The following is a 144,179-nucleotide window of genomic DNA, read 5'->3' on the forward strand; positions in this document are numbered from 1 at the left end:
TTTATTTTTTATTTTATTTTTAAATTCCACCTCTGGCATAATCTGCTGACTGTCTTTGAAAAGAGATCCACCTTAGATCTGTATTTCAAAGTGTTCATGAATTACAACTATTTAAGTTCGGATAGTGCACTTTCATGCCTATTTAAAAAAAAAATGGGGGGTGACAGTTAAAGGGTTAAATTAAATTTCTTTTTCTGTTTATGGAATTATATAGATGAACAGTAGCCAACAATACACTGTATGGGATAAAATGATCGATTTTTCCTCTATGCCAAAAATCATTAGGATATTAAGTAAAGATCATGTTCCATGAAGATACTGAACATGATTTTTGAAAATGTTATGAAAATCATTAGTTTAAACTCTTCATATATATTAAATGTTAAAAGTGTCACCAAGGCTGCATTAAATAAATAAACTACTATTGTGAAATATCGCAAGGTAAAATAACTTTTTAATATATTTTAAAAATGAGTCAAAGCTGAATTTTTAGCAGTCATCACTTTTTTAGCATATTAAAATGCAAATCATTTAATATGCTAATTTGGTGTTCAAAAAGCAGTATTTATTATTTTAGTGTTGAAAACACTTGAGCTGCTTCTACTTGATATTTTTACTACTTAACATGATGCATTTTTGTCAGGATTATTTGATGAATAGTTAAAAAAAAAAAAACCTTTATATTTAAAATATATTTTTTTGTAACAGTGTAACTGTCTTTACTGTCACATTTGATAAATTTACCAATTCCTTGCTGAAAAAAAATCTTAATCTCCTTGCCCAAAAAACACCCCCCACATAAATACATTAAAATAACCTATAAATACCGTAAAAATAATCTGTTTAACCTAAAATGACATATAAATGTAGATGTATATATATGTTGTGTCTGTCCATGACTGACCCCTGCTGGAAATTTGCATGTTTGAGCAATATTAAATATTCATATTTATAGAAACGTTTAACTTTTAACTTAAAGTGAGTTCACAAGATTAAAGTTTCTACTTCTGTATACTGCGTAGTTTGTGTTGTATAACACATTCTCCTCGTCATTTTGATTCAGACCAGAGACGAGTAGGGAAGAAAGAATAAAAGAAAGAACAAAAGAAAGAAAGAAAAGACAGAAGATATGCACATTCAGCTGTACATGTGTAATGTTGTTATTGTAGTATTAAAAATAATGGAGGCTCAGTATCCCATGATGTTGCAGTATCCTCACATGAGCCTGTAAGTGGCAGCACCGCGACCAGAAGACCTGGAAAATGGCGGCTGGAAGTGCAGGCGTTAGCGGCCACAAGAGTGGCTCTTCGCCGCGCTTGGAGTCAACTTTGGACCGTCGCTTTCAGACTGTATCCAACACCATGGAATCCATTCAGGGACTGTCCACCTGGTGCATCGAGAACAAGAAATTTCACAGCGTGATCGTGCGGTACTGGATGAAGTGGATGCGCAAGTGTGAGTATTTAGCACGTTAGCCTGCTAATCTGAGTTTAGCTGTGATACAACAACTTGTTTACCGGTTCAAATTTGCGTTAGTTGGGGTTTCAAACTGGACGTGTGTGATATTTGTGTATATAAGTATTCTGTAAGTAGCCGTGACTTGCTAGTTTTTCTTCCTCAGCCCACTAAACAACTGTTGTTGCTAGTTAGCAAACTGCTAATCTGTTTCTATCAGGTCAGGACATAGGTCGTGTTTCAAAAGCTAGTGTGCTGCCTTCCTAGACAGCATTTTGGCACCTTCCAAGACAGCCGTTCTTTTAGGGGAACATCAACTTTCAGAGCATTTTTGCGTCAAATAGGGGGAGTTCTGGTTTTGATGCATCTAAGGTGTCGGATTCGAGTCAGTAACGTTTTAGGGCACTAAAAGGGTGTTTGAGGTCAGCAGCATTTTTGAACAGAAAGCTACATTCAGGGTGACCAGATTTTTTTTCAGCTAAATATGGGTGTTTGAGTGCAGTAGCAACTTTAGGAAGAATTGAGTCGCAGTGTTTATTGTGGTAAATATGGGTATTTGTTGTCAGCAGTGTTTTGGGGCAGAGCTAGAGTACGTTTTAGGTGTCATAGACATTTCAAATAAGCGGTGTTTGTGTTTGGTGTCAGCTACATTTTGAGTGTCACAGGCATGTTTTGATTAAGCAGCGTTTTTGGGGTCAGAGAATGAGGTGCTTGGGTGTGATTAGCATGTTTTGATCAATGTTTTAGGCAGTAAAGGGGTATATGAGACCAGAAACAATTTTGGGCTGAATAGAGGTGTTTGGGGTCACCAGCATTTTATGGCAGAATAGGGCATTTAGAGTCAGCGATATTTTGAGTATCATACGCATGTTTTAAATCAATAAATAATTGGTGTGTAGCATCAGCAGCAGTTTTGGAACGAATTGAGGGTTTACACTTATGTCACGATTTGGTCAGTTACCCGGATGCACAGCTGTATTGGCAATACTCGGATGTAAACAACAGCATGGATTGCATGGTTAATGTACTACTGAATATGTTGTTTTGCTAATTTATGCTGTCTAAACCGTGGAAAAAATGTGGAAAATGCTAAATCATATAGAGAAGGACATAAGCAGGAAAGGGCACAATATTTTGGCAAACTAATTAATAGGTGGTAAAGATACGTACGAGCAGTATTAATTAAGATATTAGCTTAATATTTCACCTACCTGACCAGAAGTGATAAGAACAAATGCAAATGTTGTCAGGATTCTTGCCCTGGAAATCCTGGTTCAGTTTGGCCAACCACAAACAGTTTTTTGCGCTCTTCTTGATTTGTTATAACATTTGGCAGTCTATAGTACCCCAAATGTCTTTCCCGCTCCGACGATTAGTACAGCCCAAAACATGACAAAAATTGACCATTTTCAGCGGTAATAATCAGCAAAATATGCTGATTTTTGTTTTGTTTTGGTTCAGTGGTGTTGTTTACGTTCAGTAAATTTTAGGTTCATTTTGGGTGTCGTAGATCTGCATTGTTTTTGAACAAAATGAGGTTTTTAAGGTCAGCTACATTTTTGGTGTCATTGACAAGTTTCAAATGAGCAATATTTTTGGGCGATGAAAAAGGGTTTTGGGGTGAGCAGCATTTTGAGGCGGAATGAGGCCTTTTGAGGTCAACTGTGTTTTTGGTGTCATGCACGTTTTGAACTGTCAGTGTTTCTGGGTGATCAGGAGAATGTTTGGGATCAGGTGCATTTTGGGGCTTAATAAGGTGTATGAATGGGACGTTTGGGTTCAGCCACATTTTGGGCGTCATAGGCATGTTTCGAATCAGCAGTGTTTTTGGGTGTGTTTGGGTTCAGCAGCATTCTGGGACAGAATGACAGTGTTCAGAGTCAGCTGGATTTTGGGTGTCATGGGCTCCTTCCAAGTCAGCAGCATTTTTGGGTGTAACTAACACTTAAGAGTCAGCATAAGCTATGTTTTCATAAGCCAAAGTTCCATCCAAAATTTGCACTGTTCTGTTATTGGTGTGAAAATGCATAAAACAAGTTTGGAGATTATGCTTCCCTCAGCCTGATGTGCATAATAACGTCATCTTTACATTTAACTGCTATATTGAACCATTTTGATGCACCAAACCTTTTACACGCATACTTCCTTGATGCAAATTTGGCTATAGGTGTGTTCCAAGTCAGCTGCTGTTTTAGGCCCTTAGGCACTAGAATATGCTATTAAAACACAGCCATTGTGTCACTGTTCAGTGGAATTTAAAATAATGTGGATTTTATAAACACCCTCTTCAGTGCTAATTTAATTTATTTGTGTTATAAAGACTCTGATTGGTTGTTACTTGAAACGTTTGTTTGCCTACTGTTTGTAGCTTGTTATAATTCTTCGGACTGCTGGGATGTCATGTCTTTCTGTCTTCAGTTGTAAAGAAATTATGGTTTTTGAGGAAAGCATTTCAGGATTTTTCTGCATATAATGGACTTCATTGGTGCCCTGAATTTGAACTTCCAAAATGTAGTTTAAATGCAGCTTCAAAGGGCTCTAAACAATCCCAGCCGAGGAAGAAGGGTCTTATCTAGCGAAACGATCTGTCATTATTTTCGAAAAATAAAAATTTGTATGCTTTTTAAGCACAAAAGCTTGTGTAGCACAGGCTCTGGAATGCGTGTCCACAGGTCATTCTTGAACGATTCGTTCATTTTGAACGAATCTTTAATGTGACTCAGGAAGAACGAGTCATCTCGGGGAGTGATTTGTTCAGTCGCGCTTGCGCAACATCCTATTAGGTTCTGTACTGGAATTAGTTCACCTGTTTCATAGTCTTTACGTGTTCACTTTGTAAACACTGGGTCTGTGGTTCCGTCTATGTTCCACGTGACCTTTCAACGTGATTCAGTAGTATGTGAACGTGCATCCCAGAGCTTTTATGCTTAAAAGGTATACAAACTTTTATTTTCCCCCAAAAAAAACGACAGATCGTTTTGCTAGATAAAACCCTTCTTCCTCGGCTGGGATCATTTAGAGCCCTTTGAAGCTGCATTTAAACTACATTTTGGAAGTTCAAAATCGGGGCACCAATGAAGTCCATTATATGAAGAAAAATCCTGAAATGCTTTCTTCAAAAAACATAATTACTTAACGACTGAAGACAGAAAGACATGAACATCTTGGATGACAAGGGGGTGAGTACATTATTTGTGAATTGTTGTTCTGGAAGTGGACTTCTCCTTTAACTGGACTGTTGCTGAGAGCTTTTAGCTTAAAAAGTAAAAGAAAAGTCTTTTGTAAAGAGGTGAAAAGTACGGTTTTATCTTGATTGTGCACATCCTGCTCCAGAACATTTTTTCCAAGCCCTGTTTGCAGTTAAGCAAGTATATCCTGAAATGTGCGGTTTAGCCTGTGCAGTTGATTTGTGTCCTTAGCCATTAGTGTCCTTAGCCAAATTGCGTAATATTTTGGGTTTTTAAGTGGCTTTGGAATGAGAGTGTGCTCCAGGAACATGAATGCTTCATTTATAAAATATGTGAGGCATTGAAGGACAGTGTGTGCATTCATGCCATAAATGTCTCAGTTCATGCTTAGATAGGTACTTTAATTGGATCTGTGCATCTTTGGCTGATGTTCCTTTGCATTGTTTTATGAGAAATAGCCTTAAATGTTACTGCTGTTTCAGTAAAAAGAAAACATAAAACTGTGGGCAATTTTATTTTATCTGACTTCATTTTGACTATTTATTGCACACACACCCCTCCATCTCCCCCCCAAATGAAACAATACTGTAGTCTACTTACTAGTCATAAAAATGGGTTTCCTGGAACTAATTTTGTTTCCTCATATGCAAGAATACACTACTGTTTAAAAGTTTGAGGTCAGTATGGTTTTTTTTTAAAAAAAGAAGCCTGCATTTATTGATCTAAAATACAGTAAAACATTAATAAAGTGAAATTTAAATAAGGTTTAAAAAAGTTTTCTATTCTAAAATATAATTTATTCCTGTAATAACCTGACTCTGAATTTTTGCTATGTTATGTAATGTTGCTTAAGAGTTTTATGGAAACTGAAATGGATTTTCAGAAATGAATTGAAGTTTCAGAAGAATTAAATTAATTTATTAATAATTATAATAAATTAAATATTGAGTTTTATTGTTGTTGTCTGGGTCACATGTGTCTTTAACTTTTTATTAATTTAATGCATCTTCCATTTCAAACTTTTGGATGGTAGTGTATGTCACAATTATTGGCATCCTAGTAATTGGTTTATGCTTGATGTATTTAGACTTTTTGGAGTTTTAATTTATTTTAAGCTTGACTTTGCATAGTAAATTTATGATATTATTATTGCATGATGTGGTGAAAGGCATTGGTCATAGCCAGTGTAATGGAAAAGGAATGTGCTAAATGCTTTTGGATTTGTTCAAAGATGAATATGGTGCAATTAGCTATTCAAAGTGAAATTACACTTTTTCATATTTCATTATTAAATGCTTGTATTTTACTCTATTTTATCATAATTATGTTTAGATGGGAAAAACATCAGATGAATCAATCAAACCTAATTGTGAGTTGAACACTTAAGTCATTGTTTTGAATCATAAACTGAATTGATCTGATGACTCAACCCAAAAATATTTTTAAGATTAGTGACATTTTACAGTCTATTTCCTGACTGTTTTTTTAGGACACTGTGTAGTTAGAGATATTTGTAACTTAGTAATAAAAAGCAAAAATATGTTGGAAGAAATAGTATTGATTATAGTTTAGAATGTTATGTCAGATTGCTTTTTGAATGCAAGGGAGGACGGGTCAGGCACCTCTATCGCTAAATCAAACTCCTGTGGGAATGTAAGTGAATCAAGCAAATGTAAGTGTTATTTGTAAGTGGATGCCAGCCATGTATTTGTACAGCTCAGGGATGTTTCCATCAAGATAAATTACATACACATTGGATTAAACATTTTTGATCCGTCTGTTTCGAAATGGTACGCAGAGCACAAACATTTCTTAAATACAGGTTTCGATCTCTTTAGATGGCTTGGTGTGTTATTGTTGTGGCATTATTGATCTAGATAAAAGTGTCTTGTATTTTAAACATAATTTGTTTCTGAGAATGTGCTCATGAAGGTATTTTTATAGTGCTGCAATAACTAATCAATAATGAAAATAGTTATTACAATGCACCTATTCCGGTCTGTGTGCTTTGGAGGAGTTAAAAATGTGTTTATGGAATAAGACTGATTTTTAAAAATTGGCACAGAGTGATTTGGAGAGGAATAAACGCGTGTTGAAAGTACAAAGTGTCCAAAGCATTAACACTGTATTAAATGCTTCATTCAATTGTGCAGTTAGTTGCTGTTGAAATGCTTTTCTTTAGGACTAAACTTACATTTTACTGTTATATTCTATAAACTTTAAATATTTGATAAATGGGATTTGTTTCATTAATCCTATTAAAGTTAAACTTTTTGTTTCATAATATTTCATTGTCTTGCACATAGGATTTCAAGTTTCAACTATATGGTTAATTTAAAACCTAAAAAGGTTGTTTTGATCCAAATGGTTAAGTGACTAGCGAAAATTTGTGATTCTTATACATTGTTTTACACAACTTAAACACAACTTATGAGATTTGAAACCTAAATGCAGTTGGCAGATAAAAAGGGCTGAATAGGGCTGCTTTAACTTGAAGAAACTGTGACAGAAGGAATATTTAGCAGAAAAAAATTACCAGAATTTATTTATTTTAATTGTTTTTTTTAATCGATTATTTAGAGATGCTTTTGATTACTACAGTTTAATGAAATCATTAAAATGGAATTCAGAAAATTAATGGAAAACACAGAATTTTGTAAAAATAAAACTAAAAATAGCAGGGCCATTAATTACGTAAAAAATTTCATTTTTGTTGAACTTCTAATAAATTGCTTTAAATTGCGTAAGCTTCATGATTTCAATGAAGTAACATGCTTTTTGATCAATACAATTTAATTTAACCATTGAAACAGAGTCTAGAAAAATTAAAACGGGGAAAAAAACGGAATGTAGAAAAATTAAAATGGAAAAAAACGGAATTTGTGAAAAATTAAAATGGAATTTAAGTTAAGCTATAAACATACTACACCATGGTCACATGACTTTAATGCTGCCACCACCACTCAGGTTCTGAAACTATTTCAGTTTTTATTAAAAATCTGCAAGTTGAAAAGTTTGCAAGAATGTGAGTGTACTGTTAACTAGGGATGCAACAATATGTACCTCGGTTTTTACCACGGTTTTTGGTTCGGTACGGTTCTGATAGCTTGCTACATCAGCGTGTTTTTTTTTTGTTTTTTTTTTTTTTGCATCTAATTAGCAACAAAATACTCCTGTAAACCTCTGTACACTGGAAAAAGTGTGGATTATATATGTATGCTTGATATTTCTTTTGAGAGAGGTATTATTTTTCCAGTTTTTACACAAAATAAGATGGGTTTCATTCATACTGGATGCGAGAGGGCGCCCTCGTGCAGGAAATCCACATATGCGTCAAATAGATAACACTGATGACTTTCCAGCTAAGAAATCTCTAATATGGATAAAGGCATCGCTATTGATGTAACTGTATAAAAACAAAATAACGTTAAACATTTTGAATGATGAAATATAAGGACAATGAACACTCATCTGCAATAATATATGGTTTATGTGTGTTCTTCAAGCCATCTCAGGTATTTTCATAACGATTAAGTATATTTGTAAGCCATTGCTAATCGACATACAGTATAAAATATATTGTCTGCCTCATTCTATGATAAAAAGCCACATCAGATCAAAAAGGAAGTTATTTCGAACACTCGACTGATGCTGTGAAGTAAAAATAAGTTATACTGTTCTCTCTTGTTGGACAACAAGTTTAGAAAGGCTAATCATTGCATTTCATCAGAAGGGAAGATGCTCTGCAAGTGTTGCTTTTTCAAATATAAACGGGAAGGCATTTCCTCATCTTAGCATGTGAAATCGCAGGCACACACACAAGAAATTTTGTTGACTGAATGGTTCGATTATTATTATTATTATTAGAATATTGTGACATCCCTACTAGAAAAACAATGAGTCTTTAAAAGCAGTCTACTAAGTGCATGAATCCCATGAGTCCCTGACAAAGCCTGTAGTCCCATTTAGCAGCTTGTTAGCAACTGCCTTTTTAACGACACGTAAAAGCTTAAAAATCACAAGTATGCCATTACTGATGAATTTTAAATTGTAGAATAAAAGGTGAAAATATATTGCGCTTGTGTTCACCACAGACCTTATTTTAGGCATTTAACCAAAAATAACTTCAGAATAAACACTTTGGAATAACTGAACCAGAAGATCACAAATGCCAACTCGTTTCCGGGTTTTAGCACTCATCTCTGTGGCATTTTATTTGTCAGGATGTTATTTAGTGTTGTCAGCATTCTGCTGGGCTTATGTAACAAGTGAACACAAGATAAGAAAGATGTTTAGAAACAGCAGACTGATGTCACATCATAAGGAAGTTTATGTTCTTAGACTGAACACGTGTATTTCACTCCCCACAAAGCATGCTTTGACTTTGTCATACGGCAATTATGCATATTTTGTAATAAAAGCATCTTTAGACTCAAAAAGCAGTGGTATTGTGAGGAATCCCATTGTCCTTGATCTTTGGAGATGATTTGAATGTTGTAATTTTTTAGATTTGAAGATACAGATGACGAAAAGACGATGAAGTTGAATAAATGCTAGAATCAACACCAGAAGAACTAGCCAGAATTAAAGTGTTCACTGTTTATAGCATGTTGCTCTGCGTTTCCTTCCGAAGGATCTATTTTGTGACTCTGTCACAGTGTTTACTAACATTATAAGTGGTCTTCTGGGAGGAATGATATGACTTTAAGGCTTCCACCACGTTCATTACCAAGCTATTATAACCACTATAAACACTTAAATACTTATGATCCACATTCATAATTTATCAGGTGAAGTGTTGATGTAAAATGTGTTACACAGAATATCATTACTCATGGATCATTTGCAGAAGTTAGTCTTGTGGATCTAGAAGACTTGTGATGTGATGATCTTCTGAGGAAAGTATTAGCTGCATTAATCTCATTGTCTGGATTAGTATTGTGAATATACATTTGAACCTCAGGTCACTAAACACATTGTAATATTGAAAAAACTAAAGTAAACATTACTATTGTTGTCTAACTCTACTGAGGAGGATTGTGGCAGTGAGTTGTTTATTGTGTTTTTTGTCTTTAGGCATATTGGATATGCAGGTATTCTGTTACTTGACTTTTTCTGAATTATATTTTTTTCTCTTAACTAACAGATGTAATTTCTATGGAAGCCCGTTTCCGCCACTGAAATAAATAAATAAAGAAAAGGTTATTGCGACTACTTATCTTACAATTTTGACCTTTTTTTTCCTCAGAATTGTGAGATATAAACTTCCAATTGTGAGTTATAAAGTCAAAAATTCGAAGAGACAAACTCACTGTTCTGACTTTATAATACGCAATTGAGAGTTAATATCTCACAATTCTAAGAAAAAAAAGTCAAATTGCACGTTTGTATCATGCAATTCTGAGGAAAAAAAAGCACAATTAATTACCTTTTTTAATTAGGTTAATTTCAGTTATTTTTCCTAACGCACATAACCAATTATTAACCGTTAGCCAACAAGATTATTTAAAATTAGAATTTAATTATTTTAGAAAGGATAAGTGTCCTGTTAAAAATACCAAATTTTTTTTCTAGGGATTAATTTTGCATGCGCAAAAAGCAGCAAACAACAGAACATGATGATTCACATGGACACATCACATCACAAACACAGAAAAACATAATAAAGCTAGGCTATAATAGCCTAGCTTTATTATGTTTTTCTGTGTTTGTGATGTGATGTGTCCATATGTCCATGTGATGTGTATATGTAATGAATGAATAGGCTTAAACAATAAATATTTTTACTTAACAAAACTAAAGAAAAGACTGTGCAGATTTTTGGTTAACTTTTGTGCTGCGCGAAAGGAAGTTGACTGAAAGCGGCATCCTATTTTACTTTATTTTACAAAAGCACAAAGATTTGTTTTTATTGTGAATGTACACAAATAAAAGCAAACCGTTTACTGTATCTGTAATCTGTATGACTAGAAGGAGTCTTTTCCACTTTTAGAAGGAAAAAAAAATCAAGTGATTGCGCCCGGCATCGCACACGCTAACGCAGTTAAGCATTGCTAACTTGACAATGTAGCGTTTCCATTATTATAATAAAATACAGTTAGCCAAACATATGGAAAAATCACACTGCTTAATTGTTATCAATGTACTGCTGTGATATTATGCCAAACTGTTTGTTTTATGTGGATATTGGAATGCGAGTGAAGTACAAAACCTGGTTTACATAATAAATAATATTTTGGGATTCAAATACATCTCAAATACGGAAACATTTGGATTTGTGTCGTATGAGAGACCCAACGTTAGTTTCACTTTCACTTTAGGCTAAATGAATGATTTTATTTTACCATCCAGCAAATGTTTTAAAATAATTTCATAAATTACTGGGAAAAAAAATGAAATGACCTTGTTACTTGTTTAACTGATTGTATTATTCGGTCATAATTCTTTTGGTTGGTTAATGATTAACTGGTTAAAATGAGCGTCTTTTTAAAAAAAAAAAAATGTATCCAGTGGTGGAAATGGGCTTCTATAAATTTCTAATGGATTTCTAATCATGTATTATATTTTATTATCATATGTGGTGGAAATGATGGTGAAGTCACACTTTAAACTTATTTGGAATAAAATTACAGATGTAACAGTTTAGACAGTTAATATTGAAATTGTTTATTTATTTATTTATTAGAATATCATTGTTTTGATGATAAAGTCTGGTTCTGAGACAAAGGTACAACCAAAAATGTACATAAATGTGATTCAGAATTGTGTAGGCGTAGTAAAAACTTTCCAAGACAGTTTTAATGTGAATTTTATATAAATATTTTATATATATAGTTTGAGTTAAGGGCTGTTCCCTACAATACATAAACAAAAAAATGGATGATAACTATATTTGCAGTGAACTTTATAATGGATTGGTGTGAATACTGATATAGTTATCTTTACAGTTATTGTTCTTGGTGTGAATGGGCCTTTAGTCATAATAATACAATAGAGTTTATTAGAGTAAATGAAATACTAGCCCTAGGCCATAAACGTACCTGTTGTTGTACTTGCGTTTTTGATTTAGATACATTTTAATAAGAACAGCATGTGATGGAATTTAAAGAGATGTAATTTGTGACATTCCTCAATAATTATTCAATGATAGTAATGTGAATTTTAACTTGATTATGGTTTGCCTGTTTTCACTAGTATTAGACAAAGGTTGTGCTATTGTAAGCAGGCCATTAAATGGATTGTTTTTTGATGAAGTTAAACTTTTTTTTTATTCTTTTCCCAGCGGATGCATCACACAGGCTTAACCTCTTCTACCTGGCGAATGATGTCATTCAGAACTGTAAAAGGAAAAACGCCATAGTGTACCGCACCACCTTCACTGATGTGCTGCCAGAAGCTATGAAGCTCATCAGGTGAGTCTGCTTTCATCAGCATGAACCTGCTGATAATTTCAAAAATGAGTCACAACATTGTTTAGAAGCAACTTTTTTGCTAATAAATCTACAAAGCCATCAATGACTAAAAACCTGCTTTTCACTAGTTCACTAGTAATAAGTGCTTCTCACCAAATGTGACATTTTTTGCTAAATGTTTTCTAAAATCTGTCATGATGTTGCATTGTGTGAATTGCATTACGTTATGAATCTTTGTATATGTGATTTCCTTTCAGTGCCACGAAGGATTCTAAGGTGAACAAGGCAGTGGCGAGGATACTGTCAATTTGGGAAGAGAGAAGTGTCTATTCAGGCGAATTCATCAGTCAGCTGAGGAATGGTTTGGTTCAGAAAAAAGAAGAACCAGTGAAAGGTCTGAATTAATAACTAAGGATCAGGTATCATCTTAAAGGGCACCCTGGGTATTAAGACTTGTATGGCTTAATATAACGTAAATGGTGTCTTTTACTGAAATGTGTAGTAGAAAACCCATAAAAGATTTGCGTTATTTATAAAACCACATCGTTTTATACATATTTTGGACTACTACTGACGCTACCTGTTGCTATTTTTACTGCAACACAACTTGGAAAATAAAATACTGATACAATGCCACATTGTGCGGCTTTTGGTTGTTATTTTCAGTTGAAGGGCAACAAGAGAAGTGATTTAAGTCTTCACTGCTTTCCTAGCAATAAGAAGAGGAGAAAAGAATAGAAAGATGCCTGTGGATGATTAAAACTTCCTAAAGACCTGCATCTTTGTTCTCTCCCCTTTAGCCCTGATGCCTCTGAGGCTGTTAGTAGATCACAGCTACTGAAAGCTTACAAACGGCAGATACAAGCAACACTAGATGCCATCCTGGTAGGATGTAAACACGTCTACGCTTATGACGACGTGGCCACTGAAAGTGTTCCTCAGCGCAAATTTTACCTGATATCCAGAGGTTTAGACTCCTTGTATGGTAACATCGATTGTACAGTATTTGGTTTAAGCCTACGCTTATATCCATCACCACCTGTAAGCTCTTTCAGTAGCTGTCTTCATTGTATCAGTATTTTATTTTTTGAGTTGTGTTGTGTTAAAAATAGCACAACCAAGTGCAACCATTTCATGATATCAAAATAATGGCGCCGCCCTCCCATAGTCCAAAATATGTATAAAACAATGTGGATTTTTTAAATAACATACATCTTTCATGTGTTTTCTACTACATATTTCAGAGAGACATCATTCACGTTATATTACGCCATACAAGTCTTCATACCTGGGGTCACTTTAAAATTGCTCTTGAGAGCATTTTATAGGCTTGTCAGTATGTTCTTAGATTCAACAGTAAAAGTCTTAAAGGAGAAGTTCACTTCCAAAACCAAAATTTACAGATAAAGTACTCACCCCCTTGTCATCCAAGATGTTCATGTCTTTCTTTCTTCAGTTGTAAAGAAATTTTTTTTTTTTTGAGGAAAACATTTCAGGGTTTTTCTCCATGCAGTTTAAATGCAGCTTTAAATGATCCCAAATGTGGCTGTAAACAATCCCAGCCGAGGAAGAAGAATCTTATCTAGTGAAACGATTGGTTATTTAAAAAAAAGTACAATTTATATACTTTTTAACCTCAAAAGCTCATCTTGTCTTTCTCTGCCTGAACTTAGTTTTTTCCGGTTCAAGACAGTTAGGCTATGTCGAAAAACTCCCATCTCATGTTCTCCCTCAGCTCATCCTACATCGCTGCAGAAGTACCGACTCTGTGTTTGTGAAGTGAACATGCAAAGAAGATAAAATGCCCTTAACAAAAAGGTAAAACAGCGATGTAGGATGATTTTAAAATTGAGGGAGAAAAAGAAATGGGAGTTTTTTGACATACGCTAACTGTATTGAACCGGGAAAAACAGAGTTCAGGCAGTGTGAGACGAGACGAGTGTTTGAGGTTAAAAAGAATATAATTTTTTTTTTTTTTTTTTTTTTTTTTTTTTAAATAACCAATCATTTTACTAGATAAAACTGTTCTTCCTTGGCTGGGATCGTTTGAAGCTGCATTTAAACTGCATTTTGGAAGTTCAAACTTGGGGCACCATAGAAGTCCACTATATGGAGAAAAATCTCAAAATGTTTCCCTCAAAAAACATAATTTCTTTACACCCGAAGAAAGAAAGACATGAACATCTTGGATGACAAGGGGGTGAGTACATAATTTGTGAATTTTTGTTCTGGAAGTGAACTTCTTCTTTAATATACAAAGTGTTAAGACATATACATATTTTTGAAGTTCTTACAAATAAAGTAATGATTTTTCTTTTTTAATATTCCTTAATTTTATTTTCAGCTCCAGTCAACTCCAACTCCAACTCCAATTCTAATTCTAAATCTGCCCTGAAATCCAAGATTGTTGCGGAGTTTGTGGTAAATAATCAGTATTAACACTGGAATTGGGGGATTTGAAACTGGCTATACTTTTCATTTATACAACTTCTTACCTACCTTTTTTTTTTTTTTTTTTTTTTTTTTTCCAGCCCTCAGCGTTTATCGAGCATCTGTCCAAGTACAGAAAGTCCATGGATGAGATTGAGCTCAAAGAGAAACAGTTAGCTGCAATGAGAGTGGATGTGTGCAGCACAGAGGCTCTAAAGAAACTGAAAGGTTGGTAAACAGTCGCCTTTAATATTCGAAACAGAAATTCATTAAATAATGTATCAGTATTTTTTAATTTTTGTGTGTTCGTTCTTTCTGCATCTTTTACTTTAGATAAGGCAGGAGGTAAAAGGTTTTCTAAAGACTTTGAGGATGGGAGTGCAAAGCTTCAGGAGTTTGTTTCCTTTCTGGATGGAGAGGTCAAAAAAGGCCCTCCATTGATGGAAGCTCTGGAAAATGCAGACATATTCTATGAGATGCAATATAAAGAGGTCAAGATTGTGGCTAAAGTAAGCACTGCATGTTAATGTGATATAATTTTTGGGTGCAATTTGAAATTATATTATAAACGTGCATTAGCTACACTCTTGTGCAAAATATTTAATAGTGTAATTTGCAGTTTGTGTTGCAAAAATATTGCTAAATGTATAAATTCTCCACACTGGGAGACTAGAATGAATGTAGAGAACCACCAGGTCCTTTCAAATGAAATGGTAGAATAGGAAATAAGTAAAATGTTGTTTTATTTATATTTCCAAAAAGCACTTTATGAAATCTAATTATTCCCGTTTGCTTCAACAAGAGCTCTTAATCTTTCCTCACTCACAGCAGCCTCAGTCCTTCCAGCAGACTCATTATTTCACTGCACATATAAAAAACTATCTTTATATTTGAAAGCAGCAAATAGCCCTTTCAGAAGTAATGACTAAATGCTCATTTAATGCTTTTAGTGGTTTCAGCTGCGTTGTCCCGCAATCGAATTTGTACAAAAATAAAGACATCCTGGCATTTGTGTAGCAAAATGTCCTTGTTTTATTTAAGCTATCTGTGACAGCCATATTTGGCTATTTCAGAAAAATACATAGTGCTGTATAGTTTATAATTAGCTTTTTCACAGTGTTTGAAATTGCCACATTTCTGGGAGAATTCCATTTGTGTGGTTTTGTGAGGTTGAACATTTTTTGTAATTAGATGAGCAATATACTTAAAACTTATTTTAGGGGGAAAATGGTACAATTTTGAAATATTTTTACTATTTAAAATAACTGTTTTTTTTATTATTTGAATATATTTTAAAATGTAAGTTACTCCTGTAATTTCAAAGCTGAATTTTTAGCATCATTACTCCAGTCACATGATCCTTCATAAATCATTTTAATATTCCAATTTGTTGCTCAAAAAAACATTTATTATTATCATGTTGAAAACATGCGAGTAGAATTTTCAGGGTTTTTTTTATAAATAGAATGTTCAGAAGAACTGCATTTATCTGAAATAGAAATCTTTTGTAACATTCTAATTATCTTTATCATCACTGATCAATTTGATCAATTTGAAGCATCCTTGCTAAATAAAAGTAATAAAATTTCTATAATTTCTTTCCAAAAGAAAAGAAAAAAAGAAAAAGATTCCAAGCTGATTATAATGTTACAAAAGCTTTTTATTTCAGATAAATGCTGATCTCCAGATCTTTCTATCTATCAAAGAATCTTGAAAAAAAAATACTTAACTGTTTTAAATATTGATAATAATAATAAATGTTTCTTGAACAGCAAATCAGTATATTAGAATGATTTCTGAAGGATCATGTGACACTGAAGACTGGCGTAAGGATGCTGAAAATTTAGTTTTGATCACAGGAATAAATTACATTTTAAAATATGTTCAAATAAAACTTTTACCTTTTACCAGTTACCTTAAAAATATTTCAAAATTTTGCTGCTTTTGCTGTACTTTGAATCAAATAAATGCATGCTTGGTGAGCAGAAAAGACTTCTTTAAAAAACATTAAAAACTTACTGACTGGTAGTGTATATGAACTACAAATTTTGTAAAATGTCATTACTGTAACTTTCTTCCTGAATTAAAGAAAAAAAAATCTTACTGATTCCAGATTTTTAAACTGTAATGTATGTTTGTATTGCATAATTTCATAAATGTACAATGTGGTAGATGTAGTTGTCGTAACTAATAATAGAACATCTCTCCAAATCCTGTCTCTCCAGGCCTACGAGACATTTGCAAATCGGGTGTTGCACCTTAAGCGCAAGCTCGATGCACTGAAGACTATGTTGCCTGATCCAGACGACTCCCCCATCCCCTCCCCAATTGAAGATGCTCCCTCACCTTCGGGCTCCGAGTCACCCTTTCACGCTCTGGAAAGGATCGGTACCCCAGACCCGGAGCTGGATGGCCAGGCGATGGAGGAGGACCTCATTGCTTTGGCTGATGCTCCCAGCCCTCTCTCATCTGTCGGGGGTTCCTCACCACCACCAAGTGCCCCTTTGGGAGACAAAGACAATCGGGACGTAGAGGACATGGACCTCTCGGATGTAGAGGAGACAGAAACACCTGCCATCATAGGTACCATATGACCTTTACTACATTTTTTTTGTGATATTTAGTATGTTTCTCACTCTTTAAATTTAATTCATTTGTACCCTCCTTACAGTTGAGGAGCATGTGGCCTCTGCTGTTGTGTCCAGACAGCCCTCTGTCACTCCAGCTGTGATTGAATCCTTACCAACAAATGAAGACACACAAACAAAGCAGATCGCAAGCCCAGCAGTGACGGTTCCCTCAGCAGTAACAGCAACGACAACGACCACCACCACACCAACCACACCGTCACTGCCAGTGAACCTTGCTGGAGTTGACCTAGGGAAGATCAGCTCCATCCTCAGCACAATTACAAATGTTATGAAGAACTCAGGTGAGATGCTGAAAATATATTTGTACATTGTGCTAAATATCTGTACAAATGTGCATAACGATCAAAGCCGTGGCCTGCCAGTAAACTGTGGTGCTCATTTAAGACATGCATGTTTGAATGTGGCCTGTGTTGTGCCTGCTCCCATTCCCCTACTAATTTTCTTGTCTCCTCTTCACTGTTTGTCAAAAAACGTAGAAAAAATCCAAAGAGAGATGGAATGTTTGTACATTTGTATGTACTATCATGCATTCAAACATTGCTTTTGCCTTTGCAGCTGTAGGAGTTAGTCCTGTATCTCGGTCTTCCCCAAGTGTACCTTCTACTACAAGCTCAACTCAAAAGACTCCCACTCCCACTACTGCCCCTCCAGCCAACCCACTGGCCAGCATCCTTTCTAGGGTGGACATCAACCCCAACACTTTGCTCAGTGCTCTGTCCAAAACACAAACCCAAGGGGGTTTTCAGGGTGAGAAATGAAAAAGCAAAATCATTTGAGAAACCAAAGGGATATTAAATTTGTGAACACCGTAGTTGTCTGTTCAAGTTGTTTTAAGTCAACATGAAATATATATATGCTTGCGGTCTCACTGTGTGTGATTTCATCAGTGTGTGTTATTCAGAAAAAAACATTTGATGTAATCTTTAATCAGAATGTAATGACTTGTTCCACCTTTGAAACAACTTCCTTCTCAAATGATGCCACCTTGGCCATTAATGTTAACAAGAAGCCAACATAACATTTAAATGACAAATAAGCAAGCTTTTTTGAAGCTTTTATTTTAGGTAATGTGGCTAAAATCTCCTCAAAAGTTGTTGCCAGGCAGGCAGTGATTTAGCAGCATATTAGTCCTCTACACTCAAATGTGAACTCGCATTTGGCACTTTTCCACTGCATGGTACGGCTCACTTTTGGGGGATTTTCCACTATGTGCAGTACCTAGTATCTGGTACTTTTTTTTTTTTTTATAACCTCGGTTGAGGTTCCAAGTGACCCTTCACAAACATCCGCCCTCCTTAGTTACTGTCGCTAGGTCCGATAAACAATCATGTTCTCCCGCAGTGAAAAATACATTGCGGAACAAAGAGGAAACTGACAATATGCCGACAGATAAAACAGAGCTGGTTACTTCTGGTATGAAACAAGGTCTCAGCTTTAAAATGTTGTCATTTTTCAAAAAAATCAAACAATAAATTTCTTAAATGTGTATGACACATCGTTGTATTGCCTTATTAGATCAATTGACACGTGAACCAATCGTTATATTTGCTTAAAACATGGAATAAACATGAGTGAACATCAGAACGTATTTTATTTCAACCGCAGAAAGACAGCCCACACAATTTTAACTTTTAACAAGTTTAATTTAATATGCTCTCCTGTCTGATTTGTTTGTCAGACATAATGGCAGATTCGGCATTATGATTGGTTAGATCACCTGTCAATCAAGCTGTTTGTGAAGGGTCAAGTGGGCGGTACCAGTCATAAAATGTGACGTGTAAATACTGCAGATCACTGGTTGGTCAGAGAGAATTGTTACTACCAGCGTCATTGAATTTGCGACATGAGACACAAAACCGGCTAGATTTACATAGTCGGCAACCGTAGTATCATTTGCTATTTTTTTTTAAATGACCATAGCACGCAAAAAAGTAATGGTTGTATTGTTGTCAGTAGACATGGTGGTGGCACAGCTATAATGATTAGTCTTTAATCCCACCCAGTTTGAAGTGGTGCAGTGGAAAGGCAAACCGAGCCAAAATAAAGTGAGCCGAGTCGTACCACACAGTGGAAAAATTGCTTTTCAGACGCATCTTCATTCTGGTACTCTTGCCCACAATTCTTGATGGATGCAGTCCCATTTTACTTGTGAAATATAATATTCACCCAAATGCATCACAGTATGTAAGGTAAATGAGTTGAGAATGTAATTTCATGTTGACCTAAAACTTTATAGACCTTCTGTCCTAGTTGTGGAAACAACAGCAGATAATATTAGAAAAGACTTGGGGCCAGATTTACTAAACAGGATAAATTGCTGTGAGAATGCAATCCCATAAAAGTGCCAGTTTACCAATATTAGTGTAGGGTCATAAATTACCAGAGCCAATGATGATCAGGTGTGGTTAATCTACTAGCAGCACAGTGCCAAAATGGCATGGCAAATGTAATCGCATTGGTCAATTAATTTAAAGGGGACATCGGATGCAAAATTCACTTCTATGTGGTCTTTGCATTAGTTTTAGCTTGGACTCTAACTCTTCACCCTACAATGATAAAAATCCATTTACTCCTTTTTTCAATCTGCCTCAATTATCAAGCCCCTTTGATTTTCTGAGCAGTATGACATCACACTGCTCAGGCCCTGCCCACAACCACTATTAGCATATTTCTGCCCTCAGCCAGTTATACACTGTCCACTGCATGCCATTTTCTCTGTGCTCAAGCAGCTGTACCAACAACGTCTCGTAGGCAATACAGCTGTTTTGCATTTGGATGTCAAAGTGAACATAAGAGTCTTCTTTTTCTCCCAAAAGGAGTCACTAAGGATGCAGTGGATTAGTTTTGCTTTTAATGCTAATGCTGAACCAAATACACAAGAAAAAAAAACAGAGGAAAGTTGTGGGGTTAGTAGTAGCTCATTATCATTTAAAGAGAAATGCACTGAAACAAATCACTGTGAACAGAGCTGTTTTTGACATGGTAAAAAGGGTGTTGTTTTACATGACCATTGAGGAATTTTAACCAAAGTTTATTGCAGACCTTTCATGAAGACCCTCAAGTGGAAAATGGGCATCCAATGTCCTCTTTAAATATTCTACTCTCATAAATTTTGTCTGAAAAAGAAACTTTTACAAATGCATATGCAGTCAGTGTCCACACCTTTTCACAGACAATTTTTCCCTCTGTGTCTTTAGAAAATTCTAGCAGTAGATTTTTTTTTAATGCCAAAATAGCTTGTATAAGCTGTTAGTAGTCTGGCCCTTGGTATGAGTTCTTCACATAATGTGTTTTGTTTTTAAATCAATCTGCTGACCCTTGCGTCCCTACCACTATCTTTCTCTTTCTATAATTTGTTTTCCCCCAGGTCTGTCTTCTTTGCTAAACAGCCCGGCTCCAAAGACCACCGCATCTTCAAATTCTGAAAAGCAATCCCTGACACCTCTTACACCAGAGACTCACATGTCTCCTAAAGTCTTACCACCTCCATCTAGCCTCCCACTGGCTAGGGATCCCGCCTCTCAAGAACATGTAGCTCCTATGCAGTCTAATATGACGAATGAGAAAGTAACTCCTGGCTCTTCTCTCAACTCTACCTTGGACTCCAAGATTGACAACTTCCTCCAAGGTAACCCAGCACTGAAAGGCTTTAATTTGGGCTTTCCATCTGTTCTGTCATGGCCTAAAGGAACCGTCGATAGCCCTTCAGCAAGTACAGAAAACCTTGGTGGAACCCCTGTAAGGGATGAAGCTGGTGCAACACCAACGCAAGACGAAATTATGGATGATCCCCAATCAGAGCTGTTCCAGTATCAGCAAGGGCAAACGGTGTCTATGTCCACAGCTTTGGATGCATCAACGCATCTGCTTCCATGGCAGAAACAAAATGCTCACGCCGATCCACAAGCTCATACAGACATGCACTTAAAGAATGCACCAAAAAAGAACTCTGTGCCCTCTCTTGCCGAAGTAGAAGCTAACCGGCATCAACACATCGAAGCAGTGCGTTCCTCTTCTTTGTCCAGCAACCAGCCTTTGAGAGACAATGTAGAAGCCACCGAGAGATCTGGTGTGATGCTTCAAGAGCAAAGACAAAACCCCCTGATTCGTGATGTAGGACCAAATCCTAGCTATGCATATAGAAATGATCAAGATACGCAAGTATCGGCCAAGTCTGACGCATACGGTGCAGAGCCATACCTTGCCAAAGAACCAAGACAGGATCTCGCTGGGCCTAACTTCTTCACCACACCTCTGCCACCAATCCCAAAGCTTCCTCCTCCACCACAAGACTTCATGCATCCAGGATCTTCTTCAAGAGCAAGTGGTCCTCGTGCCACCAGAGATTTGCAGGAACCTTTCGGGGAAGCAGAACGAGATGGCTCGTATGTCCCGGCAAACTCTGATTATGAACACTTGCCCCATGAGGTTCCAAACAAGGAGCCTTTCCATCCACATGGGGATGGGGCCTCTCACTCTGCTCATGCACCGCACCTTGCTCCTAAAGTCCCACCGAATGGTCCAATGGACTATAACCACCAACATCCACCAAGAGTACCTCTGCAGCACCCTCCAAGTATACCCCATCACCGCATTGGGTCTCCTCCTCCAGGAAGGGGCTACCATGAAGCCTCGAGTCCTCCTCGACCTGTGCCTGAAGAGCCGTACTTTGACCCATACTACGAGCATCCACCACGGAGCCCCTCTCCACCTCATTATGACATGCACCCGATTTCACCTCATGCACAAGAGTTTTATCCCGAAGAAATCCCACCTCACTTCCCAGAGCGCAGAGTTCGTCCTCACCTGGAGCACAGGCCTCCACCACCACACCATGTTCGTCCACCTCACCCTGGGCACTATCCAGGTCCAAGACCCCTCCGTAGGCCACCACCAGTTCATCACGAGCCGCCCTTTCCAAGAGGCCCTAAGCGACCTGGCCCACCTTTTGGCGGACCTCCCAGAGTCAGGGGCCCCTTTTATCCTCCTAAAAGACCTTTCTTGCCTCCACATTACTGAAGTGTCTCTTGTGATTCTAAGGCTCAGGTGTTTAGTGCATGTCGCAGTGAGCAAGGAAGACGTCCAAGTTCTGTTGGGATTGCTGTGGACAATGACATGGGTGTTGAACACCTTCACAAGATCACAATAGAGAGAAGTGCAGATTAATTCGAGCAACCAAGGGTGATGGAATCAGCTCGCCAAAAACTCTTGAGCAAGATCCGTTCTTGTCCAACAAGATGAAGTCAAGGAGCACTGGAGCAGAGAAATGGAAAGAATATCTGGCAAGGAATGCTGGGGGAATGAGATGGAATCTGAAGGCAGACGAACAAGAGGTGGTTATTCTATTTTATTTCATTAATTCTTTGATTTCTATAGTTTTTGTGTCTAGTTCTATAAGAAAAACAAATTGAAAGGTTAATACAAAACATTCTTTCCCTTAGCGGGAATGTGCGCACCTATCTCGCGCATATGTTTGGGAAAGTACTCAATGTTTTTTTGGATCAACGTTTAACCTAAGGTTATGTAATATTTTTTTACTTCCGAAGTTAAGTTCTACTGATGATCAAGCTATATTGTTATGCAAAGCTGGTAGTTTTGATCTTTTGTACATGTAATTAAATGTACCTAACAGGTAGTTAAGCTTCATTATTGTCTTTCATGGACATACAGCAGTGTAGAGAAAAAGTAATCTTTACAATTTTGAGGTAAGGTGATGAAGTGTACAGAGACGAGCCGTTTTTGCCAACAGTGGCAGAAGATGCCGAAGAAACGAAGTTGTCGGGCAGAATCATCATGGCCTCCCTCAGTTCCCTGAGGCTTTTACTGTACTGACATAAATAAAGATGTGTTTGACAAAAACCACTGTGGCCGAGTTCAGTGTCAACCATGATGTCTTTGAGTCTTTTCATCTCAGTTGCTTCAGTGACTGATTTCTTTGCTCTTCACAGTTTCGCGAACACCTTTCTTTCATCAATAAAATACGAACAACGTTATACGTAGAGATTTCGTTGTACCTAAATAACTGCAACTATTTATGACTGAGGTTTGTCTTTTACTGTTCTAGAACCAAAATCAGAGGCTTTTAAGCCAATTGAATGTAATCTCAATTAATTAGTGTTTAATTGGGTAAATGTAGGCTATTTGTATTATAAAAACTGCAAATTGTACAAAGTAGGGATGTCCTGAGAAGGTTTTTTTATACCCCCGATCCGAATCGAGTCATTAAATATTGAGTGTCTGCGATACCGAGTCCTGATCCGATACTTGTATATTTCTAGTGTTTAGTGCACAAATCAAGTTCACTTAAGTTCTTAAAATCAATCCAATGTATACAGAGAGATAGTCTGAATGCAGATAAAAGTAAATGATAAATGAACCAGAGGTCGTTACAAAAGTTACACTATCTTTACATCTAACGATATAACGATAATAGTTACAAGATCGTTACATCCAAGGCAGAAGCTCAAATGTGTGAGACACTAGACAGGGTTGCCAGGTTTTCACAACAAAACCCACCCAATTTTTGTCGGGGTTTTCCTGGTAAATTTGCATTCCATGGGGTAAATATGACGTTATTGGGGTCACTTAAACCCGTGGCAACAGTGTTACAATAGCCCGATTTTGCGAGAAAACCGCGGTCTTGACAACATCGATGCTAGAACAGACTTAACTGGTTTTTATGCATCATGCAAGCATATTTCTTTAGTTTTAATGGCGGCTGAACACGCACATTTGAGCGTCGTCTTTTCTTTTTAATGGTGGTTGGCAAACCCACTTAAATGCGTATACCGCCACCTTCTGCACGACTCTGGTATTACAGTTGATGTAAAATAAGAATCGGGTTTAGGAGAGCCGATGCCGTCATTTAAAAAACGCTTGATCGCCCGATCCGGGACATCCCTAGAAAGCATAGCCTGAGGTACAAGAATCTACAGACAATTAAAGCAAAAAAAATTCACCTCACTGCGTTCTGTAATCAATCCATTCCAGCTCCACTTTGGGTTTTCTCTTTCCTGCTTAGTGATCCTGAAGTATATACTTAATAATTGCTCGTGTTATCTCACTTTAGGCTAATATTTGCATGGTTTTACTGTTTGAAATGCTTAATTTATATGCAGAGAGTTAGACTGCATTTTTCTTGTCTGACCAAATAAGGACTTTATCAAGAGATGACTGAAACAAATGTAGCATAAAAGACAAGGAATTGTTTCTCTGAATTAAATGTAGCATATAAAATGAGGAATTTGCACAATAACTCTTGCCTCTAAAATTAAGGCCTAGCATAGTTCCACTTAATTTAATATCACTCATGCTCGAATATCAGCTGTGGCTTATTGCATTAGACACAGATAGATGTTTATGGAGTCAGCTCCTTGAATCAGAACAGGGTAACAACTTAATGAGTTTTTTTTTTTCTCACTTGATCAACACAACATTTAAAAAGTGTAAATTAAAAAGAGAAATCCTTCACTCCTCAAATCGGTTGCAGTGATCGAAGCATTTTTGACTGATTCAAACGTTATATTGAGAAATCTTTAAAAAAAAACAAAAAAGTGTAGTACAAATGCAAACATTGCACACTCTCAGAAATATAGATGCAAAAGCTGTCACTGGGGCGGAACACTTTTGTACCTGTTATGTTCTATTATGTATACTTTAATTACTAATATGTACCTTTAAGCTACCAAAATGGACTTTTAGGTGCAAACATGTACCTTTTGGTACTGACCCAGTGACAGCTTTTGTCCCTGTATTACTGAGAGTGCAGGACACTTTAAAATATTTTGAAACTGGCTTTTCTGGGTACCATCTTTCATGCTTTAACTTGCTTTCAGCGAAGACTGAAATTAGATAGCTAATTTACTGTAAAACATGAAATACAGAAAATATAGCTAAATAATATAATTAATCCTGTTTAAAAAATTAAGTTGTCCTTTATAGTTAAGTCAGAAATAATCATTGCCTGTAATAGACTACTAAATTGCTTAAAATCATAAAATTGTCATTAAATTGCTAAAGGCCCATTAAAGCTAAACAGTTCCAAAACTGTATGAAACTTTCACAACCACATCAAATCTAGCCCATGCATTTTGCGGTTCAATTGCAAGTTCAGATGCAATTTTTTTCAATTTTAAATCAGTTTAATTTTCTTCAGAAAAGAGCATTCTCATGGCGAGAAAACATCTAGTGTTAAACAAACTTTAAAAGAATAGTTCATCCAAAAATTAACATTTTGTCATCATTTGCTCACTCTCATGTTGTTCCAAACTGGTTTGACTTACTTTCTTGTATTGAACATGAAAGAAGATATTTTGAAGAATGTGGGTAACCAAAATTATTTATTTATTTTATTTTTTTTTTTTTTCCATACTATGTAAGTCGATGGCTATCAGCAACTGTTCGGTTACCCACATTTTTCAAAATATCTTTAACACAAGAAAGAAACTCATAAAGGTTTGGAATGACTTGAGGGTGAGTAAATGATAGATGGACTATCCGTTTAAGTCAAAGTTTCACACCAGGGGTTTTTAAACTTGCCCTCTGAGGTTCATCCTTCAGTGACCCACCTGCTTTAGAGGTGTCATACGGTTGATCTCCTCTGTCTGTCATGGACAAAAGCAGATGTGCATGAAGAGAAGAGTTCTGAATTACCCGTAGAATCTGCTGTCAGTAAAACATAACCTAAATTCTTGAACTAATCCATTCAGTTATTACATATGCATGAGTAAAGATTTAGTGGGAGGTTAATTTAACCTCAGGTAAATTAAAGTTTATATTAAATGTATTTAACTAATCCACTGGTGTTTTTTGTTTTTACAGACTTAATGTGCGCACAAATAGACGTGAAAGAATATAATGGTAATGGTAAAAGTTAATCACGTATGCTATTGTTATTTAGTGTTATTTTCTCAAATCCAGAAAGGCGTTCAATCACCATTCAAAACCAAAAGCTGTCGTCTCTCACATTAATATGCAGATTCAAAGTTGTTTTGAATCTCTTGTTAAAAGTTAAAGTTAACGGTGAAGCCCTCTAGTATGTTATAAAGTTAAAAAAAATTATAATCGTCGTGTCCTCAGAGGTTTCAATCAATAAGACAGATTTTGATACGCTACCTACTCGGATTTCTTTTCGGAAAAAAAAAATGCATTAAATATTCTGTCGGCAAACAGAAACAAAAAAAAAAAAAAAAAAAAAAAAAAAACCTTGATGATCAGGAAAATAAGATATAACGTTATTAAACGTTATTATTTTAATTATTAATAATATTATTATCTGTTATGTGTAATTACGATTGAACGCCTTGTCACTTGTGTATTGTATTTTTAATTAATAGGCTGATAATGAGTCATGTTAGTGAGTCATGGTTTTGAATTTGAATAGATCTAAATATAATAAAATAATTTAATTTGGCTGTTAATGCTACACCATTTAAAAGTAGAACTGAAGATGACGTTTATTAAGGTTTACAGTGATCTGAAGTTTATCAGCTGGCTCGTTCGTTTATTTTACGTAACATCTTATTTAAATAGCAGTGAGGGCCACGCCCCCAACGTGAGCTGTTTATAACAGTGGAATGTTTTTTAACGGCGTTATGCAAAACTTTCCACAACAACATGTTCCGCGTGGGACGCCATCCGTCAAATTATCCGCCCTCGGCACACACCACACACCACAGAAATTAGCTCTGTATCATAAAACAAATACTTTGCTCAAATAACCAATATCAGTATATACACTCATATAAACATATGTGTTTTAAAGCACTATTGGGTGTGTGTATATATATTGTATGCAACTAAACAAACTATATTAAAATGCAAATGCTACTAGATGCATTTTAGCTATATAAAATGATAAAGTTGTACTTTCAGTTAATGTTATTGTTCCTCTCCCCTTCCCCACTATATCACCTTTGTGTTTTAACCCACTCAACCTTTTGTTTTATTTTTCTTCTTGTGTCCATGCTCAATGTATGCAGATCTTCTGGTGAGGACTTTGTCTGCCCAGCAACAGAGTGCTTGAGGGGACATCCAATGCCCTTGTATCCGGTCTGCTTGCAAATCAAGGTAAAGGATAGGCCCTATGCAGTAGCACAAAGCACGCTCAGCATGTGTTCATTATCCATTTGTATTTGCAAGAACTGTGAATTACATCAGACTGTACGTCCACAGCAAAGCAAGGCACTCCGACAAGTCAGTGATGCATTTTAGAACTGTGGTAAAATGCATAAACTATTGAATATGTTCTTATGCATATTAGTAATGGAGGTTAACAGGACGATGTGCACAACATCATTAAACTCTTTATTCTCCTAAAGTTGTTTGAGGCCTTCAAGACAAATGCAATATACACAGTGTGAAGTTAGAGCTCTACCTCCCTCTACTGGTGGAAACTGATGTTAATAAGCTGGTATTTTATTGCTAAAAGCAATTATCACAGGTCTCCTGGGTTAGCTAGCTCTCTTGTCAGAGGTATTTATTGTGGTTTCTGTTGCTCTTGTAATTAATATGCAGACAGTATTGTGCCTACATATTATTAGACGAAACAAAAATGTTTTTTTTTTTTTTGAATAGATGAGTATGGCCATATAGGCCTAGCATAGGCCTACCGTCTAACCCAAAACTGACAAATCGGGTTATTGCTTAAAAGAATCCACAGCTTAAAGGTCAGGATATATCAGTAGGTGACCTTTATGCCAGTTCACTTGAAATGCAGCTGATACAATATCACATTCCAGATATGAAGGCCTCGGTCTGCTTGATGGGTGTTTACATGTATAAAATATAAAAGAAGTGACTCATAAAGCAGTTTGTTTATCATCCAGATTTCTTGGCTCTTGTTCAGAAAGCATGTTGAGCATCTGGGAGCTTATTTAATTGATCCTCCTGCATAATTGACACTGACTTTGACCACTGACAAGCTCTCAATGCTTACAAATAAGCAGTGCTGAAATAACCAGCAGATGTCGTCGTTAATTCAACTGTCTGGTATAACCAGTTGAGTCATCTGTGATTTTTAAGTGCGTGCTCTTGTGTACGTGAATGAATCCTGTTTTAGTTTTTAGGTTTGTTCTAAAGTGAGGTTATCAGAAAGATACGTTTTTAATATGGATTTGGGGTCAAAACAGCATCGGCGGATTTAGGATCTTGTGGACAGATGGTTGCCAATCCCACTAAATGAACACAAAAACACTAGTCTTTAATTTAGTTTAGGCTACCCTAAAAGCCAGGCAGCCTGATATACAGGCTACTGACCATTTAACAGTTACAAATGAACTTGATGTCCCGGCGGATGTAAATCGAGCGCACGGTTTGTGATGTGATCTATATAATCTCCTAAAGGTTAATTTTATTAATTTTGTCAGTAGAGAATGAATTAAAATGAAATCCCTGCCAGATCCAGCACTGAGATAGCTAAATTGCTCGACCACATACCGAGGCCATCACGTAGTTTATGTGGGCGTTAATTTGCGAGAAAACATGATTTGGCTCAATGTAGTTTCAGCACCGTGGTCAGAGCTCGACGAGAACAAAAGGCGGATTAGCGTCCTTGATATCAGGGGCCGTCTAAATTTTACACGCAAATTAAAAAACGAACACTCAAAGCTGAAGCGAACCGTAGCTCTATTTATCCCAGTGTGCATTTCCTTTAAGTAAAACGTGTTTATTTATTTGTGTTCACCTGTAAAAATAAATCTTGCCATGTTTTATGTTTGTTATAGATCATGGCTCTTCATAAGGGAATGTGTGACATTATTACTCATGTAGTTATAATCCTGATTCCCTTTTTGTTCATTGGTCTGGTTTATAAACTCAGTCTCAAAAGAAAAAAAACATAAATTATACTGTAATAGAGAGTTTGCACTTACATCACAATTTGGTCAGTTACCCGGCTGCGCGGCCATATTGGAGATACTCAGATTTAACAACAGCAAGGATTGCATGGTTAATGTACTACTGAATACATTGTTTCGCCCTTTTTAATGTTGTCTAAACCATGGAAAAAACATGGAAGCTGCTAAATTACAGAGAAGGACTTAGTAAGCAGGAAAGGACGCAATATTTTGACAAACTAAAGTTAATAGGTGGTAAAGATACATAAAAGCAGTGTTAATTAAGATATTAGTCTAATATTTCACCTACCTGACTGGAAATGATAGGAACAAAGACAAATGTTGTCTAGATTTTTCTTGCCCTGGAAATTTTAGTTCAGTTTGGCCAAACACAAACGCCTTTTGTTCCTCAGCCAGTTTTTTTGCACTTTTTTCCTTGATTTGTTATAACTTTTGGCAGTCTGTAGTACTCTGATTAGTACAGCCCAAAACATAATAATATTTGATCATTTTCAGCAGCAATAATCAGCAAAATATTAGTTTCGTTCGGTTTAGTGGCATTGTCGACGACTGTTGATAAACTACATCCTTTTTTTTTACATATAAAGTTGCAGTGACAAGGTTTTGTGATTTGCATTATGAAAAACAAAATGTATTAAAGTTGAGATATTTTAGAGCAAATAGAAACCAATTAAGATATACAGACGCGATCATGATTACGTTTTCTTTTTACTTCTATAGTATCACTGTGATATGAAAGGCACAGCTGTTTCTGTTTGACAGCACCCAATGGTTTTGCGGCTGCGCTTTGTGAGAGGAAAATGTAGACGCTCCCTTAAGCCGAGTGAGCATCACGGTTTCCACACCCCGAGGGAGGACAGGAGATGGACAGGAGGGGGACACCGGCTTTCGACGTCAAAAGCTACGGGTTATACGGAGTGTCAACACCGTGAATATAGGCTACAGCATTACAGTGCGTCTTCTTCACAGCCTCTGCATTAAAACGTGAGTGAAATGCATTTTATTTGCATTAGTACTTGTATTGATTCATGCATGTATTCTAGTCAACAGGAGATATTTGAGAGGGCACAGAGAGACAAAAACCAAGACGACTCAAGGGTGACAGATGCACGGATTTAGTTAAATGTACAGTGGCTGGCTTTCAAGCCAGCCGCTCTCCATCGGCTCTTTTTATCTGTGCACGTAGAATATCAGACCATGTTCTACAACCAGCTAGAAAGACAGCAAATAAACAAACATCCCCTTGGGATTAACAAAAGAGAGAGGGGAAGCGAAACGAGAGCAAATTTCGCCTTTGCACTAACGCCAGAGAGCTCGTAAAAATTGAACGAACTTCTTTTAGTGTCTTTTGATTTAAAGGCGTGAAGTTGCATGGATAGTTGCATGTTTTTGTTCTCTATCATGTATGTGCGTATGTGCAGTTGCTGTCGTGACAAAGAGCCACATACGCCTGAGCCTCCAGTGTGGATTAAACAAAGAAGCAATGGGGATATCCGTCAATATTTATATGCATTTCATTTTATTGCATTCACTTTTAATATGCTCTCTTGCCAGAGCTCGTAACACAAGTTTCTTTGTTCTACTATAGCATTTTAATCTCTTAAAATTCCTTTGTAGAGACTGGCTGATCACTCGTATTATATGTTTTGGTGACACTTTATTTACATTATATGATGCATTCATTCAAACACATCTTTGGTGTATATTCATATAGCTAAAAAATATTTTTTTTTAAATATACATAGCTACTACAGATCTGCTAAGCATTGCATGATGTTGAAATGTCAAACAGAAAGCCATCACTGTATAGAAATCCTAATTATCTTCCATAATATTATACCGTTAATTCAGCTTCAACTTAAACGCACGACTCTTAAAACTTTGTTTTGCAGATCATTTTTGATACGCTACCTGTTTGTAATCGTTACACTTTCAAAGAAATGTAAAATCACCCATTGTGTGAGAATGTTTGCCCATTCGAAGTCGACCGAAGATTGTAATTCTGGCAAGCTGAATGGCCATTGGCGGTCTTTATCGAGTTATTTGCATACTGAATTGTGATTGGTCTATCTTTCTGACATCTAATTACGTATGCCTTCATATAGCGGAATGGAAAACGCGTTTTGATTCTCAGTGAGAAAGGGGTTTGAAGTCAAAGAAAAGAGGTTGGGGGCCTTAAAAGAAAATGTTTTACATTTAAAAACAAGGTTTTAGCTTGTTTTAGAACGTTAACACTAGTTACAAATTAGGTAGGGCTCAGTAATATTCACATATTTTGCTCACGAGCAGTTTGAGGAGGTTTGTCAGTTTATTCGATATACTTTTATAAACAGGTATATCATAAAAGCATTAGTGTTTTGTTTAAAACGTCTTCCAGATAGTTAGCTTATGACCAACTGTGCTATAAACCGAATGACTAGTCACACGTTTTTTTGGCTGCTTTACAAGCACCACATGTCTTTTTGCAAATATAAATCTTGTTAATGGCAGTTATTATAAAGTGTTAACGAGGATTTTAAGTGTCTAGGTTTTTAGCGTCATCTGTTTTTTTCTATTCAGAGCTGTCACGGTTCGAACCTTTCCACCGGGACTCGTGTTTAACATCGCGACTCTTCCCCCGCCGCTGAGCCGCTCTCCAGTGCTGAAACCCCGGGCGCAGCTGTCGCTCCGTCCCCTTAGGAAGCTGTCCTAATGAAGGAGGCCGACGCCATCAAGCTCTTCATTGGCCAGATCCCACGGAATCTGGAGGAGAAGGACCTGAAGCCCATCTTTGAGCAGTTTGGGAAGATCTATGAGCTTACGGTGATCAAGGACAAGTACACGGGAATGCACAAAGGTAATTAAACGAGATTGACGCGGCCCTATTGAACGGACAGTCTCAAGGGGAGATGGGAGACTAATGGTGCTAGATGAGTTTCCTTTTCATATCTTAAGAGAAACGTCTGTCTTTGACAGTGGGATATGTACTTGTTTTAGCACTCATTTCCTTCTACTTCATTTTGAGTTTGGTTCCAACAAATCAAGCTTCCTGAGATAAACAAATCTATTCATAGAAAATGCATCTGTGGTGAGAAAACAAAACTGTTCAACGTTTTTCCATTTCTTAGTCACAGTTGTCATATCTTTTTATGTCCGCAAAATGCTGCTTGTTATTCACGGTCTGTCTAGGTCTGGTACGTTTTTATTTTTGCATCCCACGTTGTATTCTTCTTCTTTCTTCAGGATGTGCGTTCTTGACGTACTGTGCGAGGGAGTCAGCCTTGAAGGCCCAGAATGCACTGCACGAGCAGAAGACATTGCCGGGGGTGAGTTGTCGCTTGCTGTTAATAATGTGAACCGACTGTATAAAAAATAGATTTATTTAAGTCAGACAAACACGTTGCCTATATATAGCAGACTACATATAGGATAAATCTTTTATCATAAAGCTCTTCTGACAGGGCAGATGAACACAAATTCGTTTCTAAAAGTGGAAACAACGCATTATATGGTTGAGGAAACAGGATCTGTGGAAATCTGTGTTGACTGAACAGACTTTAATTAGGTATGTAGGAGGGCACAATCCTTGAAGGCATCCGCGATCGTGTCGCTCTCTGAAGTCGTTGATTAGCTGTTAGGCCATCTGCCGTGCCAGCGCCGTGACGGGCAACCTGTAAATTCAGAAACCTCCGATCTCTTCATCTTTTTAATGCTTTTTTATGTTTTCGTGCGTAAATTACCTACTTTTTCAGTTGTGCCAGATGCAGCATAGAGGGAGAATGAGATCATATGGTCTGTTTTGTAATTTACAGGCAGGCAATAAAGGCATAGCACACCTAAAAAATGACAGTTCTGTCCTAATTTACTCCTCATTTGAAACTTGTATGACTTTCTGTCTTCTGCTCAAACACAGAAAAGATATTTGTGACTCTGGACCACAAAACCAGACCTAAGTAGCACGGGCATATTTGTAGCAATAGCCAAAAATGCATTGTGTGGGTCAAAATTATACATTTTTCTTTTATGCCAAAATGCATTAAGTAAAGATCATGTTCCATGAAGATATTTTGTTAATTTTCTTACCGTAAATATATCAAAACTTAATTTTTGATTAGTAATATGCATTGCTAAGAACTTGGACAACTTTAAAGTCAATTTTCTCAATATTTAGATTTTTTTACACTCTCAGATTTTCAAATAGTTTTATCTCGGCCAAATATTGTCCTATCCTAACAAACCATACATCAACGGAAAGGTTATTTATACAGCTTTCAGACACTCCTATGACTTGTTTTGTGGTCCGTGGTCACATTTTAAAGAATGTTGTAACCAATCAGTTTCCCATTGACTTCCGTTGTATTTTTAGTCAATACAATGAAAACCGAAGCTGAAACATTCTTCAAAATATCTTCTTTTGTTCGGAATGACATTAGGGTGAGCAAATGATGACAGAATTTTCATTATTGGGTGGAATATCCCTTCAATACAACTATACGCTCAGTGCTCGCATGTTTTTTTCCTGTTGATTAGACTTGGAGCAAGCAAACCCAGAGGGAATCTTTTGCTTCCCTTCAAATTCTATTTAAGCGATTTTAATTTGCGCTAGAGGAAGCTGCGTGTCGTAAAAGATGAGACACGATGTGGACTGAGCTGGCAAACAGAAGCTTCTGGTGCTTCTCAACAGACTCTAAGCCAACTGTGGTCCCACCAGACGTAGGCTAATGAAGGGATATATGGCTTTATTGCTCCGTATGTCACATCACGTAACATCGAAAGCTGGTTGTGTAGTGTTTAAAGCGGCAAAATTAAATCAAAGTGTGAGCAGAGTAAACCACGTTCTGTCTTGGTTTTAGAATATCAGTGTTTGTGAGCATCTGTTTAGATTGTTTTTCCTTATGGCGAGTAACGTTATGCGCATGTGTGCTCCTGAGTAACTCCAGAACAAATCCCATTATTAGCATGACAGTAGTCTGACCTTTGCCGACCTCTTCAGGCGCAGATCAGCGGGCTCCCCTGGCTTTAAATCCTCTCTCCTTCTTCTCTATCCCTCCATCCTTCTATTAGTCTCCCCCCCTCACCTAAGCCTGGTAAGATGGTGTTCAAACCTCCCCCATGAGGTACGACGAAAACCACATTATTAAGAACAACAGCCCCCCTCTCCTGAAGAGAAATCTCTCTTCCTCTTTCTCTTTCTTTCTTTCTTTTTTCACACACACGCAGACGGCCCAGCTGTGTGGCATTATTACCAGCTCATGGCACCTGCCATTCAGACCAGGCCCCGCCCCCTGCCTGTCAATCATAGCGAATCGCTCCAGCAACGCTGCGTGATGTGTGTTTAGAGTGCGTGTCCGGGTGAGATAGGAATTGTAACCACGATGAGGGGAGAAAGACAGATAAGATAAGACAGAAATTGGCGTGGAACCTTCATTTCTCACCTTTTCTTTTTTGCTCTCAGGCTTTGTTCACACTACACCCAATTCAGACTTGTTTTTCAGATTTGATCTGAAGACTCAGTATGTGCATTGTCATTTCGCAAGTGATGAAAATGTAACCGCTTGTTCAAATAATGGAAGAAAAGGGATAGTTCACCCAAAAATGACAATTCTGACATTTACTCACTCGCATGTCGTTCCAAATCTGTATGACTTTCCTCCTTCTGCCAAACACAAAAGATATTTTGAAAATCATCTCAAGGTTTGTTTGTCCATGCAATGCATGTTAATGAGATCCAGTGCTGTTTTGTGATATTTTACTTTTATTCACTGCAGTATTTATTAATATTTTGAATTTATGGTAACATTAGTTAACTACTTTAGTTACTTCTACAGCATTTTTAATCTTAATGTTAATTTCAGCATTTACTAATGCATTATTAAAATCACAAGTTGTGTTTGTTAACATTAGTTAATGCACTGTGAACTAACATGAACAAACAATAAACAACTGAATTTTTATTATCTAACATTAACAAAGATTATTAAATAGCATAATAAATGTATTGTTCATTGTTTGTTCATGTTAGTAAATGTTAACAAATGATACCTTATTGTAAAGTGTTACCGATTTGATTGTATTTTTCATTTTTATTTTAAATTTAGTCATTTTATTATCTACGTGTGTCATTTTTATTAAAATGTTTATGTTAAGCTGTAATTTATTAGTTTTTTTTTTTAATTTCGTTAGTTGCCAAGGCAGCATTTCTCATTTTCTTTTGAGGTCTAATATTTTTATTTTACTTTCTTTTATCTTTATTTCAGTTAACAAAACTGATCTGTAATAGTTTTAGTGGTAACAGTTTACAATAAGGTTCATTAGTTAACATTAGTTAACTACATTAGTTAACTTGAGCTAAGAATGAACAATACTTCTATTGCATTTATTAATCGTAATGTTAATTTGATCAGTTACTAATGCATTATTAAAATCACAAGTTGTGTTTGCTAATGCGTTAGTTAGTTAACATTAGTTAAAGCACTGTGAACTAACGTGAACAAACAATGTACAATTGTATTTTTATTATCTAACATTAACAAAGATTAATAAATAGTCTAATAAATGTATTGTTGGTTCATGTTAGTTAACACATTAACTAATGTTAACAAATGACACCTTATCGTAAAGTGTTACAGATTTGTGTTTTTTAATTTTTATTTTAGATTTAGTAATTTTCTTATGTGCTAGTGTCATTTTTATTAAAATGTTTATGTTAAGCTTTAATTTATTAGTTTTTTAATTTCGTTAGTTGCCAAAACAGCATTTCTCATTTTCTTTTAAGATCTAATATATTGATTTTACTTTATTTCAGCTTTATTTCAATTAACAAAACTGATCTGTAATAGCATTGTATGGACAAAAAAGCTCGAAACATTCTTTATAACATCATCTTTTGTGTTCTGCAGACGAACCAAGATTCAAAACATACAAATGTGTTTAGGTTGTTTGTAAAACTCATACTGCATGCATTTATTAGGCTGCTTTATTGTTTGGATAAGGAAAAAGTAGCTGACAAAAACAGTCTAATATTGAATGTGTTGAAACTCTGAATAAAAGATCAACTGAGAGCAGTGAATTGAATGGAGAGGTAAAGGAAGACAAGGGAGGAGGGGTTGAACAGATGGCATGGCTGGAGTGGCACCTGGCCTTATGTTTAATTTCAGGTGAGAGGCAAGCAGTGATTGTAGACAGAGGAGGAGAATGGAGACCTGGAGTCCTCTTTCTGGATTTCAATCCCATGCTCGCATCCTCCTCCCCCTCTTATCTTTCCCCATCTCTCCTATCTCTAGCTCTCTGCCTATCGTTGCCATCCCAACGTGTTTGCTTAACTCTGTTTATCACATGGCCCCACTTGCACGAGCACAACAAAGCGCCGGGCGTCGTCCAAGACACTTAAGTCGCGCACGCATTCGTTTGCGCTATTCACACACAGGCCCTCGATCGCATTGGCCACATCTCAAATCGTATTCCCTTTGGCCTTCTCGTAGTGCAGCTAGTGCAGGGCTAAAACACTGGTTGTGTTGGAGATTTATGGTAAAATGTGACTCAGCTGGATCCTATCTGACTTCAGTTAAGATAAATATCAGCTTTCACGTTGAGTTTTTTGTGGTTTAAGTTGTTTTATTTGCTGTTTCAGGAGCAGCTTTACTCTTACTCCTGCCTCAGCCGCAAAAATCGTGACAAGAAAGCAAGACGTAGTAGATCAGCAGGACGGACCACATAGCTTCTGTTTGCACTATTAGTGTTTTCACTAGTATAATTTTAATTCAAAGCATCAAATTACAGACGATCTCTATCGAGCTAGCGCTTCCACTGGTTACTGATAGCAATATGGCAGTTAGATGTCTATCTATGGTGTGTGCAAGCACACATTTTGGCATTTTCGTGTTTGGGACGAGTTGTTGTGCGTCTGAACGCATGTGTTTAAAAGAGCGTCTGTTGTGCCTTTGTTGTGGGGGAGGGGAGGGCAGGTGTTATCAGAGAGGGGGATGGAGTGTGTGAGAGCGAATGTCTGGATGTTTGTTTGTAGTTTCATACAATGTGCTCATTCTGATTTCCGTCATAGTATGTTTAGTGCACCCGGAAAGTCAAATAAGATAAGTTTAGTGGTTTTATGCCTTAAAATATGTTTCGAGATTTGTTCAGTGAATGCTTTTTACAAATATAGTGCATTACATGGAATTTTACACATAAGATATGTATGAAAATCCAAATGGATCATGTGTAAGAAAGCATACGGAAACTAATATTAGTTTTTTTTACACAAGCGATCGTATTAGACTATCACAAAGTGAATGCGAAATTGCGTGTACACGCATGTTTCCTTTCCAGAGCTGCCAGATTAAGTATATTTGACTTAGTGTCAGTGTCTATACTCACATCCAGACAGGATGAGTCCATTGTTCGGATGAATTGGAGGGTTACAGGGTTCGAGAGCGCAAAAGAGGGAGAGAGGTGAAAGTAGGTCTAATTAAAGAGAAATTGGACGGATATGTGAAAAGGGGGGGAAGGATGGGGGGGGGGGCGAATTGGGGGAAGGGGGGAAATGAAAGAAAATTTGACATAATGAGCCGCGGGTGGTGGTGGGGGGGAGGGGCCACTGTTGAAAGGGGAGGCGGCGGACGGCCACGAGCTTAAAGACAGACATCTGCTAGCAAGAGTGTGTGTGCGCGCATGTGTGTGGCCTTTGATGATTACACACTCCGTGAGAGCAGAACTTAATCTGACGGACATGTATCCACTATGCACAGCGGATTTTTTCACACCATTGAGACATAAAATAAACTAGCTAATGCCCATTTTCTACTTTTTTTTTTACCAGTGTTTGTGGTAGTGTTCAGATGCTCAGACGTTCATTATGACAAAGTCACGAACACAACAGATCCTCTTGGGTCCGTCCTACTTCCTCTCTTGATTTGGTTGGTTTTGTCGTCTGCAACAAATCATGCAATCTTAAGAGCTTGTTTGCTAGTGGTAATCTGTCTTCTTTCTGAATGTGTCCCAGATCAATATTGTTGCTCAGGAAAACCCATAAAGGCACTAAATGATGAATATGGCATTTGCAAATTTCCTGATGAGTAATAAGGCATATCGAATTTTCAATTTGAAGTGCCCATGATGATTTTTTGAAACGTAAATTATATTTCATACCTGTTTTTACCAGGCAAGCTGTGTTTCATATAGGGCTGCCCCCTAATAGTTGACTAACCGTTAGTTGACGAGAAGAGGCTTGGTCGACCAAAATTTTATTAGTCGCTTAGTCGCAAAAGAGAAAAAAAAAATTCCACTGGAAGTGGGAAGTCATGCAGTCCGTAATGGACAGATCGTTAATGGCTGGTTTATGTGGTAGTATATATAGTAGCGAGCTTACTGACATGTGGAGGTGCTGGTGTGGTCAAAATACTCCACCGTTTTTGGTCATACAGTTAAAAGTAATCTTTTGAAACTGTAAAGACTCTGTTTATTTGTGTGCACTTGGAATAACAACGAAACATTGTGCTTTTGTAAAATAATGAGAGCAAACAGGATGCACTTTCTGCCGTCTCGGCCTCTATGAACTTGAGAGCGAAACTTTGAAACTCTGTGTATACTTGCCTTACAGACATGAAAAATATATCTATAGAAAGCAAAATGTTTAATTTCAAATGAACCAATTCAATTAGAAAGCAAACATTCTCATATTATGTTATCCACATGAAACATGCATATAGGCGCATCACTACTGCATCTCTTAAGCCAAATACAAAGAAAGCACTAGTTTATCAATGAATTATTACAGTGTTAATGCAGTCTATTTGCTGTTTTTCCCTGACACATTCATAATTGCACTGTGGCAAGCCTTTTTGTGTGCGCTTGAGCGCTTATGGCAATTAAAAGCTCATTATTATGATTTATATGGTTTATTAATAAACGTGCAACTAATAGTCGACTAATGCTTAAAATGAATGACTACTAGTCGACCAGAAAAATTGTTAGTTGAAGGCAGCCCTAGTTTCATATGAAGAATATTCACTCTTTTAAGAATATTGTGTGTTAAATACTGTATATTTTAACAGGTACCACAGAAATTAATGGTTGTTCCTTAGATTTCTATAACTTTTTTATTTGTTCATCTTTACAAGGAACCAAGTAGGGCTGGACGATTTGACCTAAAGTCAAAATGTCAATTAAGTGAATGTTTAACCTCGATTCCGATTAATGAACAATTATTGTTTGTATGCCTACTTCGCCATGTTGCTGTCAAATACAAAAGTTGCCATGGCTACCTGCTACTGTAAACAAAAGCTTGCAATGCTAGCCCCGCCTCCGTGGTCTTCTGATTGGTCCACTGTGTTGGAACTGACACTGATTGACACAGTTTCTTAAACACGCTATTCTTGTACGAGACGCTGCAAAAGATGCAAGTGCAATGGTTATACACATCTGTAGAGTGCCAACTACACACACGCTAGTATGTTTTTAATGGGAAAGTTGCAAAGCGGTTAGTCACGATTAATCGATTCAAAATAAAAGTTTGTTTGCACACTATATGTGTATGTACTGTGTATATTTGTGTATATAATATAAATCTAAAAAAATATATAATGTATATAATATAAAAAATGTTAGATTTATATGTAAAATATTTATATTTATATATAATATAAATTATATACAAGTGTTTACATACAAATACATACAAATATTTTTTAAAATATATACAAATATGAGTGTATTTATGTGTACATAATAAATATACGCAGTACACACACATATAGTGTGCAAACATAAACTTGAATCGATTAATTGTGACTAATTGTTTTGCAGCTATGGAAAGTATTAACAGGATTTTAAAAAACTAAATAACCAACATGGAAAAATTATGTTGATTAGAGGTTCTGAATTTTAGTTTCGATTATTTTTCGATTAATCATTCAGCCCTAGAACTAAGTATATCTAATCTATAAAGACTACCAAACAAATATGCATTGTTGAAATCCATTGCTTTCCTCATCCACTTGGCATTTGGTTCCCATAGACAAAAATAAAGTCGCACCCCCATCTCAAACAATAGGACAGCATGACCAGTGTTGACGGCGTGTTCAGGGTGTTAGATATCAGCGTTATTGCAAGCATCGCTCATATGAGGTCTGTTTGGTTGGCAAAAGCGAGTTTGTTTGAATGTGCTACATTCAGAATTTGATATGCATATTGAGCAAACCCAACCAATGTGTATCTCCGTTTCCCAAACGGTGCCATTTTCACACATGCCCCCCCCCTCTCCGTCCATCTTTCTCTATTTAGGCAGGTGTCGATGCTGACAGTTTAAAGTCTGCGTTACCATTGTAATTGCTTGAGGTCTAGTGATTGACACATTTGAAACAGGCTAATTGATTAGGGTATATTGATTATTTCAAGAATGAAGATTTCAGGAGCTTTAATCGTCAAGCCAAGATGGTGTTTTATTGTTTAAGGATAATTGATGTGACATTTCAAGCGATGACAGTACGACATGCTATTTAAAGGCCTTTTTCTAATCCTTACATGCAGTTTCGATGACCTCATAATAATAATATGAATGGATTCAGTGTTCAGTGCTGTTTCTTCATAACACAGCAAATTAACTGCAAAAAGGTGTGTTTGTTGTACCTAAAATGTACATTTTCTATTATACGTTGATTTAGGCATTGCTAAACGTTGAATTAAAAAAGAAAAGTTAATTTCTGTCTTATATTAAATGTATAATATTGTGTTTTGTGTAAGAAATAAAGGTATTGGTAAAAGTATGTTATCTTTGGCATGTTTAATGTGTATGAAACTAAATATTTCTGTTGTAGCTGTGTTTGTTATAAAATGGGAGATGGATAGAATGGCTGAAAGAATAAGCGAGAAAAAAGGAGATTGGAAAGAAAGCGAGTGGAATATATTGGGGGTGGGGTGGCGCGCAGGTTGATTACGGTCGCAGGTCCTGTTGCCAGGAGACGGCTGGGACAAGGGATGCTGGGTTGCTAGGGAACGGGCTCAATGCGATGGCCAGCATTGCATGATGGGTACAGAGGCAAGATTGAGAATAGTCTTTGTGTAGATACACACCTAATTTAACATCTGCCACACACACACACACACACTGACAAGTCGCAAGAGAGATCCTCTTGAGCTTGAGTGCAAATCACACACAGTCAACAGTCATTCTTTCCATGCACAGAGAAACTTAGGGAATATGAACAAACAGCGTGCCTTGCAGGCATATAGTGTGTGCGTGAATGAGTAAACGTGAATTGTGATTTGATTTTTAAGATTGTATGAGTCACCTCCTTTCTGAATTTTGCTCATATTGTCTCAGTTTGTGTGAATGGAGAAGAAAGATTTGGGTGTGTCTTCACAGTTTTGTTTTTTGCATATATAAGCATAGTTATTTTACAGGTCAGACGTGGTGATTTATTTGGATATACGTTCAAGGCAATGCATGGAGGGCGGCGGCAGAGTAAATGTCAGTTGATTGAATAATCTATGGATTTAATATCCCATAATCCCATGAAATCCCTGGCCTCAGATCAAGGAGGAGATTAAGTGTGTGTGCTCATCATGTCAGTGGAGTGTTTTGCTGGCAGATGAACTACTAACGGTTATGACCAGCGGTTCTGATGGCATGTATGGAAAGATATTACATTAATATTTTCAGTATTTTGTGTTTTTTAAGCATATGAATGCATTCACCTGCTGCAACACAGTTTGAAGGATTATGTTTATTTGTGTACTGATGTTTTACATTTTTCCATGCATAAAAAAAAAAAATAGCACGCATTTTTGAGTCTTAGTTTCCTGGTGTTTTAAACATCAGTTGTTCAGTTTATTTAATGATTTACTTGTGCTGCTGTCAAAATACCAGCTGGACATTTATAGAAAGTATGAGATGTTCATTCTCAGGTTAAAGGTCATTTGCAGTTTATACATTTATTTTTACTTTCATGCTGTTGCTTATGCACTTTTTTTCTTGAAAATCTATGAAAAATTACTTTTTGAAGAGTCATTTTTGAATGGTTAGTGGCATCACCATTCATTTTTTAAAAAAAAGTATTTATTAAAAAAACATGCTGTTCTGTTGAACATTAATAAATGTTTCTTAAGCATGATTTCTGAAGACTTGAGTAATGGTTGCTGAAAATTCAGCTGTGCCATCACAGATATAAATTATATTTTAAAATCTATTCATATAGAAGAAGAACATCAAATAGAAATTTTTCAGAACTGAAATAATATTTTACAATATTACCATTTTTACTGTATTTTTGATCTAATAAAAACAGCCTTGGTGAGCATAAACAACATCTTTCAAAAACACAAGTCTGACAACCCCATATTTTTGAACTGCAATGTATGTAGCACAGTAGATTTAATGAATGTAAAGAAGTGCTGTGAAATCAATTAAACAGTTAACTAATTAATTATTCATTTTTTTTTTTAATTAATCATGATTAATCACAATTCATCCCAGAGCCTGTGCTACACAAGCTTTTGTGCTTAAAAAGTATAAAAAAATTATTTTCTGAAAAAAATGACAGATTGCTTCGCTAGATAAGACCCTTCTTCCTCGGCTGGGATTTTTTAGAGTCCTTTGAAGCTGCATTTAAACTACATTTTGGATGTTCAAAATCGGGCCACCAATGAAGTCCATTATATGGAGAAAAAATGTTTTCCTCAAAAAACAAAAATTATTATTTTCAGTGGCTTCTCCTAGTGACATTTAGTGCAAGTTTATCAGGAAGTGACGATTTTGTTCTCTTTGTCTCGTTGGATGGAAATGGTGCTTTATGCGCAAATGTTTTATGCAATATTCCAGTTTTGCTCATAAGTTAAATTCGCATCTTTGGACGGAAACATAGCTATTGTTCTGTTTTTTTGTTATAAGTCAGAAATGACAAGGAGGCAGCTTCCCGTTCCCTGTCTCCACCCCCCCCCCACCCCCAACGGTGAGCGTGGTTTTCAGGTGATAGCACGTGTCGCTCTGTGTCTATAGATGAATCCTTGAAGCTACAAAAGTTATTGACTTCCTCTTTTTCTTTTGTTATTTGATTAATAGACATCACAGCAGCTGGGTTATTAGGTTATTTGGCTGCTATTACTTTAAGAGCTGCCGCTGCTGAACATGATCCAGATCTGATATGCATGCTCTGAGTTTTATATGTGCTTTATGGTGCTTTCACACCTGTAGATCGATTGTTTTGTTCTGAAACAAGGATTTAAATGTTTACAATGTTGCTTTTATTCTTTGTGCGGTTCGCTTTCACACAGCAAACGATTGTTTAGGCATGGATCTGAGCACGATTGCCGTGTTCACATATGCCCAAATGAGGGGGGAAACGTGCCAGGTTCCGAAACAAAGTGGCAGTGTGAAAAGGGGGAAGTCCACTTTCAGAACAACAATTCACAAATAATTTACTCACCCCCTTGTCATCGAAGATGTTCATGTCTTTCTGTCTTCAGTCGTAAAGAAATTATGGTTTCTGAGGAAAACATTTCAGGATTTTTCTTCATATAATGGATTTTAATTGTGCCCCCGATTTTGAACTTCCAAAATGTAGTTTAAATGCAGCTTTAAAGTGCTCTAAATGTTCCCAGCTGAGGAAGAAGGGTCTTATCTAGCGAAACTATCTGTTTTTTTTTTTTTTTGGGTGTATACTTTTTAAGCACAAAAGTTTGTGTAGCACAGGTTTTTGCATGCGCATTCACAACACTACGTACTATTGAATCATGTCGAAAGGTCAGGCCGAACGTAGGCAGAACCACAGACCCAGTGTTTACAAAGCAAACGTTCAAAGACTACGAAAGTGCAAGTAAGTCAAACGCTGCAACGCTTACAAACGCTTACAAACAAAAAGGTACAACGTGTCGGACAATTATGAAGTTGAAGGAGAAAATAAGATCGAGTTTTTCGCCATACTCTACCTTTTTTAACCGAAGTACACAGACGATGAACTTAGACGTGATTCGTAGTAGTGATGGGAAGTTCAGATCATTTTACCAACTCGGATCTTTGAGTCTCGTTCAGCAAAATGAACGAATCTTTTTTCGAGTCATTTCGTTAATTTTAGCAAAATCAGCATCACGTGACAGCCCCATAAGATGAACGAACGACTCGAAAAACGAGAAGACTCGAAACAGGTGAACTAATTCTAGTACAGAAGCTAAAGGATGTTGCGCATGCGCGACTGAACGAATCACTCCCCGAGACGACTCGTTCTTCGCAAGTCACATGAAAGTTTCGTTCAAAATGAACGAATCGTTCAAGAACGACCCGTGGATGCACATCCGAGAGCCTGTGCTACACAAGCTTTTGTGCTTAAAAAGTATAAAAAGAATCATTTTCCGAAAAAAATGACCGATCGCTTCTCTAGATAAGACCCATCTTCCTCGGCTGGGATCGTTTAGAGCCCTTTGAAACTGCATTTAAACTACATTTTGGAAGTTCAAAATCAGGGGCACAACTGAAGTCCATTTATATGAAGAAAAATCCTGAAATGTTTTCCTCAAAAAACATATTTCTTTACGACTTAAGACAGAAAGACATGAACATCTTGGATGACAAGGGGGTGAGTACATTATTTGTAAATTGTTGTTCTGGAAGTGGAGCTCTCCTTTAATATAAAATGATACAGACTACAGCGCTGCTGCTTTTGTGTGTGCATTTGCAGTGCGTGTTATACAAACACAATATAACGGCTGACAGGACAGGTAAATTCATTTTTACTGACATGGCCTGACAACATCTCATCTGACCACAGTTTGCTGTAGTTTTACCGAAGCTCCCTCGTCACCTTTGCTGTTTTTGTGCTTGTTTGACTGACTGGCCATGAAGTGAAGTTGGAGTGCTCGTCTGAAAAGTCTCCCATTTAATGTGGCTGTAAAGACATTCTGTGACTACGCAGTAGTGATGGGTCGTTCTTGAACGATTCGTTCATTTTGAACGAATCTTTAATGTGACTCGGGACGAACGAGTCGCCTCGGGGAGTGATTCGTTCAGTCGCGCATGCGCAACATCCTATTAGGTTCTGTACTGGAATTAGTTCACCTGTTTTAGAGTCGTTCGTTCACCTTATGGGGCTGTCACGTGATGAACGAACGATTCAAACCCGAAGACTCAAAAGATGAACTAATCAATTCTCCTTCCGGCTCAGGCTGCATAGGTTAACATTACAGGGCTGTCACGTGATGAACGAACGACTCAAACCCGAAGACTCATAAGATGAACTAATCAATTCTCTTTCCGGCTCAGGCTGCATAGGTTAACATTACAGGGCTGTCACGTGATGAACGAACGACTCAAACCCGAAGACTCATAAGATGAACTAATCAATTCTCTTTCCGGCTCAGGCTGCATAGGTTAACATTACAGGGCTGTCACGTGATGAACGAACGACTCAAACCCGAAGACTCATAAGATGAACTAATCAATTCTCCTTCCGGCTCAGGCTGCATAGGTTAACATTACAGGGCTGTCACGTGATGAACGAACGACTCAAACCCGAAGACTCATAAGATGAACTAATCAATTCTCTTTCCGGCTCAGGCTGCATAGGTTAACATTACAGGGCTGTCACGTGATGAACGAACGACTCAAACCCGAGGACTCGAGAGATGAACTAATCAATTCTCTTTCCGGCTCAGACTGCGTTGGTTAGCTAATTGGGCTGTCACGTGATGAACGAACAACTCAAACCCGAAAACTTGTCAGATAAGAGGCGAGGTGAGCGAATCATAGACTAAAGACCCAGGTAAACAATGAATGAATCTTTTCTGTTTCTTATAGCATTATAGTTTTGTTTTGTTTGTAGTGTGATCAACGTTTGTGTAAGCAGTAGATGTGTTAGGGAGGTAAAACGTAACATTTTAATTATATTTTGCTAAAATGAACGAAATGAACGAAATGACTCGAAAAAAGATTCGTTCATTTTGCTGAACGAGACTCAAAGGACCGAGTCGGTAAAATGATCCGAACTTCCCATCACTACTACGCAGTTCGCGTCAAGAAGAAAACGAGACAGAAGCAGCAGTTGTGAGTGGGGTGGCCAACCCTAGCCCCGCCCCTGCGTTAAACTGGAAAAATTAATCACACAGCTAATTTTGACAGCACTAATGTAAAGCAGTTGTAGAATGAGCCCTTTAATTATTAGTGTGGTTATAAGGAGTCTGGGTTAGGTTGTCTCTTTGATTTTCATTGATAAGCAGTGTTTGTGGAAGCCAACAGGTTTCTTTCACCTAGATGATGGAGAGTCTTCACTGTCTCTGTTGCTTTGGCAACCATAGCAGTAACACACGCTACTTTTATCTATCCGTCTTTGTCTCTCCCTTTCCGTTTCATAAATATATTCTCAAAGACTCACTTTTCGATCCTTCCATCACCCTTTTTTTCCGCTCTGTCTTTTTTTTCCCCCATCACTACCTTCCCCTCCCCTCGTCGTCCAGGGCAACCTTGTTTACCTGCTGGGTAGCTCGTCTCGCCGTTGTCATGGTGACAGAGGGTTGGTTGCCGTGCCGACCTGAAGTGGCAGTGCCACGACTCTCTCTCTGTCTCTCTCTCCCACTCTTTCTTGTCTCTTCCCGTCTCTCTCGTCCCTTTGTACCCTTACTCCTCACCCTTTTCTTTTTGTTCTCCGCCGCTGTCTCTGTTTTTCCTTTCTGTAATCCTTGAAGCTCCGTGACTCATCACAGTGCAAGGAAAGATATGAATAAAGCTCCTCAAGGATTTTCTTGTAGCTCATAGTGCATCTGTAGCCTGTACCGCCCAGTGTATCAGAAGAAAACATTATGCTTTTCAGTATTTTTTGTGTTTGATGTGGCATCTTCCTTTTGATGGATGCATGTTAAATGAGTGTGTGAGCTGTTTCTTTGCCTCAACCTTGATGTTAGTTGGCTGCTTTCCGAAAATGAAACTAAAATGGCACAGTCATTAACCTAATCCATTTTGCTGACCGTTTCAAAGTGCTCGTACAGTCAACAGTTGGCCAGCAACCTGCTGTGTGTTGTACACTCTTCAAAATAAAGGTAAAAAAAAGAGGTTTGCACCTTAATGCCATACAAGAACCTTTACTTGTTCAATTGTTCTTAAATCTGTCCAAATAATCTAGAAGAGATTTACTTTTCCTCTTTTAATGGATAAATACATTGATTTGAACTATTTAATGGGAAAGAAAAAAGAATTCTGTCATCATTTACTCACTGTCAGAATATACTAGTAAATCTTTACCATGCAAAGGAAGTGAATGTTACCTATTTGCTCTATTCTAAGTCTTCAAAAGACATTCAAGAGACATTCAAGACATTCAAATCTTATTTATGATTTTATACACTACCAGTCAAAAGAGATTTATTTTTATTTAAAAAAATGCATTTATTTAATTAAACAAAAACAGTAATATTATGAAATATTTTTACAATGTAAAATCAACATTTTCTATTTTAATATATTAAAAAAAATATTTTTTTTCCTTTATTCCTGTGATGGCAAAGCTAGATTTTTGAAGATTTTATATTATAAATTTTGAAAACAGTTTTTTTTTTTTTTTTTTTTTTTGAAATGTGGAAATTATGATTATAATTATTCGTTTTTTTTATTATTCATTGAATAGAATATTTTTTAATAGAAAAACTACATTTATATATAATGTAATTTTATTTGTAACATTATAAATGTCTTTACTGTAACTTTTAATTAATGTAATTATTAATTATTAGTATCCTTGCTGAATAGAAAAAAAAAAATCTTTCTGACCAACTTACGGCCGTATGAAATCTGTTTTATTTTTTCCAAAATTCCATTTAATTTTTTTCCAAATTCCATGTTTTGAATTTGGAAAAATGAAACAAAAACAGGAATATTGTGAAATATTTTTACAATGCAAAATTAACATATTAATATATTTTAAAATGTAATTTTTTCCTTTATTGCTGTGATTTTAAATTTTCGAAGATTTCTCATTATAAATGTTGAAAACTTATGAAACATTTTTTAGCACTGTTTGATGAATAGAATTTTTTAAATAAAACTACATTTATATATAATGTAATTCTATTTCTAACATTATAAATGACTTTACTGTAACTTTTAATTAATGTAATGTATACTTGATGAAAAAAAAAAAAAAAATCTTACTGACCAAAGTTCCATTTCATTTTTTTCCAAATTCCATTTTTTTATTTCAGTTTTTTTAGTTAAATTAAATGTTATTAATCAAAATGCTTGTCTACTTAATTGAAATCATGAAACTTACACAATTTAACAATTTATTCAAAATGTAACAAAAATAATATTTTTATGATATTTTCTATGAAATATTCAAATTTAATTCTATTTCTATTAATTTTCTGAATTCCACTTTTTTAGTGGTTTCATTAAATTTTAATTATCAAAAGCATCTCTAAATAATTTTTATATTATAATTAATATTAAAAAAAAATGTATTATTTTATTTCTTCTTTTCTCAGAAATACTGCGTTGTGAATTTAAATTTTTCTGGTAAATTTTGGTAAATTTTATATTTTAAAACTAGTATTAGTACTATAATTACATTAAGTAATATATTTCTTACAATTTCTTGAGGTTAAACCAGACTTTTATTTTGACAGGTTGCTGTGAAGGCCTTTAAGTTTTTGTTTGTATGTTATATGACTACTACATAGTATGACTACTATGGGCTACTTTAACACTGTTGCCGCGAGTTGTTTTTCATTTCCGCAGGTTGAAGCGACCCAAATAACGAGATATTTAGCACCTGAAATGCATATTTTACCAGGGAAATGCCATCAAAACATGTATTTTACCTCCTGGAACGTGATTGGGCTAGTTTTGAATAACAATTATGTGGGTTTTGCTGAGAAAACCTGGCAACCCAGCAAGAAATGGTTAAATGCTAATGAAGTGACTCTCAGAGCAGTTTTAGAGATTATGTTTGTGTTCATCTACTCATATATTGAGGCAGCAGAGGCTGAAATCACTGCAAGTGTCATGCGGGCTTCAGTATGTGTGCAGTAAACGAAACCACGCATTTGCGCAATTCATTCACACATAAGACACCCGTAACATACGGCTTAATATTCAACGAATCCATATCGTGTACTGACCAATGATTGATTAATTCTGGATTCCGCAATATGAAACTTTTGGTCTGTTGTGTATATTCATATATGGTTACGCCATTGTTTCCATTGACCAGCACTAAATCCGATGCCCCATATTTTGAATGTACATGAACTCCAGTGATATTTGAGAAGATTTTCAGCTAATAATGATTTGAATTTGATGGAGGAACCATTAAACAACCTTGCGTATGAACTAAATTGGGAGCGGCTGCCCTCAATACAATGATAAAACGCCCTCAAAAGTTATTTTTCCCCCCTGTATGCTGGTGTTTTCTGAAGATAAACAAAGCAATTTGGACAAATCAGATTTAAGCGCTGCAAAACAAGCTCTTACAGCTGAGATCAGATTAGTAATCACCAGAGGGAGTTACACTAGGAAAGCAAAAGAACTGATCCAGAACAGACGTATAGTGGGTGTTGGAGATCTTTACAGTGCTTTACATTACTGCAGCAATCAATGAGACCTGCTTCATTAGTCTTCCTGATAAATGCCCTTCTGTTTGTGTCCTTCTCCGTGAGTCGTCTAATATATTTTTGGCGTGCTGTGAAATGGTGAAAGTCATTATGTATGGTTTATACGGCTCTGTACGTGTGCACGTGAGTGATGGCGAGCGAGTGCCTGATCAATACGGACCCCAGATGAGCGATCGCGGCTGGTCGGATAAAACCAAGTGATCTGAATTGGGCCGAAATGTCACCTGCTGCATAATTAACGCCTTTATGTTGATTCGACCAATTTAGCTCACAGCTTCTCTCCTTGCCTCTCATCTACTCCTTTTACTAATTGTGTTTATTTAAATTAGAGCTGCAGTGGTTGAACAATTCCACATAGAATTGCAATATCATTTGAATTACAATACTAATACTATCTATCATCCATGCTAATTCATAATTTCATTTCGTGGTGAAAAATGATTTGGTTCTAACAATCATTTAATGTTTGTTTTCAGAGAATAACATGGGCGTAATAGTTATATAACTTACGAGTAATGTGTTGTCATATTTCTAAAGTTTTTGAACAGTAAGATTTATTTCTTCTGCTCACCAAGCCTGCGTTTATTTAATCCAAAGTATAGCAAAAACAGTATTTTTTCTATTTGAATATATTTTATAAAGTAATTTATTCCTGTGATTTCAAAGCTGAATTTTTAGCATCATTACTCCAGTCACATGATCATCAATCATTCTGATATTCTGATTTACTGCTCAACAAACATTTATTATTATTATGTTAAAAACAGCTGAGTAGAATTTTTTTGGGGTTTCTTTGACATTTAGGAAGTTTAGGGGAACAACATTTATCTGAAATATAAATCTTTTGTAACATTGTAAATGTTTTATAATCACTTTTGCTCAATTTTTGTAATTTCTCCCCAAAATAATTATACCTACTCCAAGTTTTTGAATGGTATAGTGTATAATGTTACAAAAGCTTTTATTTCAGATCTTTGTATCTTTTAATTCATCAAAGAATCCAGAAAAAATATTGATAATAATAATAATGATAGTTTCTTGAACAGCAAATCAGTATATTAGAATGATTTCTGAAGGATCATGTGACACTGAAGACTGAAGTAATGATGCTGAAAATTTAGCTTTGATCACAGGAATAAATTACATTTTAAAGTATATTCAGATAGAAAGCAGTTATTTTAAATAGTAAAAATATTTCAAAAGTTTATTGTTTTTGTTGTACTTCAGATCAAATAAATGCGGGCTTGGTGAGCAGAAGAAACATTTTTAAAATACATTAAAAATCTAACTTTTGAATGGTAGTGTTTAAATATATATTTACTCTCTTACTCTCACCAAGGCTATATTTATTTAATCAAAAAATCAGTCAAAATTGAAAAAGTTTGAAATACTATTACAATTTAAAATGGCTGTTATTTTTTTTTAGGAATCTTTGATGAATAGAATGTCCAAAAAAACTGTAAATGCCTTTTTACCTTTTTTTTTTTATTTTAATGTGCTCTTGATAAATAAAAATGCTACTGTCATTTAAAAATATATATTTTTGATTTATATATTTATCTCGTTTTAACCAGAAATATTAAAACCTTAATAATACTTCAATTTACCTAAGAAACAAATTGCATGGCATATTAATACTTGCTTAAGTGTCTTAGAGAGCATGAATATATTTGTATTTTATATTTGTTGATTTTGTGGTCTTTTTTTTAAAGGCTCATTAGTTAACATTAGTTTTCTACATTAGCTAACATGAACTAAGAATGAAAATTTCTCTACAGCATTTATTAATCTTAGTTAATGTTTCAGCATTCACTAATGCATTATTCAAAACAACTAGTAAAAAGAGCATTTAAAAAAATCTGTACACTTGTTTTCAATATACATTTTTGGAAAACAAATTTTTTAAAGCAATTTTGTTGCCCAGGTAAATTTATCTTAAACAAAGATATTCATTAAAAATTGTGTACCCTAATATAATACTAAATGCTAAATCAAATGGCTTTTCCCCCACCTAACCTTGGTTATATTTGGTTATACTTTCTCATTTTTCCTTTTTCCCCATCTCACTCTCTCTCTCTCTGTCTCTCAACTCCGTTCTATTTTCATGTTTCTTTCCCTCCCATATCACCATCCCTCTCTCTTTCCCCTGGTGCCTCTTTCTCTCTCCTGTTTCACAAACCCAGAATCTCTCACCATTTTAATCTGCCGTGCGTCTGTAATCCAGATTAGCCAGCGAGCGTGCTTAATCCCATCACTTCCTCAATCCCGCGTGGGTGTGTGCTTTTCCTGGTGCCCGAGAGAGAGAGAGAGAGGGGAGCAGGATTAGGTGTGATGGAGAGAGAAAGAGCATAAAACTGATTCTTGATGAGAGATAAAAGTGGACGAGGGAGAGATGGCGATTAGGCCTCAAATAGAGGCAAACAAGTACAAAGGCTACATGGAGAGAGCAGAGAGCAGAGATAAAGGGATGGAAGCACAACAGAAGCAGGGCCGGAGTGGAGATTTTTCTTTTAAGTCAGGAATATTGAGGCAGATGGGCAGGTCATGAGATCTACGTCGTGCACATGCATGGACGTAGATGCTCTGTTATAAAAGCACACAAACACAAGAGGAAATGAAAGGGCTGGATTATAAAGTGCAGTTGATCATGTGATCTTGTGCTCTGTGTTTCAGATGAACCGCCCCATTCAAGTGAAACCAGCGGACAGTGAGGGCAGAGGAGGTATAACACACACACACTCACTAACACACACACACATTTTGTCTTCAAAGTAAACACACACTTTATATTTTGTATTCCAAATATCAAAAGCTATTAATAATTCAAGAATTCAACATTTTAAACCCATTACATGGGCGTGGAATGAGTACAGCCTAATTTAATCATCTCTCATTGGATGAAAACAGCAACACAATCGCAAATACAATGCAAATGGTTCTTTCATCTTTATTTTGCATTGATACACACACAAAACGAGCTATTGCTATTGTGTTGCTCAGCGAGTGACAGTGCTCTAGGACCCTCTAGTGGCCATTCACGTTATGGCAGCTTGAAGCTTACACTAACATGGAGTGACAAATATCGTCTGCGATGATTTGACGGTTATTACCACTTAAGAATGATACATGATCTCATACAGTCATTTCTCTAATATATGTATATTTATCATGATCTGTCTTTCTGTGTGTAGACAGGAAGCTGTTTGTGGGGATGTTGGGGAAACAGCTGTCAGACGCCGACGTCAGAAAAATGTTCGAGCCTTTCGGAAGTATAGAGGAGTGTACGGTACTCAGAGGGCCTGACGGAGCCAGCAAAGGTGCGCAAAACACATTCGAATACATGTGAGGAGTAGGGTTAGCCAGTTGTATCATAAGTTTAAATTCTGATATATTCTTACTAGGGATGTAACAATACGCTATAGCAAGTAACTCAATCAATATTATCGTGGTCACATGATGGTATGAGATGATATTGGTGTTCTGGGCAAAAAGTGTAGATTTTTTAAATATTTTAACATGTAAGGTCTTTAAAATTGTGTTTTGGGCCATTATGCTTTGGCACGGTATCTGTCAAACGAACTAAAACCAAAACTACAATATGTCTTAAACAAGTCTGTTTTTGCTGATGCACTTCGTTCAGGCGATCAGCTCGTGATCCGGTGTTTTCTGTGCCTCAGATTGCAGTGAATTCATTTATTTCATGTGTTTGGGAAAGTAATGGCCACCAGTTATGCTTTATTTTCACATTTACGTAATTCCCAACATTTTAATGGGCAGATGATTACAGAGTTTTCGATCAAAAAAAGCTCTACTGCCGTTTCTGTCAAATTAAAAGCTTAAAAGCACAGTATGAATTGCTGACAGCTAGCGGTTTAAATGGGTAATGTTACTGCAGTCCAAATTCAAAATATTCAAAAGTGTAGAAATTAGGAAAGAATTATTGTAATTTCCCTGCTGTAGTGTAAAGCAAAAATAATATACTTTTGAAATATTATTTATTTATTTTTATTTTGCAGTGCAGTTGTTTCACAATATGTGGCTATTACTGTCATAGGAATAACAATAATATAAAATTGTTAGTATTATTATTATATATTATGTAGACAGTATACCACAACCAAAAAGAGGGTTGGTTCCCTTTTGAAGTTCAGGTACAAGTCAATTTACTGGTTTCTTTTAGAGAGAATTTAGCTTTAAAAATTTTTCAAAGTCTTCATTTTAACATTGCAATAAATATAGTTTCTTGGACTTCATATTGCGATATTATCGTACAGTGAGATTTTGATATCGTTATATCCCTATTTACTACTGCTAATAATAATAATTATTATTAGTATTGTATTTTTATTAATGGTTTCACTTGATCATTTAATAATTATTTAATAAATTAATCATTATTATTTACTACCTTTTTAATTACTGTTATTATTGTTATTAAGTATTAATGTTAAACAATACATTTATTACATTACATATTACTACTATTACTACTACTACTAATAATAATAACAATTATTATTGTCTTTTTAATTAATCATTTTATTTAACATTTTATTAATTGCTAATAATCACTATTGTTTAAATTAATAATAATAATACATATTGGTTATTATGTATTTATTTATTAACATTTCTTGTTTGGAAGAGATGGTTTAAGTGGATATTCTGCTGTGTTCAGTTACGTTTTATTCTTGTAGTCCTATTTAATCCTCATTTTTAATAATTTAATATTTAAAAAACAATATTTAACATGCATATTTACCAGGGAAATTAACGAGGACTTGTGGCAAAAATGCCACCAAAATGAACAAAAATGCCCCACAAATTCAAGACAAAGGGGCAAAAAATGCCCCTGCACTATTATGACAATGTATTAAGGCTGCCACGACTAAAATGAAATGTAAAATTAAATAAAAAGTGTCAATTCCCAGGATTAAATTTAGATTTGTTCATACTGCATCAGTTTTTCCAAATCAGCCTTATAACCAATCAAATGTGTTTCTGTTGAATGCATTGGGCAATCAGAGGCGCTTAGATTAGTCAGCGCTAAAAAACGCTGGAGCTGTTGAGTTTTTGCATAATTTGTGCTAGACTTTGGCTAATGTCATGAACCGACATGTTTGTCTATTAAGCAGGAAGGTGAAGTGCCCAAAATGAAACAAAATGTTTTATATTGTTTTCTATATTGTCATAACTTTGCAGCCCTATAAGCTCCTGTTTTTTCAAATGTGTAATTTAGATACAGTTTTAAACAGTCTATTTTTATTGACAACAGTGTAAAATATTGATTAAAGTAATTGGGAAAATTTAAGCATTTGACATTAAAGACAACATGTGGTTTTTATAATAATAAGCCCCTCACAAATCTAAAAAAATGCCCCTGAAAATCAATTCCAGGGGTCAAATATTGCTCCTAATGGAAACAGTTATTTCTGACCCTGATATTTAACCATTACTATTAATTTTTCTTTGTTTATTATTATTTCTGGTTGGAAGAGATTGATTGAGTCAAACTTCTGTCTGTGTTCAGTTACATTTCCTTCTTTTAGTGAAACCCATTATTCACAGACTCACATTTTGAGCACTGATTGCACATTTAGCTCATACTATAGATATAAATTGTTACAGATAAATTCATTTTGACTGAAAGTTCTTTAAGTGTGATTGCAGGCAGTAAAGCACATCTGCACCAGTACTGTAGTCATACAACACTAGTAGGGCTGCAGCAGTGTGTGTTCGCTCATGCATGTGTATGTTGGCTAATGAATGATAGTCCATTCGGCACAGGCTGTGATTTATAACGTGATGGATGTGTGTGCTCAGGGTAATTACGTGTGAGTGTGAAAGGAACAGATGCACCTGCTTTAGTAAATCATTAACTGTTTCACTTTTACTCTCCCATATGTACAGATGTAGGCCTCGGGAAATAATGCGGGCATTTGTACCAACCTCAGCTTGTTGTATTTGATTTAATTTGTTTAATTGGATGTTTAAATACTCCCACTTGATGATGCATTGTTTTAGACTATAAAACGTCTGACTAATGCGTTTGCCACATCGCTTCGACTTTGTCTAATAATGTGTTGTGTGTTGCAGGTTGTGCATTTGTAAAATATCAGAGTAATGCAGAAGCGCAGGCGGCCATTAGCGCTCTACACGGCAGCCGCACTCTCCCGGTTAGTGTCACATTCAGGATTCTTCCCACAATCACACCTACAAGCATATTAGCACAACACAGTAGCACATTGTTTTTATTTTCATACTTACTCTCTACAGAGTCTTTGTGCTTTGTTTTAAGGTCACCCACTGCATATTTTACCTCAAGACTTCTCAGTGTCTTTTATTTGATGTTGTTTGAGAACGAGGATTTTCTTTATCCCCTCAGGGTGCATCTTCTAGTCTGGTGGTGAAGTTTGCAGACACAGAGAAGGAGAGAGGAATCAGGCGTATGCAGCAGGTGGCCTCCCAGCTGGGTGTCATTAGTCCCATGAGCCTACACCTGGGCGCCTACAATGCCTACACACAGGCGGTGAGCATTAACACCACACAAGTTCCAGTGCAAGAATATCCTTACACTACTGTTCAGAAATTTGGAGTCAGAAATTAATTCTTTTTGACAGTAAAGATCTCTATTCACATTCATAAATATCACAGTTTCCACAAATATGTAAAGCAGCAGCTGTTTTCAACATTGATAATAATAGGGCTGCCCCCTAATAGTCGACTAACCATTAGCTGACGAGAAGAGGCTTGGTCGACCAAAATTGTATTAGTCGCTTAGTCGCAGAAAAAAAAATCCACTGGAGGTGGCGAAGCCATGCGGTCTGTGACGGCTGGTTGATGTGGTAATATATAGTACATCGCACAGGACATCAAAATGCTCACCTATCATTCAACCTCAAATATGGCTTTTCATCTGAAAGATGTATGTAGTAGCATCTTTACATGGCTGCTCAAAAAAAAATGTGTGCTATTTAAGTGTGGAAGCCGAACAGTAGCGTGCTCACTTGCTCCTAAAATACTGTAATTTTTGGTCATACAGATAAAAGTAATACATCTTTTGAATCTGTAAAGACTCTACATTTATTTGTGTGCACTCACAATAACAAAACGTTGTGCTTTTGTAAAATAATGAAAGCAGGTGTGCTTTCTGCCATCTCGGTCTCTGTGAACTTGAGAGCGAAACTTCAAAACTCTGTGTATATACTTGCCTTACAAACATGAAAAATATATCTATAGAGAGTGAAATGTCTACTTTCAAATGAACCAATTCAAATAGAAAACGAATATTCTCAAATTACGTAATCCGTATGAAATGTCACTACTGCGGAGATGATGAGTCAGTGTCGCTGACTTCATCTCTTCAGCTGAAAACAAAAAAAGCGCCAGTTTATTAACAAATTATTAAAATGTTAATGCAGTCTCCTTGCTCTTTTTTCCAAACAAATGCATAATTATTATATCTGCCGGTGCGCTGTGGCAAGCTTTAGGTGTGCGCTTGAGTGCTTATTAGGCTATGTAGGCAATTAAAGGCGTTCGATTAATAGCCGACTAATGCTTAAAATGAACAACTACTAGTCGACCAGAAAAATCTTTAGTCAAGGGCAGGCCTAGATAATAAAGAAATGTTTCTTGAGCAGCAAATCAGCATGTTAGAATGATTTCTGAAGGTTCATGTGACACTAAATGTCAGGGATGTGATGGCGAGGAAATTTTCCCAGCGGTTATCCGACATGTAACAACACCGGTAATAACGGTATTGTTGGGGGGTAGTTCTTTAGAGTTTTCCATCTTTTCTTCTTCTTTAAATAGCTCAAATTTCACGAATTAGCGTCAATTCAGCGTCAATTTGATTGAATGGACAACAACAAAACAGTACAACAAACTCACTTATATCAAACATAGTATGATTCATTTATTAACAAAACAAATAAAAATACACCATGGTATAGGCCCAATGTAAAATAACAAATAAGTTCCACAAAGTTTAATTGTAAACAATATTGAAAATCAAACACGGTGAAACCAAATAAATAAGAAACGAATGTTTTTTTCCAAAATCACCTTTTAGATAAATGACAACAGTCAACAGCCCTTTCAAAATCCAAAATATTTTTTTAAAAAAGGGGAATTTGTATTTCGTGTTAAAAACGAAATCTTACGCCAGCGTCTTGCCTTTCTCACTTCACTCGTCAGCTCGACTCAGTGTTCTTATGTGATAAATGAAATCAGACTCCTGCCATGGATCTGTGATGTGACTGTTGTTCGGCACACTGCATTGAGCAGCCACATTCAGTTTTTAATTGTACTGTCTGTTCTCTAACTTAGACCTAACTAAATGATATATATATTACCATAAAAAAATCAAAACAACGGTGGGGGCGGTGACAAGTGACGAAACCTGCGGTTTAACACTGGGTAAAACCGGTAACACAGACTATTGCAACATGCCTAATAAAAATTCTGTGTTGCATCACAGGAATAAATTAAATTTTATAATGTATGAAATAACAAAAGTTCTTTAAAAAAGTGAGAATATTTCGCAAACTTACTGTTTTACTGTATTTTGAGTCAAATAAATGCAGTTGGTGAGCTTAAGAGACTTGAAAAAACATTGAAAAAACTTACTGAAATTACCCAAACTTTTAAACAGTAGTGCGTATTATTGAATAGTGAATAGTGCGTATTATTTAGAACAGTGTCTTTAAACTTATTTCTACTTGGTTTCATATTTCGGTTTCTAATGCAATGACTTTCATACTCAAAGGAATAGTTCACACAAAAATTCTGTCATTAATTACTCACCCTCATGTCGTTACAAACCCGTAAGACCCTTGGTTCTTCTTCGGAACACAAAGTAAGATATTTTGGATGAAATCCAAGCTTTCTGACCCTTTACTCAACAATGAACTTTATTCAACAATATTGTCTTCATTGTGTCAGTCTTTGACGCCCTTTTATAAGAGTTTTACAGTGCATTAATTTGTTATTTTTGCTTTCTTTGTGCACAAAAAGTATTCTCATAGCTTTAAAACATTATGGTTGAACCACTTATATCACATGAACTATTTTATCAATGTCCTTACTACCTTATGCGCGTCAGTTGTGTTGTTGTTTATGCAGGGTTAGAAAGCTCTCAAAATTCATCAAAAATATCTTAATTTGTGTTCTGAAGATAAACAAAGGTCTTACAGGTTTTCAACGACACGAGGGTGAACAATTAATGACAGAATTTTCGTTTTTGAGTGAACTAACCCTTTAAGAGTGGCTTAAAGGAGAAGTCCACTTCCAGAACAACAATTTACAAATAATGTACTCACCCCCTTGTCATCCTGAAATGTTTTCCTCAAAAATTTTTTCTTCATATAATGGACTCGTATGGTGCCCTGATTTTGAATTTTAAATGTAGCTTCAAACGATCCCAAATGTGGTTGCAAACGATCCCAGCCAAGAAAGAAGGGTCTTATGTAGCGTAACGATTGGTTATTTTAATAAGAAGAATACAATTTATATACTTTTTAATGCCAAACACTCGTCTTGTCTTACTCTGCTTGGAGTGTTTTTGTTCCGGTTCATGACAGTTAGGGTATGTCGAAAAACTCCCATCACAAAATTGGGCCACCATACCAGTCCATTATATGGAGAAAAATGCAGAAATGTTTTCCTCGAAAAACATAATTTCTTTACGACTGAAGAAAGAAAGACATGAACATCTTGGATGACAAGGGGGTGAGTACATTATATTTGAATCTTTGTTTTGGAAGTGGACTTCTCCTTTAAGTGTCCAAATATTTTATGGGCCATTGTATGTCCCAGGATTTAGTTCACAGAAAATACATTGGGATTATAGCAATAACTGGAAGATTTATTAGGTTTCCTACCAGAAATACTTCCATAATTACTTTCCGTTCTACACATAAGAAGTTCTAATTGAAATGGCATTGACCTAATAACCCCTGTACAACCTCTGCACAGGACTTGATTTTAGCCCAAAGTTTTATGTGTCATAGTCCCATTGGAATCACTCTTTTTTTTTTTTGTCCCATCCAGCTTGTCCAACAGCAGGCCTTGGTGGCTCAGTCTGCATATCTGTCTCCGGTGGCGACGGTTGCAGCGGTCCAGATGCAGCAGTTGGCCGCTCTCAATCCCAGCAGCATCATAGCCACACCCATCGCCTCAATCACGCCCTCCTCAGGTAAATGACTGTCTGTTACAAAAGCAGTTTGGTTTAGTATTCCCGTTCCAAGAGTTTATAAAGATTTATAAGTATTTGTGATTGGTTGTTCTACTGTAGGTACGAGCACTCCTCCAGCCATTGCTGCCACACCTGTGCCTGCTCTGCCTCCACCAATCGCAGTTAACAGTTACCCTCCAGTCCCAGCACCACCCAACGGCCAGTCTGCCTCTGAAACCCTCTACACTAATGGTGTCCATCCATATCAGGGTGAGGATAGTTCCTCCAGTCTTTATTCATTTTATCGTGATCATGATCACGGTTTCTGCTTCTCTTGATTTACTACCAATAGTCTCATTCATCTCTGCTTTTTTTTGTTTGTTTTCATTTATCTGTCATTCAGCTCAGAGTCCTGCATTGGATCCTCTCCAGCAGGCGTATACAGGCATGCAACACTACACGGGTGAGGCTTCTGAACTCTTGAAATGCAACTTGAATTTTGTCTACAGTGGAGAATGAGAAATACAGAATACTCCCTTTTTCAAAAGACCCCAAAGCAAAACAGCTTTTTACAAACAGGCCAGTTAAACTTTCTGAAGCAAGAAATAAAATACAGTCCAATCTAGTTAAAATAAACAAAATCCATGAATGATGTAAATGAACTGCTGAATTCTCACAAAAGAACTGATTCACAGAAATGAATCAAGATTCATTAAGTTTAATTAAAGACTTTTCAGCTGCTTATTGAAGCTGGTCACTAGCTGAGTTGATTTAGGCTGTTTTTACAGCAAGACAGTTTGTCTTTGGTTTGATCTGCTTAAAATAACAAATACAGACTTTGTGGAATTACTCTGATTACTCTGATCTCATGTTTAACTTCATTACTCCACCCACAGCTACATATCCTGCTGCTTATGGATTGGTCGGTCAACCATTTCCACATCAGCCTACTTTGGTTGCCCAGCAGCCACAGCAGCCACAGCAGCTGCAACAACGAGAAGGTATGATGTAATTTCCTGTTCAATGGGCTACTATAACCACTGACATCCTGTTTTGATTATTCCCTAGACTATAATTGAACATTTCTCAATCATTGTTCTCCGAATCTCATGCTGCGCAACCAAAAGATTCAAAGCACCTTGTTTCATAGAGGAATCAACATGGTTACTTCCTTTTTATGATTGAAGAATTAGACTGAAACGTTTAACTGTGTGGTTTAATGTATTTTATTCTTTCTTCGCACTTGCTAATGTCTCAAGTCTTGTCTCCTCTTACTCTCCCCAGGCCCAGAAGGCTGCAATATCTTTATTTATCATCTGCCTCAGGAGTTCACCGACTCTGAGATGCTGCAGATGTTTCTGCCCTTCGGTAACGTCATCTCAGCCAAGGTGTTCGTTGACCGCGCCACCAACCAGAGCAAATGCTTTGGTGAGTGATTTCCAAACAGTGATTTAGATGTTGTTTGTGGAGGGATTTAACAGAGCAAATTGAATATATAAATATATAGTATAATGAAATTCTTCAGTACATAATGGAATGTTGCAATTAATGAAGTACAATGAAATGTACACATGCATAAACAAAGTGTGAAATAAATTTAATCAAACACATAGCATTATAAAAAAAAAAGAGTATAAATAAATTGGGCATGAAATGTATTTGTAACATGAAAACTTGTGTGAAATACAACATGATACAGTTGAGGTCAAAAGTTTACATACACCTTGTAGAATCTGAAAAATGTTAATCATTTTACCAAAATAAGAGGGATCATACACAATGCATGTTATTTTTTAATTTGTACTGACCTAAGTATTTCACAAGATGTTTACATATAGTCCACAAGAGAAAATAATAGCTGAATTTATAAAAATGACCCCGTTCAAAAGTTTACATATGCTTGAATCTTAGTACTTTGTTGTTACCTGAATGATCCACAGCTGTGTTTTTTGTTTAGTGATAGTTGTTCATGAGTCCCTTGTTTTTCAGCATTTTTGTGCATTTGAACCCGTTCCAACAATGACTGTATGGTTTTGGGATCCAACTTTTTACACTGAGGACAACTGAGGGACTCAAATGCAACTATTACAGAAGGTTCAAACGCTCACTGATGCTCCAGAAGGAAAATGTATGCATCAAAATCACACAGTTGAACTGTTGGTTCAGATACACTAAAATGCTGAAAAACTAAAGAATTTGTGGGACCTGAAGGATTTTTCTGAAGAACATCAGGCAGTTTAACTGTTCAGGACAAACAAGGGACTCATGAACAATTATCACTAAAAAAAACCAAAAACAAACAAACAAAAAAAAACCACACCTGTGGATCATTCAGGTGACAGCACAGTATTAAAAAGCAAGTGTATGTAAACTTTTGAACGGGGTCATTTTTATAAATACAACTATTATTTTCTCTTGTGGACTATATTTAAACATCTTTATGTGAAATATCTTATTTAGGTCAGTACTAAATAAAAAATAACATGCATTTTGTATGATCCCTCTTAATAATTAATATTTAGCAGATTCTGCAAGGTGTATGTAAACTTTTGACCTCAACTGTATATGCTTTGAATGGAAAAAATAAATAAAATATGCTTTGAAATGAAAATTCAGTGTCATATTTCAAAGCCTTGAGGGAGGGGAAAAAAAGATGAATATGTATTTCACACCTTGTTTATTTATTTGTTTGTTTATTTATGCATGCATTGCATTGTATTATCACGAAATAATCAGGACATTTTTGTTGTTCTGGAAGTGAACTAATCCTTGATATTTCACCATAGCTATAAGCAGAACTTTACCGTTCAAACTTTTGAAATGACAAGGGAATCATCAGTGACTCATTCACCGAAGCACTTCCTCCACGGCATTTACACCTTCTGTTTCTTTCTCGCTGCCGGTCACGTCCTTCATGTCACAGGTTTCGTAAGCTTCGACAACCCAGCGAGCGCTCAGGCTGCCATCCAGGCCATGAACGGCTTTCAGATCGGCATGAAGAGGCTCAAAGTTCAGCTGAAGAGGCCTAAAGACGCCAACCGCCCATACTGAGCCGAACAGGTGAGGAAAGCGAGCGCCCCTTGATTGAATCTCTCAGTATTATGCTTTGTGAGCAGTTCTAAAGTAACCAGTCTAGCCTGTTTTGACTGATTAAAATAATGAAGTACTAATTAAATACTGTAACCTAAAGCGTAACTCATCTTAAAAACCTACTCGAAAAGAAAACAGAAAAACACTCATTAATTTTTACTTTCATTTATTGTTTTTGTGCTGTGTCATTGTTCACACAAAAAAAAATCAATCAAACAAACAAACAAACAACCTCATCCACACCAAGGCTGCCCCGTCCAATCATAACTCGTGCGGAGACCACGTCGCTATGGCTACGGTGGCCTAGCAACCAATAAAGCTCCCCCTTCCTCCCACAGCGTTGGTTTGTAAGTTGATTGGCCTGTGTTGGTTGCTGTGGAGATATTCCTGCCTGTGATGGTTGCCATTAGCAGTTTTGTTTTTGGCCCTTTGTCATGTATCCTCCATGCTGAGAGTGCATGGCGGGTTACCGTGGTGAATATGGACTGTGTTTGGTGCGTTGTGACTCTCTCTCTTTTTGTTTTATAAATACTGATCAATAACTGACACTAATCTGTGATTTTACTCCAGTAGCTCATGGAGTTACTCAAACTCAATTGATCCTATTGAACTCTAATCAACCAGCTCAATGTGCTGCTTTTGGGTGGATTTTGTTTTTGATCAGTCTCCTCTGTGTTTTGTTTGGTCATGACTCTATTTCTTATACAAAATACTCCCATATGTAGTCTGGTGGTGTTATAGTTACTGTGAATGTGGGGTGGGGGGGTCTCAGTGTGGTTGTATTTGATTCCAAGAGCGTTTGTGCTAGTGGATATGCTGTTTCGTGCCAACGAGTGAGCTTGTGTACGTGCTTGCGTGAATGATGCGAACGATTCGTGCGTTTGAGCGTGAGAGCGAACCAGAGGTAGGGAACTTCATTCATTATATCTCTCAAACCTCTCACGCTGAGGTTTGAGGTGACACTCTGTGGTTGTTATGGTGAAACGAGTGACGCATTGTGCCGACCAAAGAACAGCATTCCTCTGTAGGAATTCTGGGTTATTTTAGGAAGACCTTATAGTTCGACTTGCTCATTTATATTCAGGCATTCGTCTGAGCACCCCAAAAAGACGCAGTTAAGACAACGTCTCTACACAAGACAGCCCAGAATTCCTATGGTGCATGTTGGAAATTTGTTTGCCTGCCAGAAATGTTTCCCCACTTTAAACGATCACTAACACAGAAACACACACTTGCATAAAAACCCCATTCACTGATTCACAACGTAAGTTGCATGGAAGTATAGAATGGTAAGCATCAGGCTCTGTCCACATTAATACAAAACGCTCTCTGTTTGCTCTCTGTCCACACTAGCATTTTTAAGCGTTTTCCAAAAGTCAAAGTGAAAACGCTTAAATTGCCTTGCTGTGCTGACGGAAAACGTCATTAACGCTTACTGAGATGGTACCAAAGGACCAGGCCTAATAAAGTTATTTTGGCATTAATATCCCACCATATTCAAAATCGTCATTTCACGTATGGTCTAAAACACTGGCATCATCCTTAGTCGCAGGACAGCAATTGTGAGTAAATATTCAGCCATACGAAGTAGCATTTATCTTTAGCAATATTATTAAAGTGAACAGAACAATGCTGGTTCAACCGTAGATATATGGGGCATTCTACAAAACTGGTTAAAAAAAACTGCTTGAAAAAATGTCTTTTTCCGCAAATGTTGGTACATATTTCTAAACGTTGTGCAGTTAATTCGCATATAGTATTTTCAGAGGGTTTTGGAATATTTGACCTCTCCCTGAATTTGTCACTACCGAGACACAGTAATATATCATTTAATAAGAAGGGTTATATTGACCTATTAAGATTTTGCTTACATCTTCCTTGTAAATATATTTTTCTATCTTATTAAAAAAATCTCAGAGGTAAATCAATAACAGTTTTATCAATATTTCAAGTGTGATTTCTGAGATTTGTTGTATTTTGAAAAAAATGTTTCTTTGTAAAAGGCAAAAGGTGGATCATCCTGGTTTCAAACTTAACGATTCATTAGTTTGAATAGACATTGAACCAAACACTATCATAACATCTTAATATTAATAATTAAGATTCCAATTTTTGACAAAACATCCCATGTTTTGGTCGTGACAGTAATGTTTTGGTAGCGACCACATCACATCACAGAATTTTAACCCTCATACTAAAACACTACTAAAACATAGCACCAAAAAAATATGCATAACTGTACTAAAATTTGGTTAACTTCCGCCAAATAAAGGATTATGTGTTCCCTTTTGTCACTACCAAAACAGTGATGACATGTTTCTGTCGTGACTGTTACGGTAGTGACAATTTTATGGGATAACACCTAAAAAAAAACAAATATGTCACTACCGAAACTTTAGCAAATGTTTTGGTTGTGACTCTTACAGTAGTGACAATTTTATAGGATAACACCCAAAAAAAAAAAAAAAAGTCAAAGATGTCACTGACTGGTGAGGTTGTTGACTGTTATGGTAATGACAATTTTAGACACTTTTGAACCTAGCTCAAAGATGCTAATCGGCACATGGTTAGCTAGCATAGTTCTGAACAGGTGTATACATATAAAAACTAAATTTTATGGAATAACACACACAAAAAATCCCAAAAACGGGATAATACCCAAAAAAAAACAAACATGCTAATCACCACATGGTTAGCTAGCACAGTTCTAAACAGATGTACACAAACAAATCTAAATTTTATGGAATAACACACCCAAAAAAACAGCAATGCGACTACCGAAAATTTAACCAAATGTTTTGGTCATGACTGTTACGGTAGATACAATTTTATAGGATAAAACCCAAAAAAATCAAAGATGTCACTACCGAAACATCACAGAATGTTTCAGTCGTGACTCTTTCTGCAGTGACAATTTTAGATACTTTCGAACCTAGCTCAAAGATGCTAATCAGCACATGGTTAGCTAGCACAGTTCTGAACAGGTGTATACATATAAAAACTAAATATAATGGAATAACCCCCCAAAAGGTGTCTTTAATTATAGAAAAATGGTGCTCGGTAGTGACATTCTTTAAAGTTACACACAGATATTTCATATTTTTGAACACATTCACCTCAAAATGATGGGGGCTGTCTACTCACCATATAGCTATGGGAGAGATTTGAATGTTTCCTAATCATAAATTTAGGGGTGTAGTTAAAATCTGTCTCAGTATCTGTTTTGGTAGTGACATGAAAATGCAAAACTTTTTTTTTTACATAAAGTTTTATAATTTACAAAGAAAATGTAAAATAAATCTTTCTTTGATGTCAAAAATATATTTTTAAAAATAACAATGGACTAAATTATTTCAATATCATTTTCATAAGTTGAAATGTAGGGGTTAGGGTTCAGGACAGCCACCTCCCCAATTGAAATATGTATATTAAGCTTACAGATATTTTAAATATTGTGGGTTTTAATACATTATAGAAGGATTTTAGTAAACATCACAAAGATTTGAATACTTAAATGCTTTTTAAATGTGTTTTTTGGTTGTGGGACAGCAGTTTGCACCAATTCTGTAGAATGGCCCATATATAGGTACAATATGTGTCACATGACTAAACATACCGCCTTTATTTACATACTTAGGAGAGCGTCTTCAAGCGTTTTTGCTGGATGAAAATGGGCATTTTCAGATGCAGGAAAATTCTGATTATTTGTGTGGACGAAAGGCTAAAACAGAGGGAAAAGATGCATTTTCATATTTATCCAGATTAATGTGGACGTAGCCTTAGATAACCTTCCCAGATGCACAATAGTGTTAACTCTGTAAAACAAGTAGGAGTGTTTTTTGTTTTTATGACTTGATCTTAACTGCTGTTTTCGTTTTCTTTCTCTCTCACAGGGAAGAAAGGAGAGGACTATCGGAGTCAATTACAAGTCACTTTTCCTCCACTGCAAATTACGGGACCAACAACTTTCACAAAACTACAGTATAAAAACCTACTGAGATTATTTAAACAAAAATATACATTTAATAACAAAGACAGACTTATCGCACGAAGTGCAGGTTAAATAGAATGATTTGCTACCTTAACAGTATACGATATAGGACCAATCAGCAACGCAGCGCCACTTGCTCTTCTGCTTCACACGCTGTTGTGCCGTGTGCTTGTGGGTCGTGACCTTTCTGCCCTCGGCCCACACATCTACGCCCTGCACACACACAAACACACACACACATACACACACAAATGGGACCAATGCAAATATGTCAGTACTACACAAGTTTCGCTTCTGGGTTCAAAGGAACTATGAACTATTAAAGTTTTTCTGCAGCAATCTAAAATATGTATATAGAAATTTGAGGGGACCATGTGTAGACATATCGAAACGGTTGGGAGGGTGGGACTGGGTCAATGTGATCAGAGCAAAGAATCATGGGAGGTTTATGGTAGATAGAGAAAGATTGTCCTTTTGGGAGTTTTGAAGGAAGGATTTTGCTCTCGGCCTCTAATCTGAGTCCGGTTATACATAATTCTTCGTCTTTAATACTTAAGGAAACGAATGACCTGTGGTATAGGATGCTGGTCCTATATTGCGATCCTCCCTAAAATTACTGAATATAGTTTATCACAGAGAAGCTGTAGTTAGAGTTTTTTATTTTTAGGTTTGTTAGTTTTTCGTTCTTTCTTTTAAATTGTGGATGATTCGAGAAGATTCATGAAAGTTAAAAACATTTAAAAATGTATTTCATTGTATATATCATGCTTTTAAAATGAAGGTCAAGATTTAAACATTTGGGATATTATTATTATTATTATTATTATTATTATTATTATTATTATTATTATCATTATTATTATTATTATTATTATTATTTAGGGAAAGTGATTTCTATCCCTTTTTTTTTTTTATTAATTTATCAATTTCTTGATGGAGGACATTTTTTAAATTATTTATGAAGATAGAGGATCATTGGCACATGTTCCGATGAATCCATGTATTTTTAGACATTTTATTTACAGATTTACCATTAATGAACAATCATTATTATTATTCTATTTATTTTCTTCAACTGTTGTTTCACAACCTGTCAATTACAAAAAAAAATTTGAATAAAATTTTAAACAATATTTGTGTGTTGTGTTGTATGATTAAAATCCTATTATTGTATTTATTAAAATCTATATTGTCATTAATGTCATACACGCTGGGATCAGTGGGATTTTTAATGAAGTTTCTTATGCTCATCAAAGCTGCGTTTATTTGATCAAAAATACAAAAATGTAAAATTAGGATGTAAAATAACATTTTTCTATTTTGATATACATTAAAATCTTATTCTTGTGATGCAAAGCTAAATTTTCAACATCTTTACTCCAGTCTTCAGTGTCACACGATCCTTAAGAAACCATTCTAATATGCTGATTTATTATCAATGCTGAAAACAATTGTGCTAATTATTATTATTATTTTTGGGGGGGGGGTGAACCTGTGACACTTTTTTTCAGGATTTATTTAATAGAGTTCAAAAGTTTTGGTGTCAGTAAATTTGTATTCTTTAGTTTTCTAAAGAAATGAATACTTTTATTCAGCAAGAATGTGTTAAATTGATAAAAAGTGATAGCAAAGACTTATATTGTTAGAAAACATTTATATTTTGAATAAATGCTGTTCTTTTTTAAACTTTTTATTCATCAAAGAATCCTGAAAAAAGTATCACAGGTTCCAAAAAAAAAAAAAAATGTTGCCAACATAGATTTTTCTCATCATAAATCAGCATATTAGAATGATTTCTGAAGGATCATGTGACACTTAAGACTGGAGTAATGGCTGATGAAAATGTATAGTTTATAGTAATTTATAATTTATTAACAGGAATAAATTATATTTTAAAGTATATTAAAACAGAAACTGTTTTAATACTGTAATATATTACAGTTTTTCTGTATTTTTGATCACATAAATACACCTTGATGAGCATAGGAGACTTTTTTAAAAAACTTTACAAGTTTTACTGGTCTCAAACTTTTGCATATTGCCATGTGATGCAGTTATGGTTCCTCAGGAATGATGTGTTTCCAAGTCAAGTATCAGTTGTTCAACTGAGAAGCATCAGTGGTCACTCCTATCACTTTACAGCTGTCATTTACAGTCAGCAACACAGTTTCCTCAAAGGTTTCGTCATCCTTAACACGTCAAAACTCACATGCGGTTAAACGTCACCTTAAATAGCATCTGCCCCGCCCATCAGATTTAGTATCGCACTCCTCTTTTTTTTTTTTTTTTTTTGGCCCTCCTCTTCAGTCTTTCATTCGCCTGCCTCGATTCGCCTCTCAACAACACCCGGCAAAAGTACGTCTGGACACTTTCAACTCGGACATGTGAAGGGAAAAGTGTTGAAAAAAGTGTCTTTGTCGGTGGACCGACAAGTACACTATTTAAACCAACAGTGAACGAAGCGGAGGAAAACACCAAAAAAGTGAAAGAGTTTGAAAGTCAGTTTTAACGCCAAACATCCCTTGGCGTTTTTTCCTATCGCGGGGATTTAAGGAAAACTATGCAGACAGACTGGATTATGGATTATGAAGATTGCCCTGAATAACTGCACGATTACACCCACTTCCATGCACCTTTGCTAAATCCATCTCATCTCATCTGCTCACACCCTTGTGTTTCGCACTACTGCTGAAAGTAAGTAACGTTACCGTTATACGCAGCTCTGCTCGTTCCTCATTCCTGCATTCCTGTCGTTTACCTAAATGTAGTTTCATAGACTCGCATCTGTCGGGGTTTTACCTCACTGTTTCGTTTTAGCACGATAGCCTCTTGAAGTCATTTGTTTGATGTGTACGGCCTACATTGGGGAACGGCCAAATGTAAGTGCACACCAAATTTTGTAGCGCGTGATGTCAAGTATGCATAGTTGTGATTACAACACGCCTACGAGCAAATATCTGTCGTAACTTGTACGCTATGCTGTTCATGTAGCTATACGCCGCGTCGACAATGGGGAAAACCCGACTATGTTTTTAATATCTTGGATTTTAGGGGCGGGTTCCGTGTTTGAAAGCTGAATAATGCCTAGAGTGAGTCAGTGCAAATTTGGGGATTAGTATTTAAGTGCTACATTGTAGATCGTGTTTTGCAGACACCATGTCTGTGGCGAGTCTTGTTGAGCACGAATGAAGGACGTTTTAATGTAAACCGTTATGGTAAAAATCTAACCGATCATAATTGCGCTTAAAACCACGTAAGCAGCGGGTGTGTGTTTGATTTACATACGTAGTACATCACTATACACACAATGTATTAACTTGTGATTGTAGTCTCATGTTACACTCGAGGGCTTTGAAGTGGAGTCTAATGCCACCGTATGACGTCACGACGTTATGACGTACATAGGGTATATGATGCACAAGATATCTTTGGATTTTTTTTTTTTTTTATTTTTAGTTATTTGTTCTAATACTAATTTGTTATGCAGATTTGTACGTTTGTTTACATGCTATACTATAAAAATGATGTAGAAACATTTTTCACTGGGAAATTGCAAGTTTCACAAACAATTGCACATTGGTGTAAAGCAGGGGTGCTCAACCCTGTTCCTGGAGATGTACTTTCCTGCAGAGTTCAGCTCCAACCCTGATCAAACACACCTGAACCAACTAATTAGGGTTTGAAGGAGCACTTGATAATTACAGACAGATGTGTTTGATCAGGGTTGGAGCTAAACTCTGCTGGAAGGTAGATCTCCAGGAACAGGGTTGAGCACCCCTGACTTAAAGGGATAGTTCACCCAAAAATGAAAATTCTGTCATTAGTTACTCGTCCTCATGTCGTTCCAAACTCGTCTTCGGAACACAAATCAAGATATTCTTATAGCTTCATAAAATTATGGTTAAACCACTGATGTCACGTGCTATTTTGTTGATGCTCTTGGTAACTTTCTGGACCTTGAACGTGGTAGGAGCTTTGCTGTCTGTGGAGGGCCAGAAAGCTCTCAGATTTCATTAAAAATATCTTAATTTGTGTTGTGGAGGTGTGCAACGACATGAGGGTAATTAATGACAGAATTGTTTTTTGGGTGAACTATCCCTTTAAATGTGACATTTTGAAGTACAAATACTGAAATAGTATTTTATTTCTGTAAACATACTCTAATAATATTTGTTTTATTTACAACTTTGATAAATTACAGTGTAGGCAAAAGAACAAACTACTGTTGGTTTTAAATACAATTTTTAAATGCGTTCAAGACATTCACTTTTTCACTTACTGTTTTATGAATGCGCCATAAATAGAAATAATACTCATTTGACACTACTTTTGTATGCTGTATAATATGGAAGTAGGCAAATTTGGGCACTGAAAATTCTTTGTGTTTACAAAAATGTAATCATTCACTGAAATGATAAATGAAATGAAGTTGGCATTAAAAGAAAACTCACCCTATCTGGTTTCTAAATGTGTGTTATGAATGTTATTGTGAACAATTTATTTAGTCAATTTAAGTTCTGTCCCTGTAAACAACCAATGCATAGTCCCCACCCTACATTTGTCTGTTCTGGTAATTTGTTCCACCTATAGAAGAAAAAAACCAGTTGTTACTTCTGTTTCATGTATTTGATGTACTGCTATTCATATATTGTACAGTTTGGAAATTGGCAGATTTGAAATATATCTTTCCAAACCTGGCATGGAATAAAAATTCAGTGGCGCAAACGTTGAAAAATCCACTGTTTTCCCATAGAATTGGGCTACTTTTTCACTGTTGCCGCTGGTTGTTGGGTTGAACACGGCATTTACTCCCCAGAATATGATTGGACTAGTTTTGAGAAGCAATTGGGCAGATTTTTTTCTAAAAACCTGGCAACCCTGTTTGTACTGTTCTTTTGCGCATACAGGTCATTTCAGAGCCATGATCTGTTCACACTGGAAATCTTCGGAATCCTTGATGTTCACACTGAAGGCAAATGTGGCTCAAATCTGAAATTGTAATTTATTTATTTTTTGCTCATGTGACTCAGATCAGTTTTTTTAATGACAGTGTGGACAGCGCAAACCTCACCTTTGTGCCACTTGTGCCATATGTGGTGCTAAATCTGATACATATTAGATGTTTTGCAGTGCGACCACAGTCTGAACAGTCATATCGGAAATCATGCGATTTTTACGTCATTCTAGATCAACATTCCAAAATGATTCTGCGTTCATGGGAGTTACTTCAAATATTTTACATACCTAAAGTTATCAAGTTCAAAAGGTAGTCAGAAGTACAGTGATGTGTCAGAACAGAAATATTACAGTGACAAAACATCATAAAACTTTCAAAACTCTGCTCTGTCACATCCTTGTCTTTATTTTTCACATTGCCTGTGTATATTTTCACTGGCTTTTGCAGCAGATCACACAATGAATAAATACATAATCGCTTACTTTATGTCCTGCGTGTTTACTTCCGATGACAGCGCGCTGCCCGAGTGTTGCCAAATCCACAGTTTTCGTGTGGAATTGGGCAACATTTTCACTGTTGCTCAACAACTCTGTGGTTTGAAGCGACCCCACTAAGGCGATATTTACTCGCTGAATGCAATTGAGCTATTTTTTTTGACTAGTTTTAAGAAGCAACTGGGCAGATTTTGTTGTAAAAACCTGGCAACCCTATTCATATTGTTCTTTTGCGCATAAGGGTCAGTTCAAGACCATGATCTGTTCACACTGGAAATCTGATATTGGTCACATTTAAAACAACAATGTATGGAATTAAGCACTAAGGCTCACAGTGTGAATGTAGCCAGTGTGAACAGCACAAACTGCATGGAATCTGATGTTTTTAATTCCACTTCCATATGTGGTACTAAATCCCATACAGGTCAAATGTTTTGCGATGCGGCCACAGTCTGAGGAATCATATCGGAATTCATGCACATTTTTACATCACTCTAGATCAACATTTGTCAATATTTTGTGCTCATGCGAGTCATTTTACATACTCAGAGTTATCAAGACAGTGGTGAAAAGTAGTCAGATGTACAGTGATGTGTCAGAACTCATAAGTATTATAGTGACAACTCTATATACAAGCAAAACATGAAGGCTCATATCATAAAAATGTCAAAACTCTGCTCTATTTTGTCCCATCCTTGTCTTTATTTTCACATTGCCTGTATATAATTTCTCTGGCTTCTGCTGCAGATCACACAGTACATAAACGCATAATCGCTTACTTTATGTCCTTCGTGTTTACTTCTATATGACGGTGCGCTGCACAAGTGTTGCCAAGTTCCCAGTTTTCCCACAGAATTGGGCTACTTTTTACCACAGGTTGTTTTTCCTTCGGAAAGAAAAGCAATTGGGCTAGTTTTGAGAAGCAATTTTGTTGTGAAAACCTGGCAACCCTGTGTGTTGTTCTTTTGTGCAAGCGGTCAGTTCAGAACCATGAGCTGTTCACACTGGAAATCTGATATTGGCCACATTTATAACCAAAATGTGAACAGCTATACAAAAAATCAGATCTGAGCAAAAATCTGAATCGGAATTGAACACCAAGACTCAGTGTGAACAGACTTTCTCTGCTAATCCATTAATAATCCACCACACTTGAATGTACATCCCAATATGAAAGAAAACATGTCGCTACTTCCATTTCATTTTGCATCTTGTTGCATTTTCCCCAAAATGAAAGCAAAGTTGATTTATCCTTTTTCCGGCAGTTTCACTCAAATATGAGTCACCAAATCATACACGAACAAAAAGCACAACTAGAGCTTTCCTGCTGCTTTTTATAGTTTGTGTATTTGCTAACCAAACAATTCTTCAAAGCTGAGTGTGACTGCAAACAAAGCTAACGTTGCCAGACAGTCTTTAGTCTCAGTGTTCAGAGTCCATTTGTCTTATGTAATGCGTGCCAACTAATTAAGCCCTTAGAGGACAATTTGCTATTTCAGACTCACCAAAGTTTGTGAAAATGTTTGTTAGTAGTTGTGGAGATTTAAAGGGGAAAAAACACCAGTTGTTTCAAAGGATGTTAATGATTCAGAATTATGAAGTTCAGAGTTATGAACTTCCTTTTAGTCATCCATGGTTCAGTATGTAGTCAGCTTCCTACATGACTTGGCACACTTTTTATATCATGATGTGTGTCATGTCTTTTATCAAACTTTATTCGCTATTTGACATTGCTGATAGATTCAGGCCTTGCTCGGATAACATTCAGACAGTCAACATTATGAGTGTGCTTTTAGCTCTTCATTCACACAGAACGGCATGGAAAGGAAGAGAATCTGTCTCATTCTCTGGCCCGGCCGGCTCCAAGCAGTACTCATTACCACAGGTGACAGTACAGCCTTTCAGCGGCTGCCAGCCAATGACAGCAGCCATGATGTCATGCTGACCTCTCAGAATGACTCCATTGAGACAGAGCAGGCTTTAGTACAGCTGGCGGCCCATCCGCTCAAACCGTGTCACTGACAGCACGGCGATAAGGAGGGACTTTCATTGAAAAGTCCTCCGCGTGTTTTCTTGGACCCGTGTGAATGGCTCACCAATCTGTACCAGGGATATGCTCTCGTACCTCTCAGGAGAGTTCATCTTTTATAGAAAGTTTACTCTGACATTATAGCTTATCAGTGGTTTTGAGCTAATATTTAGTTTCTGAGTAATGTGGACTATCAACATTAAGGGTGGACAGCATGAGTGTTTACTAAAGGAATGGCGGCTTGGAATATCTTAATTTGTTACTTGACTGTTTTGTAAGGGTTTATTGACAATGTATTTTAAATATTGTTTTTTTAAACACATTTTCTGTTTAAACACTAGTAAGCTGTCTGCATAGACAGCATTTGATGGCATCATTGCGTGTGTTAAAGCACTGTAAAAAAAATGATATGACAAAGAAGTTATGATAATGTGTTTTTACATTACTTTAACTCATAACTTGATTTTATAAGTTGTACAAGGTCCAACTCTTTTTTTTTTTTTTTTTTTAAAAGCCAGTTTAATGTAATTTAAGTTTAACCCCCCGGTTTCACAGACAAGGGCTTAAGGCTAGTCCCAGACTAAAATGTAAGTCTGAGCCGTTTCAACTGAAAGAGACTTGCACTGGCTGATCTTAAATTATATCAGTGCCTTTGTTTAATCTCAAGATAGAGTTGTTAAAGAATTGTGCTATAATAACCCCTACAAATGCAAATACAACTACACTGTGTGCAGAATTATTAGGCATGTTGATATTCTGCTCATATTTTTTTTCCAAACACATTTTACCAATTCCAAACCACATCAGTCTTAATAACTACTGTTAATTTTGTGTTTAATCATTTATATGTGATATATAATTGTCCGTGAAGGCTGGAAGTGAAAAACTCCTTATATTCAGGTGTGCAGAATTATTAGGCATGTTTTCGTTTACAGCTAAAATGAGCCAAAAAAGAGATTTAACCCAGACTGAAAAGTCCAAATTATTAAATGCCCATGAGAAGAATGCAATACTAATGCATTACAAGAATTTGCAAAGTTAAGGCTTGACCATTGGACAGTGAAATGCTTGTTGAGTCTGCATGGTCAGAAAAAACAGGTGGAGAAGAAAAGATGCATGTTAACTGCAAAATCCATCTCTGCAAGTCAGACTTTTCAGGATAAGAGACTAAACATGAACTCCCAAAACTTACTGCCAGATTTTAGAAGATAAATTCTTGAATCAGAGGTACAAGAGGATGTGATGCTTGTCCTTCAAGAGTCACTCTCAACTTATCTGTCTATAAAGCATATAAAAAAACTGTCTTCATGTATTTCACAAGACGTCAGCTTGTTATTCTTATTAAGTCAGGGGCATTTTTTAGGATTTTTTACCAAGCAAAGTCTCTGAGAACCTGACACATTGTACTTCTGAAGACTCCAGGTAGGTTGCAGTTCTGGAAAATGGTGGCGCTGGAGAACTGGAAACGGTTCCTGATGGTGTCACACCTAATTCTTCACCTTAATTCCTAATTCTTTTGCAGTTAACATGCATCTTTTCTTCTCCACCTGTTTTTTCTGACCATGCAGACTCAACAAGCATTTCACTGTCCAATGGTCAAGCCTTAACTTTGCAAATTCTTGTAATGCATTAGTATTGCATTCTTCTCATGGGCATTTAATAATTTGGACTTTTCAGTCTGGGTTAAATCTCTTTTTTGGCTCATTTTAGCTGTAAACGAAAACATGCCTAATAATTCTGCACACCTGAATATAAGGTGTTTTTCACTTCCAGCCTTCACGGACAATTATATATCACATATAAATGATTAAACACAAAATTAACAGTAGTTATTAAGACTGATGTGGTTTGGAATTGGTAAAATGTGTTTGGAAAAAAAATATGACCAGAATATCAACATGCCTAATAATTCTGCACACAGTGTACATTACATACACTTTAATGAGGTGAAATGAGGCAGCAATGCCATCACATTTTCTTGGTTAAATAAACATTACTTACACTACTAGAATAAAAATCTAGATTGTATTTTTACGTTAACAATGTAATTCATAGGCTGTTCTATTTACTATAACTAAGTATAAATCTCATCAGTGTAGTGTTTTTAAGTGTTTTTATTCATTTTTTTTATTTACTATATAATATGTATATATTTTATTTATGAACGGCTGTTCAGCTGTTCTTTTTCATAATAAATGTATTTTTGGTAAACACTGCAAGACATGGAGATGTACCTTTAATTTCAACAAGCTGATTGCTCACTAAAAAACCCAGATCATGTTTTCTTGATTTTTGAAGTGTGATTTTTGACTTGACAAAGTGGTTGTATCTAAGTGTGTGAGTTGTTTGTTTACTTTTTTTTTTAAATTAGTCTTCCCATTAACATCATTATATTCTTCGTTCAGACTGATTCACGAACACTGAACGTGCACGAACACAAGAGGCGGGATTTATCGCATGAACCAATCACAGCTGAACATTACCAATCATATCCAATCATATCGTGTTCATTCTCAATTACCCCCCACCAAACTTTACCTGCTGGTGTCACCGTTGGACAGTTTTAAAATGAATGATTTTTGCGCATTTTATGTCATATTTTGTAATATTTGCATTTTTTGTACTATGATTTTTTTTTTTTCTCATCCAATTTATTGAGGAGACACTGATTTATTTATTATTAAAAAGCACTTTGTTATTGTTAAAAAATAAATAAATAAATAAAAAAATAATAATAATAATAATTTAAAAAACGGGTTAAGCCAGGGGTCACCAGACCCGATCCTGGAGGGCTGGTGTCCCTGCAGAGTTTAGCTCCAACCCTAATCATACACCTGAACCAGCTAATCAAGGTCTTACTAGGTATAGTTGAAACTTCCAGGAAGGTGTGTTGAGGAAAGTTGGAGGTAAACTCTGCAGGACACCGGCCCTCCAGGAATAAGTTTGGTGACCCTTGGGTTAAGCAGTTAAAACTTGCAAAAGCCCCATGAAATCATCTTTAGTAGTTTTCCAAATGTCTGAATATGTCATCTTTGTCCACCAGGATGTTGTCCAGGCTGAGTGAGTGGTTCTGGAATGAGAGGCTGTGGTTTCCAGGCGACCTGGGTTGGGCCGATCTGGAGGATCGCGACGGTCTCACTTACGCCAAGACATCTGACCTCTGGGTGACCCTGCCCATCGCTCTTGCCTTCCTCATTATACGACAGATCTTTGAGAGGTCAGCATGAAACTTCCTGAGCATATTAGCTCATAAGTGTTGTATGTGGTTTATGCAGTAGACTTTTTATCAGAAGTGTACATATATGAACACGTGCTGTTTATTTAGCGAGAAAGCTGTTTGAAAAGTGTCAGTGTCACGTTCAGTAGCCATTTTTATTTGAATTTTTTAAAAACATAGAAAGCATGAAATAGCGTAAAATAGATCATCTGTCAAGCAGTAGCTGAAATGATTTTGCATGTATTATTTTCATATAAGCAGATGTTGTTTTATAAGTTTTTAGCATATTTTGCTTATATTTTTCCTCAAATCTCGAGTCTCAAATTTCTTTCCTTTTTTTATGGGGTCAGTAAGGTATTTTTTTTATAATAACTTTTACTCAGCAAGTGTGCATTACATTACAAATGTCTGTACTGTCAATTGTAAACTTTCCTTACATCCAAGAATCCTGAATAAATATGTATCAGTTTCCACAAAATTATTAAGCAGCATACACATTTAGCATTGATGCATTGTCAGTTTTCCAGCTCAAGTTAAAGTTTATTACTGTTTTTCAACATTAGGACGTTGGCCATACAAATGGCTGCAGCTTTGGGTGTAAAGGAGAAAATCAGAGTGCGAGCGACGCACAACCCCACGCTGGAATCATACTTCAGAATCACAAGTAAAAATCCCAAACAGGTACAATTCAGCATATTCTATATTGCCAAACTCACCAGTTTTGTATGTTTCCTTATTTATTCCTTATTTCCTTATCCCTTGTTTGTTCTGAATAGTTAAACTGAGCACTGTTCTTCAGAAAAATCCTCCAGGTCCAGCAGATTCTTCAGTTAAAGCATCTTTTGCATATTTGAACCCTTTCCAGTAGTGACTGTATGATTTTGAGATCCATCTTTTCACACTGAGGACAACTGAGGGACTCAGACACAACTATTTAAAAAGGATCAAACATTCACTGATGCTCCAGAAGGAAACATGATGCATTAAGAGCCAGGGGGTGAAAACTTTTGAACATGATGTCCAAATTGTTCTTATTTTGTTGAAATATCTTTTTTTTTTATTTAGTACTGCCCTTCAAAACAACAGAAGATACTTGCATGTTTCCCAGAAGATAAATTAAGTACAATTTTCCCTGATCTTTAAATTAAAAAAGGTATTCACCCCCCGGCTCTTAATGTGTCTTGTTTCCTTCTGGAGCATCAGTGAAAGCATCAGGTTGAACCTTTATTTAATAGTTGTGTTTGAGTCTCTCAATTGTCCAAATTTCAAGTATTTTTTTATGGACCATATGTAAACATCTTTTGTTAAATATCTTACTCAGGACAGTACTAAATAAAAAATAACATGCATTTAATATGATCTCCTATTTTGTTAAAATTCTTCTCTATTCTGCAAGGGGTTCCCAAACTTTTGCATGTCACTGTATATATGTATATACACATACAGTATCAACAAAGAATTGTTTTAGCCCACTCATGGGCGTGATATCTAACTCATACCCTTTAAATCATATCTCACCATTAAATGACCCTTCATGTTCTCTGTTACCCTACAGAGCGAAATCGAGAGTTTAGGTAAAAAGACCGGGTACTCAGAGCGACAGATCCTCAGATGGTTCCGGCGACGAAGGAATCAAGAGCGACCCAACAAGCTGAAGAAGTTCAAAGAAGCCAGGTACAGAACAATACACACAGGCTGGTCGATCCCCCATTTCCATCCTTTCGCAAATATCCATAAATTCCACCATGCTGCATATTTTATAAGCTTGCTTAATGTCATAAACAATATAAAATGATTAAGTAACAATGCACACTGATAATCTGAGTATGGAATGATACGACATGCAAATATAATAACACGGAATTCACTGTAAAACAGAAAAAAACACATAAATTTTCCATTAGGTGGTAGAAAGGCTATTGCACACAGGAGAAACGGTATGTGGTATTAATAAACACAAAATTTGGCTAATTTACCCATGTAATTTTACTGTGTTTTACTAACTCTTGGTTGATCCTTTAGTATCTTATCCTTGATATTTCAACATTTCTTTTGTGCTTTAGAACCACACATGTAATTTAAGGAATGCACAGGGTTCAATATAAAGTTAAGATTCATCCAAAGCATTTGGGGTAATATTGATTACCTTTTAAAAGAATAATTCACCCAAAAATGAACATTTGGTGAAAATGTACTCACCCTCAGGCCTTCCTGTAGGTGAGTTTGTTTCTTCATGGGAACAGATTTGGAGAAATTTAGTTTTACAGCACAATAAATCCTTTGCAGTGAATGGGTACCGTCAGAATGAGAGTCCAAACAGCTGATAAACACATTGGAATAATCCACACCACTCCAGTCCATCAGTTAATGTCTTGTAAAACAAAAAGCTGCATGTTTGTAAGTCCATTAAGACGTTTTATTTGCTACTGGCCAGAATACTAGTTCATAATCTATAATATTGCTTCCTACAGTTAAAATGTAATTCATGTAGGCACTCTAACACAAATACAAGCTTCATATTTCAAAAGTGCATGGCCCAGTTTACTTGTAAGTGCACAACTCTCTAACTGCATCTTTTATTGTCTGTGGTACATTATACCACAAATGCTTGTCGATAGTGCTTAACTTCTATTGAGCCTGAAACATCCTTTAAATTAGTTTATCATGCCGTTTTCAGCTGTCTGTCATAGAAGTAGGCCATAGATGCTTTAAATACAGTTGTAGGGGCTGATGGTCGTGATGTGGGCTTGTAATAGTAGTGTTTGTATTGTGAGTGGATTGCATCAGTGTTGTTTTGCCTTCTCTTTGTACATTTTGTCACTGTGTAGTAACTACATACAGGTGCATCTCAATAAATTAGAATGTTGTGGAAAAGTTCATTTATTTCAGTAATTCAACTCAAATCGTGAAACTTGTGTATTAAATAAATCCAGTGCACACAGACTGAAGTAGTTTAAGTAATTGTAATGATTTTGGCTCACATTTAACAAAAACCCACCAATTCACTATCTCAACAAATTAGAATACTTCATAAGACCAATTAAAAAAAAACATTTTTAGTGAATTGTTGGCCTTCTGGAAAGCATGTTAATTTACTGTATATGTACTCAATACTTGGTAGGGGCTCCTTTTGCTTTAATTACTCCCTCAATTCGGCGTGGCATGGAGGTGATCAGTCTGTGGGACTGCTGAGGTGGTATGGAAGCCCACGTTTCTTTGACAGTGGCCTTCAGCTCATCTGCATTTTTTGGTCTCTTGTTTCTCATTTTCCTCTTGACAATACCCCATAGATTCTCTATGGGGTTCAGGTCTGGTGAGTTTACTGGCCAGTCAAGCACACCAACACCATGGTCATTTAACTAACTTTTGGTGCTTTTGGCAGTGTGGGCAGATGCCAAATCCTGCTGGAAAATGAAATCAGCATCTTTAAAAAGCTGGTCAGCAGAAGGAAGCACGAAGTGTTCTAAAATTTCTTGGTAAACGGGTGCAGTGACTTTGGTTTTCAAAAAACACAGTGGACCAACACCAGCAGATGACATTGCACCGCACATTAATCACAGACTGTGGAAACTTAACCCTAGACTTCAAGCAACTTGGGTTATGAGCTTCTCCACCCTTCCTCCACACTCTAGGACCTTGGTTTCCAAATGAAATACAAAACTTGCTCTCATCTGAAAAGAGGACTTTGGACCACTGGGCAACAGTCCATTTCTTCTTCTCCTTAGCCCAGGTAAGACACCGCTGACGTTGGTTGTGATTCAGGAGTGGCTTAGCAAGAAGAATACAACAACTGTAGCCAAATTCCTTGACACGTCTGTGTGTGGTGGCTCTTGATGCACTGACCCCAGTCTCAGTCCATTCCTCATGAAGTTCACCCAAATTCTTGAATCGATTTTGCTTGACAAGCCTCTCAAGGCTGCGGTTCTCTCGGTTGGTTGTGCATCTTTTTCTTTTTCCTTCCACTCAACTTTCTGTTAATATGCTTGGATACTGCACTCTGTGAACAGCCAGCTTCTTTGGCAATGAATGTTTGTGGTTTACCCTCCTTGTGAAGGGTGTCAATGATTGTCTTCTGGGCAGACTGTCAGATCAGCAGTCTTCCCCATGATTGTGTAGCCTAGTGAACCAAACTGAGAGACCATCTGCAGGTGTTTTAAGTTGATTAGCTGATTGGCATGTCACCATATTCTAATTTTTTGAGATAGTAAATTGGTGGGTTTTTCTTAAATGTGAGCCAAAATCATCACAATTGAAAGAACCAAAGACTTAAACTACTTCAGTCTGTGTGCATTGAATTTATTTAATACACGAGTTTCACAATTTGAGTTGAATTACTGAAATAAATAAACTTTTCCACAACATTCTAATTTATTGAGATGCACCTGTATGTGAAAAATAAGTCTAGACTCTGAAATTGAATGGCTGTGGACAATACAAAAAATAATGTCAATTGTTTATATGAGGGATGCTTGGCTTTGTACATGTGACCCTGGACTACAAAACCAGTCTTAAGTAGCACGGTTATATTTGTAGCAATAGCCAACAATACACTGTGTGGGTCAAAATTATTGATTTTTCTTTTATGCCAAAAATCATTAGGATATTAAGTAGAGATCATGTTCCATGAAGATATTTTGTAAATTTCCTACCGTAAATATATTAAAACTTAATTTTTGATTAGTAATATGCATTGCTAAGAACTTTGTTTGAACAACTTTAAAGGCGATTTTTCAGATTCCATATTTTCAAATAGTTGTATCTCAGCCAAATATTGTCCTCTCCTAACAAACCGTACATCAATAGAAAGCTAATTTATTCAGCTTTCAGATGATGTATACATCTCAATTTGACCCCTACGACTGGTTCTGTGGTCCATGGTCACATATTATGTTGCTGCTGATGTTTGTTTCTGGATATTATTTGCTGAAATGGATATACATTTTCTTACAGTTGGAGATTTACCTTTTACCTTCTTGCTTTCATTGCTGGCCTTGCTGCACTTATTGACGTGAGTATTTAAAACACTTCCCTTTTCCTCTTCAGTAGCATATACCTGTATATCGATACGTGTTTGGTCATTCTGAGTTTATTGACATGCATAATCTATAATATCAGTCTCATTTATCAGCTGATTTGTGGTCATTAAAACAATTTCCTCTTGGCTGGTTGACACAAGTATCATTTTGAAAAACTACTGTTTTATATCTACCATTATATCAGCTCAGCCAACCTGCTTTATAGTTTTTGGCATTGGCTGTTAAGTTACCCATACTAGTGGACCACTACTCCTCTGTCGTGTTTATAACTCACATAATCTCATACTTGTGACCTGCAGTGCTTTTGTCGAGATGAAATGTGAGAGCACTTTTGTCTTGGCTCATATTCTCTTCATATTGTTTGTGTTTGCAGAAACCTTGGCTCTACAAAATGGAGGAGATGTGGGCAGGGTTTCCAATGCTGGTACATTCACTTTTTTCACTCTACTGACTGTGGATGTAAAAATATGGCTGTACAGCTTTGTCTAAATCTAAAATGATCTTTCAGTGAACTTTCATATTGCTAAGCTTATGCAAATACATTCTAACAAGGAGGATTGTAAAAATTTGAATTTTACATGAGAAATATGCAAACTGATGCCAGATTACCTTACCTCAAAGCTTCAGGTCATGTATAGGAGAATAAATCATTTGTAGAAATGTTTGTCATTTGTAAAACTCACTGTATTTTAACCACATCACAACAGTAAAACACCCTCTTTTAACTTCATTTTCTTTTTCTCTCACTCTAGACGCTGCTGCCTTCTCAGTACTGGTACTACATGATTGAACTAGGCTTTTACATGTCACTCCTCTTCAGCGTAGCATCAGATGTCAAGCGAAAAGTGAGTGAGCTAACCTTAAAACCCTAGAAACAGAAATGCACACTATTCAAAGTTTTTAGTATTAGTATCACAGAGGTGTACAAGGGCTTCCATGATATCCACCTTGGATGCAGAGTGTTACCTGCTGTGTTTGCGCATTTGAGGATAGTTAATAATTTACTTGCGCAACTGTGGAAGATCTCTTATCTCACAGAGCAATTTGTTAATTACATTAATTTGGATTTTTATATAGTCTGTTCCAGGAACAGAGAACGCAAGCCCACAAAGAATTAGTGAACAGTAAAAGTACAGCAGGATTAGGTTTGTCAGCAGCTTTACATCTCTTGTCCAACGTTTTATTATGTGACCCTGGACCACAAAACCGGTCATAAGTAGAACGGGTATATTTGTAGCAATAGCCAACAATACATAGTAACAGTCAAAATTATCAATTTTTCTTTTATGCCAAAAATCATTGGGATATTAAGGAAAGATCATGTTCCATGAAGATATTTTGTAAATTTCCTACTATAAACATATCAAAAAAGTTTTGATTAGTAATATGCATTGCTACGAACTTCATTTGGACAACTTTAAAAGTGATTTTCTTAATATTTTGATCTTTTTTTTTTTTTTTTTTTTTTTTTTTTTTTTTTTTTTGCACCCTCAGATTCCAGTTTTTCAAATAGATTTGGTTTCCCAGCCAAGTATTGTTCTATTCTAACAAACCATACATCAGTGGAAACCTTACTTATTCTTCTTTGAGACAATATATACATCTCAGTTTAAAAAAAAATGAGCCTTATGACTGGTTTTGTGGTCCAGGGTCACATATAAGCCCTGCTGTTTTCTAAGTTGGTTTGCTTGTCTTTGCTATTCTGTTAGCAGGTTTTAGACTCTTTTCAGGGAGACTGGCTGAAAAGCAGCTTGGCAAAACCAGCCAAGACCAACTTTGGCTAGTTTCAACAGTTTCATAACAGTATGATCGCATATCAGTTTATCTTTCAAAGCTGTTTATGAAGTACATCTTAAGTGTAGTGTTTTTCGTTAAATTTATAGCCATAAATTCATAATTGTGCTGAATGAAGATGGTGCATCACTGTTCATTCACTGTTCATTCTTTCTAAAGTTTCTAAAGCCCAATAAGATGATATATCTACACAAAGCCTATCTACATTTGAGTTGTGCACCAGATTGAGCTTCATCCAACATGAAAAATATCACCTGCCTGAGATAATAAAATGCAACAGATCGAATGTCACCTGGTGATGTTTTGACAAACTGAATTTTAATACATTACCTATTTTAAGTGATAGTTCGATTAATCAGTCACCCAGTCTATGATCCTCATCCTGAACTTTGACTGTGAAGCTTTGGCAATATCATACTTATGTTCCCAAACAAAACATGCAAAATCCAACTTCAGTCCCTTAAATTTAACAGATAAGACTGGAAAGTATGCGCAAAACTATACTTTCTAAAATACTGTTGTAGCTTGTCAAAAAAATGTAATCATAATCTAACAATGTAGCACTGTTTAGAAGGTTGTATGTATTTTATTTGTTTGCTTGTGAAGTAATGCATTGATTTGGTGACTATATCTTTTTTTTATACTACCAGTCAACAGTTTTTGAACCGTAAGATTTTGAATGTTTTTTTTTAAAGTCTCTTCTGCTCACCAAGCCTGCATTTATTTGATCCAAAGTACAGCCAAAAACTGTCAAATTCTGAAATATTTTTACTATTTAAACTGTTTTCTATTTGAATGTATTTTATAATGCAAGTTTTATTGCTGTGATTTCAAAGCTGAATTTTTAGCATCATTACTCCAGTCACGTGATCCTTCAGTAATTCTAATATTCTGATTTGCTGCTCAAAAAACATTTGTTGTTGTTGTTATTATTATTATTATTATTATTATGTTGAAAACAGCTGAGTAGAATTTTTCAGCTTCCTTTGATGAATGGAAAGTTCAGAAGAACAGCATTTATCTGAAACAGAAATATTTTGTGACATTATAAATACCTTTATCATCACTTTTGATCATTTTAAAGCATCCTTGCTAAATAAAAGTATTCATTTATATAATTTCTTCCAAAAAAAAAAAAAAAATTCTACTGACTGCAAGCTTTTGAATGGTATAGTGTATAATGTTACAGAAGCTTTTTATTTCAGATAAAAGCTGATCTTTGGATCTTTCTGTTCATCAAAGAATGCTGAAAAAATGGTTTAAATATTGATGATAATAATAATAATAATAATAATAATAAAAACCCAGCAAATAAGCATGTTAGAATGATCTGTCCAGATGTTTGGCATCAGTCCTATTTTTTTTTTTTTTTTTTTTTTTTTTTTGAAAGAAATGAACATTTGTTCAGCAAGAATTGACTGAAATTGGCAATAAAGACATTCAGAATGTTACAAAGTATTTCTAATTCAAGCAAATGCTGTTTCTTTAAACTTCCTATTCATCAAAGAATCCTGAAAAATATTTATCACAGTTTTTGCAAAATATTAAGCAGCACAACTGTTTTCAACACTGATAATAAGATGAAATTTTCATAAGCAGCAAATCAGCATATTAGAATGATTTCTGAAGGATCATATGACACTGAAGACTGGAGTAATATTGCTGAAAATTTAGCTTTGCATCACAGGAATAAATTACATTTTAAAATGTATTAGAAAATAATTATTTTATATAGCAATAATATTTCACAGTGACTGTTTTTACTGTATTTTTGATCCAGTAAATGCAGCCTTGAGAAGCACAGGAGACTTCTTTCAGAAACATAAAAAAAAAAATCTGTAGTGTAACATATTAATGAAAAATTACCATCTTTGTTATTTACATGGTACTTGTAATAAACCATAGCAGTACTATGATATATGTCCAGAACCTTAGCATTATTTTGGTGAGATAATATTGTCTCCCGTTTTCTCTCCTTCAGGACTTTAAAGAACAAATAGTGCACCATGTTGCCACCATCCTGCTAATTAGTTTCTCTTGGTGTGTGAACTACATCAGAGCAGGAACCCTCATTATGCTGGTGCACGACGCCTCCGACTATCTGCTGGAGGTAATGGAACATCTCAACAACATTAGCGCTGAGACTCTGTCCCTAGAGCTTTGACTTTGTTACACTTCAATACAAGTAGAAGTTTATTTGCAACATTATAATAAATGCATGTTAAGTGAAAGGCACACATCAGTTTGTTTAACAGTTTCATGCTACGCTGAATAGTTTTCTCTGAGGAGGTGAAGTAATTAGCTTGTGATTTTTAAAGGGGTCATCGGATGCTAAGTTCACTTTTACATGTTGTTTGAACATTAATGTGTGTTGGCAGTGTATGTACACATCTACCCTATAATGATAAAAATCCATGCAGCGGTTTTTAATTAATCTGTAAAAATAATATTTTTCAAATCGAGTTATGACGATTTCACACCGACAGAGGCTGCTCTCACGATAGTTGATTGACATGAGCGTCTTACCTCGGACCAGCTGTAACCGTCCGACCTCCATTGTTTTGATGCCGGAGGAGGGTTGTAAGTTAGACAAGAATATTTCTGATTGAGCGATTGAGGTGTTGTGTTGCTGGATGTAATAATAAACATAGTGGTCGTCACTTACTCCCGACATCTGAGCCTCTGAAGATGCAGCGCATTACATTTGTTTGTGAAGGGATTGCGCCTCTTGATCTACATATATCAGTCTGTGTTTGTGCAAATTATTCCTGATCCAGCTTCACTTACAGCAGAAGTGAGTATAAGGATTTTTTATGAATCTTTGCGATCGCCTTTCCTAGTAACATGCTAGTTTAGCGGCTAAACGAGCTAAAGTAAACAGGCTCGTCTCTCCACAGAGAGAAGAGAGGGGTGGGGCGAGCAGAGCTCATTAACATTTAAAGCAGCCTCAAACAGAACAGCTGATTTTGTCAAGGTAAAAAGGGTGTTGTTTTACAAAACCATTGAGAATTATTAACCAAAGTATATTATAGACTTTTCATTAAGACCATAAAGAATCATATCAGCTTGTGGAAAATGGGCATCCGGTGACCCCTTTAATGTGTTTTAATGTATTCTCAAAATCTTTGTGAACATTGTGGTGAATAAATAATTCTATCACATAGATCTTATTTACATATATGGCTTTTGTGACATGCACATCCAGATGATACACAATACCAGTCCTGTCCAGTACATGATTTCACAGGCATCCTGTATTAATTGCAAGCCAAATATTGTTTATTAAAAACCTTGTCTGTTGCTCTCAAACTTCATATGCTTGTAAAGTCATATCGCTCTTGTAAATCACAAAATTAAGTACATCTACTTCAGTCTGTTGTCAAGGTTGTTAATGCAGGTGTGTAACGCTGCCTCCTAGTGGTGTTTTTGTGCAAGAGCCAAGGACATACAGTATATTCCATCTCTGTCTGTCCCAACAGTCAGCCAAAATGTTTAACTATGCCGGCTGGAGAAAAGCGTGCAACTACATATTCATCGTATTTGCTGCCGTCTTCATCATCACCAGACTCGTCATCTTCCCATTTTGGTGAGTTGGGTCATTTTCTATTTTGATCCCAAGGTTTATTATTAAACTTATAAATCATGCATTCCTCATGACCCACTTTCTGTATTTGTCAAGAGCTATCAAATGATTTGCTTCTATAATATCAAATGAAAGCTCTATAAATAGTGATTTGTGCCTTTCTCGAAGTTTGTTTGAAATGTCACTCTTTAATAATTCTATAAACCTTTGTGAAAACAAACTCCAGGTGGCTTTTTCTATTCATTGCTAGGTAAATGTCAGATGTTAAAATTCGCTTTTTCTCTTTTCTGTGTCTCTCAGGATTTTGCATTGTACCTGGGTGTATCCGGTGACCGTTTATCCTCCGTTCTTTGGATATTACTTCTTTAACGGGCTGCTGTTTGTGCTGCAATGTCTGCACATCTTCTGGGCCGTACTCATCCTGCGTATGGCCATCAAATTCTTGCCAGGCAATGTAAGTTCAACAACACAAACTGCACTGCTGTGGATATTTTACTTTGACATTTCATGCACTGTAGCTCTGTAATAGTGACTGATGGTTTCAAACCCGGAGGATAAAATTAGACTTCAGAAAATACCATAAAATTACATTTTCCTCCTAAAATATCAGATGCTAACATATTACAACATGTACACTGCCATTCAAAAGTTTGGGATCAGTAAGATTTTTAATTTATTTATTTTTTTTAAATGTGTTTTCTCCTCATCAAGGCTGTTTATTTGAATAAAAATACCAATAAACAGTAAATTTGTGAAAAATTATGCAATTTGAAATAGTATTTTTTTTTATTTTAATATACTTAAAAATATAATTTTTTCCTGTGAATTTTCAGCATCATTACTCCAGTCATCAGTGTCACATGATCCTTCAGAAATCATTCTAATATGCTGATTTATGTTAATGTTGGAAACAGTTGTGCTGCTTATTTTTTTCTTTTGGAACCTGTGATGTTTTTTCAGGATTCTGTGAATAAAATGTTAGAACAGCATTTATTTAAAATACAAATCTTTTGTAACTATATACACTAGTGTTCAAAGTTTGTGGTCAGTGATTTTTTTTTTTTTTTCTGTTTTTGTTTCAAAAAAATTAATACTTTTATTTAGCAAGGATGTTTCCGAAGGATCATGTGACACTGATGACTGGAGTAATGATGCTGAAAATTCAGCTTTGCATCACAGGAATAAATTTATATTTTAGAGTATATTCAAATTTAAAACCACAGTTTTAAACTTCAATATTATTTCACATTATTACAGTTTTTCTATAGTTTCATTCAAATAAACGCAGCCTTGATGGGCAGAAAAGATTTATTTAAAAATAAATTAATAAATAAAAAAATCTTACTGATCCCAAACTTTACATGCATTACCATTCAAACATTTGGAGTCACTAAGTTTTTTTTTTTTTTTTATATGAACAAAATTTATATTTGTATTTACAAAGGATGCATTTTGCATTTAACTGATTAAACGTGTCAGTACAAACACTTTAAATAAATAAATAAATAAATAAATAAATAAGTGTTCTTTTGAACTTTATATTCATCAAAGAATTTTCCTCAAAAATGCTTACAACAAAAATACAAAAATTGTTTTCAATTTTGATTATATATATTGTCTCTTGAGCAGCAAATCAGCATATTAGAATGATTTCTGAAGGATCATGTGACACTGAAGACTGGAGTAATGATGCTGAAAATTCAGCTTTGTTTCACAGGAAAAAAAGTATTTTAAAGTATATTAAAATCAAAAACTATTACTTTAAATTGCAATAATATTTCACAAAATTACTTTTTTTTTTTTTTTTTTTTCCCCTGTATTTTTGATCAAATAAATGCAGCTTTGGTGAACACAAGAAACTTTTTTTCAGAAACATAGAATAAATCTTTTAAATAAAACTTTTCTATATCTGGTAACAAAAATGTATTTTAGTATGACCCTTTAAATGTTTGGTTCGCTGTCAAAATCTCAAACGCATATTTTTTCCACACATGGAGATATTTATCAGACTGTCTAAGCTGCTTTTCTCTGTACAATGAAAGTAAATGATGGCCCAATTGTATGAAAAAGTGCAGCTTGGACATTTTTCAGAATTTCTCCTTTTGTGTTCCACATAAAAAAGAAAGTCCTATTGGTTTGGAACTATACGAGAATGAGCAAATAATGACAGAACCTTCATTTTTGTTCAAACTACACTTTTAAAAGGATAGTTCACCCAAAAAAGAAAATTCTGTCATTAATTACTCACCCTCATGTCGTTCCAAACCTGTAAGACCTTCATTCATCTTCAGAACGCAAATCAAGATATTTTTTATAATATCTGAGAGCTTTCTGACCCTGCATAAACAGCAATGCAACTACCATGTTCAAGACTCAGAAAGATAGTAAGGATATTGTTAAAATAATGTGACATCAATGCTTCAACCTTAATTTTATGAAGCTACGAGAATACTTCTTTTGTGCAAAAAAACAAAAATAACTTTATTTAACAATTTCTTTGCTTCCGTGTCAGTCTTCATGACACTATAACATTCATGAGAGTATCACAATGTCATTATTTCAGTTTTTTTGCCCACAAAAAGTATTCTCGTTGCAGAAATAAATGCATAAAATTGTTAGAAATATGAAGTCTTTATCAAAGTTAATTTGTCATGCCACAGAATATCGTAGAGGACGAGAGGAGTGATCGAGAAGAAACAGACTCTGAGGATGACGAGAACGCACTGGAGGGGCGGAAAGCACCAGTGAAAAATGGACCAGTGCAGAACGGCCACCCTCCTCTAAACAACAACCATCACCGCAAGACTGAGTGATACTAGCAGACACGAGAGAGGAGGTACAACACTCCCCTTCCTGTAAACACGGACGAGACCAACAAAGTAATGCCAAGGTTGTTTGGTGGATTAAAAAAAAGGCCCAGAGCAAACACACAACACATGTGTAGATATATATATATATATATATATATATATATATATATAAAAATACTAATTTTTGGAAACGGACATACTTTGATAAGGAGAAACTACTATATAACCTCTTTCCCCTTACAAAGTATTTAAAACACTATTAACAGGCACCGTATCATTAAATAACCCTTTTGTTTGTTCAGGGGCTGTTATAGATTATATCATGTTAGTGAATCCAACGTTCACTTGCTTTACTGGAAATATCTCTTCCAGTTTATTACGTTTAGTGCCTTATTAGTACAAAGTTGTACTGCCGTTGACGCTTTTCATTTCCTTTTTGGGCATCACACACAGTTATCCTCCCTTTATATGTCAGTAATAAGTTTTTGCATGTTTTGTCTGGTCAGCTGTCAGATGTCGCAGAATCCCTCAGTATTCGATTTCTGAAGTTGCCAGAAACTGACTGGAATTTTTCATTTTTTGTGTCCTATTTGTTCACTGTATAATAACGGTCTCACCAAGTGACCTTCACACACCTGCTTTACTTAGAAAACACACATGATCTTCATCCCAAGTGTGTTTACACTGCTGAGGCTCTTCCTCGCTGATCTTTTCCCAATCCAGTTGCACTAATAAATGTTACTGACCCAGTTTTTCAACACTACCACCTTATAGAGACACAAAGACTCTCGCCATGATATCCCGTCCCAAAGACGCTGAATCATTGTGCTGCTTTTTGCATTTAACATTTTTCTGTTGAGTTAACGAAGCAAAACAAATGTGTGTGAGAATCTCGTGTGTGATATTTGTGTTGGTCGGTGTGTGTCCTGTAACACATTTTTGTTCAAAACGCATTCTTAAATATATTAGTTACACAGTTATTTTAAATTGTTGTTTTTTTAGTATTATTTACAGTTTTTTGATTTAAAATTATTTTTATTTAAGGTCCAGATATTTTCAGCAAACCTGACAAGCTGATAATTTATGCAGTATGTGGAAAATGACTTTGTAAAAAGCAAAATAACTAAGTACTTGGCAGCAGAACTTGTAGTTAGTTTTTCTCTTCCATTTATGTGATGATAAATTACAGTAATAATCAGTATTGAGTGCTGGATGCACTTTGTAACTCTCCGTCTAATGCAAAATGCATTATAATGATTGTGTTGTTAGCAAACTGTTTGACATAATTGAAACTCTGGCTTGCATTTGTGGTATTTATGGGAAATGGATTCCATAGTTTAAAAAAAAAAAGTTGTTATGGAACTGATCCAGTATGTACTGTTTGCCCAGTGTCTGCTGCTTTACACGAGATCATGTTAAACCTTAAAGGGACGGTTCACCCAAAAATGAACCATGTCATCATCACTCACTCTCATGATGCTCCAAAACCTGATTGAGTTTCTTCTGTGGACAACAAAGAAAAATATTTTGAAGAAATCTTCAAATTGACTTTAATTGTACAAAACGAAACGGAATTCTGACTTTTTTTCTGAGTTTATAATGCAATTGCGAGTTATAAAGTCCACTTTTGAGGGGAAAAAAGACTGATATGTTCTTAGAATTGTGAGTTTAAATCTCACAATTCTGATGTAATAATTCCCATTTGCATGTTATAAAGTTAGAATTGCGCGATATGAATTTGCAATTATGAGGAAAAAGTCAGAATTGTGAGTTTATATCATGCAATTCAGAATTGCGACTTTATTTCTCAGAATTGCAAGTTTATGTCATGCAATTCTGCAAAAAAGGTCAGATTTGCGAGTATATCTCGCAGTTCTGACTTAATTTCTCAGACTTGCGAGTTTATATCATGCAATTCTGACTTTATAACTCGCAATTGTGAGTTTATATTGTGCAAATTTTGACTTACTTTCTTAGAATTGGGAGATATAAATTTGCAATTATGAGAAAAAAGTCAGAATTACGAGTATATCTTGCAGTTCTGACTTAATTTCTCAGATTTGCCAGTTTATATCATGCAATTCTGAGAAAAAAAGTCAGATGTAAGAGATGTAAACTCGCAGTTGCGAGGGGAAAAAAACAGAATTGTGAGTTTATATCTTGCAATTTAGAACTGCGACTATTTATCAGAATTACAAGTGTCATGCAAAAAAAATAGCAAATTCTGCAAAAAAAACCCTGTCAGATTTGCAAGTTTGTTTTTCAGAATTGCGTGTTTATATCATGCAATTCAGAATTGACTTTTTCTCAAATTTACAAGTTTGTGTTATGCAGTTCTGCAAAAAAATTTCAGATTTTTGAATTTTTATCTTGGAATTCTGACTTTATAACTCGCAATTGTGAGTTTATATCGTGCGGTTCTGACTTAATTTCTCAGAATTGTGAGTTTATATCATGCAATTCTGCAAAATTTGCAAGTTTATATCTCACAATTCTGACTTTATAACTTGCAATTTTGAGTTTATATCGTGCAATTCTGAGGTAAAACGTTGCAATTACCTTTTTGAAATTTTTATAAAGTGGTAAAAACAGGCTTCCGTAGGTTTGTAAAAACATGAGGGTGAGTAAATAATGACTACATGTTCATTTTTGGGTGTACTGTCCCTTTAAGTATCATATTCAACCGTAAGTTTATCCTTCGACATGATCTCTTGTTATAATTTAAGCAATGGGTTTACAAATTGTGGTCCAGTATTTATTTTGTTAATGATAGTCAGTGTCAATACAGGTGCTCAGCGTATAATGCATTTTTCGTAAGTGGAACGGGACATCTGGTTTGGCTTTACAAAGTTTTTTTTTTTTTTTTTTTTTTTTTTTTTTTAAGTCCAAATGTTGTCACAAGTGCCTTATTTGTGAATGTATATTTGTGTGGTTTCCATGTGTGCTGCTTGTCCTTGTGTTTCTCGCTTCATCGCCTTTAGTTTTTAAGCTTAGCCATCCTCTCTCTCTCTCTCTCTCTCTCTCTCTCTCTCTCTCACTCCTTCTCTGTTTACATCTATTCAACATCTCTTCTCGCGGCCCGGTGCCAAGACCAATCCTTCACCCCTCACCGCGTCCTCTGTCGACTGTGGGTCCACCGCACAAGCATAAACAATTTGAGTCCCAACTGCCAGTGTTTTATGTTGTGTTTTGTATCATCATTATTCAATGATGAAAGATAAAGATTGTTGTGGATGACCGTGTACCTTGTCTGCTTGGTTTATTTTTTATTTTTTTGGAAGTTTATATTTGAAAAACATCTTGTGTTCACCAAAGCTGCATTTATTGATTAAAAAAATACAGTAATATTGTAAAAAAGTAACAGTTGTGATTTATTCCTCTGATGGCAAAGCTGAATTTTCAGCAGCTGTTACATGATCCAGAGTCACATGATCCTTCGGAAATCATTCTAATATGCTGATTTACTGCTCAAGAAATATTTCTTATTATTATCTGTTATAAACAGTTGTGGTGCTATATATTTTTGGGGAAGCAGTGATACATTTTTCAGGATTCTTGGAGTAAAATGTTTAAAACTTAAAACTAGCATTTATTTATTTTTTTTTTTTTGTAATAATGAGTTAATGTATCTTTGCTGAATATTTGTTTATTTTATTAAAAAGAACAAAACCTGACTATACAGTGGGGTGCTATAGATATCAACCTTTTAAGCCACTTTAACTGGACAAAAATGACAAAAAGATTCTGTTGCTTAGGCAAGTTGTTACTTAAATGTTTAAAATAAGAGAATTGGATGTATTATATATTGGCTACATGTGTGTCTGTCTGTTTAGAATCACAGTTTTAGGTGAGAAACAAAGACTTCGTGTTCATTTCCATTTGATTTGCTTTAAGTGTATTAAAAATGCATTTTACTAAAATGCCTAATATTTAGAGATTTTACATTATGTTGTTAAATTTAGAAACCAAAAGTGTAGTTACAAAGTGCATCCACTTACAGTTCTGTTAATATTATTTACCACTAACCACCATGATCTGACTTGACCTTGTGACCTTGTTTGAGTATTTAAAGGGATAGTTCACCCAAAAATGAAAATTGCCTTATGATTTACTCACCCTCAAGCCATCTTAGGTGTATATGACTTTGTTCTGTAAGACGGATACATTCAGAGTTATATTAAAAAAATGTCCTGGCTCTTCCAAGCTTTATAATGGCAGTGATTGGCTGTTTTTTGAAGCAAAATAAAGTGCATCCATCCATCATAAAAAGTACTCCACACAGCTCCAGGGGGTTAATAAAGGCCTTCTGAAGGGAACTGATGTGTTTGTGTAAGAAAAACATCCATATTTATAACTTTCTAAACCGTAGTTTAGCTTACACTGTACGTTCACGAGAGAGTGGCGTTCCAGCGGATGATGTAGGCGTAGTGTTATTCACTACAGAAGGCCCTTATTAACTAGTTGTGTAATGATCCATCGATACGATGTCTGGTGATACGATGTATCGGTGCCACGCGTTAAATATTGATATCTGTAGTATAAATAGGCACCTTTATTTTGGCACTATCCACATTTTCACATAATGTCCGTCTATGCATTACCGCCAACGCGTGCATTCTCATTCAGACTTAAGTATCAGGACTCGATTTAAGGATTGCCCGAAGGCACAAGGCGAGCATAAAAGACGCTTGGGGTTTGTTGACGGAACTGTCGAGCGCTGTGTGAGAAGTTTTCTGTCCACACACAGACAGCCGCATCTACACTTCGTGAATACTAAATCGAGCTCCCTTCTAGTGATGGGTCGTTCTTGAACGATTCGTTCATTTTGAACGAATCTTTAATGTGACTCAGGAAGAACGAGTCGTCTCAGGGAGTGATTCGTTCAGTCGCGCATGCTCAACATCCTATTAGGTTCTGTACTGGAATTAGTTCACCTTTTGAGTCTTTGGGTTTTTCGAGTTGTTCGTTCATCGTATGCGGCTGTCACGTGATGAACGAACGACTCGAACCTGAAGACTCGAGAGATGAACTAATCAATTCTCTTTCCGGCTCAGACTGCATTGGTTAAGCTTATGTGGCTGTCGAACGACTCAAACCTGAAAACTTGTCAGATAAGAGGTGAGGTGAGCTAATCACAGACTAAAGACTCAAGTAAACAATGAATTAATATTTTCTGTTTCTTATAGCATTATTGTTTTGTCTTGTTTGATCAGCGTTTGTGTAAGCAGTAGATATGTTAGGGAAGTAACACGTAACATTTTAATTATAGTTTGCTAAAATGAATGAAATGACTCGATAAAAGATTCGTTCATTTTGCTTAACGAGACTCAAAGGTCCGTAAAACAATCCAAACCTCCCATCACTTACTCTCTTCTGCTTTTTGTGCATGGATAAATAAATACAGACAAAATTACATCAATGCGTGTTTTGGTGAATATCCTAGTAAACACAGTCGGTATATGTCTTTACGTAAACAATTAAAAAGAACACACATGTGTATTAGTATATTGGATCCGTGCTTTCGTCGTTAAAGTGAAAGCACACTAATACTGCCAAAGAAAAATACAAGTGCTCACTGCTCCTGTTTAAATAACCTTTGTAACATCAAAATGATTAATCTATATTTAATTTATACAGTGAAGACTATGCAGTTATTTTACATTTGATTATTTGATGTATTATTGAACTGTTTATTGAATTTGTGTCTTTGTTCTATTGTTTATTTTCTGCTATTGCTTGTAATTTGGTTATCTGTAGAAAATATTTTTTAGCACTGAGCCCCATAGTAGCAGCCAGAAAAAGTTTCAGTTTTAACAGCTTTAACAGCTAAAAAAAAAAAAGCTATTATTTTTTGTGAATGTCCAGGTTGAGGTACAGGATGTGAAAATTTCCGATAAATATTCATGTTGTATATTTTGGCTGCTTTTGTGAGTTAATAAAAATGTAGATGGTTGTTTAAAATGAGTATATAATATCATAATATTGATATATCGATCAATATACTTCTGTATCGAATCGCATCATAACATTTTTTGAGGTATTGGCAAATATTGTATCGCTGGGTATGAGAATTGATATTGTGACAAACCATCCGATTTACACCCCTATTATTAACCCCCCTGGAGCTGTGTGGAGCACTCTTTATGATGGATGGATTGATGCACTTTATTGGACTTCAACATCTCAACAGCTATTCGCTTCTATTATAATGCTTGGAAGAGTCAGGGCATTTTTTTTAAAGACTTATTTTGATTTATGGCATTTTTGATGGGGGCAGGATCGGGAAAGGTCCGCCCGAAAACGGGACGCCCGGAGCGCAACGGCCCACAAAGCTATCGGCACCGACTGAGCCAGGGCATTTTAAAATATAATTCCGATTGTATTTTTCTAAAAGAAGAAAGTCCTATACAACTAGAATGGCTTGAGAGTGAGTAAATCATGGGGTAATTTTCATTTTTTTGGTGAACTATCCCTATATTTTGTTGATCCCTGTAAAAGAAGTCGATACATGAATACTGTCACCATTTTGCCTCTCTCATATATATAATCTGCCAAACAAATAAATGTAGTATGTGAAATGTAAACATGCTTAAGCCTAAATTTATTCCTCTGTGCTATTAAAAAAACATTTTTGGATTTGTGACAACCCAAAATGTTCGTACCGCACATGTATGATACCTCCGCTGTAACTCTCCACTGTTGTGGCTACCTGACTCTCCCTTGTGTAATGAACCTTGGACCACATTGTGGTTAACTGCCACTTTAATATCTGAGATCAGTTACCGACTACGCTATGACTCTTAGCCTAAATGTAGCGTTATGGGCTGAAATCTGATCTCAGATCAGCAATTAGTGTGATCACACACTGACTGTAATTGGCCCTCTATGGTAATGTGGCCGTGTCGCTTTTCTACCTCCACACATAAAGGTCACAGTGGCCGTACGCTTGGAGTTCAGTTGTCCATGTCTGGCAGCAGTGATCCAGCTCTCTCTCTCTCTCTTTCCATATCTCTATGATACTCTGGCCTATGGGTCATTTTAATTATGTGCTAGTTTGTAATCTACCCAAATAAGGTCTGTACGGCTCACTGAGGAGAATGGAACGGGACGTCGGAAGCAGGTGAGTGACTGATGCCAAATTAATTCAAAACTGACAAAACGTTATGTAACATGCATTGTATTTGTGACAAAGCCTCCATATAAGTGGTCTGTATATTATATGTTATATAAATAATTATATTTTGACCTCATATGTATATCAGCAGCAAAAACTGTTTTTAAGATTGATAATAAGAAAATAATATTATTTCTTGAGCAGCAAATCAGCATATTAGAATGGTTTCTGAAAGATCATGTGACACTGAAGACAAGTAATAACGCTGAAAATTCAGCATTGCAATCACAGGAATAAATTACAATTTAAAATATAACAAAATAAAAAAAAACAGTTATTTTAGATTATAGTAATATTCTACAATATTACAGTTTTACAGTATTTTACATCAAATAAATAAGAGGTTATATGAGCATAAGAGACATTTTCATTCATATTTTTGGAGTAATAATGAGTCCAAACTAAACTGAGTGAACTAATGCATAGATAGATGATTTTTAAGTTTTTATATATATATATATATAGTATTTTAATATGTCATTACTCTATATAACAGTGCATGTATTTTTGTACGTGAAATGAGATCTACCTCCATGGGGCACCAGAATAGTTGTGCATTGGCTAAGCTTTATTCAGTTACCCTAATGAAATCTCTTTAGGTTTGTTCATTATTTATAAGAGGATTTGGAAATCACCCATCTCTCTACTTTACTCAACTATTGCTTCCTGCTTCCTGTTTCCCCTTCATTCTCCTGAGCACACGTGTAGAAACAATCAGCTAACTGCTAATTGGAGAGGATGATATCTTTACTACATCACTGTTGTCTGCCCTGCCAGCCATTCAAATTAATCCTATCGCCTCCCTGCTTTGACTCAATTTCCCCTTACGCTGCCCCTGGTGGCGAACTTAATTGCAGTTGCGTATTGTCTTTCTGTTCTCGTCCTCTATCACGTTCCTCTTTGTCTTTTCTTCTCCTTTCCCTTGGTGTGACGTGTGGGAGTCTCTACCTTTTTGGTCTGTGGCCTGCTTGAGTTACGGACGCATTTGAACTGGGGCGGGTGACTGGACCACAGCCCTCGGTAAAGGGCACAGCCAGCCTCAACGCAATGTCATTCAACTCCTGTTAAACTATTCATAATGGCTTGGGTGCCAGGAGGAGGCCGCAAATATGCAAACGCTCTGTTTGATGGAGGTGGACCAGGTGAACTTGAAGAACAAAGATGTTTGACTGAAAGATTGTCAGAGGGAGGGCAGAGATGGTGTTTCATGTAGAGGTTAGCATGGGTAAAGAGAGGTCTATGAAGGGTAAAAGGGAAAACAATACATGTGTGGAGGTGAAGAAGTCTACAAAAAGATTGAAATGAAAGACTTTTCGACTATATATGAAACAACGGTTGCTTCAAAACCTATTGAGCTGCCTACTTAGGAAGCATTTACATTTAATTTAACAGTTAAAGCAGAGGTCTCAAACTTTTATTATCTAGATCAGGTGTGTTTGGTTAGGGTTGAAGCTAAACTGTGCAGAGCTGTGGCCCTCCAGGGATTAAGTTTGAGACCATTGAGTTAAAGGATTAGTTCACTTCCAGAATAACAATTTTCTGATATTTACTCACCCCCAAGTCATTCAAGATGTTCACAGCTTTCTTTCTTCAGTTGTATCCACCTTATTTTTCAGTGCGGAAGTATGCTTTTTTTCTAGTAAAGACGTCCGGTTCATAATCCGTCACAGGGAAATAACGAGAAGAATATCGAAGTGCAGTAAATGGTAAAACGGTTTGCACTGCAAACCAGTGTGTTCATAATTAAGATAATATGTTAAAATAATATGGTAAGACACACCAGTTTGCAATATCAAGCAGCAAAATGAGCTTTTTGTGCAGCTAAAAATAGCTGGAAGTGAATGAGACCGGACGCTAGACACAAAAAATTTACAAATGTTATTAAGGTTTTGAGGAAAACATTCCAGGATTTTTCTCTATATAGTGGATTTTAATGGGAGCTATCGGGTTGAAGGACCAAACTGGAATTTCAATGCAGCTTCAAAGAGCTCTACATGATCCCAGCTGAGGAATAAGGGTCTTATCTAGCGAAATGACTGATCATTTTCTAAAACAACAAAAAAAAAAAAAAAAAAAAAAAAAATACTGTTTAACCACAAATGCTCATCTTGCACTAGCTTGACCTCACTCATTATTCAGTCATGTTGGAAAGGTCAGACGTGATGTAGGTGGAATTACCAACCCAGTGTTTAATTAATAAATAAAAAAATATTTTTATTTTTATTTATTAATTTTTTTTTAGAAAATCACTGATTGTAAACCCCCTATTCCTCAGCTGGGATTGTGTAGAGCCCTTTGAATTTGCATTGAAACTGCAGTTTGGACCTTCAACTTGTTGGCTCGCATTGAAGTCTACAATATGGAAAAAAAAATAAATAAATAAACTGATAAAAGTCGGTCAGTGTGATATAAAATGATTATTAATTTATATTATTTTATATTATTAACAGTGTGTTTACATTAGTGAAATTTCACAGGCAAAAAAACAAATTGCCAGTGTCATGTATAAAGCAAGTCTGCAAACCAAGCAGTTTTCTGTCCGTCATTGCAGCTAAACCAACTTGACCAGCTTGCAAAATCATTGTGGGCAAATGTTTTGCTCTCCCACATGAATCCCTACTGAAATGACTAGATTTCAGCCACTAAAATTTGCTGAACAATTGTGAATGTGTCTGCACCCTTAACTTTTTTTGGGGTTGCAATTACTGTTGTTTGAATTTATGTCTGTAAAATCCATCATAGGAATCCAAGTGATCATGGAGAGCTCAGGTTTTACATTGGGTTTAAACTGGTCACATTCAAACCCAATGGATTCGCTGTGTTGTCAAACCAAAAACTGCTTGGTTTGACGCTATGCAATTGACAAATGGGCAGTATAGACAATGGACATTTTCCACCCAGATCACAGTGAAAAAATCCTAGACGATTCTCTTCAGTAAGTGCAAGAAATGTTCACTATACATTAAATACCTAAAAATAAACCAATAAAAACTGGTCAATCGAATATAAAGTGACTGTTGTCTTTTTCAAAGCAATTTTGTTTTGGTAAGAGCAGTGAATCTACGTGACCACTTCATCTGGAAAGCATTTGCTGTGTACAAACATCTGATTTAAGATGTCAGTTTTACATACATTCTAAATCATAAACATCTTATATGTTTTCTAAAAGTCTAATAGGAAATGACCTATAGACGTATTGCAGATGTAAATACATACATCAAATAGATGTTTCTGTGATGTACCTTATGCTAAATTCCCCACTGCATGAATTCCTATTGAAATGACTGGATTTCACCTGATAAAATTCATAGAACAATTGTAAATATGACCACAGCTTTAGCTTTTAGTTGGTCCCTTTTACTGTTGTTCGAATTTTACAGGCAAAAACCCAGTCATAGGAATCCCCGTGTTCAGGAGAGTGTGAGGGCGAAAGATTTACCCACACAAATTTTGCACTGGGTTCAAATCGGTCACACTATGATTCGCTGTGTTGGCGAACAGAAAGATGCTTGGTTTGACAGTAACTTTTGTGTGACAATGCAACTAATGTAATGTTACCGCACCTAGAGAGGACATCAAGGTACCTTAAAATTTTGCAACAGAGCCTGGCAGTGTGGGTCAGGGTTGCCAGGTTTTCACAACAAAACCCACCCAATTGCTACTCAAAACTGCCCAATTGCGATTCAAGGAGGGTTCTGAGGGGTAAAATACATGTTTGTTTGGAGGGGTTCCCCTGGTACAGTATTAAGTATAACGTTTTTGGAGTCGCTTCAATCCGTGGACATAAAAAACAACCCACAGCAACAGTGTTAAAGTAGTCCAATTCCGCGAGAAAACAGCAGACATGGCATCACTGGATGGGTGGCAGTATCTCACCCTTTATGTGTCTTGATGAAGTAAGGGGAACAGAGCCAGTCAAGTTTATTTAGATTTCAGTTGATTCATAATTCATCATGCCTTAAATCATTACTTAATTAATTTGACATTAAATGCGTGTGGCAAATATTTAGTTACAAGGCCTGTATGATGTTACTGTTTCAATTTGATAATGATGTTCCTTTTTAATCAGGCTGATGTGGCTTCATACACCGTAAGCAACCATTCTCGTATTCTGGGATCCGATTCGCAAGGCTACACTGAAGATCTCCTGTCAAAAAAAAACCAAACACTGAAACTGTGCATTTGCCAGGGGGATTGCAATTGTACTCTGTCCCAGTTCCACCAAAGGATTTTGACTCAATTTCAAGGAAACAATAACACAGGTAGGGTGGATAACATCTCAATTTCCTTGTGGGAGAACGATCCGTTCAACATTGGCGCAGACTATAACTGAAAGGTCTGGTGGGTCTTTAATTGACTTTCAAGACAGGCAATCTCCGGAGCAACTCACGTCACAGATGGACCAGCCAACGCCACCAGTATCATCATGGCTGGAGATAGATGTGGATTTGGGTTTTGCACTCTTTTTTCTCTTTCTTCTCTGCCTCTTCTTATTTGTTACCATTGTGCGTTGTGCTCAAACGGTTGTGGATCCATACGGAGCCATTTCCCCCTCCACCTACCAGGAGGAGCAGATAAATAACTGATATCCGATCTCGCCAATCCAGCACAAAGGATTTTGTGAAAAATCTGTTCAGAATGGAAGACTGTGCATTATGCAATGCAGAACAATTGTGAGATGACAGTACATTTGTCACATGATATCATTACATCATTTCAAACATGAAATGAGATCAGTGTTATTGTCGGAAATGAATAAAATGCAAACAAAGTCATTATGCAGTTATGGCCAAATGTTTGAACAAGAAAGTAAAAAGAGGTTTTTGAAGTTGTAAATAAAAGTTTATTGGAATACGTTTTAGAAGAAAATAATATTTCAGTCTTCATATAAAAAATTCATGTTTAATTCAACAAGTTGCTTGAAGTTTCTTTGTAGGTTAATTATTTGTGGAATTTACAAGCAACTGACCAAAAATTGATTCAGATTAAATCCTACACCATTTGTAGCGTAGTACTGCACACTGTGATTGTATTGTGTCCTGTCTTCTTTTTGCATTACATATACACATATACATTGCATTGAAATTCATAGGAGACATTTTCTACCAAAGGGACTAAAAATAGAGAACAAATTATATTGCTACAACACTCTGAGCTACCAGCTGTTTTTAAGAATAAAAAGCACAGGGAGCCAAGGGGATTTTTCAGTGGAAGTGTACAGTAGGTTGAGGATTTTGCACAATACTACCACACTTTGCGACGTCTGACAGGAGCCTTGGGCTGCTGTACGTGTCTAGACACGTAATGATTTACATTTTCGGCGTTTTTGGCTTCTTTTGCTAAAACTCCGGGCTCGTCCGGGATTTGAACCCGGGACCTCTCGCACCCTAAGCGAGAATCATACCCCTAGACCAACGAGCCTGTAGATGTGTTCCTGACCCACAACGTAACACTTACGGAATGTATTGGTAGTTTTTGGTGATTTCATGACTTACCTATGCTACTGTACCAATTGACAATGTAACTGCGACATCGTATTTATTACCATCAAACTGCCAACTCACAACGTCGTCAGTACGTCCTCCTAATGTCGCAAGATTTCCAAGGACGTTGCAGACACGTACTATGTTGTAGAAATATGCAACATTTTCCCTCATTCACGTCATTTATATTACGTTTATATTGAATATTTCACAAGATGGCAACTAAATTTAAAGATGTTGCTGTTGTAACACTAAACGTAGCTTACATATCGGTAAATATTTTTCAATTTAACGGTAATGTTTGTAGGTGACGATGGCCAAGAATAAAATAAGCTAGTTTACTGTAGAACCAACATCACTTTCTTGTTAAAAGAATTTTCTTGACCTTAGAAAATATTAGATCTTATTCGTAGACGTAATAAAAATGGGATTAGATTTAAATTTTTTACATTTATTTGTTTGTTTGTTTGTTTTTGGGTTGCACTCAGGGAGCTGAAAAACCTGATACGATGCCACATTGTGCGGCTTTTCATAATAAAATTTTAATTATTAATTTTGTATTCTAAACATCCAAAGTAAGATTTTAAAGGGAATCCCGGGTATTCATATAAGACTTATATGGCTTAATATAACGTAAATTATGTCTCTTGCTTAAATCCCATGAAAACCCATGAAAGATTTCTGTTCTGTTTCTATTTTTTTTAAAAATCCACATCATTTTATACATATTTTTGACTATGGGGTGCGCCATTTTTTGATGACGTGAATGGTTGCACTGGGAGAGCTACTGGCCCTACCTGTTGATATTTTTACCACAACACAACTGAAAAATAAAAAATGCTGATATGATGCCACCTTGTGCGGCCTTTGGTTGTAATTTTCTGTCGAAGGGCAACAAGAGAAGCTATGTCTTCATTGCTTTCCTAGCAATTAGAAGAGGAGAAAAGAATGGGAAGATGCTTGTGGATGAATAAAACAACTTTTAGACCCGCGTTTTTGTTCTCTCCACTTTAGCTGACGCCTTTGAGGCTTTTGGTATACCACGGCTACTGAAAGAGCTTACAAACGGCAGAGACAAGAAACGCTAGATGTCATCCTGGCAGGATGTAAACATGCCGACGCTTGTCATGACACCGCAGACACTGAAAGAGATTCTCAGCGTGGATTTCACTTTATATCAGAGGGGCATTTAGACTCTTTGTGGGGAAAAATCGATGGAACAGCATTTGGTTTAAACCTACGCTTATATCTATCGCCTCTTGAAAGCTCTTTCAGTAGCTGTGGTCATCATATCAATTTTTTGATAAGTAGCGCCAGCGGCTCACCAAGAGCAAGAGCAATCATTTCACATCATAGATATAATGGCGCCCCCCACAGTCCAAAATATGTATGAAACGATGTCGATTTTTAAAATAACGTCTTTCATGGGTTTCTACTACATATTTCAGTAAGAAAATTCATTACGTTATATTAAGCCATGCAAGTCTAAATACCCGAGGTTCCCTTTAAATCCAATGTGAGAAAAAAGTACATTTAATAAAGGTTTCAAAGTAAAATTGCTCCTTTGATGATTGGCATGTTGCTTCACAATTTTGCATGTTGAATTTAAAAGGAAAATCCACTCAGTATTATGCTTATTGAGAACACAAATTATAACTAAAAAGGGTTTTTGTTATAATTAATTTCATTTGTACAGTTTATCAAAAGTCTGATTAATCATTCATTCATTCATTTAGGGGGAATACTGTATAGTCAAGTAGTCATTTTCATGGGATGATCATGGGTTTTCATTAGGCTCATTCTCATAATGATTTGCATGCATAAGTGCCATGCTACTGGTGACCGCCGGCATTCATCAAGCTGTCTCACATACTGAGAATCACTCCACCATTTCAGCCATTTGAATCTACACATGCACTAATGATCTTTCAAAGTTTGCTGCCAAAGTAGTCATTTTCAGTCGCTGCGTAAATAACTGTCCTCAATGCACTTATTTGATGAAACACACCCGGCCCATTTAACTCAGGTTGTTTTGAATAAATTCAGTGATATGTGTTAGAGATAATCAGACCAGAATAATAGGCAATTATTTTCAACCCGCCCAATGTATCATGCTGAACATCCATTTTTACATTTTGTAAACCCTGGGCTTGTAGCCAACAGGATCCTATCAGCAAACTCATTATTCTATTGTAGGCAATTTGCGCTTGATCTCCTATAGATAAACTGCTGGTTGTGGAATGCTGATCAGGAGCCGCTACAGCAAATGCAGTGAAGCATGATGCTTCCCAGCTGCCTGAAGTCTCTGGCTGGGCACATCTGCAGACACTTGTCTCTCATGATTAGCTGGAAGTGAGCGGTCTTGATTCCACCTCCTGGGTTATGCTCTCTCCATGAATATTAGTGTACTTGAGACACCCTTCCAGCTAAGAAGAACCTTCCCATCACCAGCTGCATGTTACAACCTCAGAATTCACTGCTTTCCACCCTATAAACAGTTTAACACATAAAAAATGAATAGAGCTCCTATGTAAGATTAACAGAAACACTTATGAATTAATGCATTTGTGTTATAATAACAACTGTAGAATCTAAAATAAAAAATACCACAGAAAACAACTCTATACAGGTAGATAGATAGATAGATATCCATAGGCCTAAAAACCCATCATAACAATTCTGCTAAAATGTAACATAAAAATATAAAAATGTAACATAAACATAACAGGAAAATACTTTTTATTTTCGTATACAGATGTATTTTTTCTAAGATAAAACTGTTTTCTCCCCGTTTGTGTTACCATTTTGACCTCATCTGCCTTTACTAACATGTCCGCGTTCTACGTCCGTTGCCGCACTTCCGCTCACGTCCGCGTTCGTCTGATGATATTCGTCTGTTTCCGCCTGGAACTTCCTTTCTGGCAGCGGCTTAATCTTCGCCAACATGCCAGTGAGTACCAGAGAGCGAAAACGTGTCAATATACACTATTTACATGACATTAAGACCTAAATATCGAAGCGGTTTCACAAACATATTCTTATGTGTGACTTTAATGTGAGCGTTGCCACATTAACTAGAAGATGTACGTAAAAACGCGTTAAGTCTTGAATGGCTCGGCAGCGTGCGTTCGCGCCCTGCATCAAGATGGCGGCGTACATAGAACAAAACATGGACGTTTAATTGTAATGTGACGCGCGTTGTGGTATCTACGTGTTTATATAGTCTGATATTATTAAATTATACATTTGAAAGTGCTGAACTATTTAATGGGAGGCTACTAGTTGCTGTATTACTGTACATGATGTCACGCACCCCTCTGGATTTGCCAGAATTATCAAAAATGATAAAAATGCAAAGGCTTCTGCATGGCTTTCTCAAAACCTATATATGTGGCTACCTAGATAATATTTTTAAGCGTCATATGCTTCTATAATGGCTAAAATGCTACCTGGATAGTTATCTCATCATATTTTAACAAGGGTTTGTGTAAAGCTTCTGGTCAAATGGTGTTTAACGGCCGTTTTCTCATGTAAAATTTTGTTATTTATGTAAATAGCTCGCAAAAGACTTGCTGCATCCGACCCCCGAAGAAGAGAGGAGGAGGCACAAGAAGAAGCGTCTCGTACAGAGCCCCAATTCTTATTTCATGGATGTCAAGTGTCCAGGTGAGCATCCATCACATGACTCTGGATAATTGGACTGGTCAGTGTCTGAATGCTCTTAGTCATGTGTCTCTCTTGTATTTCAGGATGTTATAAGATCACAACGGTGTTCAGCCATGCACAGACAGTCGTGCTTTGTGTCGGTTGCTCAACTGTGCTGTGTCAGCCCACCGGAGGCAAAGCTCGGCTCACAGAAGGTTTGTTTGTGTTTTTACTCAAACTCTGACATGTTTAGTAGCAACAGTGGAATGGACCAAATCAAATTGGAAGCTGTTTAGTAGTTACCACATGTTATAGAACGTTTGCTCTTATGATTAGGTCAGTTATCCGGATGTGCAACCATATTGGAGGTACTCGGAGTAAACAACAGCATGTATTGCACAGTTAATGTACTACTGAATGTGTTGTTCTGCAAATTTATGCTGTCTAAACCACAGAGAAAAAATGTGTGGATGCCACTAAAGCATATAGAGAAGGATTTAGTAAGTTGGAATAGGCTTAATATTTTGACAAACTAAAGTTAATAGCTGGTAAAAATACGTATGAGCAGTTTAATTAGTTAGTAGCCTAATATTTGACCTACCTGACCAGAAATTATAAAAACAAACACGAATGTTGTCAAGATTCTTGCCCTGGAAATCCTGGTTCAGTTTGGCCAACACCTTTTGATCCTCAGGCAGTTTTTTTGCACTCTTCTCCTTGTTTTGTTACGTCTTTTAGCAGTCTATAGTACCCCAAATGTTTTCCCCCGTCCAACCGAGCCCAAAACATGACGACAGTCTACCATTTTCAGCAGCAACACTCAGCAAAATATGAGAGTTTTGTTCGACTCTACTAATGTTATTGTGTTAAGGTTTGACATTAATGTTAGTAGATCTATTTTTAAAATGAAAATAGGTTCAGCATTGCTTTAAAAGAATAAGGGACTTGATTTTTATAGCATTTATATGAATTTATGTTTTCTGCACTGAAACTTGTGAATTGCGTAAGTTGGAGGGGAAAAATAGCAGTTTGAAATGCTTTTATTTCATACAACGCCCAAAATATCTTAAATGTCTTTGATTCTGTAGCTTCCATATATACATTATATAAATTTTAATATTATGTAAACAACATTTGAACTAAATACTAATAAAGTCCAAAAGTATAGAGTGTTTTCATGACACGTCATCAGTCGGCCATATTGGTGGAACAGAACGTAAACAATGCCACTGAACGGAACTTGCATATTAAAATGGTCAATTATTGTCATGTTTTGTGCTGTACTAATCGGTCGGACCAGGTAAAGCATTTGGAGTACTATAGACTGCCTAAACTTACAACAAATCAAGGAGAAGAGTGCAAATCCTGACACCATTTCGGTTGTTCTTATCATTTCCGGTCAGGTAGGTGAAATATTAGGTTAATATTTTAATTAATACTGCTTGTACGCATCTTTACCACCTGTTAACTTTAGTTTGTCAAAATATTGCACCCTTTCCTGCTTACTAGGTCCTTCTCTATATGATTTAGCAGCTTCCACACGTTTCTTCCGTGGTTTAGGCAGCATAAATTAGCGGAACAACATATTTAGTAGTACATTGACCGTGCAATCCATGCTGCTGTTTGTATCCGAGTATCGCCAATATGGCCGTGCATCCGGGTAACTGACCAAATCGTAAGTCAGTGCAAAGTGCAAACCCTCTATTGTTGCAATAGTAATATAATAAAGTAAAATGTTTTATGTATTTAAAATAAATGTACTCTTTATTTACAACTACTGTTGTATAATCATATCAAGGGGCCTGTTTTCCTTTTGTTAGCTGATCACATGCCTGAAAAATGTGCTGTGGACGTAAGAAATTATGTATAAACCAAGTTGATCGTTTGAAATTCAGATTTTGAGGTCTCATTGTTATTGTTTGGCTGATTGAAGTCATACTTTTACTGTGGGTACTGTAAAATACTGTCATTTAGTGAAGTCATTTGAATGGAAATGAGCAACTTTGCTTACACAGAGTCGCACTTTTGGTGCTGGAAGATCTGTGATGATTCCACATGGGTAAACACTGGCATAGAAATGAGCTATAGTACTTTAGTTTAGCCGGCTGCTGACTGGTGCGAACATTATTTTGCTCTGGCTTCAGTTTATGACGGATTAAATTAATTTCTCATAAAATATGACCGCATTGGGAGTTTGGATGCTAATTTTTGTCCCCCAAACTCTTAGTTGTTCTTTATAAGCTGAACTGCCCATACTTTGTCGTCATTGCAGTAATTCAGGAGTTTTGTTGTGCATGGTATTGTTTCTGAATATTCATGTTGTATCCATTGTTGTCACAGGTCTCTCAGCTATAATTTATGTGGATGATTAACATCATAGTGCTGTTGTGGAACAATAAGAGTTTTATTTGGTTAAATTCTGAAACATGAAAATTGTGTTTGTTTGCTAGCAGAAACAAGTATTGCATTGTTTCATTTAAATGTGAGCTGTGTAGTTGTTTTCTATGTTAAATATCTTTTAACCCTGCTTAATATGCATTGACAACTATAAATAAGGCACTTGTAGATTGATCTTATTTATTAGAGCTCTATTAGAGCTATTTATTTGAGCATTGGCTCAACCAATAAATAGTGCAAGTTAGATGTGGGATCTTTTTGTCCAGCTAATGGCAAAAGTGCCAAACCAGTTTTAAGTCATTTTTTATTGTTACTCAAGGCACTGAAATAAAACCTCACCTTTTAAAAGGCAAAAGCGTACAGTATTAAAAACAGAAAGCACACTTCTTTCCAAATGTTTGAGGGCACTGTGGGGTGTTATTCATGCTTTTGTTGTTAATGAGCTTAGCCCTTGTTTCTAATAATGACCTCTCTTTTTATGATGATTTCTCCAGGGTGTTCCTTCAGAAGGAAGCAGCATTAAGATGTTTTCTGGATGCTTCGTTGGAGAGAGAGAGAAAGAGAGAGAGAGGGAGGAGACGGGCCGGCCTCAGTGACAGCAGCCTGATTATTTCAAGCAAGAGATGAAGAAATACAGCCAAGCACCCTCCAACCTAATGTCTCTTTTTCTCTCTGTCTCAGTCTCAATAAAATGTTTGGGCTACAATGATGTTGTGATGAGTTTTTTTTTGTTCAGACTGTCATGCTTCGTCCACATGGGTGATTTAGTTTATCAGAATATTGTCCAGTTCAACTTTCCAACCCTTACCAGAGTTATTCTAATGAAGATAAATGGGCAAACAAACAATTTAATATGCAGGTATGGTGCTCAAGAAACCCATTGCTATGAATGTTAAAGTCATCTAAGCAGCAAGTCTTTTTATGCTACTTAAAAGGATCCTTCACCAAAAAATAAAGTTCTGTTAATAATTACTCACCCCAGTGTCTTTCCAAACCCATAAGACCTTTGCTCATCTAAGGAACACAAGTTAAAATGTTTTCGATGAAAATAATATTATGGTTGAACCACTGATGTCACATGGGCTATTTTAACAATGTCCTTACTACCTTTTATGGGTCTCGAATGTGGTAGTTGCATTCCTGTCCTATCAAAAAATATCTTAATTTGTGTTCCGAAGATGAACGAGGATCTTACGGGTAAGTAAGTAAAGACAGAAGTTTAATTTTTTTGGTGAATTATCCCTTTAAAAATTTTGTGGGAACAGTTTAAGATTCTTTAATGAATAGAAAATTCATTAAAGAAAAGTGTATTTATTTGAAATCTTTTGTAACATAGAAAGTGTCTTTTTGCTGTTATTTTTTATTAACGTGTCCTTGCTTAAATGGCTGTATACATTTCTTTGAGATTTTTAATTAAGCCCTTTAAAATCTTTGTTTTCTTAAATGGAAGCACGCGTTTAAGCTTTGAAAAATCCTCGAACTAGATAATGCCTTTTCCAGGAAAACTCATCTGAAGTTGTGCGGAAATGCAATATTAGTTAATACAAGAGCCATATTATTGACGTTCTGGCTAAGTTTAATAAAACCCTGCAGTAAGAACGCATTAAGATTTCTGAATAGCTTTTCAAAAAGCATTTTCTCCCAGTATTCATAAAATACTCACACAGCTCACATTCATTATCAAGGCCAAGGGACCAAAGACCCAAATGAGTGGGTTATTGAACATGGTAACCCACTGTGTGCTGAAAGAAAATATTCAAATATCCTCAGTGAATGACATTTTTATTTATCAATGCCTTGGAGAAGAACTGGAAGATAAAGTGATACGTGAAAGGATGCATCTGAAAGAGCAGTTAGCTTACAATACTGTATATGAGATAAACTATCAATAATTCTCAAAGTGTAGGAATGTGTCTATTCTAGAATCCTCAAACTCATTCACGCAGCCTTTAAAATTTCACAGCCTTTGTCAGGGAGCAGTGGTGTTGTTTCTTTTAGTTTCCCAGATCATTAGTTGATTGCTTCTCTCCACCGAACTGCTGTCTTCAGTGGCTCCTGAATGATGAAATGATGAAATCAGTTCAATTGTATTCCCTACCCTCCAGGAACGAGACCAGTGGGCTAAATTGTCTGTGTCCCTCCTTAACCAAATCAACTGCAAATTGTGGCTGCCTAATGACGCCTTGTGGGAATGAAACTGCAGCCTCATGGGAGGATCTCATGATTACTTTCAAGAGTCCAAACTTTTGTATACTCCAGTACCTTCTGTTAGACAGATTGATAGATGGGTGAACAGAACGATAGATAGATAGATAGATAGAATGACAGATAACTAGAACGATAGAACGACAAAACCACTGATAGAACTCCATAACAATAGACAGATAGATAGATAGATAGATAGATTTTCTTATGAATTTATCAGAATGCATCTTTACCACATGCTGTTCTCCTATAAATGTTTTCATACTATGGATAATAATTTTCCCATTATGAAGAACATTAGTCTAAATACACACACTTTCTTTCTGTTTGATACTACAGTAAGAACTCAGGGCCTACCGTCCTGTACAAATGCAGTTCCTGAAATGACCACATAGTGTCAGAAAATCTGTAAACCTGAAGTCTGCTTTTGCTTTTTGTCTTCAGCACATGTGGTTTTCTGTTTTGTTTATATACGCATTTTGAATACCTTATTACTCATCATCGAAACATGCATCGCTGGCCAAAAGGCTATGTTGATCAATATTGCAGAGGTTAAGAAGTGCTTGGAAAAGTTTGGCGAACTTTATTATATTTAATAAAAATATATTTTAATTAATAGCAATGCAAACAAAAATTAAGTTAAATTAATTTAATTTATTTAAATAAATAAATAAATAAGTAAATAAATGCTACCCCTAACAGTACAGTACTATAATGTAGGTTAATAGAAACCAAATAATCTCAAAATAATATTTTAGACAATAATGGTATTAATTTTAGGATAGGAACCCATAAACTACACTGTTTGGGCTCAGGTTTGTTTTAAACCTGTATGATTTTCTTTCTTCTGTTGAGCACAAAATATATGAAGAATGAACAGTTGATGGCAGCCGTTGACGTCCATAATAATTTCTTTTGACAATTAGGGTAGGTCGAAAAACTCCCTTCTGATTTTCTTCTCCAACTTAAAAAACCTACATTGCTGTTTTACCTTTTTTTTTTTTGTAAATGGCATTTGATCTTCTTTGCATGTTCACTTTGTAAACACTGGGTCAGTACTTATGCAGCAATGAAGGGTGATTTTGAAGCTGGAGAAGAAAATGAGATGGGAGTTTCTCAACCTACCCTAACTGTCATGAGCTAGACAAGACCAGCATTTGAGGCTTTTTTTTTTTCTTTTTTTTTTTTTTTTTTTAGAAAATAACAGATCATTTCGCTAGATAAGACCCTTCTTCCTTGGCTGGGATCGTTTAAAGCACTTTGAAGGTGCGTTTAAACCATTTTGGAAGTTCAAACTTGGGGGCACCATAGAAGTCCACTATATGGAGAAAATCCTGAAATATGTTCTTTGAACATATGAACTTTAAGAAAAAAGAGATGAACATCTTGAATGACAAGGGGGTGAGTACATTATCTGTACATTTTTATTCTGGAAGTGAAGTTCTCCTTTAAGTTTCCACATACACTAAAGAGCATTTAAGCATTTTAGCACTCAAACATCTCAGCATCATCATTTTTCATACCGCTGTCTTTAGTTGATATATTAAACGCTTGTTTTCCATGACATATCTATATGTTATACCGCTGTTAGGCTTTCTCTCAGAGAGCAGTGGGGTGTAAAAGCCTCTCCAGATGCCTGACTGTGAGTTCCGCTCACCTCGGCTCCCTCCCTGTGTGAAGAGGCTACCGAAGGGCATCTGTAGTAATAGGGTAATCTATTATAGGGCTCTCACTCGCTCTCTGGTTTCCCATTCCCCGGCCCCTGTCTCAGCACTTCGTCAGGACGAATGAGAGGAGGAGTTTAACTAAGCACATTACTGTGGGCCACTTGCATATCCCAGCATTTCCTCAATTAAAACCCCTCCACATAATCTCCGTTATCCCATTAACACACACACACAAACTCATGCATGCCTGAACATACTTGACTTTACTGGGCCTCACCAAATTTTTTGTAAACTTGGTAAATTTGACAATTTCACACGGCGAAGCAATTATCCCAAATTTTATCCAGCTTTTCTCACTGACCAATACTAAAGTGTAAATTACTTTGTATCAACACTCGACATAGCCTACATGTTAGGACAACAATAGGCCTGTTCCTTCGGATTTGGCCTCAACTAGCCTCATCTGAGGAAATAATTTCATATTGACTTGAAGTTGTTAATTCGAAGCATGCACTGCGGATGAATAATTATTGCTCTATGATTTTGTTTTACTGTTTTCAGATTTTTTCATGCTAATAATGTTTTATGTTGTTACTTCTACATTATTATTGTGTGGTCAACACATTTAAATGCTCTTAAAATGCACATTTCTTTGCTTGCAATCATACAATATGAATGTTTTTCTAATAGAAGAGCTGTTTTAGTAGAATTTAAACTGATTTGCTAGGCTAAATTCTCTTTAAAGTGTTACTCTGCCATAACAGTAGAAGTAGAAGAAAATGGCTGTAAAATAGTACTTTAATTCCGCGTGTTTTTTGTGTCTTATTGAGTATAATCAGACAGAACTGGGTAGATTACTTACAAATTTTAATCCGTTACTAATTCCAAATTATGTGGCAACAATTTTAGGTAGTAACCTAATCCATTACATAAAGGTAATTTAGTCAGACTACTTTTAGATTACTTTTGACCTAACTCTTTTATCACACTGATTTAAATAGGATAATATAGCATACTGACATAAAAATACAAAGAGTAAGAAAACATATTCCGTTTATTGTTATTAAAACATGAAGTGCATTAAACATTATATTACGTCAAGGTTTCCCAAACTGGTGTTTGTGAAGAAACTGCAGGGGGTTTATGAGTTTAACGAAAAACTAGGTTACACTTTATTTTGATAGTCCACTTTAGACATTCTACTAACTATAAGTAACTTTGCAACTACATGTCAACTAATTTTCATTAATTTGCAACTACATGTCTACTAACTCTCAGAGCAGACTGTTAGGTTAGGTTTAGGGTTAGCAGAATAAGTTGACATATACTTGCAAAGTTCAGAAGAATGTTGAAATATTTTATTTGTTTACCTGCATGTGCATGCCACAGAACCAATGAACATACAAATGTCATAATTATTAAAATATATATTTTTTAAATCTCAGGGGTACTCAGTGGTAAATATATTAGGTGAAAGAGGATCAGATGACAAACAAGTTTGTGAATTTGTGCATTTTAATGTGTTAGAAGGACAAAAGCCATTCTAAGACATAAAAATACATGGTTAAATAACCTACAGAGTGATAATTCAAATAAAAATCAATGTGTTCATCAGTAGTTGATGCAGTGTTGAAATACTTCTTAAACCTGAAATGATTTTTGTAAATCAGGGGTCAAATGCTGTGTAGCTACCTGACTAATGACTAATCTTTTGTGTGAATGTCCACAAAACATGAAGACTTTCTGAATAAATATAAGCAGTAGGCTATTCAAGAAAGAAAATTTAAAAGATGAAAAAGAGGAATTAAGAATAATTTATTGCTATTGTGTAAATAATATGTAATCCAAAAAAGTAACTGTAGTCTGACTGAGTATTTTAAAAAATAATTTAATCTAATTTAATGTACTTCCATTTTTGGAATCTGATTACGTAATTCAGATTACATGTAATCAGTTACTACCCAGCTCTGAATATAATTATTTTCATTTCTCTCATTTACAGGCAGAAAGTGAGCTATAGTGTTTTTAGCCAAACGTTTGTATCAAGATGAAATATTATTGCTGATGAGGACAGACAATTATTTTGATCAATTTTTTTTACTATTCTGTGGTGAAATACTTTGTGTTCATCTCTCCATAAAAAGTAAGTAAAGTAAAACAATGTAAATACAGTAAAACACATGTAAATACAGTAAAACAACATATTTTAATACAATTTAAAATGTAGTTTATTCATGTCATGGCAAAGATGAATTTTTAGCAGTCATTACTACAGTCTTCAGAAATTTTTCTAATGTACTGATTTTGGTTTAAAAAAACATTTCTCATTTTTATCAATATTTCAAACTGCTGCTTCATATTTTTGTGGAAACCTTGATACTTTTAATAAACAGTCTTTACTGTCATTTTTTTATCAATGTAATGCAGCCTTGCTGTATGAAAGTATAATTAACTTTTTTAAAAATCATGCCAACCTCAAACTTATATGTATTAAAATGATTAAATCCTCTGTATAGCAAAAGTTTTTCCATTTTGACACATTTCACTTTCTCTGAAGATGATTGCCATGCTTGGAGAATTTGTACGATTCTAAAACCACAAACGACAGAGAAGAAAAGTAGGACAAAAAGAAAGAGCGAAGAGAAAAGAGGGTAGGATTAAACCGAATGTGATTATTTTAGGTAGACAGGAAGATCTGTTTCCCTTTTCCCCCTTTTTTGTCCTTGATCTCCCTCCTTTTGTATTCCCAATCCCCTTTCTCATTCATGTGTCCTTCTTAGGGAATCTCAGAGATTTGGGTGGAGAGAAAGCTGACTTGTGAGTCTCGAATCAATCAGGTCTTTTTTTCCCTTTTCTCTCACTTGCTGCGATTTGCCGACATCACCGGGTAGGCTCTCTCTCTTTTGCTCTCTCTCTCTCTCTCTCCCCCTCTGTCTCTTTCTCTTCCACATTTATTCTGTCCACTGCTTGCATCAAGCCAGCTCTCGCTTTCCTCTCCTCTCCTTCACTCCACCAGGATATTTCCTCCTCCTCTTTCCATATCCGAACATATTCCTGTGTTTCTGCCCTGCTTTTCCTTCATATCTCCTGGAATGTGGCACTCTTTGGCTTTCACTCTATGTGGGATCTCCGCTTTGATCCAAGGTAGGTTCCCCACTATGTGCACATGCATGTAAGTATATAAGTCTGTGTGTATGAAACAATTATTTAGGAAAGAGAATGAAGGCAAACATTTAAAAGAAAGCAGCATAAGCTCTTGGGTTTTTATTTTATTTGGTTCTTGCATATGTGCGCTCTGCAAACCTGTTTGCCTGTGGGCAACCTTGTGCCACCAGATGTTTCGCATTTTTTTTTTTTTTTTTTTAACCACTGTTGCAGTCAAGAGCGAGAGAAAGAGGAAAAATCAGATGGAATCGGAGAGAACGAGAGGCAGAATGAAACAAAATTGCTTTGCCATGAAGAATTAGAAGCTGCAATCATAAATTGCACCTTCTCTCCCCCTCCCGTCTCCTCTCTCTCTCTATCTCTATCTCTCTCTCGCTCATTCCTCTAAATCCATGAGTGCATAGACTGCATGGAGGTGACGGAGGCACAGGATGCATTTGTAGATTCACATCTCCGGTGTTGTGGACATGTTGCTGCAGTGGAGTAGAAAGAGGGAGTGTGTGTGTGTTGCCATGGAAAGCCTCTCTATATTTCATCTTTCATTTTTTCCCTCTCTCTTCATCTGTCTGTCAAAAGGCAGAACTTTTATTTGGGTTGTCAGTCTCACACCAGGCCATCTGGATTCATTTCACGTACATTCTCTTAATGTATAATTCTCTTTATAATTTTTAAAATTGTGTCACCATAGAATTTTAAGTGTTTTCACAGCAGAAAATGAAGTGTGTTGCTAAGTATACGGTCTCTGTTGATTTTACTGTTTTTATGTGTATTTTTATGTTTTACACCCCCAGTCAGAAGTTGGTGAACAGTAAGATTCTTAATGTTTTTTAAAGAATTTTCTTTTGATCACATACAACAAAAGCAGTAATACTGTGAAATATTTTTACTATTTAAAATAACTGTTTTCTATTTGAATATATTTCAAAATGTAATTTCCTGTGATCTAAAGCTGCATTTTCAGCATCATTGCTCCAGTCTTCAGTGTCACGTGATCCTTCAGAAATCATTTCAATATGCTGATTTGCTGTTCAGGAAACGTTTTTATTTTCATTATTATTAATATTTAAAACAGTTACATTTTTTTCAGGATTCTTTGATGAATAGAAAGATCCAAAGATCAGCATTTATCTGAAGTAAAGAGTAAGAAATTATAGAAATTAATACTTTTATTTAGCAAGGATGCTCAAGTTTAAATCGATCAAAAGTGATGATAATTTAGTAAACGACATTTATAGTGTTACAAAAGATTTCTATTTCAGATAAATGCTGATCTTCTGAACTTTCATGAAAGAAACCTGAAACAAATTCTACTCAGCTGTTTTAAACATAATAATAATGGTAAATGTTTTAGCAGCAAATCAGAATATTAGAATGATTACTGAAGGATGATGTGACTGGAGTATCGGTACTAAAAATTCTGCTTTAAAATCACAGGAATAAATTATATTTTAAAATGTCTTTGAATAGAAAACAGTTATTTTAAATAGTAAAAATATTTCAACATTTTAGTGTTTTTTTCTGTACTTTAGATCAAATAAATGCAGGCTTGGTGAGCAGAAGAGACTTCTTTAAAAACATTAAAAATCTTACTGTTTAAAAACTTGTATGTGTTTCCCAGAGATCCCAATAATATACATGAAAATTGTAATAATAATTGTAAATCTGCTTTTTATTCTGACTTTTAATTATTTTAATAAGTTCCTCTGACCTAAGTAGAAAATATACCAATATTATTGAAGCATCAACCCTTCTTTTTACCTCAAAGAAAGGGAGTTTTTGCATCTGAAAATTAATTGCATCTTTTTAAACACTAAAAATGTTAAAAGTTTTAATGAAGGACGGCTGCATGTGAAAGTTTGTTTATAATCGTTTCTCATAAGAATATGACCTAATAGTATTGACCTAATATTTGAGTGATTAAAACGTTACATTTATTCTCTTCCATTCAGTCACGGGAAAAATAACAGATATCGCTAAAAATGGCCTTTAGATCTATCAGACTCGAAACTGAGCATCAACTATAAAAAGCAGGTAGATATTTCCTAGTTTAAATTAAATTTTCCACTTTTCAGATATTCTGTCATTAGTTCTTTTTCAAGAAATGCAGTTTTTAGAGCCTTGAAAGCAATAAATACCTTCACTTAATGTGTCCAGGGTTAATCTTTCTGTTTTTAAATGATTAAAACCATGTAAAATAATTCTCATAGAGAAGGTTATGAATATAGCATGGTCACTGGCAAAGGAGCTATTAACTATTAAATTTAATTATCCTCAAATATAAATTATTTCCTGGGTCTAATTGGCCTTCTTGGTTGAGTCTTAAGTTATTGGTGAACATATGACTCTTACACCCTTGCTAAATTCACACACTTGGTGCTTTGTTTAAAGAGCAACAGGTTCAAATATAGGTTCACATGTGTATGTGGGCGGAGCATGTTTATCTAATTCTATCAATCACCACAAAGGTAAACACTGCAGTGCTTACCTCACTCATGTAAACAATGGCATCACTTCACCTTTTATTTCTATTTCTATTTCCTTAACATTAGTGATTATGTAGTCCAGGGGGTTTTCAGGGTTTTCTGGATTTCAGTCTCATGCACTTTAGGGAATTTCTTTGTACCTGATACTTTTACTTGTCACTAATACTACAACCTCTATATTCTCTTTTCATTGCTGCTAGTGGTCATAGTCAGTCAAAAATGCCAGTGGGAATGTGATGATATTAAACCTGTTGTTGTGGCCGAAGGCTAGCGCTGCTTCTCTAGTGTGAATGAGAGTAATAAATTCAAGAGCTGGTCCATTTTTGCTTTTAACCGTTAAATTTATTCTCTTCCATTCAGTTATACCTTTTCCACACATGCCATGCACATACACACACTCTCTTCACAAAGCTTTCAAACCTATTTTCTGGCACTATTAGGCAGAAATAATTGAGTTTTTAAACTCTGGTCCATCACAGATGTACTTCTTAAGAATTTACGACTGCAAAATTTAAGGTAAAAGCTAATGACACTAATTAGCAATTGGCAAAGGTTGCTCTAAATGAGAGACGTACTTTATAGCCCCCCTTACACCTCACCTCTATTAACGCTCAGTCCATTATTTTCTCTGTTGCTTATTATTTTTGTTGATGTAAGTCTATTTATTTAACAGTGGGGAAAACTGTTATCTGTCTATCTATCTATCTATCTATCTATCTATCTATCTATCTATCTATCTATCTATCTATCATTCTATTCTATCTATCTATCTATCGTTCTAGCTATCGTTTTATCAGTCTATCTATAATTCTAACGTTTGATCTATTGTTCTAGCTATCGTTCTATCATTCGATCATTCTATCAATCTATAATTATATCGTTCTATCTGTTGTTGTAGCTATCGTTCTATCAATCTATCAAACTATAATTCTATCGTTCTAACTATCATTCTATCATTCTATCAATCTATAATTCTATTGTTCTATCTGTTGTTCTGGCTATCGTTCTATCATTCTATTGTTCTATTTATAATCAATCTATAATTCTATTGTTCTGTCTATCGTTCTTGTTATCGTTCTATCTATCTATCTATCTATCTATCTATCTATCTATCTATCTATCTATCTATCTATCTATCTATCTATCTACCTGTCTATCTACCTGTCTATCGTTCTATCGTTCTATCTATCTATCGTTCTTTCTATGTATCGTTCTGTCGATCATTCTATCATTCATTCTATCTATTTGTTCTATCGTTCTATTTATCATTCTATCTATCTAGCTATCTATCTGTTGTTCTGTCTATCTATTGTTCTATCGATCATTCTATCGTTCATTCTATCTGTTGTTCTATCGATCATTCTATCGTTCATTCTATCTATTGTTCTATTTATTGGTTGGTCGCTCACTATCTATTTTTCTACCTATCTCTCTGGTGTTCTACCTAACTATAATTCTATCGTTCTATCATTCTATCTATCGTTCTCTCTGTTCTTTTTTGTCTTTATCTATCTATCTATCTATCTATCTATCTATGTATCTATCTATCTATCTGTCGTTCTATCGATCGTTCTGTCGTTCATTTTATCTATTGTTCTATCGTTCTATCGGTCTGTTGTTCTATCTGTCATTCTATCTATTGGTTGATCGCTCTCTATCTATTTTTCTACCTATCTTTCTATCTAATCTATCTATCTATCTATCTATCTATCTATCTATCTATCTATCTATCTATCTATCTGTCTATCTATGTATCTGTCTATCTTTCTATTGTTCTATCGTTCTATCATTCTATCTATCCGTCTGTCTGTCAGTCTATTGTTTTATTGTATCTGTCTGTCATTCTGTCTCGGCTCAGTGAATGTCCTGATTTGAAGTCTCTGTTCTTGGCTGTACAGTACATTCATGTCTTTCTGTCAGTTTCAGTGCAAGGTCCATACCAGCGGACCCTGTTGAAGAACCTCCTAAAGGATTATAACCGCATGGAAAGGCCTGTTGCAAATGACTCTCAGCCTCTTACTGTCTTTCTGTCTATGAGCTTGATACAGATCATGGATGTGGTGAGTCACTCTTTTCTTTTTATTGCCTATAGTGTGCTGTGGAGTATGGAGTTTATCTGATATCACAAGGTCTTGTATCTGATTTCTCTTGTCCTTTAGTGGTCACTCTTTTCTGTTGTGCCATCTTTGGCATATTTTTTATTGACACTTTAAATAACATGCAATATACTTCTCAAATGCTCTACATATGTTTTATTAATTATCTGTGTCTGTATGTTTCCGTTTCATCTTCTTTATCCGTTTGGTTCACTTACTTCGACATATTGATGCTGTTTGTTCAAGATATTTTTTCAGTTTGTCTAGAGCTGAACATGGTGATCTTTTTTCGGCTTTCACTGCCTGACATTGTCAACAGTTTGATTTCACTTTCTAAGTGGCATTTACAGTTGTCATTCTGTGACATTTATCTTTAAGCTTACAACTGATTTTGAACTCACTCTAACGTTTCTTGCTCATACAGGATGAGAAAAATCAAGTACTGACCACCAATATATGGCTTAACATGGTAAGCCACATCTTAGTAGTTAGTAGGTTTTTTTTTTTCAATAAATGATGTAATGATATATCAATAATGGAAAGTGTTATGAGTTCAATACAGATTTGTGGCATAACACTGATTACTACAAAATTAATTTCCACTTCGTTGTTTTTCTTAAAGGGAACCCTGGGTATTATGACATAGTTGGCTTAATATAACATAAATTATGTCTCTTACTAAAATATGTTGTAGAAAACCCATGAAAGATTTATGATATTAAAAATAATAATCCACATTGTATTATACATATTTTGCACTATGCAGGGCGCCATTATGACGTGAGCTACTGGTGCTAACTGTTGCTATTTTTACCACAACACAACTCTGAAAATAAAATACTGATACGATGACCACAGCTACTGAAAGAGCTTACAGGTGGCAATGGATGTAAGTGTAGGCTTAAACCAAATACCGTACCATTGATTTTCCACACAAGGAGCCCGGATATTGAGTGAAATCTGAGCTGAGAAGCTCCTTTAGTGGCTGTGGCGTCATGACAAGCATCGGCATGTTTACATCCTGCCAGGATGGCATCTAGCATTTCTTGTCTCTGCCGTTTGTAACTCTTTCAGTAGCTGTGGTCTACTAAAAGCCTCAAAGGCATCAGGGCTGAAGTGGAGAGAACACAGACACAGGTCTTTAGGAAATTTTATACGTCCACAGGCGTCTTCCCATCCTTTGCTCCTCTACTTATCGCTAGGAAAGCAGTGAAGACTTACGTTGCTTCTCTTATTGCCCTCGAAAGCAAAGCCGCACAATGTGACATCTTATGAGTATTTTATTTTCCGAGTTGTGTTGTGGTAAAAATAGCAGCAGTTTCGCGGCTGTAGTGTAACCATTTCACATCATCGAAATAATGGCGCCACGCATAGTCCAAAATATGTATAAAATAATGTGGATTTTTTTAAAATAAGGTAAATCTTTGATGAGTTTTCTGCCTATATGTCAGTAAGAGACATCATTTATGTTATATTAAGCCATAAAGTCTTACAGTTTTTCTCAGTCGCTTTGGTGCATTTCTCACAACACTATTTACATTTGCACAACAGTTAATGCATTTCTCAAAACAATTAGTACAAACTGCAAAACCTAGTTGATAACCTGCAAAAGCGTGTCACTTGCTCAAAATGGATAGCTCATTCCTCAAAAGCAAGTATTCATGTCAATGAAAGTGTCAGTGTCATCAAGATGAAAAGTCCTGACACCATTGTTTATGAACAAGATAGTCAAATGGCTTTGTCATGTTTTCATTATGACAGTTTACTCTGTAAATTTTTTCCTATGCAAAAAAGTCAGATTTTGGTGACACTTCCTGAAAATGCTCAAGACAGCACTATATACTATTTGCACAGCCATTTGAAAACTACAGTAAAGCTAGACATTACTGTATTTAGTGAGGTATCTGAGTACAAGACACTGAATATGTATGTTTCACATTTTTACTTCATATGCTCTTTGCAATTCTAATTTATTCAAAGCATTGTGCAAACGAATAAATACACCCTTATTTACAACAAACATAAACTCCCTTTGGGTAGAGCTGTGCACAACTGTAAACAATATTGCAGTACATATTGGAACTGAACCTACAACATACATAGGTCTGTAAATCATTCATGCACATTTGCAGAAATTGTTCAATTTAGAAGACATTTTCAGGAAAAAAAAGATTTAAAATTTTTTATAAAATTTGCTTGACAGATTTTGACAACTAGTTCAACATTTTTGTATGTAATGACTCAAGCAATGAAATGAGGACTATTAGTTTTATATGGAATGACTATTCAGCATTCACAAGTTTAGTTAATTTTGACTGACATGACATAAGCAAATGATAATGTTATAAAACAGCAGAGAGTTGTATGAAAGCAATTGATGCATGTCCAAAAGCATTTGCAATTTGTTGGAAGGACTGAGAAACTGCTACTATGATGTGCACAAATGACTAAATGTTGTGGAGGTTGAAGTAAATGTTGTGCAAATGTAAATAGTGTTGTGAGAAATGCACCAAAGCGACTGAGAAAAACTGTAATACCAGGGGTTCTCTTTAAAGAAAAGGAAGGACAATCTGGGTTATAGTGAAGCACTTATCATGGAAATAAATGGGGCTAATCCATAAATATTAAAATACTCACCCTATTAATAGTAAAGCCACAAAACTTTGTTGACATGACAGTGTCACTCTTAAAACAACGTTAAAATCGATGATTTAAACAGCGTTATAGCTTAAATAATACACTAATTTTAGCAGATTTAATGTATGTTCTTTTATCCACCTTATTTTTCAACACTGAAGTAAGCCATTTTAGGTGAATGTGCAAGACTTCCAGTTCATTAGCCGCTGTATGGAAACAACGAGAAGAATAACAAAGTGCAGTAAACAGTAAAACTGTTTGCACTACAAACCAGTTTGTTCAAAACAAGTTGTTTTGTACAGATAAAAATATCTGGAAGTGGATGACACCGAAAGCCAGACACATTAAATTTATAAATGGCCATGCCCTCTCTTACGAGAAGAAAAGGGTGGATAAAATAAAACATTTCTGCTTTGAAATCCTTCAAATCCCCATTCACTTCCATTGTAAATGCCTCAGTGTAACCTTGATTTCTGTGAGTTGAAATATTAAATCTGGCCTTATAAAGGACACTAATTGAATACATGTACAAGTGTTGAAATAGCTGACACAGTTCTTTCTCTATATATTCATCAGCACTGGTATGATCATTATCTGCAGTGGAACCAATCTGAGTACCCAGGTGTCAAAAACCTTCGCTTCACCACAGACCAAGTGTGGACACCAGACATCCTGCTTTACAATAGGTATATAATCATTTGTATTGGGTTGAATTGTATATTCTTACCTTGTAAGGTGGTTTTGTTTTGGGAATATATGTGACCCTGGACCACAAAACCAGTCATAAGTAGTACAGGTATATTTGTAGCAATAACTAAAAAATACATTGTATGGGTCAAAATGATAAATTTTTTTTTTACGCCAAAAATCATTAGGATATTAAGGAAAGATCATGTATAATGTATAATATATCAAAACTTATTTTTTATTAGTAATATGCATGGCTAAGAACTTAATTTGGACAACTTTACAGGTGATTTTCTCAATATTTAGATTTTTTTTTTGCACCCTCAGATTCCAGACTTTCAAATAGGTGTATCTCTGTCAAATATTGTCTTATCCTACCAAACCATACATCAATGGAAAGCTTATTTCTTTCTTTCAGATTCAGCTTTCAGATGATGTGCAATTCTCAGTAATAAAAAATTGACCATTATCACTGGTTTTGTGGTGCAGGGTCACTTATTTCCAACATGTGTCTTGTATCTGAGAACCTATTTTCTCACTCATGTGTCGCTTTGGAAAAACAGTGTTTGCTTAGTGAAAACAAGTATATGGAACATCCCTCAACGAGATATGAAGTAATAGATTTGAATCCTGATAATTACAGTGATTATGCAGACAGACACTCCAGTGGAAAATCCAGTGAAATTATATACTTTCAATTGCAACATCAGATCTGCATGTGCTTGGGCAAAGAATCCTTGGGAAGTTGAATCAGCAGGCGTTGGTTTGTGTGTGTGTGATTGAGGATTGCGGTATAGGGGCCATAATTCAAAGTGTGGGGCTAAACAGAAGAGCAACTACAGATCAATGAACTGAAAATTTGGTCCTTGGGCAAAAGCAGATCGTTTAGTCGAAGAGCCGGTGTCCAAACAGCCTATTAACATCCTTCGCTGTAGACTTGGCGTTTTTTTTTTTAATTCAGAGCTGATTCACATGGGAGCTTGCTACTTAGTTGTACATTAAATTTAATCATGGCCTCAAGCTAATTTTTGAAAAGGACATTATTCATTGGTACCTTGTTGTAACCTTATGAACCACAGCAATCTTTTCTCATTTTTAGTTTTCACTTTGAGTTAATCAAAGCCCTAAATCTGATGACTACCCGAGTTTGCATCAAAATCCACTATCTCTGAATGTTAATCATGTCTTTGTCTTGTAAAAAAAATAATGATGGAGCTGTGGCTTAGTATTTTTTGAATGTGAACTTTGATGTTTGGTGCTGATGGTTTGAATCTGACTTATAGCCTGATAGCCAACAAAAAATGTCTAATATATGCACCCTTTCTCTATTTGCAGTGCAGATGACAAGTTTGACTCTACATTCAAATCAAATGTTGTAGTGAACTCCAGTGGCTACTGCAACTATCTGCCTCCAGGTCAGTGTGAATGTTAAGGTTTATGGCACATATAATGATAAAAGCAATGCGGCTCGTAACACAAAAACACCAGTGGCATTCAAAGTAAAGCGTTAAGCTATAAAATGATTTCTGCATGGAAATAAACATAGGAAGGCAGCATGGAAAGGTCACCAGTTTTATGGGAATGGCAACAGTTGAAGCTTGCATGAATATTGTTGATAGAAATGCAATCTTACAGACGAAGGATGTATTTTTTTTAAAGCTGTTTAAGTATTAAAGAGTTCTCTGCATACCGAGTATGGAAATCAGAGAAGCTTCTTTCATGTGCCATAGCAAATGATGGTTCATGGGTCATCAATTTATAGATTTGTACATCAGAAACAGAGACGTTTATGGTGCCAAAGGAAATGGGAAGTTCATGAATTATGTTGCAGCTGCTTTATCCTCTGAGGGCTGTAGTGCTTAAGAATATGCATTGCAAATGCACATTGCATTTATTTTTGGAAAACTAAATGAGAACGGAAATCTCCCACCTTTGATGAAAATACATGCATTGTATGTATAAATACAGGCTGAAGCAGTGACATGATTTTTCCAGTCCCCCAGATTCTTCAGTTTATGTCTGTGAAGAAAAACACCTCACAGATTCATACACAACAACTCGCTCAGCACTAAAGCAGGAGTCTTTAAATAACCCTCAGAGTCACTGCAGATGCAAACAAACACAGATTTGCTATCACGAGCAGATCGTGCCCCAATGGCTCGTATTTGCAGCTCACGCTGATTTCATCGCAATTTAACGCTGCTTTTCTCTTTCTCGCATTAAAGTCACCCAGTCCCTCAGTAGCAAACAGAAATCAAATGCCTTTTTGAAGTCAAGTCAGGCAGGGAGATGACGAGAGAGACAGGGAGGGAAAAGACAGACATAAATAGAGAGAAAATCTCACATCTCGTTTTCAGAAATATGTTTATTCATTAGTGGTTTGTGGGCGTCAACAGATTTTGGTAATCCAGCGAGCTGGGCAGATGCCAGGGACACACACAGAGAAAAAAAATAAAGCTTTGTTTATTTGCTGCAACTGTTTGTCCTGGCGTCTGTGTCAGTGATTGTAAGAAGATACTTGCAGTAAAAGGTGTTACAAAACCTGTAAATCTACCACATTTGCTATATTTAATGAATTAAATTTATTATCTCTAATGAGTAAATCATTGTACATCAATAAAACAATGTGAATATTACTATATATGATGTAAAAAAGCATACAAATCACTTGTTTTTCTAAAGAAACACCGACACCAGCAAAGTTATGGCGAGAGTGCGCCTCTCTCGCCTCTTCTGAGCCCATTGAGTTTTAATAGACACCCTAAAGCGTGCGGTGGGTTTGGTGGCGGGTAATTGAAAATGAATGGGGCAACGCCTCCATTGCGATATGATTTGATATGGCTGGTTATGATCGGCTGTGATTGGTTCATGCAATAAATCCCACCTCTTCTGTTTTTGTTCTCGTTCGCGAATCAGTCTGAATAAACAATATAATGGCATTAATGGGAAGGCTAATTTAAAAAGTAAGTAAACAACTCACATACTTATATATAACCACTTCAAACCTCAAATGGACTGAAAACATATGCTGTGGGGTTTTTTTTTTAGCGAGCAGTCAGCTTAGTTAAAATTAAAGGTACCTTTCATCTCCATGTCTGTGATCAGTGTTGCTTTGTTGGAGCTTTGTTGGCGGATGATCTGAAAATAAGTTTATAATGAAAAAGAATAGCTGAGCATCAGTTCATAGCTGTTTAAATAAAATATATTGTTTAAATTGTTGCTGCCTTAAGTCATTCTTTTGGAATAAATGCTTAAAAACACTAAACTGATGAGATTTAAACGTGGTTTTAATAAATAAAATAACTGTTTTTTATTTGAATATATTTTAAAATGTAATTTATTAAAATAAATCTGAATTTTTAGCATAATTTTAACATTATAAATGATTCTTTATTTTTATTACTTTTGATCAATTTGAAAAGCATCTTTTTTTTTTTTTTATCATATTGTCTTTAACTTTTTTTCAATTAATTTCTTGCTATTTTTTTACTTTCTTTACAAAAAAAAAAAAAAAAAAAAAAAGACTTCAACCTTTTGAATGGTATAGTGTATAATGTTACAAAAGCTTTTTATTTCAGATAAATGCTGATCTTTGGATCTTCCTATTCATCGAAGAAACCTGAAACTATCCTGTTTTAAATATTAATAATAATAATACAAAATGTTTCTTGAACAGCAAATCAGCATATTAGAATGATTTCTGAAGGATCATGTGACACGAAGCCTGGAGTAATGATGCTGAAAATTTAGCTAGTTTACATTTTAAAATGCATTCAAATAGAAAACAGCTTTTTAAATAGTAAAAACATTTCACAATATTACTGCTTTTGTATCAAATAAATGCATGATTGGTGAGCAGAAAAGATTTATTTTAAAAAACATTAAAAATCTTACTGTTTGAAAACATTTGACTGGTAGTGCGTGTGTGTGTGTGTATATACATATATAGGACTGGATTTTTTTTTGTTTCTATTTAACTTTGGACTGAAATGTGACCTGAATATGTTTTTTGAGAGCTGTCATGATTTCTCAATACTTTTGAATGATATGAACATGATTGCTGTAACTGTGCAGTTGATCAGCGACTCATTTGGCAGTAATCTGCAGTGAGCGGCTTGTGTTGACAGCAAACTTAATTTCAGAGTAGATAACCCTATTCTAATATTGACTCATCCGTGTTTCAGTGGAATTCCTATTGGTACTGACAGGAGATGCCCTGTAGGGCTGGTGACTCATTTTTCTGACAGATTCAAGGCGAACTACAGTGCCTGCACGTGTGTGTTACACAACATCGAGTGTGTATTTGGTCCATTTTGTTTATTTTTGCAGTACAAAAATAGATTTGATCCGGTAAGGGGTGTTAGTGATGGTGGTGACCAATGAAACCCTTAAAACTACATGAATATTCCATATATCAGCCCAGACATATGAAAACATAATTAGCAGGTGTCTAAGAGCTCATAACAGGTTTTTAGCATGCACCAGCTGCTTCACTCAGAGGTTTCTGCTTCTCCCTGCATCATCTTATTCAATATTTTTCGTGTCTATACTGCTTACCCCATGCCTCTCTTCTAAAGAATCCATTTAGCAGGAGTGGGTTTGCTAGCTCGCTAGCCTTTCTTATTGATTAGCTTTTAGGATTAGTCACCTGGTTCCCTGGAGTAGAAGCAGTCGACATGGGGAAGAAAGGCTGCAAAAATCCAGCGGAGATCTGAGCTGCTTAGACTGAGCTGTGTTTAAGTCCAGTATTGATTTTGATTTAGACTGATTTGAAAAAATCACCATTGTGCTCCTGAGTGTACTGTAAACCGCTCTGGATAAGATTTCTCTAAATGTCAAGACACCAGAGGAGGTTTTTTATATGCTAGAGAGGGGGTTTGGTTAGCAAAGACAAAAGAGTGTGCCACTGTGAGATCGGGAAACCTTTGGAAATGCAATACTGGCTAATTTTTGTAAGTGAGTCACACACTGACTCCCTCCACTGTGTTTCACTGTCAGCTGCATATTTTAGTTTGTGCCTACAATACAGTTTTTTCTGAAGTAAAAAATCATCCTGCAAATGCATTAAGACTGGCATTGGATCAGAGCCACATGGAAGACCCCCAGTTCCATAAGTAGGCTTAAATGTAATTAGTGCTGCTTTATAAGGCAAATTGCTCATACTTAAGGTTAGGGACTTAAACAAGAACCCTAAGTATTAAACTTATAAGCATATGTATTATGAGCATATAAATAGGCACTGGATATTGCTTGTTGAGAAGAGATGTGCATTTTAACAAGAGAGAAGAATATTATTGCAAATGGGTAGTTGACGTGAAATACTGACATGTCCTGGCATGAGAAAAGGAGAAGTTTTAAAGAAGTTCACTTCCAGAATAAACATTTCCTGATAATTTACTCACCCCCATGTGATTCAAGATGTTTGTGTCTTTCTGTCTTCAGTCGCAAAGAAATGAAGGCTTTTGAGGAAAACATCAAGGAATTTTCTCCATATAGTGGACCTCAGTGGGAGCCAACGGGTTGAAGGTCCAAATTGTTGTTTCAGTGCAGGTTCAAAGTGCTCTACACGATCACAGCCGAGGAATAAGTGTCTTATCTAGTGAAATGTTTGATCATTTTCTTAAAACAATAAAAATGTATATACTTTTTAACCACAAATGCTTGTTTTGCACTGCCTGACCTCACACGTTACGTGATCATGTTTAAAAGGTCACGTGACATAGGCCGAAAGTACTGAGCAATGTTTACAAAGCGAACGTGCAAAGAAAGCCAAACAGAGGTGGAGGTGAACATGAGATGGAGCTTGTTTACCTTTTTGAACTGAAATACACAGACGAAGAACTAACCACGCTTGACCTTTTTACAGTGTGATTATGTAATGTGTAAACTAAGATGCGCATCACAGAGCTAGTGCAAGATGAGCATTTGTGGCTAAAAAGTATATAAAAATGACTGATTGTTTCGCTGTATCTACAGTGGAAGTCAAAGGTTTACATACACTTTCCAGAATCTGCAAAATATTAATTATTTTTCCAAAAATGACATAAAATGCATGTTATTTTTTATTTAGTACTGACCTGAATAAGATATTTCACATAAAAGACATTTACATATAGTCCACAAGAAAAAAATAATAGTTGAATAAAAAAAAAAATGACCGTGTTCAAAAGTTTACATACACTTGATACTTAATACCGTGTTGTTACCGGAATGATCCACAGCTGCTTTTTTGTTTATTGATAGTTGTTCATGAGTCCCTTGTTTGTCCTGAACAGTTAAACTGCCTGCTGTTTCTCAGAAAAATACTTCAGGTCCCACAAATTATTTGGTTTTTCAGAATTTTTGTGTATTTAAACCCTTTCCAAAATGACAGTATGATTTTTATATTCATGTTTTCACACTGAGGACAACTGAGGGACTCATATGCAACTATTACAGGAGGTTCAAACGCTCATTGATGCTCCAGAAGAATAAAAACCATGCATTAAGAGTAGCGGGTGAAAACTTTTGAATGAAATGAGGATGTGTACATTTTTCTTATTTTGCCTAAATATCATAGTTCATTTAGTAGTGCCCTTCAGAAGCCACAGAAGATATTTACATGTTCCCCAGAAATAAGGTACATTTACTCTAATCTTCAAATTCAAGAAGCTTTCATCCCCCGGCTCATAATGCATTGTGTTTCCTTCTGGAGCATCAGTGAGCATTTGAACCTTTTGTAATAGTTGCATATGAGTCCCCTCATTTGGATCTTAAAATCATACGGTGGTTGATGGAAAGGGTTCAAATACACAAAAATGCTGCAAAACCAAAGAGTTTGTGGAGCCTGAAGGATTTTTCTGAAGAACAGCAGGCAGTTTAACTGTTCAGAACAAACAAGGGACGCATGAACAACTATCACTAAACAAAAAAACACAGCTGTGGATCATTCAGGTAACAATGTAGTATGAAGAATCAAGTGTATGTAAACTTTTGAACAGGGTCACTTTGATAAATTAAACTATTATTTTCTCTTGTGGACTATATTTAAATATATTTTATGTGAAATATCTTATTTAAGTACTAAATAAAAAATAACATGCATTTTGCAGATTCTGCAAGGTGTATGTAAACTTTTGACTTCAACTGTGTGTGTATATATATATATATGATATTAAGGAGAAGAAGAAGGCTCTGGCTTATGATTGTGGTATCAGATTGAGCATTTTCAAAGTCGCACCCCCCCCAAACTGGGAATTAAGATCCTGGGACCATTTTCACAAGACTTTCTGGTCTTCATCTGGACCATAGATTAAAGAAAAACGTCTGTCTCATATCATAGGCCCAGCACAGAGGTGAATTATTCAAGAATCTTCTAAAGCAGTGCACATCAGTTTAAAGAGATTTGTGGATAGGGTCAGTACAGCAGATCGTTATGTATGACCTAAAAAATATCACTGTATCTTGATCTAACATCAATGTTTTTCTTTTTGTATGAAATCCTTTTCTCATTTTTCTCAGATCTGGAAACTACTTTTCGAAGGCTAAAATGTATTTAGCGTAGTCAGGGGAATGAACAGCATGTTCTTTGTTTTTTTTTTTCACTTTGAAAAGGCTTTGAGTTACTTGCTACTGAAAACATCACTACTACTATTGCTCATTTGAACAAACTCCTAAGCCTAACTTACAGACATAAATGATGATTACTGCATGAATAATACATGTTCTTTTAGTTTTAAAGCTTTTAAAGATTATAAAGTTTATAGTTTTAGTGATAAGTGATTGAAATCAGGATGAGCTTTTTTTAGGACTATTTAGCAACTCTGACAACCACTCAGAACACTTTAGCAATTGAAAACTGTTTGCGCTACAGCTTGCAGTTTGTCAGTTGTTCTTCAATAATTCCATTCAAGCACAAGTGATGCTTACATCTGTGGTGATTTAGTACTTGTGCTTTTGAAATATGTTTGTGAGAATCACTTGTTCAGAAGAGACTGTGAAAGGTACACGGCGTGATTTTTTTGGGGTAAATTTGCTAGATCGTTAAATCATCGTTCAGAGGCAACACAAGCCCCATCGAGCTTCCCTTTCCCTGCCTTTGTTCCATCTCAGGTGTGATTTCTTCAATAAATATGTAAGTGAATGATTAGGAAGCTGTTTGAGGTGGTGGTTTAGACCGCTGTGCGGTATAAAATGAATTACTCTTATTACTGTTCTCATCCGTATCTGTCAAAATTCTTCTTTTGCACTGTTCAAAATGGGTTATTTGTAAACTGTTTGAAACAATAAGTTTCCAGTTTATCTGGCTAATTTGTGGTATTTAAACTTGAGTGAGTGTATTTGGTTGCTGATATGAGTCATCTGGTGTCTGTGTGTGTGTGTTTGTAATAATAATGAGCGTGTCAGCCTGGTTATCCGTACAGTGCATAAAGGTCTTTATGTAATAGTGTTTCCCAGGGCTCTGGCATTTCTGAATGTGTATCTTTTAACTGTCTGGTTTTACACCAGCGAAAAGGTCAGTTGGATTCAATTTGGTGTTGGCTGCTGCAATACGGCGCTGATGAAGAAGCGCTGTGGCACTTCGAAGCACTACATTCGTTTGAATACTGACTCTGGATCAAAATGAAAGCTTGAATAGTTTTCCTTATATTTGTTCTCTTCATCCCAGGTATCTTCATGAGCACTTGTAACGTGGACGTACGCTGGTTTCCGTTTGACATCCAGAAGTGCGAGCTTAAATTCGGCTCGTGGACGTTTGACGGATGGCTGCTGGATCTCCAGATGAATGAGGCTGATATCTCTGGCTACATGCCCAACGGAGAGTGGGATCTTGTGGGTGAGTGAGTAGAAACAACCAAGCGAATGTAACACCCACAGGCAGATTATGATGTTTGCTTTGTGTTGCTGTAGAAACTGACAACGGCTCAGGCAGTGAGAGGTCAGTTTGGCAGATGCATGTTTACATGGTTAAAATGCATACTGCATATTTTGAAGAAGTACAGATGCTGTAAGTAGACCTTGAAGCCGACAGGCCTGAGAACTCTAACCTGCTGTATATAGAACAGAAATGTCTTCAGAATTAGAAAAGAAAATATTCCAGCCCATCTTGTTAAATTCATGTCCATTCATATTCATCCGATGAGCCTGTTAGTATTCAAATTAATGTAATTAAATTGAGTGGATAAGAGGAAGCGGACTGGAAAAACATCTTGCTCTGCACAATTCTGTCTCTTACTGACTCTCTTCTCATTTGCTTCATTGGGTAATTCGCTATTTTGCTTCTGTCTTGCTGTGAACACCTGTAATGTCATGCCAGTCACTGTCTTGACCTTGAAAATTTTTAATTCTTCAGCTTGCTTGTTTGACATTAGAAAGACTGAAACAATTTTCATTGTCTAAATATTTTTTTTCTTTAAGGAGAAGTACACTTCCACTTAACAGATAATGTACTCACCCCCTTGTCATGTCTTTCTTTCTTCAGTCGTAAAGAAATTGTTTTTTTTGAGGAAAACATTTTTTTTTTTTACATGTAATGGACTGCTATGGTGCCCCACGTTTGTACTTCCAAAATGCAGTTTAAAACCGCACTTTGGAAGTTCAAACCCGGGGCACCATATCAGTCCATTATATGGAGAAAAATCCTCAAATGTCTTCCTCAAAAAAAAAAAAGATTTCTTTAAAACTGAAGAAAGAAAGACATGAACATCTTGGATGACAAGGGGGTGAGTAAATTATATGTGAATCTTTGTTTTGGAAGTAGACTTCTCCTTTAAGACTGGTTATAACGTCAAATCAGTTACATAAAATCATAGATTGGTTTCATTTGAATCCGGAAAGTAACACTCTTGCTTAACTGTTAGTTAGTCATACTAGTTTTTTTGTAACTGGTCCTCGATTAAAGGATTAGTTCACTTTCAGAATAAAAAGTTCCTGATAATTTACTTACTCCCATGTCATCCAAGATGTTCATGTTTTTCTTTCTTCAGTCAAAAAGAAATTAAGGTTTTTGAGGAAAACATTACAGGATTTTCTCCAGTAGATACTTTTTAACCACAAATGCTCATCTCACACTAGCTCGACATTGCACATTGCGTAGTCATGTTGGGAAGGGCATGCGTGACGTTGGCTTAAGTACCGACCCAGTGTTTACAAAACAAATGTGCAAAGAATGTCAAATGCCCTTCACAAAAAAAGTTAAAACAACGATGTCAGATGATTTTGAAGTTGGAGGAGAAAACGAGAGATTTTAACCCTACTAAGATGAAGCATGACCTTTCCAACATGACTACATAGTGTGTAAAATAAAACAAGTGCAAGATGAGCATTTGTGGTTAAAAAGTATGTAATTTTTTTTTTTTTTTTAGAAAATGAGCAATCGTTTTGCTAGATAACACCCTTATTCCTCGTCTGGGAACGTGTAGAGCCCTTCCAACCTGAATTAAAACTGCAATTTGGACCTTCGACCTGTTGGCTCCCATTGAAGTCCACTATATAAAGAAAAAACCTGGAATGTTTTCCTCAAAAACCTTAATTTCTTTTGACAGTTTTCTGTTGGTTAATAGTCACATGGCAAGTAATGCAAAATATTGCATAAAAAGAAGTTTATTTTGACTTTGTAGCTGAACTTTAAAGTGGACATAAACCTCTTTTTAGTAGTGTTAATGTCTCAGTCCGCATTAGATTCACACAGGTGTTTTAGGAACCCAAACTGAATAATAATAATGAATATTTAATAACTATAATAGCAATTTAATTTACACTACAAGTTACCATAATAATAGTAATTATGTCTTAAATTGTTAAATTTCAAATGTTCAAAATCCTCAAGCTTTAAATATTTTATTTTGGCGGAATACTGCTAAAATGCTCTAAGCTTCAGTCCACAAAAATGATGCAATGTATAAATAAGTTAAAGAAAGATAAGTATAAATGTATAAATAAGTTAAAGAATATACATTTATACATAGAGTCATTTGTCCATGATTTCGAAACGGTTCATTCGAATCAGTTTTAAGTGTAATGTCTGTAAACCCCTCTCTTCCATAAGCCTGCTCTGCTGTGATTGGTCAGCAGGCCAAGCCTGTTGTGACTGGCACAGAGTGGAGTACTTGAGCAAGTTAGTGAGCGCTACCATCTGTGTTGCCAAGTCCATGGTTGTTTTTGATGCCGTGGGTTGAACAACCACAATAACGTCATATTTATCCCCTGGAATGCAAATTTACCAGTGGAACCCCAAAAAAGCGGGGTTTTTAACAGAGGACCTCCCCCTCAAAATACGATAGGGTTAGTTTTACCTACCTGGCAACCCTGAGCATGCTACTTTACATAAAACAATAATATAGTGCTCTAATCCGTTCTTAAAGTAATGACATAAAAACATTTTATTTAACATTTATGCAAGCGAATCATGTCCACAGCTAAAATTTAGCTGCTAAACCGTAAACAATAATGGTGGATATGTTAGCCGAGTAAAACAATAAAGTTTGTAAACCAATATATGTCTAAGTTACATTCTTTATTATTAAAAAAGAAAAAAATTAGAACAATGACAGTCTACATTAATCGACACATTCTTAGGAAATAGTGGGTTCACAGTGAATTTTCAGAACTATTTCAGAAAGAAAGTAATATCGTGCTTTACCTGGAAACCTAAAGCTGTACTAGGTAATGTTACACATCACATTAGCACAAAAAACTAGTAATTTTGAGCACTTGAAAATATACACATAACATATCAATCGTACTTACAGGTTGTTGTTCAAAGACGCTTGGTCCAAATAAAGAAGATTAGAAGCCAAAGATTAGATTAGCAGTCGTCGGTAAAATGACGAGCACAACAAAAGGTTCTAATTGTATTGCTGTGGTATTGTATTCTTCACATCATCATCTTTTGGCAATGAAAACAAAAACTTGCCTTGACAGCACAGAAAACAGTGTCTTCTCAACCTCAACCAGAACAGGAGCTGATTTTGACAAGGTAAAAAGGGTGTTGTTTTACACTACCATTGAGAATTTTTAACCAAAGTATATTATAGACTTTTCATTAAGACCCTAAAGAATCATATCAACTTGTGGAAAATGGGCATCCGATGACACCTTCAACAATGTTTGCTTTACTATAAAGTCTTATTCTAACAGTCAAAGTATTTAAAAATCACATTATTATATCTCTCTCTCTAATTGTTTTCAGATTTCAGACTCAGACAAAGAAAAGGCATTAAATATAAATCTATCTCGCGCTCTCTCGACTGCTTCATATAACATTAAGTGGTTGGCGGCGTGGCAGAAACATTCCCTTCATATTATTGATACTAAAATTAAAAACTAAAACTTGCTTCATTCAAATTCAATTAATATTTGATTGTTTGAAATGCAAGTGCAAATATTTTGTGACCAAAGCTAAACTGCTTCTAGTGTGTCAAGCACATTTGAGCCTTCGTGTTTACTCTGTATCACGTCTTATGTATGTGCGTTGATCAGTTGTGATCAGTTGATTAAAACTGAATTTATGAAGGATGCACTCAGCTGTTGATCTCTAAATTTGCGTTAAAGATCAGGGTGAGCAAGTGACAAATGCTTGGAAAGATTTGATGTGTCGCCTCCTGTGGCAACATATGATTTATAGCAAAGCTTGCATACAGGTGAAGTAAGGTCAGCTCGTTTTGGAAAATAATGCTATGTTTCACTTCTGCTGTTGTCTTTATTTACTAGTTTCGAGTGTGTTGATGGAGTTTCATCTGTTTGATGATCCATTGCGTTGTTCTGTTATCACGTTTACCTATTTCGCAGCAATTTGGGAAGCACTCCGGTACAACATTAAGAATTAATCAAAATGATAGCATTGAACCGTTTGAAGTAAAATATATATCTGTATTTTTCCAGAACCGGTATACCGCGCATCCCTATTACAAACTGCAAAGAATATATATACATATAAATATATATATATATATATATATATATATATTTTTTTTTTTAAAACCTATATGACCTGCTCTTTAAACTCACAAGTTAAACTCACAGCACAAGCAGAGATGTAGTTTGCAGCATTTACTGTAAGCCAAGCTGCTGAATACAATGGATCATATTGCAATTATCATGCAGCCCTAATTAATCAAATACTAGCTTTTCATCAACTTGTGAAACCCCTGCAGTTCCCTCATGAACCGCAGTTAGAAATGATTCACCTAAAAATACACCGTTTCATTGTGTTTCATCATATTGCTCTAAACTTTTTCTTTTCTGTAGAACATAAAAGGTGTATTCTTGTAAACTATTCCAGTCTGTTTCTCACTTCCACTTTCGTTTTGGTTTCCCTCTTTTACGTTTTTGAAAGGCTACCGTGGACAATATGAAACAACTTTGGGGATCTCTAATGATATTCAGACTAAAGGATGAGAAGAACTTGCTTCTTGCTGGCATCTGCTGATTAGGATGTTGTTTTTTGCTAGTAGATCAAAGGTGGAAGAGCAGCATCGGCTGCTCTTGAGGACAACAGCATCTCTTTGAACATGAGACCAATCCATAAAAAAAACAAGCATACACTTTTTTTTGTCCCTCCTTCATTACTCATTATTCTCCTCACATGCTGTGTCTAATCAGGTGTGCCGGGCACAAGAAACGAGCTGTACTATGACTGCTGTAAGGAACCCTATCCAGATGTGACATTTGTGGTGACCATCCGCAGACGGACGCTCTACTACGCCTTAAACCTTCTCATTCCCTGCGTCCTCCTTTCATCCATGACCTTGCTTATCTTTCTACTGCCTGCCGACTCCGGAGAGAAGATTTCACTAGGTATTATGCAAGAAAGACAGAGAATGAGAAATATATTGACAGCTTACTGGAGCAGGGAGATGTGGAGATGGGATCAGATTTGAAGATCTTCTTTTTTAGATTATGCATGTTTTCTAACTAAACATGATTGATTTGGACGAGAGATGTTGTATATTTTTGCATATCTCAATTTCAGTGCACAGCCTTGCCAAGGTCTAGGCACAAAACAGAGAGCAGGGACATGCAAAAGAAAATGTGTGGGTGCTCATTTCACAGATAGCGCCTGATTGTGTCATGTCGAATGAACTCTGGGTTTATATCAAGGGCTTTTATCCACTCTCTGTCAGGAGACCTTTGGCATCAAAAGATGCAGACAGTTCAAAGAGGAGTAAAAACAGTCACTAGAGACTGAATGGAAAGAATTTTTGATATATCTGTCAGGAAATGTAAAGAGGCATGAACTGAAGGGTATTCACAGTATATAAGTAGAGGAGACACGAGAAGACAGAAGCTTAGCGCAACCAAAGAGAACCGAAAAGAGGCAGTTTCCTCAGTTCAAGAATGTGTATCACTGCAAGCACGGTGAAGGGAAGTGCTTTGCTGTACGCTCATATGGGCAATTAATCTACTGATGTAATTAAAGCAGTGATGAGTCAATATGTGTAAGAGTGAAAGAGAGAGAATGCATTGCACTTTCCAGGAACACGGCCTGCAATATTGAAACATCTTTGATAGATGTCAAATCAGAAACTAGCTTTAGGATAGACCTTAAAAAAAGACCCCAAACATATATATATATATAAATGCTTTATATATATGCTTTATGTTTTTCTAAGAAGCTTATATTAAATGAATAATCCACCTACAATGAAAATTGTGTCATCATTTATTACCCTCATGTCAGTCTAAATCTGTATTTAGACTTTTTTGTGGAACATAGGAAGATATTTGGAAGAATGTTGGTTTTGGTTCTTATTAGTAACTATTATATGTACAAATAACATGAGGGTGAATAAATAATGACACGGTGGTCATTTTTGGGTGGACCATCCCGTTAAAGGAGAAGTCCACTTCCAGAACAACAATTTACAAATAATTTACTCACCCCCTTGTCATCCAAGATGTTCATGTCTTTCTGTCTTCAGTCATAAAAAAATTATGGTTTTTGAGGAAAACATTTCAGGATTTTTCTTCATATAATGGATTTCAATTGTGCCCCTGATTTTGAACTTCCAAAATGTAGTTTAAATGCAGCTTCAAAAGGTCCTAAATGATCCCAGCCGAGGAAGAAGGTCTTATCTAGTGAAACGATCTGTCATTTTTTTTTTAAAAATACAAATTTGTATACTTTTTAAGCACAAAAGCTTGTGTAGCACAGGCTCTGGGATGCGCGTTCACGTACTATTGAATCACGTTGAAAGGTCATGCCGAACTACAGACCCAGTGTTTACAAAGCGAACGCGCAAAGACTAACAAAGTGCAAGTAAGTCAAACGTTATTTACAAGCAAAAAGCTACAATGATGTTGGACGATTCTGAAGTTGTAGGAGAAAATAAGATGGAGTTTTTCACAATTCTCAACCTTTTTGAGCCGGAGTACACAGACGATGAACTTAGACGTGATTCGTAGTAGTGATGGGAAGTTCAGATCATTTTACTGACTCAGACCTTTGAGTCTCGTTCAGCAAAATGAATGTATCTTTTATCGAGTCATTTCATTCATTTTGGCAAAATATATTTAAAATGTTACGTGTTACTTCCCTAACACATCTACTGCTTACACAAACGTGGATCCACTACAAACAAGACAAAACTATAATGCTATAAGAAACAGAAGAGATTAATTCATTGTTTACCTGGGTCTTCAGTCTATGATTAGCTCACCTCACCTCTTATCTGACAAGTTTTCGGGTTTAAGTCGTTTGTTCATCACGTGACAGCCCCATAAGAACCCAGTACAGAACCTAATAGGATGTTGCGTATGCGCGACTGAATGAATCACTCCCCGAGACTCGTTCTTCCAGAGTCACAATAAAGATTCGTTTAAAATGAACGAATCATTCAAGAACGTGCATCCCAGAGCCTGTGCTACATGAGCTTTTGTGCTTAAAAAGTATACAAATTTTTATTTTTCAAAAAAAATGAAAAAGATTGTTTCGCTAGATAAGACCCTTCTTCCTCGGCTGGGATCGTTTAGAGCCTTTTAAAGCTGCATTTAAACTACATTTTGGAAGTTCAAAATCGGGGGCACAATTGAAGTCCATTATATGAAGAAAAATCCTGAAATGTTTTCCTCAAAAACCATGATTTCTTTATGACTGAAGACAGAAAGACATGAACATCTTGGATGACAAATGGGTGAGTAAATTATTTGTAAATTGCTGTTCTGGAAGTGGACTTCTCCTTTAAGAAACAATTAAGAAACAATAACCAATCTACCTCAAACCTCAATCTACCTCAAACGGTTTTAGTGATACTGTTTTTTTCCTAAGTAAAAAGCCCTCACAATGTTAATTTAATTGATTGCATTTATTAATTTGTTTTATACACCAGTTAAATAAACAAGAATGCTGAGTATTGTACATTTTAGAAACAGTATTGGAAGTAATTATTTCTATTTTTGCTCCTACAACAAAAATATTTCCAAACAATCAGTGGTTCATTTTCATCAATCAATTTTTTTTTTTTTTTTTTTTTTTTTTTTTTTTTTTTTTTAACGAACCTGTATTTTTTTTTTTTACCTGTATTTAGAATTTTGTATTCCTGGCAGAAAATTACCAGTCCTCTTTTAAAAAAAAAAAAAAAAAAAAAAAAATTTTTTCAGTGCTAATTTTGTTTCTAAATGAATCAGTGTTTTTGAATGAATCGGTTGAGTGAATGACTCAAAGACTCACTCACTGTGTAAAAAACAAAAAAAAAAATCTGCATTTATTAATTTATTTTTTTACAGGTATTTTTCCTGAATTTTAAATTTTATATTCCAATTTTTCTGGCAATTTTTTTAAATAGTGTTAACTTTTCTAAATGAATGTGTTTTTGAATGAATGGGATAAGTTAATGACTCATTAAGACAGTAACTTGTTTCATTAATGAAAGTCAAATCAAAGTGTTTTTAAACAAATCTATTGAATGAACAATTCAGTGACTCACTCATAAATCACTTGTTGCCACCTACTGACAAGCACTAAAAAATCCCCACCACTAATGCACAGGCTGTAATACAAAGTAATGCAAACAGTAAAAGGTCCAATAATTGTGTTAAATTAACCAGCATATCACAAAATTAATTCATTTTAAATTTTAATGGTAGCCCTGATGTAAAGCCAAGTTTTTTTTTTTTAAACGAGTCCAGTTGATGTATTCAGTTATTCTCATTTGGCGGAGTATTTGTGACAATAATTTTATTGAGTGTTCATTATGCCTAGATAGCACTTATAAATCTAAGCAAAATAACATATGTAAGAGGAAGGAGGCTGAGTGGGAGAGCGGAAGCGGATTTAAACAGCAGATAGAGATGGATGGATTGTGTGTGTGGGGGAAGAGATGGATAGCAGCCGGAGAGGGAGGGAGATGACTTGAACTGAACTAAAGAGCGATTGAGGAAGAGAAATGGCCTGATGTAATTCACTTTATGTATCACTCCATCAAGCCCTGCACTGCCGTCCAATCAGATCCAATCAAATTCTGTCAAAATGAGTTACGTCCAATAAGAAGCTGTGTTTGGGCATCTTATGTAGTGCCAATGTCACACATAACTAGAGATGCTGTAGAACTACGCTTTTTTTTAGTGCTCGACTGCTATTGGTTTTCAATGGCAGATGCTGATATCTACACTGCAGGGTTGAAGATTTAATGCCTATGAAAATGTGTGTGTGTGTGTGTATATGTATAAACACACACACTATAGTTAAAAGTTCTGTAGACTTAGTAGACAGAATTTGATTTATAGTAATATGAGAAACAAAACTTAGCTCAAATTAAATAAACCTTAAATTCATAGTTTAATGAAGTCAAAATATAAAAACAAAACAAAAAACAAACTACAAATATGTCAAAAAATGGTCAAATACTGACCAATTTGTCGAACTGGACAATTAAATATCTAGTAACTTGTTATAGATGTGTATTATTCATGCAATTACATGTATGTTTCATGCAGTCCATTTCTTTTTGTTTTATGCTTATTCACAGGTATTACTGTGCTACTCTCATTAACAGTCTTCATGTTATTGGTGGCAGAAATCATGCCAGCAACCTCAGACTCCATCCCGCTAATAGGTAAAGCATGCATGTCTGTGTTTGTGCATATTTTAATATATTTTGAAGATATTGTTTATCCAAAACTGAAAATTAGCTGCAAAAATGTACTCGCCCTTAGACCATCCAAATTATAGATAAACTGATAAACAAAATTTGAGGAAATTTTGCATTACATCACTTTATCACCAATGGATCCTCTGCAGTGAATGGGTGCTGTCAGAATGAGAGTCTAAACAGCTGATTAAAAACACTTTTTTTATATGTAAATGCATTTCTTCCAGCTAAAATACATGTCCTCTATTCATAATATTCTTATCTTGTCTGAATCAAGAGAGGAATATGCACATATCAAGCACTGTTTATAAGCAAACAGTCGAAAACAGTTGTAAACAAATATGTCAGTGATTTTGATTTTTTTAGAGGACTATAGGGGGGTCGACTTTTTTACTGGGAGAGATGTTATTATCGATTATGGACTCGTGTTTTAACCAGAAGTAACTAGTTTAAACTCCTTTTAAGATGGATTTGTGTTTCTTGGAAGCACACAGCTTTTCACTTCACAAGGCATTAACTTATGGATTTGAGTCATGTGGATTATATGTTTTATTAGCTGTTTGGACTCTCATTCTGATGGCACTCATTCACTGCAGAGGATCCATTTAGTAAATAAGTGACGCTAAGAATGCTTAATGCTAAATTTATCCAAATCTGTTCTCATGAAGAAGCAAACTCATCTACATCTTGGCTGGCCTGAGGGTGAGCACATTTTCAGAAATGTTTCATTTTTGGGTGAACTATTCCTATGGTATGTTTCAGTAGTTCAGCTTCAGTATTAGTCTTCATCCAAGCCTTTGAGCTTAAATATTTTCTTGTTAATGACATGTAAATGTGGTGCATTAGGATGTGAGATATTTTACGTGTGCTCAGATGCACACATTGCACCACCGAAGAATAAATTGATCACCATTCTGTATCGCGGCCAGAAGCCCTGGTCTTGGCAGGCGTATGCTTGGCTTCTCATGGTAATTTGCAACATGAATCGTAAAAGACTGCTAACTGGAAATGATGAGCAGGTCAGGAGAGAGAAGAAGCAGGAGAAAAATAAAAATGAAACACACCTAGACATAGAGATGATCCGCCCCACATTCTCTCTGGTTTATAGGCCCTCAGAAGCCGCAAAGATGTAATCTGCAGAAATGCGTTTGCTGGAAGAGTGTTCACCCACAGCGCTTTGTCTCTCCTGTCTGCTTCCCCCTCTCCTTTATGATTGAGTTTTTATGGTTCGCTCATCTGTTCCTCATTCTGCCTTTCTTCCCTGCGTCACCCTTTTATAATCAATGCCCCTTTTTTGTTACATTTGCCCTGCTTTTTACTAGTATGACTGGATGATAAAAGCCTCTTCTGCTAAGAGTAATAAATGAAAGGTTTATGCATGCCATATTCTCTTCCTTTCTCTCTTTGTTTCTCTCTCAGGACAGTATTTTGCCAGCATAATGATCATTGTTGGAATGTCAGTTATTGCGACGGTGGTTGTGCTCCAGTATCACCATCATGACCCCAACGGAGGGAACATGCCCAAATGGGTACGTCTGTTCACACACAAACACATACATAATCAATGCCCTGAATCCACAAATGCAAGAAACAATGTCTCTCATGTCAGCTGGATTGAAAGCAGTAATTTACTTATTCAATGATAATAGAGATAACGGCAACAGAAGGGGACTAAATGAGTAAATAGGATGCAGATGGATATAGATCTGCGATCTGTCGGCGCTGATGAATGACCGTATTTGAG

The 144,179-nt window shown here is 35.8% G+C and overlaps 4 protein-coding genes, 1 long non-coding RNA gene and 1 other non-coding gene across 10 annotated transcripts in view; 4 read left to right on the forward strand and 2 right to left on the reverse strand.

The window, feature by feature from the left end:
• Positions 1 to 954: 954 nt before the first annotated feature.
• LOC127181975 (CUGBP Elav-like family member 3) lies at positions 955 to 67,941 on the forward strand. Of its 4 annotated transcripts, XM_051137033.1 has the most exons (17): positions 22,151 to 22,469; positions 27,117 to 27,204; positions 29,754 to 29,975; positions 31,551 to 31,827; positions 32,214 to 32,296; positions 52,227 to 52,275; positions 52,745 to 52,870; positions 55,650 to 55,729; positions 55,939 to 56,082; positions 59,604 to 59,748; positions 59,848 to 59,997; positions 60,131 to 60,190; positions 60,624 to 60,728; positions 61,012 to 61,155; positions 62,651 to 62,787; positions 63,065 to 63,164; positions 66,711 to 67,941. In XM_051137033.1, exons 4-15 carry the CDS (start codon positions 31,683 to 31,685, stop codon positions 62,776 to 62,778), a joined length of 1,359 nt encoding a protein of 452 aa, XP_050992990.1. In that variant the 5' UTR covers positions 22,151 to 22,469; positions 27,117 to 27,204; positions 29,754 to 29,975; positions 31,551 to 31,682; the 3' UTR covers positions 62,779 to 62,787; positions 63,065 to 63,164; positions 66,711 to 67,941. The 4 variants fall into 4 exon arrangements, with proteins under 4 accessions (XP_050992987.1, XP_050992986.1, XP_050992990.1 ...); XM_051137031.1 differs by lacking the exon at positions 63,065 to 63,164; XM_051137030.1 differs by lacking the exons at positions 31,551 to 31,827; positions 32,214 to 32,296; positions 52,227 to 52,275; ... (9 more) ...; positions 63,065 to 63,164; positions 66,711 to 67,941 and adding exons at positions 955 to 1,455; positions 11,926 to 12,055; positions 12,313 to 12,449; ... (4 more) ...; positions 17,157 to 17,417; positions 17,692 to 17,883 and having other exon boundaries at positions 20,504 to 22,469; positions 29,712 to 29,969.
• On the reverse strand, positions 59,634 to 69,908 carry LOC127181978 (uncharacterized). Its single transcript, XR_007829838.1, has 2 exons — positions 69,517 to 69,908; positions 59,634 to 59,760 (listed from the first exon to the last, which is right to left on the reverse strand). It is a non-coding gene; the product is annotated as an uncharacterized LOC127181978 (long non-coding RNA).
• cers2a (ceramide synthase 2a) lies at positions 69,086 to 93,970 on the forward strand. 2 transcript variants are annotated; one of them, XM_051137035.1, is made up of 11 exons: positions 69,086 to 69,502; positions 77,332 to 77,505; positions 78,069 to 78,186; positions 79,061 to 79,179; positions 82,456 to 82,513; positions 82,915 to 82,965; positions 83,294 to 83,386; positions 86,317 to 86,445; positions 87,815 to 87,921; positions 88,219 to 88,372; positions 90,579 to 93,970. In XM_051137035.1, exons 2-11 carry the CDS (start codon positions 77,333 to 77,335, stop codon positions 90,729 to 90,731), a joined length of 1,155 nt encoding a protein of 384 aa, XP_050992992.1. In that variant the 5' UTR covers positions 69,086 to 69,502; position 77,332; the 3' UTR covers positions 90,732 to 93,970. The 2 variants fall into 2 exon arrangements, with proteins under 2 accessions (XP_050992992.1, XP_050992991.1); XM_051137034.1 differs by lacking the exon at positions 69,086 to 69,502 and having other exon boundaries at positions 77,312 to 77,505.
• Positions 93,971 to 103,251: 9,281 nt separating this feature from the next.
• Positions 103,252 to 103,323, reverse strand: trnap-agg (transfer RNA proline (anticodon AGG)). The gene has a single exon. It is a non-coding gene; the product is annotated as a tRNA-Pro (tRNA).
• A 2,895-nt stretch (positions 103,324 to 106,218) lies between these two features.
• rps27.1 (ribosomal protein S27, isoform 1) lies at positions 106,219 to 110,133 on the forward strand. The gene is made up of 4 exons (XM_051137047.1): positions 106,219 to 106,335; positions 106,943 to 107,051; positions 107,135 to 107,245; positions 109,922 to 110,133. Exons 1-4 carry the CDS (start codon positions 106,330 to 106,332, stop codon positions 109,948 to 109,950), a joined length of 255 nt encoding a protein of 84 aa, XP_050993004.1. The 5' UTR covers positions 106,219 to 106,329; the 3' UTR covers positions 109,951 to 110,133.
• Positions 110,134 to 116,271: 6,138 nt separating this feature from the next.
• chrna11 (cholinergic receptor, nicotinic, alpha 11) overlaps positions 116,272 to 144,179 on the forward strand; it is a 36,847-nt gene continuing 8,939 nt past the window's right edge. Inside the window, exons 1-9 of the mRNA XM_051137046.1 lie at positions 116,272 to 116,443; positions 120,868 to 121,007; positions 121,468 to 121,512; positions 124,257 to 124,366; positions 125,703 to 125,782; positions 133,015 to 133,182; positions 137,949 to 138,143; positions 142,313 to 142,399; positions 143,855 to 143,964. Coding sequence (XP_050993003.1) covers positions 116,392 to 116,443; positions 120,868 to 121,007; positions 121,468 to 121,512; positions 124,257 to 124,366; positions 125,703 to 125,782; positions 133,015 to 133,182; positions 137,949 to 138,143; positions 142,313 to 142,399; positions 143,855 to 143,964 — 987 coding nt within the window. The 5' untranslated portion in view covers positions 116,272 to 116,391. The remainder of the gene's footprint in view (positions 116,444 to 120,867; positions 121,008 to 121,467; positions 121,513 to 124,256; positions 124,367 to 125,702; positions 125,783 to 133,014; positions 133,183 to 137,948; positions 138,144 to 142,312; positions 142,400 to 143,854; positions 143,965 to 144,179) is intronic.

This window comes from Labeo rohita, chromosome 19 (assembly GCF_022985175.1).
Source record: "Labeo rohita strain BAU-BD-2019 chromosome 19, IGBB_LRoh.1.0, whole genome shotgun sequence".
Classification (NCBI taxonomy): domain Eukaryota; kingdom Metazoa; phylum Chordata; class Actinopteri; order Cypriniformes; family Cyprinidae; genus Labeo; species Labeo rohita.

Coding starts and splice junctions, on each gene's coding strand:
- LOC127181975 (XM_051137030.1), top strand. CDS start 1,263: ATGGCGGCTGGAAGTGCAGGCGTTAGCGGCCACAAGAGTGGCTCTTCG. Junction 12,450..14,399: donor AAAAGAAGAACCAGTGAAAG/GTCTGAATTAAT, acceptor TTTTATTTTCAG/CTCCAGTCAACTCCAACTCC. Junction 14,995..16,710: donor AGGTCAAGATTGTGGCTAAA/GTAAGCACTGCA, acceptor CTGTCTCTCCAG/GCCTACGAGACATTTGCAAA.
- cers2a (XM_051137034.1), top strand. CDS start 77,312: ATGTCATCTTTGTCCACCAGGATGTTGTCCAGGCTGAGTGAGTGGTTC. Junction 79,180..82,455: donor AAGAAGTTCAAAGAAGCCAG/GTACAGAACAAT, acceptor ATTTTCTTACAG/TTGGAGATTTACCTTTTACC. Junction 82,514..82,914: donor GCCTTGCTGCACTTATTGAC/GTGAGTATTTAA, acceptor TTGTGTTTGCAG/AAACCTTGGCTCTACAAAAT.
- rps27.1 (XM_051137047.1), top strand. Junction 107,052..107,134: donor CATGGATGTCAAGTGTCCAG/GTGAGCATCCAT, acceptor CTTGTATTTCAG/GATGTTATAAGATCACAACG. Junction 107,246..109,921: donor CAAAGCTCGGCTCACAGAAG/GTTTGTTTGTGT, acceptor TGATTTCTCCAG/GGTGTTCCTTCAGAAGGAAG.